Source organism: Crocuta crocuta, unplaced genomic scaffold (genome assembly GCF_008692635.1).
Source record: "Crocuta crocuta isolate KB4526 unplaced genomic scaffold, BGI_CrCroc_1.0 scaffold130, whole genome shotgun sequence".
In the NCBI taxonomy this organism is placed as follows: domain Eukaryota; kingdom Metazoa; phylum Chordata; class Mammalia; order Carnivora; family Hyaenidae; genus Crocuta; species Crocuta crocuta.
In genome coordinates, this window is record NW_027527920.1 from 14,596,351 (window position 1) to 14,734,871 (window position 138,521).

A 138,521-nucleotide genomic window follows, 5' to 3' on the forward strand; every position below is an offset into this window, starting at 1 on the left:
ATACTTTAATCTTTATGCACCCCAAAGCCTTTATGATTTCTACTGTCCAACTTCTATTATAGTAAAAATTCAAAATATAGGCAGTTCTGATCATTTAATCACAGGAAATTAAAGGGGAAAAATCTCACACAATAAGGATACTTATTTTTTTTTTTTTTAATTGGGAGAAAGCATGCCCAGCAGGGGAGGGGCAGAGAGAAGGAGAGAGAGGATCCCAAGCAGGCTCCACACTGTCAGCGCAGAGCCCAGTGCAGGGCTAGAACTCATTAACTATGAAATTATGATCTGAGTCGAAACCAAAAGTTGGACACTCAACCAACTGAACTACCCAAATGCCCCAATAAGGTAACTTATAATATTTGTGTTATCCCTGTATTTAGTCTGTGTATTCAACACATTTTCATTCACAATGCCAGCATGATTTTTTTGTAGAAGTTATCAAGCTGATTTTAAAACTAACATGGAAATGGAAAGGAGTGGCATTTTGGAAGGGAACCCAAATAATTTTGAAAAACATAAATAACATTAGAGGAATTATATCCTGCTTACTCTGTGTCAGACATGTTAAATATGAGTATGAGTCATCATGGAAGTTAATATTTATTGAGCACTTATGTGTCCTAGACATTGTTACTAGGTAATTGACATGCATTAATTTTCACAAGGTTATGTTTTAGGTGAAGGTACTTTTTTTAAAGGTGTTTTAAGGTACTATTACTATTCCTGTCCTATATGTGTGGAAACTAAAGAACATTTTGCCAAGACCATAAATATAGCAAGTGGTAGGACCGAGATTCAAACATAGGCACATACTTCTAAGAAGAGCAAGTCGTTCCATCCAGGTCAGGGTGTGTGTGTGTGTGTGTGTGTGTGTGTGTGTGTGTGTGTGTGTGTGTGTACACATATATATACTGTGAATGTGTGTGTGTATATATATATATATACACACACACACACACATACTGTGTATATAAATGTAAAAATGTGTTCAAATTACAAGAAACTGGTTTCCTGCTTCAGAGTTTTCTGAAGTGGTTGTGCCATTTTGCATCAGCAATGTAATGGGTAAAAATGGCTCCATAGATTCATCGACACTTGGTGTTGTCAGTCTTTTTAAATTCAGCAGTCTTCATGGGTGCACAGAACTATCTTGTGGCTTTAGTTTACATTTCCTTGCTGACTTAGGAGGTTGAGTATGTTTTCATGTGTGTATTGACCACTGATAAAGCTTTGTGAATTATGTCATCAGATATTTACCCCATTTTTAGTTGTGCTTTTTATTCTTATTATGGGTTTTTAAGGTCTTTTTGTGTATTGTTGATACCAGTCCTTTATCTGATAAATACTGGGAATATTTTCTTCTAGTCTCTCCTTTGCCTTTTCATTTCCTTAATGGTATCTTTTGAAAAATAGGTTTTAAATTTCATGAAGTTTAGTTTATCATTTTTTTCTGTCAAAGTTCAGGGATATTTTTTGGCCTAGGTAGAAATCTTTGCCTGCCCCCTAAGTCACAGGTTTTTCTCCTTTGTTTCTTGTAGGTCTTTCATAGTTTTAGTTTTCACGTTTACATAAAATCCATTTCAAGTTGACTTATATATGGCATAAACTAAGGATTGAGATTTTTTTTTCTTTATGGATATCCAGTTTTTCCAGTATTATTTGTTGAAAAGGCTGTCTTCTTCCTATATATTACCTTAACACCTTTGTTTTAAAAACATCGATTACATGGGCATCTGGGTGGCTCGCTCAGTTGGTTAAGTGTCCGACCCTTAGTTTCGGCTCAGGTCATGCATGATCTTGCAGTTCATGCATATGAGCCCCCTCATCATGCTCTGCACTGACAGTGTGGAGATTCTCTCTCTCTCTCTCTCTCTCTCTCTCTGCCCGTCCCTGGCTTATGCTATCTTTCTCACAAACAAACAAAAACATTAAAAACATAAATTTATATCTGTGAATCTACTTCTGGATTTTGTTCTTTTCCATTGATCTGTATGTCTGTACTTTCACAAATACTACACTATCTTGATTACTGTATCTTTATATTAAATCTTAAAATGAGGTAATAGAATTCCTCCATTTGTTATTTATGTTTTTCAAAATCATTTTGCCTAATCTCACTCCTTTGCATTTCCATGTAAGTTTTAAAATCAGCTTGGGGCGCCTGGGTGGCTTAGTTGGTTAAACGTCCGACTTTCGCTTAGGTCATGATCTCGCGGTCGTGGGTTCGAGCCCCACGTCGGGCTCTGTGCTGACTGCCAGCTCAGAGCCTGGAGCCTGTTTCAGTCTGTGACTCCCTCTCTCTGACCCTCCCCTGCTCACGCTGTCTCTCTCTCTCTCTCTCCTAGAAATAAATAAAAAACATTAAAAAAAATAAATAAAAAATAAAATCAGCTTGATACTTTCTACAAAAAAGGTATGCTGGCATTTTGAATGAAAATGTGTTGAATATATAGATTAAATTTGGGGAGAACTGACATATTTACAAACAATATTGAACCTTCAAATCCATAATTAGTATATCTCTTCATTTAATAGGCCTTCCTTAATATCTTTTGGCAATGTGTTATAGTTTTCATCGTGTAGATTAGAACACATTTTTTGTTAAATTTATCCCTAAGTATTTAATATTTTTGATGTTATTGTAAATGTTATTTAAAGTGCTTGTTTTTTTATTGTTCATTGGTAGTACACGGAAACAAAACTGATTTTTGCATATTAGCCCTTGTATCTTTTTTTTTTCTAAAGATTTTCTTTTTAAGTAATCTCTATACCCAATGTGGGGCTTGAACTTACAACCCCGAGATCATGAGTCTCATGCCCCACCAATTGACCCAGCCAGAAGCCCCTGATCCTTGTATTTTTTGACCTTGGTAAATTTACTTATTATTTCCACTGACTTGGTTGTAAATGCTTCAGGGTTTTCCATGTGCACCGTCATTTTTTCTGGAAACAAAGGTAGCATTAGATTTTCCTTATGAATCTAAATGCCTGTTTCCCCCTTTGTCTTACTGCATTGGCTAGTATCTCCAATAGAATGTTGAATTGGGGTAGTGAGGGCAGATACATAGTTCCCAATTTTAGGGGGAAAGCATTCAGTTTTTTGCCATTAAGTGTAATGTCACTTGTGAGTTTTTCATTTCTACCCTTTATGAAGTTGAGGAAGTTCCCATCTATTCCTGGTATACTGAGAGTTTTTATTACAAATGGATATTGAATTCTGTCAGATGCTTTTTCTGCATCTATTGAGATGATCATAGGGGGTTATCCCTTTATTCCGTTAGTAGGGTGTTGCATACTAGAGAGAATTCATACTTGGTTGTGATATAAATAGATATAGATACAGCTGGGTTTGGCTTACTAAAATTTTAAGAATTTTTTCCCACAACGCAGTGATTTTAGTACTTCCACATATGTGCAGCCATCACCACAGTCAATTTTAGAAACTTCATCACCTCAGAAGGAAACCCTGTACTCTTGAACTGTCACCTCCTCTCACATTTCTCTGGCCCTTCCCCAATCCTCAGCTTCCACTGAGTTATTTTCTGTCTCTATAGATTTGGCAGTTCTGGGCATTTTATGTAAATGAAGTCAAGTGTTACCTTTTATGTCTGGTTTTTCTCTACTTTGTAGCATTTAATCTGTACTTTATTTTTTATGGCTCAATTATTTTCCATTGTATAGATAAACCATGCATTATCCATTCATCAGTTGATGGGAATTTGGTTTGTGTTCATCTTTTGGTTTTACAGATAATGCTGTTATGAATATTCTTATATGTGTCTTTATGTGGGCATATGTTTTCATTTCTCTTGGGTATACACCTAAGAGTAGAATTCCTGGATCCTATGGTAACTCAATGTTTAATTGCTTAAGGAACTGCAGACTATTTTCCATATTTGCTCTTTTCATTTTATATTTCTATCAACAGCTTATGTAGGTTCTGATTTTTTCCCCTTTCTTGCCAATGCTTAGTTATCTGACTTTTTGATTCTAGCCAGCCTAGTGGGTGTGAAGTGGTATTTCTCATTGTTTTGATTTGCCTTTACCTGATGACTAATTGCACTATTTTTTCTCTGCTTATAGGTCATTTGTACATCTCTGTTGAAGAAATGTCTGTTCATTCATTCATTCATTCAGATCCTTTGCCCATTTTTTTAAATTTTTTTTTTTTTTTTTTTATTTCTAGGAGAGAGAGAGAGAGAGCGTGAGCAGGGGAGGGTCAGAGAGAGAGGGAGTCACAGACTGAAACAGGCTCCAGGCTCTGAGCTGGCAGTCAGCGCAGAGCCCGACGCGGGGCTCGAACCCACGAACCGCGAGATCATGACCTAAGCGAAAGTCGGACGCTCAACCGACTAAGCCACCCAGGTGCCCCCCTTTGCCCATTTTTAAAATTGTGCTTTGTTTACCTTTTTGTTAAGGAGTTGTAAGAATTTTTTAAGTATCCTATTTAGCTAAAAGCCCCTTATCAAATATATGACTTGCAAATATTTTCTCCCATTCTGTGGGTTGTCATTTCACTTTTGAAGCACAAAAGTTTTTAATTTCGAGTCAGTACAACTTAATGTTTTTCTTGTTGCTTGTACTCTTAGTGTCATCTCTAATAATCTGTTGCCAAAGCAGGAGTCATGAAGATTTACCACTATGTTTTCTCTTTAAGAGTTTTATAGTTGTAGCTGTTACATCAATTTTGGGTTACTTTTTGTCTATGGTACAAGGTAAGGGTCAAATTTTATTTTATTTGTTTGCATGTGTATCATCAGTTTTCCCAGCACCATTTGTTGAAAAGACTATTCTTTCCCCATTGAATAGTCTTGGCCATTGTCAAAAACCAGATGGCACTGGACGTAGGGTTTTATTTCTTTTCTTTTTTTTTTTTTAATTCTTTTTTTAATGTTTTATTTATTTCTAGGAGAGAGAGAGAGAGACAGCGTGAACAGGGGAGGGTCAGAGAGAGAGGGAGTCACAGACCGAAACAGGCTCCAAGCTCTGAGCTGGCAGTCAGCACAGAGCCCGACGCAGGGCTCGAACCCACGAACCGCGAGATCATGACCTAAGCGAAAGTCGGACGCTTAGCCAACTAAGCCACCCGGGCGCCCCATAGGGTTTTATTTCTTGACTCTCAATTCTGTTCCACTGATATATTTGTCCTTAGGCCAGTATCGCACTGCCTTTATTTTTGTTGCTATTAAGTTTTGAAATCGGAAAGTTTGGTTTCCTTTCTTGCATTTTGTTGTTGTTGGTAAGAATTTTTTCATTGTTTCCATGAAGACTAATCTGTAGTTTTTTGTAATGTTTATGAGGGTGATGCTGGCTCCGTAATGTGATAGAGAAATGCTTTTTTCCTTTTTCCTTTTCTAAAAGAGTTTAAGATTGGTATTTTTTCCCCTTAAATGCTTGATAGAATTTACCACTGAAACCATGTGGGCGTGGAGTTTTCTTTTGGAGAGATACTAAATTTACAGATTCAATATCCTAAGCAGACATAGGGCTATTAAGATTTTCTATTTCTTTTTAAACCAATTGTTAACATTTTTGTCTTTCAAGGAATTGATCCATTTTACCTAACCACATTTATTGGCAGAAAAGTATTCATTACCTTTTACAAAATCTGTAAGATTTGTGTTGATGCCACCTCTTCCATTTCTGATATTGGATATTTGTTTCTTTTCTCATTTTCTCTCAATCAGACTGGCTAAAGTAACTTTAGAGTTTCTCCCCACAAAGGACCAGCTTTTGGTTTTGTTGATTTTTAAAAAATTATTATTTGTCTATTTTCTACTCCTTTTTTTCTGATCTTGCTCTTTGTTATCTTCTGCTTATTTGTGTTTAATTTGCTTTTTCTCCCTTTATAGTAGAAACTTAGGTCATTTTGATAGGCCCTTCTGTTCTTTTTTTTTTTTCCCCAATGTTTATTTTTGAGAGAGAGAGAGAGTGTGTGGGTGGAAGAGGAGCAGAGAGAGAGGGAGACAGAATCTGAAGCAGGCTCCAAGCTCTGAGCTGTCAGCACAGAACCCAATGCAGAACTCAAACTCACAGACTGGGAGATCATGACCTGAGTGAGCCAAAGTCAGAAACTCAACTGAGCCAACCAGGCGCCCTAGCTAATTTTTTTTTTTTTAAGTTCATTTATTTTGAGAGAGAGAGCATGCAAACACAAGTGGGGGAGGGACAGAGAGAGGGAGAGAGAGAATCATAAGCAGGCTCTGTGTTGACAGTGACGTGGGGCTCGATCTCACAGTTCATGGGATCAAGTACTGCATCAGGCTCTGTGCTGACAGAAACCATGAGACTGAACCCCTCATCACTGTCAACACAGAACCTGTTTGGGATTCTTTCTTGTCCCCGCTCTCTGCCCCTGTGTTTACATGCGTGCACGTGCTCTCTCTCTCTCAAAATAAATAAACTGAAAAGATTTAAAGACTCATCTTTAAAGATGATGAGATACAAAACACTTGGATAGATAAAGTCAGAACTCTGTTACTTACAGCACTGTCTAGAAAAATCTCCCATTCATTGCAACACAGAGGGTTGTGCCCAAGGACTGGTAACAGCACATTAGACCTGAGTATTAAAGGGGCAACTTGGTTATGGCAAGTGGGAGGAGATTGGCTAGGTTTCGTGGGCTTGAGGATCAGCTATTTTGAGTAATTTCATTGGCAACATTGGGACTGTCCCTGGCTGTCTTTTCCTGGCCCCAGTGTATTTGGGTTGGGTACAGAGTGACCCAGAAAATGAGAACTCAGTATGGGAATTGGTTAGGGTGTAGACTTTACCAGCTACTCCAGAAGGGAAACTGACTTACTCTTTAGCCAGGGCCTTTAAATTGCGTCACGAGAGCATTTTTAACTTCTAGAAGTATTTCCTAAAGAAATGAAATCTAGATCTTGAGCTGCCTGCACTTCGGTGTTCATTCATTATAGTGTTATTTATAATAGCCAAGATATGGAAACAACCTAAATATCTTTTGATGGTTAGGAAGGTAAAGGTGTGTGTGTGTGTGTGTGTGTGTGTGTGTGAACATATACTCAATGGAATATTTTTCAGCCTTATAAAAGGAGATCTTGCCATTTGGGACCACATAAATGCACCTGAAGGACTTCATGCTAAATAAGCCAGACACAGAAAGACGAATACTGCGTGATCTCACTTCTATGTGGAATCTAAAACAATTTAATAGAAGCACAGAGTATAATGGTGGTTGCCAGGATGGGAGGAAGGGGGAAATAGGGAAATGTTGCTCAAATGGTACAAAGTTTGAGTTTTGCCAAGAGGAAAGAAGTTCCTTGTGTACCACATAATGACTATATTGTTAGCAATACTGTATTGTATACTTGAAAATTGCTAACAGGGATGATCTTAAGTGTTCTCCCTATAAAAGGAAGGAAGGAGGGGGGAGGGAGGAATGGAAGAAAAGAAGAAAGAAATGGTAACTCTGAGGTGATGCATATGTTTGTTAATTAGCTTGATTGTGATGATTATTTCACAATGTATGTGTCAAAACCAGATGTACACTATACATTTATATAATTCCTATGTGTCAATTATACTTCAAGAAGCTGAAAAAATTTTAGATAGAACTTTTAAATAGATTAAGGCGGACTTCTTTAAGAAAAATTTTTTTTAATGTTTATTTATTTTTGAGGACAGACAGATCATGAATGGGGGAGGGACAGAGAGAGAGGGAGACACAGAATCCGATCCAGGCCCTAGGCTCCAAGCTGCCAGCACAGAGCCCTAACGCGGAACTTGAACACACAGACCGTGAGATCATGACCTGAGCCGAAGTCGGACGCTTAACCAACTGAGCCACCCAGGCGCCCCTAATATGGACTTCTTTTGAAAATGATGTCTCAATGTCTTGATATCAGTTTTAAGGTCAGTTATTGGGGTATTTGAGTGGCATAAATAGTAGAAGAGAATTTGGGAGAGTAGAGGTAAGCTGTCTTGAATAACATAAACATTTTATTATAAGAGTGAAAAGGAAGAAAAGTAGGATAAGGCACCCTTGCAGACCAGCCCATAATCAAGTTCTCCATTTTTATGGCATTAGCAATGAAAACTGTACTGAAATTTCTGGGGTCTCTAAAAGTATCTTGGTGGAGTTTTAAAGTGTGTTAAAAGCCTAAGTTCTATTTTTCATGACAATACTATCTATTCCTCGGGTCAAGGTGGCAGGTTTTGCAGTTATGTTGTCGAGGGAAATGACCTGATAGCTCAGTGAGATGTATTTAAATGTTAGTGGTATTTGTTGCGGCCAAGGGGAAGGGATGTTTGTGGCGGCCATTGATGGAGACGCAGGGTGGGCAGCCAGGTGGCAAGCCCGAGTCAGGGGGGCCGCAGGGGAATGCACTGGGGATGGGAGGTCCTGTCCCCAGGGGCTTGAGGGCTGGACTAATTCAGAGGCAGTTGCAAAGCGGGGGAAACAACTTCCATTATGTCTTAGAAGTGGTGTTAGTAAGCAGATGTTAGTAAGCTCTCTGAGAGTTCCATTTAGGCGCTGGCGTGTTACATTAGGGCAGAGAGCAGAGAGCATGCCAGGATTGTGGGCTAAGTAAATAGCGAGATCAAGCAGCAGAGCAGAATCCCTACTGTTAGAGAGGAAACGCAGCCGGTGACCCGCATCTCATTCGTCAGTACCTTAGCAGACACAGCCCATGGACATTGTTTGGCCGGTAGTCTCAGTGCCTGGGGTACAGCCCTCTCCAGCGAGGAGATTTGGACAGGAGTCATCGTGCCTGAGGCAGTGTCCTCTGTAGTGGTGAACCGGGCCAGAGCAGTGGGAGATGGACCGAGGGACCGGTGTATCCTCTCCCAAGTAGATACCCGCTTGGATTGGTACGGGCCGTGTTTGTTGTTGTTGTTGTTTTTTGAGAGTTTTATTTTCTGAGAATTGAAACTACAAAACTGAACTGTAAAATCCTGAAAATCTGATCAACTACTTAATCCTTGTAAAGTCATTAATTGTAACAGTTTTACTATAAATGCCTTAATTTTACATTCGAAAAACTACAGGATACTGGATATTGTAATGGATTTTTATTTTATTTATTTATTTTTTTGCGTCAAGGGTATGAATGTCCCGCCTACAATGTAAGACTGTCACAGACCAAGCTGCTTGTAGAATGTGAAGGCAGTGTCGGGCCTGGGAGCTTGACTTACAAATATCTTTTAAGTGCAGGGGCTTTGTGGGTGTACGGCTAGCAGAAGTGATGACAGCACCCGCGATACTGCCTTACTTGCGCTAGAGTACCAGAACCCGGCTGGCACAATCACACCCCTAAGTGAGGGTGACCAAATATAAAAACTCCCCAACAGTCCAAGGTTCTGCCCAGAAGGGTGACGAGAGAGGGGTTCTGCGGCAAATAGATTTTAAATCTCATGGCCTGTCGTTGATACGGTTTCGTGGTATTTGCCAGTCCGAACATCCGCGGCTCAGGTTGCCGGAGCTGCGGTGTTCAACTGTATGCGGGTCCTCGACCGTGGCCGGTTGCTACAGGTCTTTTGTTCTATGTGCTGGTTTGATTGTTGGCAGGCAAGCTGGCGGGGCCTTTGGGCCACAGAGCTTGGCATAAGCCACATTTGATGGCATGCGGGCCTCAGCATTTGCTGTTTGGCTGAAACCGTGATTGACATGGAGCGCTTGGGCCTCCAGACTGCAGAGCAGAGAAAGCACTCAGACCAGAAGTGACAAGACCAGCAGCCAGTGGGATGTGTGCAGCTGCACCTGACAGGCTTCTGTCGCCTGCTGCCGATTTTACTCCAGCGTGCAGTGTTACCAGAAGAGGGTGTCTGGGCTCATCATCATGGGATAGAGTATGGATTTTATTATTATCTCTGAGTGTGATTTTCATTTTCAAACTGGAATTTTCTGTCACCCTTCGTAGTAGGTCCATACTGTCTGTGGAAATGGCCCTGGACAACTAATTTTTCTGTCCCTGAGGAGGTTGGAGGGAGATCCCAGAAGAATTACCCAGCTTTTTATAATCTAAATATTGAAGAAGGGGTTTTTTTGGGTGGTAGAAGTTTTGGCTCAAATGGTCCCATATAAGACGAGCAGATGTCTGGCCTGACAGAAAATCTGTGGTTAGCAGGCCCCAGAAGGTCGTGCAGAAGAGTTGTCGAAGCCTCTCCAGGGGAGCCTAGCCTCTTGCCCTTATGGGATGAAGGCAGGATTGAAAATCCTTAAAGATAACGGAGGCATTGTCAAAGGGCCTCATATGTAATGAGTTTTCAATTACACAGAGGCTAGGCATACATTCTTTAAAGATAGGAAAGGGCGTTGGAAAGTTGTTTGTTCGTTTAGTTGGTATAAAGTATGAGTTATCCAAGGAGCCTTAAATTAAGAGAGAATAAGTCCTGGAGCAAGATAGGGACCATTTTGGGGCTGATACGCAGACTAGAGTTTAAAAACAAGTTATCTGAAGGGACCGTTCGTTATATCTCTCAGTCAACTGGGACCTGTTGGGAAGATAAAAATTCAGCAGAATGCCTTTTCTAAGAGCCCAGCATTGTGTAGTTTGATGAGTGGAATGTGTGTCTTGGTTACTGTCAGTACTGTCTGGAACTCTGAAGGGGGTGAGGCGTGTCTGGTGACGCCTTGTGTATATCGAGGCATGTGTGACTTTGATTTGTATCTTGGGTATCTGAGGCAAGAGATTATGGTGTTTTGGGTTTTTTTGTTGTTGTTGTTGTTTTTTTTTACTGGGAGGAGGCAGGACCAACTTTTAGGGACTGGCCCAGAAGTTTGTACAAATGTGCAGATGGGGCATTTGCTGAGCAGGGAACCCAGTTCTAAGATGACTGCCTGAAGTTTGGCCACTTTTGCCGACTCTTATGTCCTATCCTTTCTTGGGGACACCTGGTTAAGGGATGAAAGCAGCCCCACGGCATGGAGCTCCCTCCCTTACGGTGGTGGAGATGCCGTCTGTACCCTCTGTGAGCTCCCACTGCTGTTCACTCAGGTCATGCCGTGCAGCTCCCCAGGCAGCCAAGGGTTCTGGAGGAGGGGTGACTCCTGGCAAGGGGCTGAGAACAAAGGAAGCCATTTCTCTTGCACGTGGAATAAGCCACAGGGCCCATGTTTGTCTCTATCTTACGAGGAGGCCTTGGTAGTAGTGCCAGGCTTGTGGGGTACTGCTTCCATGACCCAAGAGATAGTGGGCAGCTGGGTACAGAGGGTCCTGGGCTCGAGGTCTATGGGAGCCACTATTTCCAGGGTATCTCAGTACATGGCCAGCAATTTCTGCTGGTATATAGCATGAGACGGAGAAGGGTAGTTTTTTGCATCAGAAGCCTCTGGGCAACTTCAGGTCATCAGAGGTGGTCCAGAGTCCAGGAGGTAAGAGGAAGGTTGTGAAAGCCTCTCCAGGGAAGTCTCTAAAGGCACTAAAGGAAGTGCCTGTTGTTTTTCATATGGATAGATGCTAGGGCCTTTGTTGGAGGGAGCCCCATTTAAGGTGGTCTCATTTCTAAGTAGTGACATCAGTGAGGAATGTGTTGCTTCTGGAACCCACAAAGGACTAAAGAATGCTGGACTTCGTATGTCCTTAATTAGTATGTCAAGTGAATCTCTTTGGAGATGGTGTCATCAAAGTAAGGTGATACCTGTGCTCCTGGAGGGTGGTAAGTGCAGCTAGGGACTTGTCTGCAAAGACGCGTGTGATGGCAAAGCTGCTGAGGTGTGGTCTAGTCAAGGTGTGTGGTGTTCCTTCAAAGGTGAAGGCAAACCAGCAGGAAGCTATGTGAATAGGCACTAAATTAAACATATCAGCCAAATCTATGATAGCTAAATAGTTTCCAGTTTCTGATTGGATGGCATTAGTAATTTCAATAATATTGGGTATTGAGTATATGGGCCTTCCTGGATGGGACCACAGCATTTAAGATTGCAGTGAACCAGCACTAGGTTATCAGTCCCTTTCCTGGGTTTAAGAGCAGGCAAAATTGGGCTGTGAAGGGGAGAAGCAGTAAGAATAATCACTATTAATCAATTGGGTCATAAAAACTAAGTTTCCAAACTTGAAGGCCCTGTTTTAATCCTCACTGGGCGATATTAACTACTATAACCATGGTTTGTGGGATCCCCTTTTGTCAGACCAGTTTGTAATTGCCAAAGACTTTAGTTTTAATTTACTACATTTCACTGTGGAATATTTTTAGGGCAATGGGGACTCTGGCAATGGGAAAAATAAGACTGTAAAGTGAGGCATACTTGGTTTTTCTATTTAGATTATTAGGGTACCATATTCAAATTTAACTCCAAGTATAACTGTAATTTGAGCCCCAGTATTGAGTCCACGGAGTTTTACCAATTGACATAATTTAGTAAATGTTAAAGTTAATTCAGAACCTAGATACTGTTAGAGACATAAGACCTAATTGGTGCCCTTTTTATCATTTTGTTTTATAAATTCTTTCAGTAAATTTTGGATTTCCAGGGAGCTCAAATTATGAAACTTTGTTTCAATTTAAGTGTGTGTGTCCCCATTTATTACCTTTTCCTGCATCCAGGCTTTTTTTCTCTTTCCTTTTTCTTTACTTTTTTCTGTCATTAAACAGAAATTTCTGCCCCCACCCCCAAAATATCCTTCCTCCTCTTCCTTCCTCCCTCATTGGGTATGGGGGGTGGGGCACGTCGATTCTAAAGCAAGTTCATTCATCAGTTTCCTCTGGTGCCTCAAATCAGTATTGTTAGGGTTAGAGACCTCCCTCATAGTGATGGCTACATGGTTTAGGTGTCCTAGATTATGTTATGTTTGATTTGAATTAATACCTTGATTGTGCCACAGGGGTACCATGGGTATTTTCTCCTATAATTGAGAAGTAGATTTTTCATTGTGATATACTATAAGATTGCTGGCCCCATAACCCAGAAGTTGATGGATGGAGACTTCTCTGCTACAGGTCTGCCTTTGCCTGCATGAGGAAAGCCGTGGTTTTCAGTTTCTCTGGAAAAATGGAGGGGAGGGACATAGCCTGCTCCTAGGTGGCTATCTTTCCTTTCAAGGCTTCCCAGTCCACCTCCTGGGGATTTGGGCTGGAACTTAAGAGTTCTAGGAGCCTCTTTTTGGGACAATGCAGTGAGCCCCTTGTCTGAAGTATCAGTCCCTTGGCATTTATGTTGTGGCACTTACTGAAGCCTACGTGCAGTGTCTAGTGGTCTAGCACCATGCAAGCAATTGGGTAACTTTGGTAGGATATGCTACGTGGAGTGGCATGGGGGTGCAGGGATGAGATAGTCCTCCCCTAGCCTGTCCCTTCCTGTTCATTGTTGCTTAAAGATTTTCTGTTTAATCACTGGTTATAGCAGTTTGATTATGATGTGTGTTAGTGTGTGTGTGTTTCCTATTTGTGGCTTGTTTTAATCAAATTGGAAGAGTCTGGCTATTTTTCTTCCTATATTTTTTCTATACTCTCTTATTCTGAGACTTCATTTATATCTAGTTTTGAACTTGATGTTCCCTAGCAGTCACTAAACTTTTATTTTTTCATTTTCATTTTGTGCTTTCATGTTTACCAGTCTTTTCTACCATACTGTTTAATCCCTTTTTATCTTATCCTATGAAAATTTCAATCATACATTGGTTCTTTTCATCTCTAAACTTCTATGTGGATTTAAAAAAAAACAAGTTTCTTTCTTCATGATGTTCTTATTTGCCTTTTCTGCTAATTTAATATCTCCTACCATTTCCTTTATTTGAATTTTCCCCTGGTTAGGGATCATCTTCTTGGGTTCTGGCATGTCTAGTGACTTTTTATTGGATGCTGGACATGATGATTACTGCACTGTTGACTGTCTTGATTTTCTTGTTTTCTTCCAAGGAGTGCAAGGCATTTAAGTTATTTGTTGATCAGTTTGATAAATTTGAGCCTTGTTTATAGGCTATTATGGTGAAGCTAGAATCGATTTCATTCAAGAGATAGTTCAGGCATAGGAATATGGGATGGCCTCTTTGTAGTTGATAATGAATGCCTTAGTTGACCACTCAGAACTCATGGCTTCAGTTGGTTGAAACTTGAACTTCTTGCCCTGCACAATTCTGGGAATTGTTCAGTTTAATGAGGATTTATATATATTTTTTGTTCAATTACATGAGTTTTATTTACTGTGTGACCTCATACTAAACATGATCGAAGGGGACGTATATGTAGCTTTTTCCCTGCATAGCTCACTTCTCTCTAGAGTTCTGTCCTGCAACTGTCAACTGGTCACTCTACATAAATTCCCATCACTGTCTTTTCATACTTAGCATTCTGGGCTCTGATGGAGTTCCCCTCCCTCTTACCACTGTTAGGAAAATGCATCCAGGCAAAAAGATGGAGTAACAATCATAGAGTTGAGTTTACTTGTTTCTCTTCTCTCAGGGATAACAGTCCTGCTCTGTCTGTTGTCCATTGTTTGAAATAGTTCTTTTATGTATTTTGCCCAGTTTAGTGATTTATGATAGAACAAATGTGACCTTTGTTATTTTATCCTTTATTTATAGTGACACAGTAATTAGCACAGAAACATTTGATAAATATTGACATATACAAGTATGTATGTTCATGAACCATCACAATAAAATGAAGAACATATCCATCATTCCCAAGTTTCCTTATGCCCCTTATCATCCATTCCCATTCCATCCCTAGGCAACCACTGATCTACTTCATGTCCAATAGGTAGTTGGTATTTTCTAAAATTTTATATGAGTGGAATCATAAATATAGACTGATTTTTATCTGGCTTCTTTTACTTACCATACTTAGAGATTCACCCATGTTATTGCAGTAGTTCATGTATCAGTTCATTCCTAGATATTGATGAGTAGTATTTCATTTAATGGATGAAAGGTAATTTGTTTCTGTGTTTACCTGATAATGAACATTTGGGTCACTTTTAGTTTTAGGCTCTTTCAAATGAAGTTATTCTGAATATTTGTGTAGAAATTTTTATGTGCACATATGCTTTCACGTCTCTTGGGTAAATAAGAGTGAAATAACTGGGTTGTATGTAGCAGCAGTGTAAGAGAGTTCCAGTTATTTCGTATCTTTACCAACACTTGATATTATCAATTTTAAAAATTTCATTCTAGTGGGTCTGTAATGGCATCTCATTATGGTTTTAATTTGCATTTTTCTGTGATGAAAGATGTTGAGTATATTTTATGTATTTATGTTTAATATTTTTCCTTGAGTTGTAAGATTTCTTGATATGTTAATACAAGTCCTTTCTTAATATATAGTTTAGAAATATTTTTTCTTCAGTCTTTAGTTTTCATTTTCTTATGTGTCCTTCGGAGTGGAGAAGTTTTAAATATTGATGAAGTCTAATGTATTGATAATCATGTTTATAGATTAAGAAATTAAATATGAAGATGTCATTTCTTTTCAGATTGATCTATAAATTCAAAACAATCCCAATCAAAATTCCATAAATTTTTCCATTAGAAATTTTCAGTCTAATTTTATAATTATATAGAAATGCAATTGTATGTTAAAATTATATAAGAATGCAGTTATATAGGACCTAAAATAATGAAAACAACCTTAAAAAATCAAAACACTCAAAATTACTCTTTCTGCCTGATGTCAAGACTTTTTATTCAGCAACAAAAACGAAGATATTATAGTACTGATATAAGAGTAGAATAATAAATCAACAGTATCCAGAAAATAAAATCCTGAACATTTGTGGTTAATGATTTTGACAAAAGTACCAATATAATTAAAGGAGAAAAAGATAAGAGGGTTAAACAGTGGAATAGCCATACAAAAAATGAATCTTGATTTTCACCTCACACCATATAGAAAAATTAACTCATGGCAGTGTGAGTCCTTTCCTTTTTCTCTCCCCTTAATTTACAACTAATCAGACGTCCATAACTGGAGGGCAGAGGGGAGGGCCTCTGGCCAGAACGAAGTGGCATGATATAGTCAAATATCCAAAATGCTGAAAGAAATCTTCCTGCAACCAAGAATACTCTATCCAGCAAGGGTGTCATTCGGAATAGAAGGAGAGAGACAGAGTTGCCCAGATAAACAAAAGTTAAAGGAGTTCACACCCCTAAACCAACCTTACAAGAAATGTTACAGGGACTCTTTGAGTGGAAAGAAAAGGTCATAAGTAGAAGAAAGAAAAGTAGGAAGCACAAAAGCAATAAAATGATAAGAATTAGTCACCAGATTCACAAAATAAAAGGATGTGAAGTGCGAGGGGGAGGAGTAAAGGACGGGTTTAAACTTAAGTGATCATCAGTTTAATACTACTATATGCATAATATGTCATATATACACCTAATGGTAAGCACAAATAAAAAATAGTAATAGATAATGCAAAAAATAAAGAGAAAGGAGCCTAATTATATCATTAAAGGAAGCCAGCAAACCAGGAAAGAGCAAAAGAAAGAACAATAAAAACCACCACAAAGCAAGTATCAAAATGGGAAATAAGTACATACCTATCAGTAATTACTCTGTAAATGGACTAAATGCTCCAATCCAAAGACAGTGACAGAATAGATAAGAAAGCAAATTCCATCTGTATGTCACATACAAGAAGAGACTCCTTTCAGAAGTAAAGACACCAGCAGATTGGAAGTGAAGGGATGGAAAAGCATTTATTACGCAAATGGAAGTGAAAAGAAAACCAAGGTAGCAATATTTATATCAGACAAAATAGACTTAAAAACAGAGACTGTAACGAGAAAAAATGGGCACTATGTAGTAAAGGGAACAGTCCAGCAAGAAGATATAACACTTGTAAATATTTATGCACCCAACATGGAAGTACCCAAATAATACAGCAACTAATAACAAAAGGAACTAAATGATAATAATACAATAATAGTAGGGGACTTTTACACCCCACTTAAATCAATGGCTAGATCATCCAAGCAAAATCAAGAAGGAAACTGGCTTTGCGTGACACATTAAAACAGATGGATCTAACAGATAATATCCAGACCATTCCATCATAAAACAGCAGAATACACATTCTTCTTGAGTACACATGGAACATTCTTCAGAATATATCACATCGTAGGCTAAAAAATAAGTCTCGACAAATTAAAAAAATGGAAGTCATACCATGCATGTTTTTCCAACCACAACACTATGAAACCAGAAATCAACCACTGGAGAAAATCTGGAAAGAGCACAAATACGTGGAGGTTAAATAACATGCTGCTAAACACTGAATGAGTCAATCAAGAAATTAAAGAGAAAATAAAATATAGATGGAGACCAATGAAAACACAACAGTCCAAAAAATCTTTGGGATGCAGCAAATGGTGCTTTAAGAGAAAAGTTTGCAGCAATGTAGGCCTACCTCAAGCAGCAAGAAAAATCTCAAACCACCAGCCTCACACCTAACGACTTAGATAAAGGAGGATACGCAAAACCGAAAAACAGCAGAAGAAAGGAAATAATAAAGATTAGAGCAGAAATAAGTGAAATAGAAGCTAAAAAAACAGATCAAGGAGACCAGGAGCTGGTTCTTTGAAAAGACGAAAAAAATAAACTGTAGCCAGACTTAAAAAAACAAACAAAAAAACCCCCCAAAATCAGAAATAGGAGCAATAACAACCAACACCAAAGGAATACAAATAGTTACAAGGGAAAATTAGGAAAAATTATATGCCAACAAACTGGACAACCCAGAAGAAATGGATAAGTTACTAGAAACATATAGCCTCCCAAAACTGAATCAGGAAAAAATAGAAAATTTGAACAGACTGATTATCAGCAATGAAACTGAATCTGTAATCAAAAAACTCCCAACAAAAAGAAGTCCAGGAACAGATGGCTTCACAGGTGAATTCTACCAAACATTTAAAGAGTTAATACCTGGGGTGCCTGCGTGGCTCAGTAGGTGAAGCATCCAACTTCGGCTCAGGTCATGATCTCATGGTTCGTGGGTTTGAGCCCCACGTCGGGCTCTGTGCTGACAGCTAGCTCAGAGCCTGGAACCTGTTTTGGATTCTGTGCCTCCCTCTCTCTCTGACCAGCCTTCCCTACTCACGCTGTCTCTCTCTCTCTCTCAGAAATAAAACATTTAAAAAAATTTTTAGAAGTTAATACCTATTCTTCTCAAATAATCCCAAGAGAGAAAAGGAAGGAAACCTTCCAAATTCATTCAATAAGGCCAGCATTACCCTGATACCAAAACCAGATAAAGACACCGCACAAAAAAGAACTACAGGTCAGTATTTGTAATGCAAAAAAGAGATGTAAAAATCCTTAATACTAGCAAACTGAATCTAATAAAACAAAAAAAGTCATTCACCATGATCAATTCAGATTTACTCCTGTAATGTAAGAATGGTTCAATATTCTCAGGTCAATGTGATACATCACTTCAAAACAAGAGAGGATAAAGCCATATGATCACTTCAATAGATGCAGAAAAAGCATCTGATAAAGTACAACATCCATTCACAACAGAAACTCTCAACAAAATCGGTTTAGAGGGAACACATATCAACATAATAAAGGTCATATGTCAAAACCAGCAGCTAACATCATACTCACTGGTAAAAAACTGAGAGCTTTTCCCCTAAGGTCAAAATTAACATAAGGATATCCACTTTCACCACTTTTATTCAACACAGTACTGGAAGTCCTAGCCACTGCAGTCAAGACAACAAAAAGTAAAAGGCATTCAAATTGGTAAGGAAGAAGTAAAATTTTCCTGTTTACAGATGGCATGATACTATATATAGAAAACTCAAAGACTCCAACAAAAAACTATAGGAAGTGACAAATGACTTTAGTAAGGTTACAGGATACAAAATCAATATATAGAAATCTGCTGTTTCTATACACTAATAATGAGGATGCAGAAAGAGAAATTAAGAATACAATTTACAATTGCACCAAAATAAAATACCTAAGAATATACTTAACCAAGGAGGTGAAAGACCTGTACTCTGACAATGAATTTGATGAAAGAAATAGAGGATGACACAAACAGAATGGATAGGTAAAACAAATGCTAAAATGTCCATACTACCTAAAGCCATCCACAGATTTCATGCAATGCCTATCAAAATACCAACAGCATTTTTCATAGAACTGTAACAAATAATCCTAAAATTTGTATGGAAGCACAAAAGACCCCAAATCTTGACAAAAAATAAAGTTGGAGATATCACAATCCCAGATTTCAAGATACACTACAAACCTGTAGTAATCAAAATAGTATGGTACTGGCACAAAAACAGACATAGATAAATGGAATGGAAGTGACAGCCCAAAAAGAAGCCCATGATTATATGGTCAGTTAATCTTTGTCAACAAAGGGGGCAAGAATATGCAGTGGGAAAAAGACAGTCTCTTCAACAAATGGTGTTGGGAAAACTGGGCCACTTTTTTATACCATACATAAAAATACATATATAAAAATAAAGCAAAATGGATAAAGCACAGCATCTCCTGCTGTTTTCTACAGGAAGCAAGATGACTGTCCATGGACCTCTGGGAGCCCCCTCTCCCAACTTGACAATTCCCCTACTGGGCCGTGGACACAACCAAAACCCCAGGTACAAAGTACACACCTGCTACCACTGTGCTACGATTCTTTGCCTTTTTAATTTTTTTTTTTCTTAAATGCTGGGCTCCCAGGCTTAGCAGTGAGTCAGTTCTGGTGAAAGAAATTTAAAAAAAATTTTGTGCAATAGCACCACCTTCTGGAAGACAAAAGGCTCCTTACTACCAACCTGCTTACTAACAGAATAAAAGTTAAGCAGTTTTACCTAAATAAGATGTTACTACTAAGATGCAGTAGCAGAGGCACTTTTCATAAAGCAATAATGAAAAATCACAGTAATACAATGTCGTAAAAAGAAAATGACAAATTTCTATCAACTGAGCCCAAAGACATGGGATGTTGTGTTATAACTGATGAAGAATTTAAAATGGCTCTTATGAGCACACTTTACACACTATGTTAGCCAATTTGACAATAAATTATAAAAAATGGCTTTTATGAGGAACTTCAATGAGCTACAAGAAAACTCAAAGACAGTGATCTCAGGAATAAAATTAATGAAAGGAGTACTTTACCAAGGAGAATTAAATTCTAAAGCAGAACCAAGCAAATTCTGGAGCTGAAGAACTCAATAAATGAGAAGAAGAATGTATTTGCATGCACTGGACATAGAACAGATCAGACAGAATAAAGAATTAGTGAGCTTGAGGATAGAAATACAGAAATCATTCCAGTGGAAGAGGAGAGAGAAGTAAGATTTTTAAAAAGTAAAGAAACCCTATGAAAACTGACCTAAGGGGTGCCTGGGTGGCTCAGTTGGTTAAGCGTCTGACTTCAGGTCATGATCTCCTGGTTCATAGGTTCAAGACTTGCATCAGACTCTGCACTGGAAGCTTGGGATTTTCTGTTTCCCTCTCTCTCCACCCCTCACCCCACTCTCACTTTCTCTCTCTGAGAATAAATAAGCCAAAAAACAAACAAACAAACAAAAACCTGACCTCATTAAAAATGCCTGCATAAGAATAAATGGGCATTCGAGGCAGAGAAAAGCGAGAGAAAGGAGAAAAGAACACAGTAGCTGAAAGCTTCCTAAATTTGGGGAAGGGAATTGGATATACAAATTCATGAAGCTATCTGAACACCTTATTATCTCAATGCAACCAGACCTCCTCCAAGACATATTAAAACTATCAAAAGTCAATGATAAAGAAAAATTTAAAGGCAGCCAGGGGGAAAAAGAGTAAACTATAAAGGTACCCCTGTTAGCTATCAGCAGATTTCTCTGCAGAAACTCTAGGGTAAGGAGACTGCAATGACATTCATAATTGTGAAAGATAAAAACTGCCAGCCAAGAATGCTCTATCCAGTAAAGTTAAATAACCTTTAGGTATGAAGGAGCAATAAAGATATTCCTAGAGAAACAAAAGCTGAGTGAATTCACCACCACTAGACCTAGCTTACAAGAAATGTTAAAAGGAGCTCTTCAGGTTGAAACAGAAAAATGAAGGTACACAAAAGTCTGAAGTTGTGTACTATTTGTATTGAAGTTACAAATAGTCAGAATTAGACTACTGTAACTCTTCTTTTGAATAATATATGAAACTCTTAAGTACAGAATAAAAGCTAAAGGGAAAGCACTAAAAATTATAGCTACTACAACTTGGTAATGAAATCACAGCATAAAAAGATAATTAGCAACATTAAAAATATAAAAAAGGAAGAAGGAAAAGGATGGAAAGTTTATAAGAGAATGAAGATAATCTTCATTTGAAGATAACCAGCAGAAAAAGGATGTGTATGTATATATGTATGTGTGTAATTTTTTTTTTTTAGAGAGGATGCAAGTGGGAGAGAGAGACAGAGGGAAAGAGGGAATCTTAAAACGGGCTCCATCCTCAGCACAGAGCCCAAATTGGGGCTCAATCCCATGACCCTGGGATCATAACCTGAGATGAAATTAAGAGTCAGATGCTCAACTGACTGAGCCATCCAGGGGCCCCTATCTACGAGATAGTCTATGTTAACCTCATGGTAATCACAAAGCAAAAATCTAGAGCAGAGACATGAAACATAATGGAGAGACTCAGCAAATCACCATGAAAAACCACTAACTTAGAAAGGTAAACAGAAACAGAGGATAGTGAAACAATGGAGAACAAAATAACCAGGAGGCAAAAGATTAAATGGCAGTAGTATATCTTTATATATCAGTAATCACCCTAAATGTTAATGGTTTAAACTCACCAATTGAAAAGCACACAGTGGCTGGACATGTTTAAAAAAAAAAAAAAAGACTCAACCATATGCTACCTATAGGAGACTCATTTCAGCTTTAGAGACACACATAGGCTCAAAGTGAAAGGACGACATCATATTCCAAGCAAAGAAGAACAAAAAGAAGTGTAGCCATACTTACATCAGACAAAATATACTTCAAGCCATAAAGGGTAACAGGAGACAACGGTTTCTTGTTTATATAGTGATAAAGGGGTCAATATATCAAGAATATATAACAGGCATAAATATGCTTCCAACACCCAGGCACCAAAATATATTAAGCAATTAATAGCAGATTAAGGCAGAGGCAATATAATAATTGTAGAGGATTTAAATACCCCACTATCAGCACTTAGATAAATCATTCAGTCAGAAAATCAACAAGACAATATTGGAATTGAAACACACTTTAGAACAAATGGACTTAATAGACATATACAGAACATTCCATCCAAAAGCAGTAGAATGAATACGCATTATTCTCAAACACATACAGAACATTCTACAGGACAGATCTTATGATAGGCCACAGAACAAATCTTAGACAATTTAAGATCAAAATCATACCAACTATCTTTTCTGACTATAGTGGTATGAAACTAAAAATCAACAAGAGGAAAGTGAATAGGTGTACAAGTATGTGGAGACTCAACAACACACTTCTAAGCAACTATTGGGTCAAAGAAGAAATCAAAAGGTGAATTAAAAATTACCTTAAAACAAATAAGAAAACAAAACATTTAGTATTGAGGGATGCAGCAAAAGCAGTTCTGAGGGGAAAATTTATAACAATAATTGTATATATTAAGAAATTAGAGGGATGTCTGGCTGGCTCAGTCAGTAGAGTATGCAACTTTTTTTTTTAATATTTTATTTATTTTTGAGAGAGAGATAGAGACAGCATGAGCAGGGGAGGGTCATAGAGAGAGGGAGACACAGAATCCAAAGCAGACTCCAGGCCCTGAGCTAGCTGTCAGCACAGAGCCCGATGTGGGGCTTGAACCCACGAACTGTGAGATCATGACCTGAGCTGAAGTTGGACGCTCAACTGACTGAGCCACCCAGGCGCCCCTAGAGTATGCAACTCTTAATCTCAGAGTTAAAGCTCCACGTTAGGCATGAAGCCTACTTTAAAAAGAAATTAAAAAGATATTAAAAAATTAGAAAGATCTGACCAAATTAAGGACCTGACTTTATACCTCAAAGAACTAGGAAAAGAACAAATTAAAACAAAAATTAGCAGAAGGAAAGAAATTAAATGAAGATCAGTAAAACAATATATGGATCAATGAAACTAAGAACTGGTTCTTCCAAAAGACAAATATAATTGACAAACCTTTTGGTACAGTAACTAAAGAAATTAGGAATAAAAAGACTCAAGTTTAATAAAATTAGAAATAAAAGAGGAGATATTACAACTGATAGTAGAGAAATAATATAATCATTAGAGACTACTATGAAAAATGATATGCCAATGAATTACATAACCTAGAAGAAATGGATACATTTCTAGAAACAACCTGAATCCTGAAGAAATAGGGATTTAGTAAGCAAAAATCTCTCAACATAGAAAACTCCAGCCACTCAAGATGGCTTTACTTGAGAATTCTACTAAACATTTAAAGATGAATTAACACCAATCCTCTTTAAATTCTTTCGAAATATCAGGGAGGAGGAGGGAACACTTCCAAGCCTTCATTATGTTGATACTAAAACCAGATAAGGATAACACAAGAAGAACTACAGATCAACATCCGTGATGAATATACATGCAAAAATTCAATAAAATATTAGGAAACTGAATTCAAGAATATATGAAAAGAATGATACACCATGACTAAATTTATTTCTGGGATGCAAGGACAGTTCAACACACACAAATCAAAAATTTAATACATCACAGCAATAAAATGAAAGATAAAAATCATATGATCATCTCAATAGATGCAGAAAAAGCATTTGACAAAATACAACATCCTTCATGGTAAAAACCCTTAATAGTCTAGGCATGGAACATACCTCAACATAATAAAGACCACATACTACAAATCCACAGCTAACATTATAGTTAATGTAGAAAAAATTGAAAGCATTTTCCCTAAGATCAGGAACAATGCAAGAATGTATACTTTCACCACTCCTGTTCAGTAAAGTATTGGAAGTCTATTTAGAGCAAGCAGGAGAGACAAAGAAATAAAAGGCATCCAAATAAAAAAGGAAAAAGCTAAACTCTCATCATTTACTGATATGATCCTATATATAGAAAATCCCAATCAGTCAAAAAACTAGCAAAAACTTCAGTAAAGTGGCAGGTATAAAATCAACATACAGATATCAATTGCATTCTTTTACATAATGATGACATATCTGAAGAAGAAATAATGAAAACCATCCCCTTCACAGTAGCACCAAAACCAATTAAATACTTAGTAATAAATTCAAACAAGGAAGTGAAAGATCTATATAATAATAACCTTGCTAAAAAAAACTGAAGATGACCTAAACAAATAAGACATTCTGTGTTCATGATTCAGAAAAATTAATATTGTTAAAATGGCCGTACTACCAAAAGCCATCTACAGGTTGAACACAATCTCCATCAAAATTCCAAAGGCATTATTCACAGACATAGAAGAAACAATTGTAAAATTTATGTGGAAAACACAAAAGATCCCAAATAGTCATAGTAACTCTGAAAAAAGGAACAAAGCCAGAGGTATCAAAATTTCAAACTACAGTACAAACCCATAGTAATAAAAACAGTATGGTCCTGGCACAAAAATACACACTGACCAATGCAATAAGAGAGCCCAGAATTAAATCCTGGCATATACAATATTCAACTAATATTCAACACAGGAATGAAGAATACCCAATGGGGAAAGAATAGTTTCTTCAACAAATGGTATGGGGAAACTGGTAAGCACTTGCAGAACAATGAAACTGGACCCCTATACTTAGACCGCACACAAAAATTAACTTGCAGTGTATCAAAGAGTTAAATATAAGCCCCGATACCATAAAACTCCTAGAAAAAAAAATGTAGGAAAAGATGATCATCAGTACTGGTCTTGGCAATAATTTGGGAGTTGGCAGGGTTGCCTGGGTGGCTCAGTCAGTTAATTGTCTGACTTCGGCTCAGGTCACGATTTCACGGTTCGTGGGTTCGAGCCCCACGTTGGGCTCTGTGCTGACAGCCAGCTCAGAGCCTGGAGCCTGTTTCAGATTCTGTGTCTCCCTGTCTCTCTGAGCCTCCCCTGTTTACACTGTCTCTCTCTCTCTCTCAGAAATAAATAAAACATTAAAAAATATAATTTGGGAGTTGGCAGTGATACCAAATGCAAATAACAACTAGAACAAAAATCAACAAATGGGACTACATCAAACTCAAAGGCTTCTGTAAGCAAAAGAAACAACATGAAAAAATACAGAAAGGGAGAAATTTTTGCAAACCATGTATCAGATAAAGAGTTGGTATCTAAATATATAAAAACTCAGTCAACTCAGTAAGAACAATAAAATCAACAACAAAATCTTATTTAAAAATTGGCAGAAGTATATAGATGTTTCTTCACAAAAGATATCAAAATGGCCAACAGACGCATGTAAAGATGCCCAACATCAATCATCAGAGAAATGCAAGTCAAAACCACAAAGAAATATCACATCACACCTGTTAGAATAGCTATCATTAAGAAGAAACAACAGTTGTTGGCAAGGATGTGGTGTAAAGGGAACCCTTATACATTATTGGTGGGAATGTAAATTCGTCCAACAACTATGAAAACAATATAGAGTTTCCTTAAAAATAGATCTACCATACAACCCAGCAATTCCACTTCTAGACATATACCCAAAGGGAATGAAAAGAGGATTTTGACAACATATATACACTCATGTTTATCACACCACTATACATAACAGCCAAGATAGGGAAACAACCTGAATGCCCAAAAAACATGAATGAAAAAAATGGGGTATATATACACAATAAAATATTTTTCAGCCATGAAAAGAGGTGACCTATTTGTGACAACATGGATGGACCTTGAGTACATTATGCCAAGCGAAATAAGTCAGAGGATGACATATACTTATAATCACTTATATGTTTTATCTAAAAAAAGTTAAACCTGGTGGCACCTGGGTGGCTCAGTCGGTTAAGTGTCCAACTTCGGCTCAGGTCATGATCTCACAGTTTGTGAGTTTGAGCCCCGCGTTGGGCTCTGTGTTGACAGCTCAGAACCTGGAGCCTCCTTCAGATTCTGTGTCTCCCCCTCTCTCTGCCCTCCCATGCTCATGCTCTGTCTCTCTCTCTGTCTCTCAGTAATAAAAACATTAAAAAAAATTTTTTTTAATTAAAAAAAAAAGTTAAACCTGTAAAAAACAAAAAGTTATATAGTGTTTATCAGAGGATAGGGTTAAGAGTGATAGTCTTCAAGGGTACAAACTTGTAACAAGTAAAACATAAGCCTTACAGATCTAATACACAGTGTAATGGATATAGACCATAATACTGTACTATAATTATGTAATGTGATCAACAGCAGTACATTGGCAATCATAATATATAAATATATCAACATGCTATACACGGTAAACTTACACAATTCTATGCATCAAATCTATTTAGTAAAAAAAAAATATTGAAAAATCACACCTAACTATAAGAACTAAAACCATAACACATCTAGAAGAGAAACAAATCTTATTGATCCCAAATTTGAATTTTTGATTGGATCCTTGAAATGTAAATGAAAACTTTCAGAAATATAAGAAGTGGTTTAAAAAGGAAGGAGGTCACTGGAATATATTAGGTTAAGCAAAAAGTTACTGAATTTTGTTGAATGAAATATTTATAAAGGAAAATAAACCTAAAGTCAGTGATTAAATACAAACAATATATATTTTAATTTAGCCTCCAAATCATATCAGCAGATTAAACCACCTCCAGAAAGATACAGTTTTTCAGCCTGACTGAAACTATTCTTTCAGTGAATCAAAAGCACACAAAGATGTGGGAGCCCGACAGTGACCACAAGAAAGCGTGGTTAGGGACGTGGGGATGTGCCTGCACTCGGGGCTCCCTGCCTGGGCAAAGCATGCCTGCAAACAGGATGCTCTGCCAGGAGGCCTGCACACAATATCCAAGTTTAATGGTCCATTCACAAACAAGGGAACATGCCCTCCTTAGAAATAAGGAGGAGGCTGGAATTGTGAGCAGGCCTCTTAGGAAACATGTTGTGGTCGCTTCCTCCCTTTGCTCCCCCCTGTCCTTGAAATGTGTTGGGCTACTTGCCCTTAATTGGTAAAGGAATGCATCTTGTAGATTTCAGTTTGTATCCAGTTACCGGGTATAAAATAAACCGCAAGAGGGGCTTGCGTAGAATTGTTCCTCCGGCCGGAGTTGTGTCTCTGTCTGTCTTTTGTGTGTGTCTTGTCCTTTGTGTCATTTCGGCTGCAACACAAAGAGAAGCTTCAGAAAATTTCATGCCATAACCTTTGACCTTTTAATGGATGATCCAGTATCCCAGTTCCACCCCAAAGGAAAAAAAAAAACACTGATGAGGTGAGGTTTCAAATGCTTAATCCAGAATCTGACTTTAGAACGCTTCCATAATTTTGGGGAAGTGAACGGAGTTCTCTTTGGAATTAGGTTTGGTTTTAAATTTCAACATTGCCAGGAGCAGTGACTTTTTGCAAGTTACATAACCTTTCAAGTTTCTGTTTCCTTAACTGACAATATCAGTCTAAAACTGTTGTAAAGATTAAGAATAAGAAGACAGTACAATATCTGATACATAGTAATATCCTAATAAATGTGGAGTAGTGTTATTATAATAATGAGTAGTAAGTAGCTAGTTCCCTTTTTCAAGGACTAGGGCTAGGGCATTTAGTGGAATGCCAGGATTCAGAGGCTGCTATATTTCATTTACATGATCACATTTATAGTGACTTATTTATAGTGACTTATAGGCTGCCCCAAAGAAAATTCCTCCAAAGACTGAATTAGGGGCTCCTGGCTGGCTCAGTTGCTCAGTGGGTAGAGAATGTGACTCTTGATTTTGGAGTCATGAGTTCAAGCTCCACACTGGGCCTAGGGCTTACTTAAAAAAAAAAAAAAAAAAGAAGATTCCTTTAAAGTTTATTTATTTTTCAAGGGCGGGAGAGAAGGGCAGAGAGAGAATCCTAAACAGGCCCCATGCCGCCAGTGCAGAGCCCAGTGTGGGGCTCAATCTCATGAACCAGAAGATCGTTACCTGAGCCAAGATCAAAAGTCAGATGCTTAACTGACTGAGCCACCCAGGCACCCCAAATAAAGACTCCTTTAAAAGTGACATGTCAGCCTTTGCCTGAGTTGACTGAAGGGTAACAGAATATGCCACCCCAAAATATGCCAATTTGACAGAAGTATTATTTTGAGTTGATTATTTTGAGAAGCAGTCAAGAGCTCTGAAAACAGAACTGAAGCTATCCTTTTGTAATGGAAATTTAAATTTATAAAGGAAATCTTCCTTTCTCAGAAAGAGTATGACTAAATCACAGAAGAATTTTATCAGTGTTAGAAGATGCTAATTTAAAGATTTTAATATGCATAACAAACCTTACTTTTGTTTACTATACTTTTCCTGGTTACTTACCTAGACCCGGTCTCTACACTCTTGTTTTGTCTTTATCTGAAATGGTATTTAGGCCTGAATTCTAAGCCACCTCTGAGAGGGGCACCTGGGTGGTTCAGTCCGTTAAGCGTCTGACTTTTGGCTCAGGTCATGATCTCATGGTTTGTGAATTACAGCACCACTGGGCTCTGTGCTGACAGCTAAGAGCCTGGAGCCTGCTTCAGATTCTGTTTCCATCTCTCTCTGTCCCTCTCCCTCTCACGTACTATTTGTCTCTCTCTCTTTTTCTCACTCAAATATAATAAACACTAAAAAAAACCCCATTATTCCTTTGAGAGTTATCTTTCTGAAGCTTCCAAGCATACATGAAATATACATGTTAATATTTTTTTTCTGAATTTGTCTTGTATTACACTGGTCTTAAGCCAAGAACTAAGAAGGGTAGAATAAAAATTTTTTTTCTTCCCCTACACAAACCTGACTTTGTTGAAGGTTTGACTTCAGTCTGGCTGACTCTTTGTCCTATGCTTCTGACTTACTGTGCTTGCTTTTTTTTTTTTTTTTTTTAAGGAGCGTGAACAGGGAGAGGGAAAGAGAAAAAATCTTAAGCAGGCTTCATGCTCAGCATAGGGCCAGACGCAAGGCTCCATCCCACCACCCTGGGATCATGTCCCGAGCCAAAATCAAGAGTCAGATGCTCAGGGGCACCTGGCTGGCTCAGTTTGTTAAGCATCTGACTTTAGCTCAGGTTATGATCTTACAGCTCATGAGTTCCAGCCCCACATCAGGCTCTCTGCTGTTAGGGCAGAGCCTACTTCAGATCCTCTGTTCCCTCTCTCTGGTCTCCCCTCTCACTTACGTGCTCTCTCTCAAAAATAAACTTGAAAAAAAATCTTTTAAAAAAGTCACTCAATTGACTGAGCCACTGGGGCACCCCTGTGCTTATTTTTAAAATATAATGTTATAGCTTTAGTCCAAATATGACCCTTCCTATAAAGTCTAGGTGCCTGGTTCTCCTGATATATTTTATTTTTGACAAATCAGTAACCTAATTAGTCAAGAAGAATATGCCACAATTTTCAGTTTTATCTGGTATTCATTATTACATTATTCTATGTATTCTTAAGTTTTGTTTGTTCCATGGTTTTTACTCTGGATCGAGGTTGATCTCAGCCCTCATGGTAAGATCAGCATTGTATTTGGAGAGAACAGAAAAATGTCTGCTTTTATAGGGCTTATGTACCCTTTTTCATCTCCTTAATCAGTCTTTCTTAAATTTCTTGGCTTGTTAAAAAAAGTTTTCCCTAGTCTATTAGTAATAATCTGTTATAGTTTATTGAGTTATATATATCACACTTCATATGCATTATCTTTAAACTTTATAACAAGGTAAAAATTATCACATTTTAGTGATGAGAAAAGACTGGGTAGTATTAACTTGCTCTAAGAATAGAGAGTACAAAAAAGACCAATAGGTCTGATTTTGCAAATTTATGGTTTGAAACAGATGTGACTTAAAAATTCCAGGGTCAGAATTTGAACACAGATCTGGTCTAGACCATATGTCCCCTTCCAGATATATTTGTGAGCACAGCCTGTGGAATCAGATTGCTTGGCTTCTAATCTCAGCTCCAACAAATTAATAGGTGCGTATTTCACAGGGTAAGATAAAGTGAGGAAAGAGACCCTGTCAAGTAAAGATATGAAATAGGAAAGAACAATGCTGCTTACTCTAGTTTTGTTGAAGCTACTATTCCCTAAGAGTTCTTCCATCAACTCTGAGAGGATGCAGGATGATGCCCAAAGACAATCAGAGGCAGGAATAAAGGAATAGTAATTTTAGTTCCCTCTCTCTATATAACTTTATTTTGTTTGTCTGTTTCCTTATTTATTTATGAGAGAGGGGGAGAACAAGCTGGAGAGGGGCAGAGAGAGAGAGCCCAAGCAGGCTCTGTGCTGTCACTGCAGAGCCTGATGCGGTGCTCGATCTCACAAACTGTGAGATCATGACCTGGGCTGAAACTAAGAGTCAGACGCTTATCAACTGAGCCACTTAGGTGCCCATAGAACCTTTTTATTTTTTTATTTATTTTGAGAGAGAGAGAGAGAGAGGGAGAGAGAGACTGTGAGCAGAGGAGGGACATAAGGAGACAGAGAGAGAATTCCAAGCAGATTCCATGCTCTTAGCGTGGAGCCGACAGGGGGTTCCATCTCACAAACTGCAAGATCATGACCTGAACTGAAACCATGAGTCAGACACTTGACTGACTGAACCACCCAGGAGCCCTGAACTTTTATGCTATAGGAGAAAACTGATTCAATAACCCATTTATTTAAAGGACAGGCAAACAATAACAAAGGAATTTAAAAATTCCTCTAAATAAATACTCAACTTCATTTAAAGTGCCAAGAAAATCCAGATGAGTAAGACATGATTTCTGTTCTTAAAAGCACAATCTAGCTTAATTAAGTGCTACAATGAAGGGATGTAAAGAAAACACTATGTGTTATGGTTAATTCTGTTTAAAGGGCTGTGGTGTCCAAGAAAACTTTCACAGAAATGGCAGACATTAGCCGGATTGGACATTAAATTGTTGGACAAAAGCTTCACATTAGGGTTGGCTTGCTGTAAAGATAAAGTGATCCCTTTTCAGCTCTTTTCTAACTTCGTTTTTTCTTTTTCTTTTTTTTTAAAATATTTTTATTTATTTCTAGGAGAGAGAGAGACAGCGTGAGCAGGGGAGAGTCAGAGAGAGAGGGAGACACAGACTCTGAAACAGGCTCCAGGCTCTGAGCTGGCAGTCAGCACAGAGCCCGACGCAGGGCTCGAACCCACGAACCGCGAGATCATGACCCAAGCGAAAGTCGGACGCTTAACCGACTAAGCCACCCAGGCGCCCCATCTAACTTCATTTTCTAAGAGGATAAAAATATCAGATATAATGAATCTACCACTGGGATCCAGTAGTTGACTATAGTTCAGAGTTTACTGGTTTTCTGTTTATTGCCTCTGGGGTATTTTAAAATACATCTTTATCAATCATTGGTCCATTAAGCATCTGACTTCTGCTTCGGTCATGATCTCACAGCTTGTGGGTTTGGATTCTGTGTGTGTCTTTCTCTCTCTGCCTCTCCTCTACTTGTGCTCTGTCTCTCTTTCTCTCTCCTTCAAAAATAAACATTAAAAAAAAAAGTTCATCCAATTCTAAGAGTTAATCCTAGAATTCACAATTCTAAAAATGTGAATCAATGTCATCATTCCATGTCTCCATTTTTCCACTTTGTAAGAAGTACCTTAATGAGATGAATATACTTAACAAAGACTGTTTGGTCTAAATATCAAAGTTTATTGAAATAAAATATAATCTATAATAAAAAATACTAAGGGTGTTATCACTGGTTACAGTTTTAAGTATATGAACAAAAAATCCAACATTTTAATCCAAGAATGACACTATCCTTGTGGTACAATAACAAACATGAAATTAAATGTTGAATAATACTGAATAATTCTATCAAGAAATATTTTACACTTTCCCATCTATGTTCAATATGCCTTTTTTTAAGGAATATCCTCCAAAAGTGAAACTTTTGGAATATGTTTAAGACATAGTTTTTAGAATTAAATAATTTTAACATAATTAGCATTTAAAACAATAACTTTCTTTCATAGAAATTCAGTTGAATTCTAAGCTGGGTAGATGCTTTTAGGTGTCATTTGAAAAATGTATTTCAATGCTGTTTCGTATCAATCTCTAGGGTTGCTATTATTCGCAAACTGGAATTAAAGCTGGTCAAAAAGCAAAATGGATGAATTGTTTCAGAAGTAGAAAGGGCATTACAATAGTAAAGAAAAGGAGAAAAGAATAGGTGCTCATACACAATCTAGATTTTTAAACTTTTTGAGAACTCTACTTCAACTGGCCGATCTTGGCCTAGCACAAAGAGATCTATATGTCATAGCAACTTCCTGACCCAAATAGTTGGACAGTAAAGTGGAGGAAGAAAACTTGTTTCTTCTTGCTACATTTCAGAATCACTTGCTCTGCAATCATTATAACATTTCACTTGCTATTCCCCAAAATATGTGCCACTTCCAATTATTCTGCACAATTCAAGGAAAATGACTCACATGCGCTAACTTTAGGAAATGACTTTCAGGTACCTCGGAAGTTTCGTAAGTGAAGATTATCCGGTTATCCCTTTTGCTGACTGCTGTGTAGCAATCATACGTCAGTCTTCTATGATATTGTCCTAATTGTGATGTATGGATCTGTGAAAACAGTAGTTGTCGTTTTATTGAGGAAAATTGCCTTTTAACAGAAACCATTGGAAGTTTTTCAAATCCTTATCTTTAAAAATCTGTAGAACTATGATATCTACTGTACTCTGGAAAATAATGATTACTTCATACAACTAAGATGTGAATAGGAATAAAATCTGACAAAATTGAGACACACAGACAGATCTTCAAAGGTTAAATACCAATCTTAGTGTTTAAATATATTCTATTAGTTAGAACCACTCTATCGGGTATTTTAGTTATAATGCCCATTTGGACAGGTTATTGACGTGGGAACTGAAATGGGCATTTGTGTTTCCTGACTTCCTGTTTAAAGCTGTAACTACTAGACTGAAAGAAGCCAGCATCACTATCAGAAGAATTCTGCTTTGTATATCTTCTCATCTAGGAGACATCTCTGCCTCTCAAAGCAAGATATTGTAGTGAATGTGGATATAAAGTTTTTAAAAGTAATGACAAATTATTAAGTGATTTGAAAAAATTCTTAAATTCTTAAAATGAAAATACCAGATAAATAGAGGCATTGAAGAATAATAAGAGAACTTTTAGTCTTTTAAGTCTACTGTGATTTGGAGTTTAGGGTTTTTATTTCTGCCATGGTATTTCAACACCTTATCTGGGATAGTACCATGTTCTAAAAAATACTGTTATAGACAGAGAAGTCTAAATCTCAGGACAAAAGGACAAACCCGAACTTGAATCAATAGTTGGAAAACTTTTACCCAATTTTTAAAATTTAACGTTTTTAGATCAGAAAAGTGAAATTAGAAATTAGAATACTTTATGTAAAAATACATATGCATAGCACAATGTATAAAACTCTAATTTCTAACAGCAGAGACACTGGGATTAAGTAAGAGACATGCATGAATTAAAATTAAGATAAATCTTCAAAAGAAGTTAAAATTATTAGGGTCCTGCAATCTGTCCCTCAGGCTCCATTATCTCTTTTGTAATCTGTTTGGCTAACAAGACTTTGATCTTAAACTTTTTGTTTTAAAGTGTCACCTGAGAAAAGTACCCTTGATTCTGCATAAGATTTTCTCAGTAGCTATAATATTATTTAAAAAAAATAAATAAAACACCACTATATTCCCAGAGAACCTAAGAATTCATCCATGCACAAAAGTTTACTTGTATGTATTAGCGACCTGATAGCAATGTACTTTGTAACATGGAAAAAAGGCAGAGAGAATCTAAATATTTAGATACATGAAAGATGCTGGAAAAAATAGACTTTTAATGCTTTTTATACTCCCCAAATTCTCTTGATTTTGATCCTATAGTCCATAGAACACAAAAGCAACCGCAGAATACATTTTGGGAAGAGATAATGCCATACTCAAAGATAAGGCAATTTTACAAATTTTAACAGCATTAAAGAAAACTTGACTTTAAGAAATATTGTCATTGGGAAAAAGACCTGCACACTCAAGAACAAAAACTTTAATATTTATGATTATTTAAGTAATACTCTGAGCTTACACTATTGTCCTTTATTCAGGAGTGTAAAGCTCTGAAAAAATGAACATCCTTTACATATTTAAATTGAGGCATAGAAAATTTGTCCATGAAAAGATAAAAGCCAGATTTTTAGACATGAAACAGTTCAAAATTCCACATTTCCAGTTCCTTAAAATACAAGTTATGTACTATCTTTAATGGCCTCCATGTTATTTTATCAAACATTAGTAAATTTACAATTACAGTTTAAGTTGTATGCCCAAGTATTGTATGATAGACAAAGCCTGTAAGTTTTCTACCATATTTTAAAATAACTGGTATATTTAATAGGAAATTAAGTGAAATGTAATCATTTTGCTTTTTTTTCTTTTTTGCTTCAAAGCAATTTTTTTTTAAATAAATGAGTTTGAGGATAGTTCTGGAAATTCTTGCCTTGAATATATTTCTCCAGTAGGACTTTATAAATATCAACTTAATATGCCAACATTAATATAAGGATTACAATTCTTTCCTTAAATATCTATTTGACTTCTAATCCTCTTTCCTCTCAAGATCTTTCTTAATGACCTGCGCTGGTGTTTCAATAAAAACAAAGTGTTAAGGTTTTATGCAAGTACAAAATGGTTAATGTTGGGTTCAGACAACTAATCTCCAATAATAACTTGCTTAATTAAGCTAAGATCAAGAAGTATGAGGAAGAATCTGAAACATAATATGGGATAAGTAGTCAAATACTAGAAATATGGGACACTAAAACAAAATATATTGTACAACATAATCCTGAACTTAAATCTACACCTCATTCAACTGGTAAGCTGACAGACACCCTGAAACATGGAAGAAGTTACTTCACTTAAGCACACTGGACCAGCACATTATAGGAAACAGCCAATGCCAATTTTAGCTGCCTCAAACTGCTTAGGGTATGTGTGTGTGTGTATTCTCAAATGGTAAAATTTGAGGGAAAGTTCCCAGATTCCTTTGATAATAGAAGTTATGGATCCTTGCTTCAAACACACATACACACACGTACGCGCGCACACACACGTACTTTTAAGCGTTGAAACCTATCATAAATCACAGCATTGTCGATTCAGTGGGGTTACAAATGAGAAGTTTTCATATTGCTAATAAAGACTGGTAACTAAACTTATGAAATAGCTTTTGAAAGTACAAGAAAGTGCAGTGACCATATCCATTCATTCGTGTCTCTTTTGCTAGCTCTAATAGTGATTGGTTGATGCAAATGTGTCCCTAATCTAGTCTATAAATATTAAAAACAAAAATGTTTAAGTTCTAACTTCTGCTAGCAGTTAATGTAACAATTTTTAAGTACTACAAAATATTGCGAAGGAAAGACTTTAATATACCACTCTCAAATTCCAATATACCAAAACCAGCAATGAAATGTCTGAATATGCAATTTGTTGCCTTGAGCAAAACTTAAGAATATAAAGACACAATAGCTCTAACCTTCAAGGATGGGAAACCAGTATCTCCCAAGAAGTTTGTTTTAATAGAATTGAACATTTAATTTTTTCCTCATAATAATCAAAGCAAACATTTTATCAGTATTACTCTTGGTATATCAAACTGAATTCCAGGAATGTAAGAAAGTCTGACTTGAAATATTACATAGAAAAAAGGTTGAATTAACAAACACATTACATTTTTTAGTTATTTTTTATAAGTATACATTGACATCTACTTATCTGATAGCAGCACTGCTGGTTTTGAGTTTTGTTTTTTTTTTCCTTCCAGAGGGAATGCAGAATGGCAGTAATATCTTTGGAATAAATTAAGAAGATAGTAACAAATAACAGAGGAATAACTTTTACACATATATTTTTCAAGGGTAATAAATAGATAAGTATATAATTATGGAAAAATACGCCTCAAATATGCTTTTTAAAATTTCTCAGGATTTACTGTTTTGTTTTTTCTTATTAAAATATAATGCTCTGTCACTACTATCTGTTCTAGGAAAAACAAACCATAAGGTTTAGGTTCCTCCTCCACCAACAGAGTGATATCAAGAGTAAACTTCAAGTTGCTTGAGCCAAGGGAGAATTCTGTAGTAATTTGATTACTTCACTAACGTACACATATTTTAGGTTATTAACGAGAGACTCACCAAATATTTTGTATCAAAGTGTTATACCTCAAACAGGTTCTTTGATGATTTATCATGCTAGTATAGGAAATCTGAAGGACTAACAAATGTTTTATAACATAACCAGACATGCAATACAGAAGGACATGACATAAAAGATATAGTTTGACCCTGGATTTTTCCCTTAGAATAATTCCTTCCATAAATAAGACTTTACTTTTTATTTTTACATACAGACTCATCCTATAAATAGTCCTGGATCATGGAGAATGTTAAGGACATAGCTTAAGAACTCTAGACCACTTTTTTTATAGTCTGTTGTCACACCAGACCACAAAAAACATTCTCCAAGTGGATGCTCAGGTTAGATAAAGATGCTCTTAAATTTACTGAGGCTTAGAATGTAAATCACAGAACTACTTGCAGCAGCAACAGTCTTTTCAAAAATGATTAAATCAAACTTTTAAATATAAAGCATATATAAAAAGGACTATTAAGGATAGTAGAAATACAGGAAAATATGTGTTGCCTCATAATAAAGTTCAATAAATATTCTTTCTGAATCCTATAAACACTACAAGATGTTATAGGTCTATTTGGTTCCCATAAGTTAAAAAAGTCTGATTGCTTTTACATAAATTCCTCCCAATTCTTACCTATTTTCAAACACATTTTTATTAATGCATTTTGACTAAACTCAGAGATTATATCACTAACTTCCTTTCAGAAATGTGCTTTTTTGTTGGCTTTAATAAGTATACTTAATTTTCTAGCAAATAAACATGATTTAAATTTTAAGGTTCAAGGTAATTCTAGAAAAAGGTAGACATCTGAACTATCTGCTTTTCTATATTCCTGTATTTACAAGGCCTAGCATCCACTGTGGTTTCCTTCTTATACTCAGTTATCGCACTTTCAATAAATAGTAACTGTAGTACAAGTTACCTATATTAAAGATTTCAAAATTCCTCAAAATTTCACAACACTACAAAGTCATTAATATCTGATTTGATAGAATATGAGTATTAGTGTTATGTAATTTTTTTGCTACTGGAAAAGAAATACAAATTATTTTTTCTATCTAAATTAAACCCAAGCTCCATTATCAGTTCTCAAGATAGTGTCTAAAATGTATATTCCTAAAGAAAGGTAAAGCTGTTCAAGGGCTGAACTAGTCCAATACAGGATTAAAGGTTATTTATTTCTGTTATTTTTTGTCTTGGTTTGTTTCTGGTTTGTGTGTGTGTGTGTGTGTGTGTGTGTGTTTTCTTTTTATATCACTATATTAACCCCCTGGTTTCTCTTGGATTAGATAATAATTTAACATTGTAAAAATTAATTTCAGAAACTATTGTGCTAATGTTTAGATTTCAGGAAGGAATCAGACAAAATCAGTTACCTCCATTCATTGTTAGAACAGAAGATAAAATAGCTTACTAACTGATATGAGTTATGAATGTCATTATGACACAAAATTTGCTGTGATTTGCTTATTTGGCTACAAGTGCAGTATTTTTCATGAATGATACCACACAGCATTTCCAACTTGTAACATGAAACTCCAGCTCACAAAAAGTGTACTGTGTGACTTGAAAAAGTCTGATTGAAACTAAGTAACAACCTTTCCCCTGAAAAACATGAACAAAATCCATTGGGAAATCAGGCACAGACGGTATTTATCGGTTTTTCTTCCTTTCTTCCTGTGGTTTTGTTTCTCAAGACATATAGATGCATCCAACAGAACCCACCACTTGTTACAAAATGACACAGCTATTTTTGTCCTTTTCTTTTTCTTTGTCTTTTTCTCGAGGTTCCTTTCGTTTACGTTCAACATTCCCAGATTGTCTTCCACTTGATGGAGAGGCTTGTGCTGGCTGGCTTTGCTTTAAGAAAAATAAACAGGAAGAAATTACCTCAACTTTCTAAAGTGCTTAATCATAGTTATCTAGAAAGAAAAACCTTAAGAGTGAAAGTAATCACTAATGAAAAGTTATTTGGACAAAGACTTGTCATGTTACATGGTATCTGAGTAATTGTCTCTATAATTTTACATAGATCTAATTAAGGTATCAATTATTAGAAATAAAAGAAATTTCAAACAGTAAATAATATGGAGGATTATATCCCCTGAAGCCTCAAATTCAAGAAATATTTGTTAAAGTTTAGAAAATGTTAAAGAAGTTGACAACTTTTGGTAAACTAAGTTCCCCAAGACCTCATAAATATTATAATAAATAGATTTTCAAGGAGGAAAAAAAAATGCTGAGAACTTTGAATGTGAAATAAGTGTATTCTGTGAAATAAGATGTTTTTAGTGAAAAGCTAGTGAAAATATGGTAGGTTTTAAATTTTAAGCTTGGAGTAGTAAATATTTTAACTAAAAATAGAAACACTTAGTTTAATGCAGACCTCTATGTTTAAAATTTCATCAGACCTTAAAGGGCATCTTATTTTCTTTGTATCCCAAGTCAGAGGCACAGTTCTGGCATAGTACAGTTAAACATAAAAGAAGGAAAATATTTTTTCATTTAATAAAATGAGATTTAACATAAAGGAACCCACTTATTAGTCATATTTGCAGTACTTAAAAAACATTTAACTGGGAAGAGTGAAAAGTGAAAATATGCTAACCTTTGCTGAATACTTGGTACATGTCATACACTGGGTTAAGTACTAACATTATTTGTCCTTAACCAGGAATCTAAGAGTTAAGCATTATCTTTTATTTTCAAGATAAGCCAAATAAGGCTGAGAGACATAGGAGAGCTCTGTCCCCCTATTAAGGGGTTACAGAAGCACGAAATGCAATCCACGTCTATCTGGCTCTGAAGTCTACCCTCTTACCAGTAGTACCTCATACTGCCCTGTAATTGTTACAAAAGGCTTTTTTCCAATTGGTTTATATTCTTTGGAGCTATTAAGAACTTAAATTTGATTCAGTTGCACCAAAAATAATAATATGCCTAGGAATAAACCAAAGAGATGAAAGACCTATACTCTGAAAACTATTAAACACTGATGAAAGACACTGAAGATGACACAAAGAAACAGAAAGACATTCCATGCTTACTAATTGTAAAATATATATGGTTAAAATGTCTATACTACCCAAAGCAATCTACAGATTTAATGAATTCCTATCACATAATACCTACACCATTTTTCACAGAACTAGAACAAACAATCCTAAAATATGTATGGAACCACAAAAGATACCAAATAGCCAAAGCAATCTTGAAAAAGAACAAAACTGGAGGCATCACAATTCTAGACTTCAAATTATATTACAAAGCTGTAGTAATCAGGGGCACCTGGGTGGCTCAGTCGGTTAAGCATCCGACTTGAGCCCAGGTCATGATCTCACAGTTCGTGGGTTCGAGCCCCGCATCAGGCTCTGTGCTGATAGCTCAGAGCCTGGGGCCTGTCTTTGGATTCTGTGTCTTCCTCTCGCTCTCTGACCCTCTCCTGATCATGCGGTCTCTCTCTCTCTCAACAATAAATAAAAACATTAAAAAAAAAAAACTTTAAAAAAACCAAAGCTGTAGTAATCAACAAAGTATGATACCGGCACAAAAATAGACACATACATCAATGGAATGGAACAGAAAATCCAGGAAAAAACCCACAGTTAAAATGGTCAACTAATCTTTGACAAAGGAAGAAAGAATATGTAACAGAAAAAATCTCTTCAACAAATGGTGCTGGGAAAATTAGACAACTACATGCAAAAGAATGAAACTGGACCACTTCATTACACCATACATAAAATAAACTCAAAATGGATTAAGGACCTAAATGCGAAACCTGAAACCATAAAAATACTAGAAGAGAGCACAGGCAGTAATTTCTCTGACATACACAATAACAACATCTTTCTAGGTCTCCTGAGGCAAGGGAAACAGAAGCAAAAATAAACTATTCAGACTACATCAAAATAAAAAGCTTTTGCAAAGCAAAGGAAGCAATCAACTAAACTAAAAGACAACTTACTCAACGGGAAAAGATATTTGCAAGTGATTTATCTGATAAAGGGTTAGTATACAAAATATAGAAAGAACTTATATAACTCAACACTAAAAAATCCAAATAATCCAATTAAAAAAATAGGCAAAGACATGAAGAGATCTCTCCAAAAAAGATATACATATGGTCAACAGACACATGATAAGATGATGATGACGACTCATCATCAGGTAATGCAAATCAAAACCACAATGAGATACCATCTCACACCTGTCAGAATGGCTAAATTAAAAAACAAGAAACAACAAGTGTTTACAAGGATGTGGAGAAAAAGGAACCTTTGTGCATGGTTGGTGGGAATGAAAATTGGTGCAGCCACTCTAGAAAACAGTATGGAGGTTCCTCAAAAAATTAAAAATAGAACTAACCTGTGATCCAGTAATACACTATGGGGTATTAACCCAAGGAATACAAAACACTAATTCAAACGGATATATGCATGCCTATCTTTACTGCAGCACTATTTACAGTAACCAAATTATGGAAGCAACCTAAGTGTCTATCAAAAGATGAATGGAGAAAGAAAATGTGCTGTAGGGGTGCTTGGGTTATGCATTCAACTTCAGATCGGATAACGACCTCATGGCTCAGGAGGAGTTTGAGCCCTGTGTTGGGCTCTGAGCTGTTAGCTGTTAGAGGTGCCTGGTTTGAATTCTGTGTCTCCCTTTCTCTCTGCTCCTCCCCCACTCACACTCTGGTCTCTCTCTCTCTCTCAAATATAAACATTTTAAAAAATGTGGTAGATATACAATGGAATATTATTCACCCATTTAAAAAAAATGGGGGTGACTGGTGGCTGAGTGGGTTAAGCATTCGACTTCAGCCCAGGTCATGATCTCGCAGTTCACGAGTTCAAGTCCCACATCAGACTCTGTGCTGACAGCTCAGAGCCTGGGACCTGCTTTGGATCCGTGTCTCCCTCTCTCTGCCCCTCCCCAGCTTGTCCTCTGTGTCTCAAAAATAAAAACATTAAAATAATGAAATATTGGGGCCCCTGGGTGGCTCAGTTGGTTAAGCATCCAGCTTCGGCTCAGGTCATGATCTCATGGTTAGTAGGTTCAAGCCCCACATTGGACTCTGTGCTGACAGATCAGAGCCTGGAGCCTCCTTTGGATTCTGTGTCTCTCCCTCTCTGTCCCTTCCCCGCTCATCCTCTCTCTCTCAAAAATAAACATTTAACAAAAATGAATCTTCCCATTTATAATAATATGGGTGGTGCTAGAGAGTGTAATACTAATGAAATAAGTCAGAGAAAGAAAAATACCATATGATATCACTCATACAAGGAATTTAAGCAACAAAACAAGTGAACAAAGGGGGAAAAAAGACAAAACAAAACAGACCCTTAACTACAGAGAACAAAAAGATGCTTCTCAGAGGAGAGGGGGTGGGGGAAATAGGTGAAGGGGATTAAAAGAACACTTAACTCGATGAGCACTGAATAATGTATAGAATTGTTAAATCACCGACCTGTACACCTGAAACTAATAGAACACTAGGTTAACTCTACTGGAATTAAATTTTTTAACTGAAAATCCTCGTCCTCAGAATCTCAGGAAAAATAATTTCACTAAATGAGAAGTAGATTAAGATCAACACAAACTTAGGACAATACCATAAAATCCACGAGTGTTAAAATGCTAAGGTAATTGAAGAGTTAATACCTAATTTAAAAATACTTATCTCTACACGAATCCTAGCTTTTACCTGGGCCTGTGAAGAAGCAGAAGCAGCAACTACTGCTGCTGCTTGTTCCTGTTCCTGATAATATTGAGAAGCCCGTCTATCCTCTTCTTCTTGGAGTTTCTTTGCTAGTTCCAAATCACTGATTCCTTCGGGTATTTGTTCCCAGTTGATCTCTTGGCTCTGCTGTTCTTGTTGTAGAGATAATGCCATAAGATAGTCCTAAGAAGCCAAAATTTAACCCTCTTTAGCTATGAGATTTTACTCAAGAACTGATGAGTGTAAATGCAGAGGTTGTACCTAGAAAACTATGAGAAAGGCTTTTAAAAACCACACCAAAGCTTAAATATAAAAATCAAAGTTATCTAAGTATTTCTGTTTGAGAGCTATAATTTCAGTGATGCTGCCATTGTTCAAAATATTCTTGGAATTCATTTAAAATTATTTCTAGAAGCAGTATAGAAGTCATTCAAGAAAGCTTTAAAAACAACTCCCCTAGAGGTGCCTGGGTAGCTCAGTGGGTTAAGCGTCCAACTCTTGATCTTGGCTAAGTCTTGATCACGGGTCATGAGTTCAAGTCCAGCACTGGGCGTGAAGCCTACTTAAGTTACAAAAAGCAAAACAACTCCCTAAAACCCAAAAAGAAATTTAAAAAAATTCGCAAAACTCCCCCTAGGGGTGCCTGGCTGGCTGTCTATAGACCATGCAACTCTTAATCTTGGGGTTGTGAGTTCAAGCCTGACGTTGGGCACAGAGCCTACTTTAACAAACAAAAATAAAATAAACCTTGCCCTACTTATGAAAGAAACACATCTGCAGAAAATTGACATAAAATAAAAAAGGATAAATAAGAAGTTAAAATCACCATATCATTATGCAAGGATAACTATTATTAACAATTGATCTATATCCACCTAGCTTTTTCTACATTCACACACAAACTCAAATACATCTTCCAACCCACATTTAATGTCAAAAAAGTCTTATTTTTTTAAATAAGAATTTCCCCCAAATCATTTATTAAATGGTCTTCCAAAACATGATTTTTAAAGCCAACATAGTTGTCCAACATACAGTCATATTCAGTTACGTAAACACCTCTTCCTCCCTCCTCCCATACACCCAAATTATCTCCTCTGAGAAAAAGTGATGCATCTTCGGTTGAAAGTTGTATAATGTGGAGTGCCTGGGTGGCTTAGGTGGTTAAGTGCCCAACTTCAGCTCAAGTCATGATCTCACGGTTTTTGAGTTTAAGCCCCAAGTTCGACTCTGCTGACAGCTCAGAGCCTAGAGCCTGCTTCAGATTTTGTGTCTCCCTCCCTCTTTCTCTGTCCCTCCCCAGCTTGTGCACATGCATTCCCTCTCTCTCAGAAATAATAAATGAGTAAACTTAAAAAAAAAAGTTGTATAATCTAACTTAACACCCACGTTCATTGAGAATTAGTACTGAATGAAACTTGACTACACTGTGCATCTCCCCCAATCTATCCTCAAAATAAGAGAATTTTAACCACCCACAGAAGATATCTAAAAGGTCCATTGTCTGTGAAGACCTTGCACTATCTAGCATGAATATCTGGTATTTTTTACATACAGTGTTAGAAAAATCATGCACATTTCTCAAGTAATATATATATATATTTTAAATACCCTGATAAAGTTTCTGAAGGAAAGTATGCATGTTGATTATTACAGCTATTTGGATACTTAACTTCCAAAAGTCCTAGAAAGATTAGCATCTTTGAATCAAGTAATCTTCTGTGCATTTATAGCTTACTATTCAAACTGCCATTACAGAGTCTGACATATAATTATTAGTTGCTCAAATATCTGCCTCTCTGTTAGACTACAGAACTGTGAGGAAAGTGCTACATGATTTATCTGTGAGTCCCCAGGAGCTTGTTACCAGTAACAGGAATACAACTGCTCAATGATTATTGGCTAAATGAACAGTCTATCTTATCTTCGTAAATTATTATCAGCATTAGAAACATGTGCCAACTGTTCAACATGACCATATTTCTGCCTCAGTCAGGGAAGAGGCCACATCACTGTTATACTTCCAGTGGTAAACACTCTGTGGCTCCAACCCTGCCCACCTATAGCAGGCAAAGATCTCATCTACCTCAGTTCTAAATGAGAATTCTACTTACTTGAGCAGCACTTGCTGTAAATGTCTGATTACCTTGGACTCTAAGGCTTAGAAGTTTTACTTTTTACCCACTGCATGCTATCTTCAACACTCTTTTTTTCTACTTTTTCTGACTAGCCAAAATCTCAAATCTATGCTCAGCTCATCTCTAGCACCAGGGCTCAGCCATCATCACCTCTTGCTTGAATTGCTAGTCTCTGCTTATACCTGTGTCGTTCCTATGCATTCTTCACATAGCAGCCTTTAAAAAAGGTAGCTTATCTCACTTCCATGTTTAACACTTGCCATATCTTCCCTACTGCAATTAAAATAAAATTCAAACTCTGTACCATGACCTTCACAGTTTAATATAATCTGGCCTTCTGAACCAAAGTGTATAATCAATGTACAACATGTAAAATGATCACTTACTGATTTAGAAAATGAGGGGAAAATTTCACAAGCATATAAATGAATAAAGCTTTAGTTCAAAAGTTTTGGATAACTGATTTCACATTTGAAAGGAGCATTTTAATTTTTTTCAGTTTATTTTTTGAGAGAGAGACAGGGATAGCGTGCGTGGAAAGGGGCAGAGAGAGGAGAGAGAGAATCCCAATCAGGCTCTGCACTACTAGCGCAGAGCCTGATGAAGGGCTCAAACCCATGAAGTTGGGAGATCATGACCTGAGCTGAAACCAAAAGTTGGATGCTTAACCGACTGAGCTACCCAGATGCCCCAAAAGGAATGAACATTTTATTTATTTATTTATTCTTTTATTTATTTCTAGGAGAGAGAGAGAGAGACAGTGTGAGCAGGGGAGGGTCAGAGAGAGAGGGAGTCACAGACTGAAACAGGCTTCAGGCTCTGAGCTGGCAGTCAGCACAGAGCCCGACGCAGGGCTCGAACCCACGAACCGCGAGATCATGACCCAAGCGAAAGTCGGATGCTTAACCGACTAAGCCACCCAGGCGCCCCAGGAATGAACATTTTAAATGATAGGAAAAGAAAGCAAATCTACCTGATCTATCTGATCTTGTTGTCCTCTGTATACGGTTTCAGGATCTGAAGGAGGCCGCAGATGAAATTCTGAGTCGCAGAAATTTCCATCACCATCCACATTGTGTAGGCTTTCCCAAACAACTTTTTCTTCTGTAAGAAACCCCTGGTCTGTTACCAGCAAATACAGTAGACCCTTAATAAGAAAGAAAAAAGACTGTTAAATTGATCAAAACTAGTTAATATTTAAGGGAAATTTTATCACTTGTATGTTTAAAGCATATTAACAATTCCTGGTAGTTAGATACAATAAATAGCAGACACAGTAGATACCTTATTTGTTCAGTGAATTAAGTCTATCTGGGTTTGAATATAGTTCATAATTGGCATACTATAGTATAAGGACAATTGGGAAGCTGCTGGCAGACTCAACTACCACACGACTTATAAATAGACTTTGGGGGTGTATAATCTCATTTTATATAACAGAAATAAAATCTACAAGTTCCTTAAAAACATATCAGGTAACAAATAATACAGTCGCAACAAAGTGATATCACATTGCCTGCTTATTAAAAAAATTAAGCCTGTAACTAACCTAATCCATACTAATTTTTTCTTTTTCTGCACCATTAGCTGCTCTTCTTTTGTATACCAACAGTACTTGGTACTTATTTCTATTACAGCACTGAATCACATTGTGCCAGGATTGTGTTTCCCCGCATCATTTCCAGACTATATTTTTAAATCTCTCTATCTCTGGGCCTAGAGTAGGGTGCATTATAAAGTTGAAGCCTAAATTTATTGAATCAATTAATGAATTCATTTGTATTTATAGTCACTACCACAGAATTTAGTACTGCCCTCTAATTTTTCATATGCATTAGTTCTAAGTCCAATCATATGCAAAGTGTCCCTAGTATAAATTTATAAGCTATTTTTTCTTCAGATCTGCCAAGGATATGGCTTTCATTTTACTTGCTCAGGTTTCCCACCGGTTAATATAGTATTTATTATTGCACAAGATTCATGCTTTTCATGTTCTTTCATCACAATTAATCTTGGAAATTAAGAATAAGAAATTCCTTTAGACAGTTTGGTGGTAGGGTTAGAGAAATCACTGAATAGATCCACAACTATATGGTCAATTCATCTTCAACAAAGCGGGAAAGAATATCCAATGGAAAAAAGACAATCTCTTCAACAAATGGTGTTGGGAAAACTGAATAACAACATGCAAAAGAATGAAACTGGCCACTCTCTTACACCATACACAAAAATAAATTCAAAATGGATGAAAGACTTAAATGTGAGACAAGAAACCATCAAAATCCTAGAGAACACAGGCAGTAACTTCTTTGACATCAGGCCATAGCAATTTCTTACTAGATATGTTTCCTAACACAAGGTAAAAAAAAAGCAAAGACAAATAATTGGGACTTCATCAAGATAAAAAGCGTCTATACACCGAAGAAAACAATCAACAAAACTAAAAGGCAACTGACAGAATGGGAGAAGGTATTTGCAAATGACATGTCAGACAAAGGGTTAGTGTCCCAAATATATACAGAACTTATACAACTCTATACCCCACCCCCCGAAAAATAATCTGGTTAAAAAATGAGAAGACATGAATAGACATTTTCCCAAAGACATCCAGATGGCTAACAGACACATGAGAAGATGCTCAACATCACTCATCATCAGGGAAATACAAATCAAAACCACAATGAGGTACCACCTCACACTTGTCAGAATGCTAAAATTAACAACCCAGGAGACAATAGGTGTTGGCAAGGATGTAGAGAAAGGGGAACCCTTTTACACTGTTCATAGGAATGCAAACTAGTGCAGTCACTCTGGAAAACAGGATGGAGGTTTGAAAACAGGATGGAGGTTCCTCAAAAAGTTAAAAATAGAACTATCCTATAATCCAGCAATTGCACTTCTAGGTATTTACTCAAAGGATACAAAAATACTGATTCAAAGGGATACATGCACCTCGAAGTTTACAGCAGCATTATCAATAGCCCAATTATGGAGGGAGCCCAAATAGCCATCTACTGGTAAATGGATAGAGAAGTTGTGCTATATACATATATAATAGAATATTACTGAGCCATAAAAAAGAATGAGATCTTGTGATTTGCAATGACAAGAAATCATTAAATAAACTCTGAAGCTTTAAGAAAACTAATTATTTTTGAACATTTACTATGTGTCCAGCTCTGTGCAGCACAGCTGTTCCTAAAATATGAAATCCATCCTGTTGTCTGCTACTAGTTACATCCAAAAGTTAGCTCTAGATACTGATTAATTCATATGGTCACTGAAATTATTGTAGCAACATGAAAACTAATCATAAAGACAACAACTTGACAATAAACTATTTGTAAAAGAAAGAAGGAAAGAAAGAAAGAAAGAAAGAAAGAAAGAAAGAAAGAAAGAAAGAAAGAAAGAGAAAGAAAGAAAGAAAACTAATCATAAAGAAAAACATTTTGGCATAAAAAGTTTAAAGACTTTGCTTTAAGCAAAAAATTAAGTCCAGGCTAATTTTTTTTTTAATCAAGTAGGTTCCAATTCATCAAATATTTGAAGACCTACCATAGGCTCAGTACTAAGTGCTTGAGGATTCTTATCATGGAAAGTAATGATCTCTCCTTACTTTGTATTAGGTACCCCTTTTATGTGATTCCATAGAATCCTGCACTTACCACTATCATAGCACTTTACACATTGAATTGTAATTTTGTGCCTATTCACTTTTCTGTCTTAATGTATTTCAAGCTCCTTGAGGACCAGAGCCATGTTTTATTCATCCTTGCATCCTCATTACTTAATATATTTTTAATGCCCAGTCAGGGTCTACTTTGTCCTAAAATAATTTAAGAGAAAATAATTTAGGAGAAAACCTAAAAGTTCTTTCCAGCCAATATTCCACTACTGAATAAATCTGACCCTTCTATACCTATACTTGTCACGGTGCATTTTAACATATCATATTATACAATATTGAGGTATTACAATTTATTTTATGTAAATCATATATTAGAATGGCTACTAACTAGGAAAGAAACCACAGTCTTACTCTCCGAATGACACTTTAAGATGGGTAAATTCTAGAGGCACCTGGGTGGCTCAGGTGGTTAAGCATCCAACTCTTGATTTTTGCTCAGGTCATGATCTCATGGTTCATGAGACTGAGCCCCATACTGGGCTCTGTGCTAACAGCATGGAACCTGCTTTAGATTCATTCACCTTCTCTCTGCCACTACCCTCCCCCCGCCACCTGCTCATGCTCTTTCTCTCTCTCTCTCTCTCAAAAAAATAAATAAACTTAAAAAAAGTCAGTTAAGCGTCCAACTTTAGCCCAGGTCATAGTCTCACGGTTCATGAGTTCGAGCTCCACATCGGGTTCTCTGCTGTCAGCACAGAGTCTGCTTCAGATTCTTTGTACTCCTCTCTCTCTGCCCTCCCCCACTCTCTGTCTCTCTCAAAAATAAACATTTAAAAAATGGGTAAATTCTGGGAGGGTTTGTTGAAAGCCATTACCATTCATAGTATATGAATATTTGTAAGCTTAACTAAAATGGTGTCCGTTTCTTGAAACAGATGACCTGTCTTCTCATGGACCATCAGCCTCAAAGCCTCAATTTCTTCCTCTCTTAGATCTTGACATTTATCAAAAAAGTCTGTGACTAGTCCACTGTCAACAATGCTGGTTGTTACTCAACAGTGCCTTTATATAACTGCATTGTAGAATAGCAAAGTATGTATTAATATACTACTGAATAGTTTAGGCCCATTTGTTCCTGAGAGTGTACAATTAAATTACCATCAAGAATATTTCTTGTTTTTATACCCTAGCACTTTCGCTTCATTATCTAGTCAAAGCATTCTTTTCTAAACCTTGAATCTTCTTCACAATCTTACTCACCAGTCTCTAAATACTAATTTTTAAAAAAATAACAAATAAAGGGGCACCTGGGTGGCTTAGTCAATTAAGCGTCTGACTCTTCGTTTCAGCTCAGGTCATGATCTCACGGTTCATGAGTTAGAGCCCTGCATCTAACTCTGTGCTGTCAGAGTTGGGATTCTCTCTCTCCCTCTCGCTTTCTGCCCTTCCCCTGCTGGCGTTCTCTGTCTGTCTCTAAAAAAATAAACACTTAAAAGGCTCATGTCTATCATGGGAACACTGCTCAATAAATATATCATTATTAAAGGAAAAAATAATGAATACAAGATGCATATATTAAATTCTAATTAGGTATCACACTTGATCTTAGCCAAAAGGCCGAGAAGCGATTAAATTCTTAAATTAGGTATTAATGTATACATTGTATAAATCCTTTATTATATGGTAACAATAAAGAAATGACATTAGATACTTTTTATAATTTTATTAAAAACTAGATAATTGGACTCTGGAGAACAGTATGGAGTTTCCTCAAAAAGTTAAAAATAGTGCAATTGTACTACTAGGTATTTATCCAAGGGATACAGGTGTGCTGTTTCTAATATAAAAACAGGGAGGGGGACAAAACATAAGAGACTCTTAAATATAGAGAACAAACTGAGGGTTGCTGGAGGGGTTGTGGGTGTGGGATGGGCTAAATGGGCAAGGGGCATTAAGGAGGACACGGGATGAGAACACTGGGTGTTACATGTAGGGGATGAATTACTGGATTCTACTCATGAAATAATTATTGTACTCTATGCTAACTAATTTGGATGTATACTTAAAAAAATAAACAAACAAACAAAACTAAGCAATTGGATCACCAAAGACAGAATAAAAAACTATTCTACCTCAAATACCCTGATAGAGGTGCCTGGATGGCTCAGTCATTTAAGCATCCAACTTTGGCTCAGGTCATGATCTCACAGTTCGTGGGTTCGAGCCCCGCGTTGGGCTCTGCACTGACAGTTTAGAGCCTAAAGCCTGTTTCAGATTCTGTGTTTCCCTCTCTCTCTCGGCCCCTCCCCACTTGTTCTAATTCTCTCTCCTCTCTCTCTCAAAAATAAACAAACATTTAAAATACCTTGATAAATTAGTTCTATACAGACTATGATTTACTTGTATTATACATGACAATGTCATCATAATTTATAAATTGATGAAATAGAAGAAAATTTGTCAAACGTATTAAAAAATTATGTAATTTCAGCCTTTAAATATGGAGGAAAGCACTGCCAAATATTTTTGGTTGATTAGCTTGGATTCAAATTACTTAATGTCTCTGGACGATTCTTTTCTTTATTATGAAGTGATATAGAGAAAATTTCTAAGATATTTTATAAATTGAAAGATGAACTTTTCTTCTACTTAACAAGCATCTCTTTTATCTACAAAAAGCTTTCTTATCCATCCAGAAAGGCAGAGCTGTTGAGTGTGGGCTTGAAAAGTCAGATTGGACATGCTTACAAACTGAATGGCATTGGGCAAGTTACTTAAGTGCCTTTAAGCTTATTCGTTCACTTGTAAAGTGGGAGTAATATCCACTCCTCAGAAACTGTGAAAATGAAGTGAGATAATACATGGAAAGTGTTTAGCACAATGCAAGGCACATAATGCTAGTTGAATATAAGATATTAAATTCATTTATACCACCTAAATCTATCAAAAAATTTCTGTAGCTATCACCTTTTCCTGTCTCCTATTTAGGAGAAAAAGATGACTCTCTCTGCCTGCACTATAGAATCTACCACTTGTCTTAGTCTGTTTCTACATTCATCAACTCAATCCCCCTTAAAACATTTTTTTAATGTGACAATTTTTGATGTATCAAACACCTTTTTTTTTTTTNTGGCTCAGGTCATGATCTTGCAGTTCACAGGTTCCAGCCCCATGTCGGGCTCTGTGCTGACAGCTTAGAGGTTGGAGGCTACTTGAGATTCTGTGTCTCCCTCTCTGTCCCTCCCTGGCTCGTGCTCAGTCTCTCTTTCTCAAAAATAAACATTACAAATTTTTTAAACAGCTAAATTAAAAAGAAATCCAAATTAGGGGCGCCTGAGTGGCTCAGTTGGTTGAGCGTCCAACTTCGGCTCTAGTCATGATCTCATGGTTCGTGGGTTCGAGCCCTGCGTTGGGCTCTGTGCTGACAGCTATCTCAGAGCCTTGAGCCTGCTTCAGATTCTGTGTCTCCCTCTCTCTCTGACCCTCCCCTGCTCACACTGCCCCTCTCTCTCTCTCTCTCAGAAATAAATAAAACATTAAAACTTTTTTAAAAAAAGAAAAGAAAACCAAATTAATTGAATTTTTACTTCAATGTAGCCTTCTATGGAAAAAGACAAATCCCAGTATGGTTTGAGTCAAAGAGAAAAGAGAATAGGTTTATTTAATAGGGCCTTAGCACTTATTTAGAACTGTATCTCCTCCTAAACTTTTTGCTTCTAATCCCTAAATGTAAAGTAAAAATGCAAACAAACAAAAGCCAACCTCAAAAACTCTCATTTTGAATATATTCCATAGAGATGTCAGTAATTAAAACCAAGAGGTAGAAGAAACAGTTATGAATATGACAGACATGGATATAAAGGCTGACAGGGATAAGGGATGATTAAGAGGAAGTCACACATATACAAGAGGGTGTCATGATAGGGAAAGAGCTACACAGATGTCATTATATAAACCAAAGAACTAGAAGCTAAGTGATCTATAAAGGGGCCAAAGAATTAATAGTTTACCTCACTCAAGAGCAAGCAGAATGGAGAAGGATCTTAAGAATAAAATGCAATAACTAGAACTTAGATACAGAATTAATTATATGTATTTAAGAATCCAAGTTATGATCATATAGATAATATGAGAAGCAAAACAGACCCTCAAAGGTTTGTTTATAGGAAAGAGGTTTTTATACTTTCAAATTTTTTTTTTAATTTTTTAAAAAATATTTTTATTTATTTCTAGGAGAGAGAGAGAGAGAGAGAGCGTGAGCAGGGGAGGGTCAGAGAGAGAGGAAGACACAGACTCTGAAATAGGCTCCAGGCTCTGAGCTGGCAGTCAGCACAGAGCCCGATGCGGGGCTTGAACCCACGAACTGCGAGATCATGACCTGAGCTGAAGTCAGATGCTTAATCGACTGACCCACCCAGGTGCCCCTATACTTTCAAATTTCTTGCCTGGATAAAAAAAAGTCACCTTACTACATGGAACCACAGGAATGGCACTGAAAGCATCTGCTCTCTCACTAGGGTGGGTCTCCTCCTGCTGCTTTCATATCCCAATCTAGTTATGCCTATGAAAAGCAAAGATCTTCATAGGATCATGTATTCAAAATATGTATTTGCCAAGACGATGTGCCCAGTTTTAGAAGTACACAGAATAAGGTAACATAAGTGACAGCAGAAATTGGGGGGTGTATGTTATTTGTTCCTGATGGACAGATGAGGGATGAAGAGTTTAATGAAGGATTCACGGAGAGTGCTATTACAACAAATCACTAACAAGAGCTGCACTTGATTACTTTGCTAGCTAGCAATAGGAAGAAACAACAGAGGTTTAATAATGGTTTAATAATGGCAAATCACAAGGGTTTAGTATGGTAAATCACAAAACTAGGAATGATAAGAGAGGACTTCCCAGTAACAGGAAGTCAATTAATATCTATGGTTAGGGAAAATGTCATGAGAGGTTATGCAATAAATACCATAGATCATACTCTGTTAGATAGTTGGGAAGTGTAAAGTTGATTGGTTGATAGTATTCAGGGAAAAAAAAAATCTATTTGACTAACACATCCATTGTAACTCTGCTATGGCAGAAGGCCTAATAGTCATGAAGATGGAATCATAAAGTTACTAATGAGAGAATACTTTGTCAAGGTACAGGTTTTAGAAATAACTATAATCTTCAATGCTTTATAGAGAGTCATCAAAAAAGTCCAACCTTACAGAGAATTTGCCCCTGCCTCTATTCAGTGCCTAAAGAGGAGTCAGAACAAGGATGAATACTAGAGACATTAAAACAGACATATACCTCCTCTGTGGTCAAATAAAAGTTCATAGCTCATATATCTCTAGAGTTTCAAAGACTTTAAATGAAAAAAGATTTTTACAGATCAATTAGAGTTTAGTAAATTCCTAAAGAAATAGTACAACCAATAAAACAACTGGAGATGACCTTTCCTAGGTAATCCTTTGCCCTGCCAACATGGACTTCCTCCTTTTAGGGCTTGGTCCAGGGATGATAATGGCATAGGATGTGACATGGGTATCAGAAAGCATAAAGATCCTTTCTGCAAATCACAATAAAAATAAGCCCCACAAATAACAGAGTGACAGACATGTATGACATTACCAATTAATTATTGGCATTTATTTAAATAATTTAATATTCCATAATTTATTAGACTCCTATTTATAGACACCATTTGTCTGTAGTAGAAAGGATTCTATCCCTATGTTAAATTTATTTTTTGTTGAAAGTATATCTAGAATTCTGTGGGATGAACTATATTTATATTATAGATATTCCAAAGAGTTCATAGGGGTAGGAAGATGAGAAATGATCATTAAATATGAATGCATAAAATGACCCTAAAAGCTAGGGGTCTTCAAAAGTGAAATGTCATGAAGACCTAATGTAGTATTAGAAGTAGCCATATCTTGTTTGAAAAAGCAGCTTTATAATTTTTCCTTACTTATATCCTTATTAGATCAGACTCCCTGGGGCTTGAATTTATTAAGAACTACAGAAACTCTTAACAACCCAGGAATTGGTGGTAGAGAATAAAAGTTTTAATGCTGAACAGGTTTAATAGAACAAGGTCACAATCTTATATCTTATTTCTTTCTCAAGCTAATGGATACCATGTGGGAAGAATACCCTTCCTAAACTTTATATTAAGTACTCTATTTTAGGGCTTCTAGCTCTACACCAACAGCCAAAGAATATTATAGATTTTGTTGTAAATCAGTTAATCAGCCATTGGGTCAATGAGGGGAAAATGTCTCAGATTCTTATAAAGAATGTACTCATTAGGTACTCTCCCAGACGTAAAGCAGTATCTTATTTGCAGACACTCAGGATTAGAAAGATAGTTTAATGGGAATACAGGAAATAGGACTGAGAGGATTATAAGGGGACATAAACAAATATGTTCACAAACTCATGAGATTCCTGGAAAACAAAGATTTGCATCATATTAAAATAGAGTTACTTCATCAAATGTATGTTCCTTGATTAGACCCTGGTTTGAACAAACCATCTATAAAGCCATTTGAAGGATAAATGGGAAACTTGAATACAAAAATAAAATACAAAAATAAGTGAAAACAGTAAATGTCAAAACTGTTTAAAGTGATGAGTATAATAGGCACACATTAAATTAGTCTCATTTTCTCTAAGTTTTGCAGTTTTTCATAATAAGAAGCAAAAAAGACCAGTGTTACTGTTTCAGTTTGGTGGTCACTATAGTAAACAAGGGAAAGTAAGCATTTCCCTTAGTGACTGGCCACCAAGATGGTTGTTCTAATTTATTCCTTCTTTATAAACAGGGTTATCTTAGTAGAGAATGATGTTCCTCAATTCCTTTGCTTTTCTATTCTTTCTTGTACCCACTTAACGTCCCCAATGTAGAATAATAAACTAGCTATCTTTGCAATGCATATACTATGATGAATACTTCTGCAGAAAAATCACCCAATAATTACCACCCTCAATTTCTCTGGTTAGAACTTTCTCCCAGGTGCTGTAAAGACTATTCAAATCACCTCCTTCAAATCTGGAACCAAACTTACCTACTCAGTCTTAGTAAATGATCTTGCCTTCCAAACAACACAGAAACTAGACTCATTCAAACAGTAGCTTTCTCTAGTTCTTGCCATCAAATCTATAAATTTACCCGTAGCTGTACTCATAGTCTATTCCTTCCTCCTTTACAATGAGCAGGTCTCTTTTTCAGTCAAGGTTAATCCCCTTAACCTGTGAAAACTTCTATCCTTTTCACCTTCTTAGGGGCCTTCTAACATCAATTATCTCCTGTCTTGAATCTTCAACCTCTCTTTCTCTATTGAATCCTTCAATATTTAAACATAACCAAATGTCTCATATTAAAAAACAAAAACAGGGACACCTGGGGGGTTAAGTTGGTTAAGTGTCCAACTTCGGCTCATGGCGTGATCTCAGGTTTTTGAGTTTGAGCCCCGAGCTGGGCTCTGTGCTGACAGTTCAGAGACTAGAGGCTGCTTCAAATTCTGTCTCCTTCTTTCTCTCTGCTTCTCCCCTGCTTGTGCTCTTTCTCAAAAAGAAACATTAAAAATATATTTACAACACACACACACATACACACACACACACACAAAATCCCAAAAACATAAAAAAAAAAACCAAAAATAAAAAACCCTCTGGATTCCATATACCACTACAGCTATGAGCCATTATGTCTATGTTCCCACACAGATTGTTTCAAACAGTTTCTTATAATGTTTCGAGTTCCTGACATCCCAATCACTTTAAAAAATTTTTCTTTTACATTTATTTATTTTTGAGACACAGAATACAAGCAGGGAGAGGCAGAGAGAGAAGGAGACACAGAATCTTTATCAGGCTCCAGGCTCTGAGCAAGCATTTAGCACAGAGCCTGATGTGGGGCTCAAACCCATGAACCGTGAGATCATGACCTGAACTGAAGTCGGGACACTCAACCAACTGAGCTGCCCAGGTGCCCCCTCAATCACTTAACCAATTCAAACTGAGTTTTTTCTGCTGCCAACATTCTCTAAAAGATACCAACGAAATCCATATCAACAATGGACAGGTTTTTCTACAGTGTTCTCATGTTTCTCATCCTCTCAATAGCATTTAATAACTGAGATCTCTGTTCTTGAAATACTCTCTCCCTGTTGGCTTACACGGTACCATGCTCTTCAGATTTTCCTTTTCTTTTTTTCTTTCTCAGTCTCCTTTGCTAGTTCATATCCCTTAGTTGGCCCTTAAATGTTGGCACTCCTTAAATCTCTGTCCTAAGCCATCTCTTTTCTTCTCATTCTATATTTTCTTTGTAAATCTCACCCTTTCCCAAATTACCATTCATACACAAAAATTATTCCAGTCTTGAACCATTTACCCAACATTTTCACTTGGAGGAATGCCTTGGAAGCAGCTCTAACAGCTCCTCTCTGGAACATCACCATTTATCCAGTTTTTCATGTTCAGAACCCAGAAACCATTCTTTCTTAATTTTTACAACCTAATCACCAAATCTGGTTGATTGTATCTCTTAAATGTCTATGGAATCTTTCTACTCTCCATTTCTTTACCATCCTAGTCCAAGTCAGTATAACGTCTTACTTAGCCCTGCACATTAGTCTCCTAACTGAATCCACATCCACACTTGCCTCAAAGTTCAAAGCATCTTAATGTTGTACAAAGGGGGGCAGGGAGATAACATATCACCTTTGATACGCTGTTTAACCACAGGATAAGGCTTACTTAGAAAAACGTGGAAGCAGAGAAACAGCAGAATGCACACATTCTCTGAGTTATTATCTCACAGAAATGTATACTTAGTCCAGAAACAGACACATGGTAGAAAGTGCTTAAGGGGAGGCACCCCTCCAACCACATAGGAACACTGGGAACACCTAGCTGACTAGTAAAGGACTTCTGGTCAGGGACATGGCCTTGATAGAAAAGACAAAAACATCTACAGTTCAGTCTGGGCAAGTTGCATAGCAACTACCAATAACAGCCAGAGATCTTATTTTATTTTTTGGCTCCTGCTGAGCCAAAAAAACAAAAAACACAAAAAAACCAACCAAACAACCAAAAAACCAAAACCAACCAAACAAAAAAATCAAAACACAAATCTGCTAACTGAGTAAACTCCTAAAAGATTCATTTTTCAAGGCTCAGTTTAAATGTTATCTTCTCAAGGAAGTTTTTCTTGACATCCCCAATTCGGTTCTAAGTCCTGATAAAAGCACTCACAGCATGTATTTGTACCCTTTACAGAGTATATCTCAATAGAAACAATAACTATTTGTGCAATTATTTAACCTATGTTTCTTGCCAAACTAGAAGGTCCTTAAATGGTAGGATCCAAAGCAGCCTTGCTCAGGCTGCAGTCTTAGTACTTGGCTGAACACCCGGACATAATCATGCTTAATAAATATTTGACATAATCATGCTTAACAGATATTTGTTAAATGAATGAAGTGTGGACTTGAAGAGATCAGATAAAGCAAGACAACTAAGCAGTATATACTATGCAGCAATAATTCTGATTCAGAGGTTTTGGGGCCTTAAATTTTTGAAAAGCATGGATGACTCTGGGTTTGTTCCTAGCACACATACACTTCAAATGTGGGAGCAATACAACTGAATGCCTGCTATAACTAATAACAGGAAGCTAGGGCTTTAGAGTATTTTTTTTAATTAAAATTTTTAATTCCAGTGTAGTTAACACACAGTGTTACATTAGTTTCAGGTGTACAACATAGTGACTCAACAGTTCTAATATATTACCCAGTGCTTAAAGTATTCTTATATAACCAAATAAAGCATTATTTTACACTGCTTTGTGCAATTCATTGATTAAAGTGTTGAAGGAAATATGAAGACCTGATTCCTGACTTCAAATCAGCTTACTTTCATTTAGAGAAAGAAGGCATATTTACAGGAAAAGAAAACTGACTGCACATTTAAATCACCTGGGGAGTATTTAAAAAATACATATGCTTAGGTCCTACCTCCCGACAGTCTGATTTAATTGAATTGATGGTGGACTCTGGGCGTCGGTTATTTTTTAAAAAGCTTCCAGGTAATTCCAGCATACAATCTGGTTGAGAACCACTGGTTTAAGGAGAAAAAGAGTACCTGTACTGGAGAGTTAGAATTTGAAATGCCTTTTTAAAAAACATTATTTTATTTAAAACTTTTTTTTAATGTTTATTTTTAAGAGAGAAAGAGAGACAGAACACAAGTGGAGTTGGGGCACACAGAGGGAGACATAGGATCTTAAGCAGCCTCCATGCTCTAAGCTATCAGCTCACAGCCTGACAGGGGCTCAAACCCAAGAACCATGAGATCATGACCTGAGCTGAAGTCTGTTGCTTAATCGACTGAGCCACCCAGGCGCCCCACCCCTGAAATGCTTCTTAAAAGATAGGTGAAGGGAGCCTGGGTGGTTCAGTCAGTTAAGTGTCCCACTTTTGATTTAGGATCAGGTCATGATCTCATGGTTTGTGAGATCAAGCCCATATAGGGCTCCACACAGAAAGTGCTTGAGATTTTCTCTCTCCCTCTCTCTCTGCCCCTCCCCTGATCTCTCTCTCTCAAAATAAATTAAAAATAAACATAAAAAAAAAAAAGATAGGTGAAACTGTGGATAGGCTAAAATGAGTGAGATCTCTTCAAATAAGAATTAAGAAGAAATGATAGTAAAAGTGCAGAAATGGGAAAGTGTAAAGTATATACAAAGACAGAGGTTTATTTTTTTAAATTTTTTAATGTTTATTCATTTTTGAAAGACAGAGAGAGACAGAGTGTGAGTAGAAGAGGGTCAGAGAGAGAGGGAAACAAAGAGTCTGAAGCAGACTCCAGGCTCTGAGCTCTCAGCACAGAGCCCGATGCGGGGCTGGAACTCACAGACTTCGAGATCATGACCTGAGCTGAAGTCAGGGGTTTAACTGAATGAGCCACATGCCCCGAGGATAGAGGATTATTAATGAATAGACAGATTATATGGCTGAAGCAAAGTGTTGGCACAGGAGGATAGAAGAAAACACCTTGCATTTTTATTCTCTAGGCACTGAATACTACTGAACACTTGCTATATTACTGACATGATCAGGGCAGTGTATCCTACCACAGAAGCCTCCCTATAAGTTGATAAACTCCTCATAGGTAGCAGCTGTAATAATGGAAGAGACGATGAAGAGATAACAAAAAAGGATAAACCAGTAAGATTTTTGGCAGAACCATAAATGGCATAAGAAGAATTTAAAGTCACACTGATAACTTTAATAACAGTAAACACCATCAAAAAGACAGATCCTGATTCCTCTAACCTCCTTTAACCCTCAGATATACACATTCATCATTAGCAGGGATCCTAGTTCTATTTCTAAGATTATCTTTTTTTTCTTAGAAAGGAACTAATACTTTTTAATGCAGTAATCTGTGAAAAACAGGTTGAGACTTAAAACAAAAAGCTGATATGAAGTAACACTTAAATTGTGAATCCACTGCATCCTAAAGGAGTATTTAATAATCACCTTCATAATCTGATGAATAAAGAATATTATGCTGATTTTTTAAAATTTGAAGATCATAAAACATCTCTAAATCCAGCTCCTTTAATTTAGAATAACAGTTAAATAGCTATTTCTATATCATACCTTGTATTTGGTCATGGTGCTAAAATGATTATTCCGAAAGAACACACAAAGTTCTCCTTCCTGAACCGTTGAAGTTAGTTCACATAATCCATGGTATGTCAGTTGAGTGGCTGTGTTATTTAGAAACTGCTCAGCTACAAAGCCTATGGAACCAATGCATAGTATTAGATAGAAGAATAATTTCAAAATTAAAAAGTTTTTTTCTATTTACATTGTGTTCCACGTATGAAGAAAGGCCAATCAAAGTAAGGTTTTTCTCTACTATAACATGATTGACTCCAACCTGAAGAGTCTTCTAATTTTGGTATGAAAGGTATGTCTACAGACATTATCCATCCTAAAGAAACAGTTATGTGAAATTCTTTTTAACAATAAATGTATTTACTAATACTTCACCTACTTCCAAAAAGGATTTCAGGCACTATTAATAAAAGATAGAGACACAATAAAACTAAAACCCATTCAAACAAGTAAGAAGGCAAGAATCAGCAATTTAAAAAGTAGGTAGGAATGAAAGATGTATATCAACAGCTCCTCTTCCAATGGAAAGGTGTTCAGAAATTAAAAGTAGCCTTAACAAATTGCATTGGTTTTAAGATGTTAACAAAGAATTCAGATAATTCTCAATCCACAAACTTTTTGCCTTAAAAAACTAAAAGCTGGTGTGAGACCAAACAGAAAACAGTGAGATAACTTATGCCAATTTTATCCTAATGTCTTCCAACATATACTACTCATTATGTAGCTATATCAAGTTCAAAGAGAGAAATGATCTCTTTTGTTTTCAAAACAGTGAAATATAAAGATGCTTTCTGGAGTTTAGCTGATCCTCATCATTTGTGCACTTGCATATTTGCAAACTCACCTACTAACTAAAATTTATTTATAAATACAAAATCAATACTTGCTATGCTTTCAGGATCAATCCTGGATATGTGCAAAGTGGCAAAAAATTTGAGTCACTCATTGCAGACTTTCTCCACTGAAGTCAGCATTCTGCTTTCTTGTTTTAGCTTTCTTACCAAAACAGACTCTTCAGAGTCTAGTAGGTGTGCTTTTTGGGGTGATTTTTACTGTGTGAAATGACCCCCAAGCATACTGCTGAAGGTGCTGGGTAATGTTCCTAAGTGCACAAAGGCTGTGACATGCCTTACAGAGAAAACACATATTTTTGCAGATTCATTCAGACAAGAGTTATAGTGCTGTTGGCCATGAATGTAATGCTAATGAATCAACAATATGTATTAAATAAGGTGTCTCTAAATAGAAACGCAAAGAAAACACGATATGTATTTATTGATTAGTTAATGAAAATCTGGTGACCAGAGGCTCACAGGAACCTACTCTTGTTTCCCCTAGAAGCAGTGGTTTAGTATTCACAAATTCAATGTTCATAGCAACATTATAGAACGTAACTACCAAGACTAAGGAGAATCTAAAAATATTTTAAAAGGCTTCTTTCCTCCTTTCTCTTCCTTCATCCTTTTGCTCCCTTCTTTTAATAAGTAATGTCTCAGAACCAGTTACGGTGGGGGTAGGGGGTGGAAGCGAATGCCCTAAAAAGTTTTATAAGTGAGCAGAGGTACAGATATAGGAATAAAAGATGAACTTATGTTAAGAAACTGAAACCCAACAAAAAATTGAAAATAAACTTGGGTAGGGCCAGAGGCAGCTGGGTAACAGGTTTATTCCACTTCCTCTTCATCCCTCACCCTTAGGGCCAAGCACTCTAAGCTGTAAACTGCAAAGTGATTGTAAAAAGCTACCAGTGTATCACTGGTAGCTACTGTATCCTATTTCAAGGAATTGGTTAAGGTCAGGGGAAGTGCAAAAAGTTATACAGAAGGCCCTGGCCAAAGGAAATTTAATAGCCCATTTGTAACTTCTTGGGTTTATACATTTAGAAGAGCTCCCCTCTTCAATTATTATCATTACTTCAGCAAGTACTAAGTTATTGGGTAGAATGTATTAGTTATATACTAAAGCACTTGCTATATAATAGTTTTAGCTTTAAGCACTATACCTATGCTGAGAAGTACCACTGTTTTATATAATATCCACATTACCAAATGATTCCTTCAGAAAAATGTTTATGAATGCTTCTCCCACACCTTACACAACATCCTCTCTACAAGTCCCTTTCAAAAAGATACAAAAATTCAATGGAGATTAACTCACATTATTTCATGTGTGTGAAATTAAAAAATCCAACACTAGAAAGGTCTTTCTCAGCTACTTCATTCAAGAGAAAGGACATCAGCTCAGAGAGAATACATGACTTGCTCAAGGACATAAAGCTAGCTATAGAAAGAGTCAATAGTTATACACTGGAACCCAGGAGAGTTATTTGGTATTAAGTTTAAAAACTTAGTGCTGATTATCATAAATGCAAACTGAATTATCTTCTTTCCAAGCCATAAAGCATATCCTGATTTAAACCTACAAAAAATAATGTTTTCTAATTCTTTTACCAACTCTTAAAATGACCCCTGTGATTTTCATGGGGGTTACAACTTTTTGTAACTAATAAACAAAGTTTGGTAAACAATTCTAAGTGTTACATAGCAATTTACTTATCTGCATTGCTTTTCAAATCAAAGTTTATATGCAACATTTAGCTTAAATTTCCATTTTAATGTTCTACATACTGTTATTAATGATACCAAAGGTAAAAGCTAATATAATAGTAATAATAAAGTTATACTACTAAAAGTAAATTTAACTTAAAAATTGTTTTCTTGACACAAATGTATTTGAAAATATTTCTTAGTTTCAGAAATTCGGTACTAAATTTATCAAATTATTTTCCTCTATTACTGAAGAGTTATTAGAGAAAATAAAAGTACTAAATACCTTAAAGGAACTGAAACTAGAAGGAGAGGCACTAAAATTAGGCAAAGAAAGAACAAAAAGGATATAGGAGAAAAGGAAACTTGGCTTATTTTTAAATATTGGCTAGATTTGGCACTGCCTAAGATCTGCATTCAAATTTAAACTCAATCAGAACTTTGTCACAGTGATAGCTTTAAGCAATGACTGCTTTTTTAGTTTCATCTACTGTCAATTTTCAAAAATCAAATACATTATATCAATATTTTTTCTCAAGAGATTGGGGCAAAACAATCCCTTTTACTATGACAAATGCCCAGATTTCCTTTGAAAATACAGGGCTCATATAATTTGATGCCAGGAATACAGTAGGGAGCACAGAACATCCTACCGTGCCAGAAAATAAGGAAGTACTGAAGTAATGAAGACATTATAAAAGAACACGGCGGGCACCTGGGTGGCTCAGTGGTTAAATGTCTGACTTTGGCTCAGGTCATGATGTCCCCATTCGTGAGTTCGAACCCACGTTGGGGTCTGTGCTGACAGCGCCCAGAACCTGCTTCAATTGTATCTACCTCTCTGCCCCTCCCCCACTTGCACTCTGTCTCTCTCAAAAATAAACATTAAAAAAAATTAAAAAAGGGCCACCTGGGTGGCTCAGTCGGTTAAGCATCTGACTTCAGCTCACGTCATGATCTCACAGTCCATAAGTTCGAGCCCCGCGTCGGGCTCTGTGCTGACAGCTCAAAGCCTGGAGCCTGGTTCAGATTCTGCGTCTCCCTCCCTCTCTGCCCCTCCTCTGCTCGCTCTCTGTCTCTGTCTTCTCAAAATAAAGACATAAAAAAAAAATTAAAAAAAAAATCAGAACATGGGATCCAGGTTGAGAGGACTTCAATGGATATATTTGAGATAATTTTAAGCATCAAAAAGAGTAAATATAAAAATGGATGATAACACACTGAATAAAAAAGAATCCATGAGTCTACATCGATAAAAAAAATTTTAATGGGGAAAGAGAAAACATTTATTTTTACAGAAGAAACCCAATTGGGGCACCTGGGTGGCTCAGTCGGTTGAGTGTCTGACTTCGGCTCAGGTCATGATCTCATGGTTCATGGGTTCGAACCCCACATTGGGCTGTGTGCTGACAGCTAGTTCAGAGCCTGGAGCCTGTTTCAGATTCTGTATCTCCCTCTCTCTCTGACCCTCCCCTGCTCACACTGTCTTTCTCTCTCTCTCTCCCAGAAACAAATAACACATTAAAAAATTTTTTTTAAATACACTTTATATAAAAAAAAAAGAATCCCAACTAATAAATGTAGAAGGAATAATAGAAATAGCATAACCACTAAAGTAATAGTTTATTCAGACTTTTATCAATCAATGCCTACTGTACTGGGTGAAAGATTATCAGGGAACAGGGGATTCACACAGTTCAAAGCACATCAGAGATTACTTATTAATTACAAAAGGCAAATGACATCTTTACAACAAAAAGATCTAGCAGATACCACATTAACCATATTTCAACATCACCAATAACGGAATAAGCAAGCATCTTGTGCCACCTGATTTGATGCTTTAGGAAAGACATAGTATCACGTATGTAGTATTCCCACCAAAAATATATAATGATTCTACTCATAAAGAGACAATCAAATGAATCCAAATTGAGGACTATTCTACAAAAACTGGCCTGGACTATTAAGAAAAGACCAAAAAGGAAAAAAAGACTAGGGATCCATTCTAGATTACAGGAAACTAAGCTGATAGGACAAATGATTCCTGATTGGAGCCTACAATGAAAAACCTTAAGAGCTATACAGGGCATTATTGGGACAACTGGAAAATTAAGAATATAAACAGTATATTAGATAAAGGTATTGTATCAATCAGAAAAAAAGTACTGTATCGATGCTAAATTTCCTGCGATAATTTATTGTGACTATATAAGAGAATTCTTTATTTTTAGGAGACAAATGTTGAAGCATTAATGGGCAAAGTGCTGTGATATTTGCAACTAATTCTCACATGGTTTAGAAAAAAGTCTGTTTATGTGTGCAAACAGAGAAAGAAAGCAAAACTTTGATATGTTAATAATTGGTGAATTCAGGCAAACTGCATACATGTAATCAATTGTACTATTCCAACTTTTTTATGGGTTTCAGAGTTTTTCAAAATAAAAGAAGAGAAAATGAGTATCATTTAATCAGAAATAACTTAAATCCAAACTATAATCTTTAGTGTTTATGGCACATGATAAAGGCTTGATAAGTATTTGAATAAATGAATATCATGGATTTGAGCATTTTTTTAAAGTTAGGAATAATTGTTAAGGGAAAAATTATTCCTGAGAAAGCATCTGGAATTATGTGACCAGCTCTGGTGAAGTCTGGCAGCCGCTACTGTGCTATTTTTCTTTTTTCCTTATTGATTTTTGCTGCCATGCCACATCTATCATTATACCTATATTCAAAAAAGTACTGCCATCCAAAAGAGGAAACAAATTATATATATGCTATGTATATGTGAAAGTCCTATATTTTTACTTACAAGGTACTGTCATCAAAAGAAAAAAATGTTATCTGAAAGAAGGTGAAAGAATATCTAATTCTATTTAGTTACACTGCTTTTTCATCAAAAAAGAATGGTAGTAATAATATTTCTTGTATTCTGTACTCATGGTGATGAAATATTTGAATTAAAAAAATAAGTAGTTATCACCTAAGATTAAAGCTTAATACCTTTTAATAAAAAAGGATTAGATATAAATCATCTTTTGGATATTTTATTGATTCAGAGGGAAAGTTACAGTTGTCGGACAAACAGAAAAAGCAGACTCCTTCAGCTGAACACTATGCCTAAGAAAATATGAAGAAGAAAACACTGGAGGAAAGCTAATTACTACATTAAAAGTAAAAATATCCATCGTCGCCTTTTCTTTCCTATACTATATCTTAGTGCCTATACAAGTAACCATCGGAACTGAGTAATTACTTCAGACTACACATTTATAGTTTCCTATAAACAAAAAACTAGGTTAGCTTTTTATTTATTTTTTTAATTTTTTAATGTTTATTTATTTTTTGAAGGAGAGACAGAACATGAGAAGGGGAGGGGCAGAGAGAGAGGGAGACACAGAATCCAAAACGGGCTCCAGGCTCCAAACTGTCATTGCAGAGCCCGATGTGGGGCTCAAACTAACAAACTGTGAGATCATGACCTGAGCCAAAGTCGGTCGCCTAACTGACTGAGCCATCCAGGTTCCCCTAGCTTTTTCACTGTACTGAATTCCGTGTATAATTATTCCTTGATTAAAAAATCTGATATGCAGACCTCTACCATTGCAAAATTTACATATGAAGGTATTAATCAACTCTGGTACATATTACCTCAAAATTCTGTAACACTAAAGAGGATTCCTTCCTTGATTTTATCAAGGAGTTCTTCTCAAGTTGTAACTATATAAAGGAGTTATAGTGGGGCACCTGGGTGGCTCAGTTGGTTAAGCATCCAACTTCGATTCAGGTCATGATCTCGTAGTTCATGAGTTCCAGCCCCACATTGGGCTCTGTGCTGACAACGCAGAGTCTGAAGCTGGTTTTAGATTCTGTGTCTCCCTCTCTCTTTGCCCCTCCCCTGCTCGCATTCTGTCTCTCTCTCAGGAAATGAATACACATTAAAAAAAATTATTTTAATTAGTTAAGTTTTTTGTAATCCTGGGGACTCAATGTTAAAGAAATAGTAACATTTGTTGTAATATCAGGTCGAGAAAAAGGAGAAGTGATAAAGGGACTGGATTTGTGTTGCTGTTGTTTGCTGTTGTTCACTTGGTTAGTGTACTGCCTAAGTCCTACCCTAGTGACATTATAGGCTGCCTTGGGAAAACTGTTGTTAACGAGCGTTCCCTACAGCTTCATACTCTATAAGCCTACTCACCCAAATATCACTTCTCTAGCTATCAATCCATCTGTTAACACTTTCTGGATCCTACTGTTCCCTAAGTTACTACAGAATAGCATATTGGAAGTTACTGAGATAGCTGGAATTTACACATGGCAACTTTCTTTATAGGCTTTTTTTTTTTTTTTTAGGAATACACGGTAATGAGAGTTTCGATAAAGAATGGAAAGCTCTAGGAACGCCTGAGTGGCTCAGTCAGTTAGGCGTCCAACTTCGGCTCAGGTCATGATCTCACTGTTTGTGGGTTTGAGCCCCATGTCAGGCTCTGTGCTGACTTTCAGAGTCTGGAGCCTGCTTCGGATTCTGTGTCTCCCTCTCCCTCTCCCTCTGCCCTTCCCCTACTCATTCTCCCACTCTCAAAAATAAACGTTAAAAAATTTTTTTGTTTTTTTAAAGAATGGGGACGCCTGGGTGGCTCAGTCGGTTGGGCGTCCGACTTCGGCTCAGGTCATGATTTCACGTCTTGTGAGTTCCAGCCCCACGTCGGGCTGTGCTGACAGCTCAGAGCCTGAAGCCAGCTTTGGATTCTGTATCTCCCTTTCTCTCTGACCCTCCCCCGTTCACGCTCTCTCTCTCTCTCTCTCAGAAATAAATAAAAACATTAAAAAAAAAAAAGGATGGAAAGTTCTAGTGAGAGGAATTTTATTAATTGGAAGTTTTTTGTTTTTATTTCTTTATACAGCTTTTGTTGCTCCCTCACCCCTGTAATTAAAATTTGTTGCCTTGTGTTGCAGGGAAAGGGTTGTCATACAAATCAGTGACTGATATCTCTGTATACTTATGTGTTTATTCCAAGTAAAAACACAGGATAAGTCTCCACTAAAATACTCTGTATTTTCTGGCTACTTGCTTCTTGAATAAATGTGTTAAACTTATGGATCTACTGAGTAATATAATTAGTTGGGTTCTGATTTATATAGTATGTGATTCATGTACCTATTTTCTTTTATATGCTCTATATCTTGTAGTCACTTAATTTTTTTTAATGTGGTGATTATAATCAACTTTCAGTATACCTCATGTAAAAGAACTGTGTCTGAGAAGCAAAGTTTCTCCTAATTCTCATGATTTCTCTTACTTTTGCTTACCCTTCAAACAGAAGAGAACAGCAGCCTGAGTATTTGTGCATATTTATGAGGAAGTGAAGTAGGTGGTAGGAAAGGTCTATCCAAATATTATGGCTCCTTACACCATTCTGGTTTCAAATATGCTCTTCCCTTCATTGACTAGAACACAGCTGAAAAAACATGAAACTGCTTCTATTATGATAAATTTAGCCATTTTAATTAGTTAGGGATTAGGAAAACTGATGATCAAAGTACACTTTGATTTAAAATTGTGCTTTAGGGGCGCTTGGGTGGCTCAGTCGGTTAAGCGTCCGACTTCGGCTCAGGTCATGATCTCACGGTTCTTGGGTTTGAGCCCCATGTTGGGCTCTGTGCTGACAGTTAGCTCAGAGCCTGGAGCCTGTTTCAGATTGTGTGTCTCCCTCTCTCTCTGACTCTGCCCTCTCTCTCTCTCTCTCTCACACACACACACACACACACACACACACACACACACACACTCCTCTCTCTCTCTCTCTCAGAAATAAAACATTTAAATAAATAAAATGGTGCTTTAATATACTATATTGTACTAAAATGAACACAAGTATATAATATTCATTTCAGTCAATTGGAGGGTGAATTATAAAGTTCACTCAGTACTCCAAAATAATAATCCTAACCCTTTTTTTCAAAAGAGTAATTATCAAGAACTCCTGGGTAAATGACCTTATCAAAGCTAACAAATGATTCCAAGGATTTTTAGTAGAACTAAACTAAACTAAACTAGACTCTAGAAGTCAAGTGAAAAGTGTTCTAGAAAAACTGTTCACTGGTATCTTTATGAATAATTACTCCTCTGAATACCTACAAGTAGCATCACTTGTATTTTTTTAGAAGTCTTATTTATGACATTTTAAAGATATTAAATTATAAGACAAGTTATTCTGCCAAGAATATGTCAGGTAATAGCACTCACCCACCTTCACTAACCAGCTCACTATTGTCTGACTGCTTACAAGAGATGATCTTCTCCACTAGCTGGTTGTAGCTGCAGTTACCAACAGCTTTTACAAGGTCATCAATCTAGAAAACAAATAACTGTCTCACTAATCATGATAAGATTAAAAACAATAACAAAGAAAACTGTATCATTCTTTAGGGTTTTATTCTAATATTATATTAAGTATAAAAGTACTACTTATTAATAAGAAAATCAACACCCAACAGTTTCTAATTTTGTTCACAGTTCACTATAACATATTATGAAAAATATGACTTAGCTGTATTTCAATTATGCAAAATATAATGAAGTGGGATTATTAGATGCAACTTTATTTCTTAAGGTTATAAAGATGCATTTAAGTGATTAAAATAAAAAGTAAACTATTTCAGGAGGAAAAATAAAATTTCAGTTTTTTCCCTAAAAAGTATTTTGCACTTAAAGCAGGCAAATCTAAAGATATTAATTTATGGGATTAACAAAGTTTTCCCATTTTATTCATTATTTAGTTCTTAGCAAAGTATAATGGAGATACGGGTAGACATAACTATGTCATTTTCCCGAAGAAAGTTAATATATATTAATCAGGGACAGTATTTGCCTTATGAGTCTTATTTAATCTTTGTCTTTGGAAGTACAGTAGAAAAGTAAATGTAAAGTTTAGCTATAGGAGAATAAAACTGGGCATCTCTACTCTCCTTCCATTATACTTTGCTTTGACTATTGAAGAAAAATAGGTTCTGGTGGCTAAACAACTTGCTTTGATTGTCATCCCATCTGAAAAATAAATTTACTTATAAACTATTAACATGTACTAGTGTATTGAGATATATATGTAATATAAAACAAATATAAATGAATACAATGACATAAAATAAGAGGGCTAATATTTTCTTTCTACATCTAAATGATCTTTCTTAAATACTTACACTTTGAACACCACAAGTCTTCACATATAACTGTACAAGTAATGCTCAGGACAATGGTTCTCAAACTGGGGAGCTTGTTAAAAAGATCTAAAAGAATTCCAGGCTCAAGCTGCTTCTCTTCTCAGTTGTCTAAGCTTTCATTCCATTGCTGCATAGCAAAGTTTAGGAACAACTGCTCTAGGCTATGATTTCTTTGTTCCTGCAAAATTCTAGGGTAGAAAAAGCCTCTGAACCATTGTGGGATGGCTGACTGTTGAGAAGAGCAGTTAATTGAAAAAAGTCAAAGCAGGAAATTGTGAAAAATTGTTATATACATATCTTAAACATTTTATGTTAAAATACACGAAGTAGTCACTTGTCAATCTTTTGATGCAGAGTCAAATAAGGCCTTTCTTTGGAAGCCAATCTTCTGGCTATGGTTCTATATACACAAAAGACTATGACTTCCAGTTTTGATTTAAAGTGAAAACTTAGACCCTTAAGAAGCAATTTGAGGGCACAATTCCTTTAGATTTTCATTATTTTCCTTAACGCTTTTACTATTTAGAGTTTTCTTTAGTGACTCAACTTCATTAAGTCTTTCCAAAGAACTGAAAGAATTTTCAATCCATTAAAACACAACTATAATAAATACAAGACCAATAAACAAATATCAATTGTACTGCTGCAGATGAGCAATTAACAATACAAAGATTTCAAGTTTTCATAGGCAGAATCTCTAGCTTTTTTTTTTTAATGTTTATTTACTTTTGAGAGAGAGAATGTGAGCGGGCCAGGGGCAGAGAAGAGACACAGAATCCAAAGCAGTCAGCACAGAGCCCCACATGGGGTTCAAACTCATGAACCACAGATCATGACCTGAGCCGAAGTAGGATGCTTTACTGACTGAGCCACCCAGGTGCCCCTCTATATTAGTATTTCATTCAATTCATTTGGGAGCCTTTTATGCACTACTATATACTACATGCTGTTAGAGAAACTGCAGGCTCAGCAGTGAACAAAAGAGATAGTCTGTGCTTTCATAAAGTTTACATTCTAAAGACAACCCAAATAAACAAATATATGTTAGGTAGTTATATATAGTGGTGGCCAGCTGTTCTTTGTTCATTTTCATTGCACAGTATTCCACAATATGGATATACCATAATATAATTTTTTTATCATTCATCTTTTGATGGTTATCTAAGGCTATAATACTGCTATGAATAGTCTTATACATTTATCCTGTTCTACACATAAAGAGTTTCTCTAGGGAATATGCCTTGTGAAATTGCTAAGTCTTAGGGTATGCTTATCCTCAACTTTACTAGAGAACTCCAAAATGCATTCCAAAGTAGAAAACCAATTTATATTCTCTTCAGCAGTAAATGGGAATTCTCTACATCGTACATCTTCTCCAACTTAGTTAACAGTTCTAATGGGTGTAGAGTGGTATCTCATTTTGGTTTTATTTTGCATTTCCCTGATGACTAGTTCATATGTTCGCTCGTTTTTTGGATATCCATTTTTGTCAAGTACCTGCTCAAGTCATTTGCTCTTGTTTTTTTTATAACTGGATCAAGAGTCATGTGCTCTACTGAATGAGCCAGTAGAGCACCCCCTTCTGTTTGTCATCTTAAAATTCTTTTTAAAGAATGTTTATTTGAAGAATTTTAGCTTTGTTAATTTTTATTATATGTTTACTTTCTATTTTAACACTTTCTGCTCTTAAAGTATATATATATAGCTTATAAATATCTTAAGATATATATACTTAGAAGAGCTCTTTATACATTCTGCATGTTAGCCCTTTATTCATTATATAAGTTATAATCATCTTTTACTCGATGGCTTGCTTTTATATTTTCTTTGGGATTTCTTTAAATAATCACAAGCTCTCAATTTCATTTTTTTTAATGTTTTATTTATTTCTAGGAGAGAGAGAGAGACAGCGTGAGCAGGGGAGGGTCAGAGAGAGAGGGAGTTACAGACTGAAACAGGCTCCAGGCTCTGAGCTGGCAGTCAGCACAGAGCCCGACACGGGGCTCGAACCCACAAACCGCGAGATCATGACCTAAGCGAAAGGTGGACGCTTAACCGACTAAGCCACCCAGGCGCCGCGCAAGTTCTCAATTTCAATGTAGTCATGTTTACCAAAGTTCTTCATGGTTAATGGATTTGTTTTAGAAATCCTTTTCTATTAGTAAGGTCAGAAACATACTCTCAAACTTTTGAGTTTTAGCTTTGACAGTTAAACATCAATGCACGTGGAACAGAATGTTATGCTGTCAGCTGAGAGAAACAATTTCATTCTTTTCTAATTGGCTATCTAATTAGAAATCTGAATTGGCTATCTAACTAGCTAATGAGATATTTAATGAGTATCTAATTGCCTTAGCATCTTTTATTGTAAGGACTGTCTTTCCCCTGTTGCTCTACAGTGTCTTATTTATCTATAAAGGCATAGTCTTTTTGGCTTCTCTATTCTCTGTCATTGGCGCAAGTCTTAATGACAATATTTAAAATATTTCCTATCTGGAAGACCAAGTCCTCTCTGCTTGTTCTGCTTTAAGAATATCACATTTTCTATTCCTGGCCCTTTGCATTTCCATATAAATTATAGAAGCCACTTGTCGCATTCTACCACTACTCCCCATAAAACTGTTGGGATTTTGTTTGGAGTTACAGTGAAACTATAATTTACTTTACAGAAAAAGGACATCTGTATAAACTGCCTTAAAATCTAAAATCTTAGAGACCTATATTTACATAGGTCTCTAATTTCTCTCATTGTTAAAATTGCCCATACAGAAGTCTTGCACATCTTTTTGTCAGATTTATTCTTAGGAACTTATGCTATTTAAATGACATATTTTTAAATCTTCATTTTCTGTTTGTTATTTTATTTCTTTATTTTTTTAAAAATTTTATTTTTAAGTAATTTCCACACCCAACATGGGGCTTGAACTCACAACCCCAAGATCAAGAGTCATATGCTCTATCAAAATGAGCCAGGCAGGCACCCCCTTGTTTGTGATCTTGAAATTCTTTTCTTTTTAAAAAAATTTTTTAATGTTTTATTTATTTCTGAGAGAGAGAGAGAGAGTGAGGATGGGAGGGTCAGAGAGAGACGGAGATATAGAATCTGAAGCAGGCTCCAGGCTCTGAGCTAGCTGTCAGCACAGAGCCCAATATGGGGCTCGAACCCACAAACCATGAGATCATGACCTGAGACAAAGTCAGACGCCCAACCAACTGAACCACCCAGGCGCCTCTTTTTTTCGTTTTAATTTTAAAATTCTTTTTGAAGAATGTTTATTTGAAGAATTTTAGCTTTGTTAATCTTCTTTACTATATATTTACCTTCTACTTTAACACTTTCTGCTCTTAAAGTGGATATATAGCTTAACTTTCAATCTTTTCTTGTTCATTAATATATTAATTTAGGGCTTTAAAAATATGGATTTAGCTATTGTACAGTTTAAAACATACTCTAAGTTTCATTATGATTTTTTGAACCCAAACAATTTCTATTGTTTTTCTGATTTCTAGCTTAATTGCACTGGATATTCCATACTCTATACAATTTAAATCCTTAAAAATTTGCTGAAACTTGCTTTGTAGCCCTGTAGTAGGTCAGTTTTTATAAATTTCATGAATATATAAAAATAATAACATAGTCAGGTTCAAGAAAAAACAAGAGAAAATGTCATGGAGAAGAGGAGACTAGGAAGATGTGATGATTAAGTGCAGTGTAGTATCTTAGATTACATTGTGGTACAACAACAACAACAAAAAATTAGTAGAAAAATGGGTGAAGTGTGCGAGGTCCAAAGCCATAAAAATCCTAGAGGAGAACACAGGCAGTAACTTCTTTAACATCAGCTGTAGCCACTTCTTTCTAGATAGGTCTCCTGAGGCAAGGAAAGGTAAGCAAAATCAAACTCTTCCTTCTACAGTGAAGGAAACCATCAACAAAACTAAAAGGCAACCTACAGAATGGGAGAAAATATTCACAAACGACATATCCGATAAAGGGTTAGTATCCAAAATATATGAAGAAGTTACAAAACTCAACACCCCCAAAATTTAAATAATCCAATTAAAAAATGGGCAGAAGACATGAATAGACATTTTTCCAAAGACATACATATGGCCAACAGACTCATGAAAACATGCTTACCATCACTTATGATCAGGGAAATGCAAATCAAAATTACAATGAGATGTCATCTCACATTTGCCAGAATAGCTAAACTCAACAACACAAGAAACAACAGGTGTTGGCAAGGATATGGAGAAATGGGAACCCTCTTGTATTGTCGGTGGAAATGCAAACTGGTGCAGCCACTCTGGAAAACAGTATGGAGGTTCCTCAAAAATAGAACCACCTTACAATCCACCAATTGCACTACTAAGCATTTATCCAAAGAATAGAAAAATGCTTATTCAAAGGGACACATGCACCCTGATGTTTACAGCAGCATTATCTACACAATTGCCAAAATATGGAAACAGCCCAAGTGTCCACCAATTGATGAATAAAGAAGATGTGGTAAATATAGACAATGGAATATTACTCAGCCATAAAAAGAGAAATCTTGCCATTTGCAATGACATGGACAGAGCTACAGAGCACAATGTTAAGTGAAATAAGCCAGTCAGAAAAAGACAAATACCATATGATTTCACCCATATGTGTAATTTAAGAAACAAAACAAATGAGCATGGCGGGGGGGAGGACAAAAAATAAGTGAGAAGCAAACCAAGAAACAGACTCTTAATTACAGAAAACACACTGATGGTAACCAGAGGGGAGGTGGGTAGGGGGATGGGTTAACTAGATAATGGGGATTAAGAAATGCAGGCATTGGGAGTATTGGGTGATATATAGAAATGTTGAATCATTATACTGTACAACTAAATTAATATTACACTGTACACAAACTGGAATTTAAATTTAAAAAAATTTTTTAATAAATTGGTGAAATGTGAATGAAGACTGTAATACAGTTAATAGTAATGTACAATATTAAGTTTTGACACATGTACCAAGGTCACATAAGATTAGGAAAAATGGGTGAAAAGAAATCATCTTTGCAAACTTCCTGTAAATCTGAAATTATTCAGAAATAAAAGAATTATTAATTATTTTTAAAGAATATACATTAATCAAGTTTTCTTTTCTACTTCTATCAATTACAGAGAAATACAGAGTAACATCTTCCAGTATGGTGATCTATTGCTTTTTAATATTCTGTTAAATTCGGAGGCACCTGGGTTGCTCAGTCAGTTAAAATTCTGTTAAATTTTGTTTTATGTACTTTGAGATTATATGATTAGGTGCATACAATTTATTTTTATTGTCAAAAACTGACTTTATCCTTTGTGACAGTTCCCATGGGTGCAAGGAATGAACAATCAATTAGGTACTCACTTTCTAGGTATCTCCAGATACATATAAATCTAACTTTTCCCCCCTTCTTTTTACTTGCAACCTTTGTTTTTTTGTGTCTTGTAAACAACAAATATATTTATTTGTTAATCCAGATTCAGAATCACTTTTAACTAGAGGATTTAGTCTTATTTACACTTATTATAATTATTCATATATTTTATTAAATCTATTCTCTCTGTTCTATTAGTTCAACAATCCTTTACCTCTTCTTTCCTCCTTCTTTTTAGATTATTTTCTCTTCTACTAAACTAGAAGTTACCCACGATGTTTTCTATTCTTTTCATAGTTACTCTAAAAGAGCATTAGCACATTCTGTAATAATGGAATGTGTAATAATAGCACATTCCAAATCTGTGTTGCTCAATAAGATATCTACTAGCCATATGTTACTACCGGGCAACTGAAATGTATCTAGTGCAACTCAGAAAATAAATTTTTTATTGAATTTAAATAGCCACACTTGGCTACCACATTGGACAAAGAAATTATAGAAACTGTAACATCTAACTCTACAAAGCCAAAAGTTAATATTCTTTTCTTGAACAATTAATTCTAGGCCCTTAGAATACTTTATCTTCTTCCCAACTTATGCTATTATGTTTGCATATGTTAACGTACTTTTTTTAAATCCCAAAATATAATGTTATATTCGATATAGTCAACAATCATTTATATTTATCCACATGTTTATCATGTTATTTTCTCTTCATTCACTTTTCTATCTGAAATCACTTTCCCTCTTTTCTAAAGTCCGTGTTTAGACTGTCTGCTAATGATGGTCTATAGCCAGGAAGCTATCTTTTTTTTTATGATTTAAAAAAAATTTTTAAGTAATCTCAACACCCAGTGTGGGGCTTGAACTTACAACCCTGAGATCAAAAGTTACATGCTTTACTGACTGAGGCAGCCAGGTGCCCCCAAGAAGCTATATTAATTTAATTAAACTACAAAATGATTTTTCTCCATTCTTGAATGATAATTTTTCTGGGAACAGGATTATAGATTAGCATTTGTCTTCTTTCAGCACACTCAATATATCATTTCTTCTATCATCTGGCTTCCAAAGTTGCTCTTCAAGAATTAGTTATCAATAAATAATGGAGACATACCCTCTCAGTAGCTGATTCTGGTGTCTGATTCTCTGGTTCCAGAGAACTGCTGATATTTATTTGCAAGATCATTACTTACATAATACATAATCAGAATACAAAGAACTAACCAATTCTGATGGAGATTTCATACAGACCTAGAGGTTTCAAACTGTTGCCTTGTTCTTTTTTTTTTTCCTTAGCAGAAGAATCATTCATCACAAGTAAGTAAAACATAAAAAGCTCAGTCCTCAGTTTGAAAACCACTGTGTACACCAGAAAAGTCTGATGAACAATTTTAGTTCATATACTACATTTGAGTAGTTTTTCTTTAAGCATATCAATTCAACTGACTACCAGGCAATATATAGCTACACATATAGTCAGAGCGATGATCTGAGTACAATTTTTAAGAACTCAGGCTTAAGTTTCTCAGGCTGTCAGCTCATTCTCCTCAAGAACCTAGGCAACCGGGCACTGTCATCTGCCAGGATCCAACATGGCTCACCTTGAATATGTAAAATGTTGCACAAGGTTGGACTTTCCAGTGATTTTTCTCAATTATAGGATGCCAATAAAGATACAGGCACCCTGTTTATAATAAGCCATGCTTTCCTTGCCCAGACTACCAGTTGCTTTTACCAGTCAACAAAGATGAAGAAACTTGCAACTATGATCTCTCCATCTTTGTGGTTAGTGCGTGCAGACATGTACGCATGCTTCATACTATCAATCAATATTTACTAAGAACCTACTATGTGCCAAGCACTGTTCTAACCAATGGGATATAAGATCCCAGCCCTTCTATAGCAGGGATCATTCTAGTAGGAGATGAGAGCCAATCAAGTAAAGAAATAAATGGGGGCTCCTGAGTGGCTCAGTTGGTTAAGTGTCCAACTCTTGATCTGGGTTCATGTTTTGATCTCATAGTTTTAAGTTCAAGTCCAGCATTGGGTTCCACACTGGGTGTGAAGCCTACTTAAAAAAAGAAAAAAGAAAAAGAAATATATAAAATTCCAGATAATATTAAGTGGTAAAGAAAATCAAATCAAAGAGGCTCATGGAGAGGAAATGACTAGGGAAAAGGAGGGTGACTAATTTCAACAAGTTGTCAGAAAGGGCCTCTTTTATTATTTATTTTTTATTAAAACAATTTTTTTAAGTTTTATTTATTCATTTTAAAAGACACAGAGAGAACATGAGCAGGACAGGGGCAGAGAGAGGGAGAGAGAGAATCCCAAGCAGACTCCATGCTATCACTGTGGAGCCCGATGTGGGACCTGACCTCAGGAACTGTGAGAGGACCTGAGCCAAAATCAAAGAATCATCCAGATACCCCCAGGAAAGGCCTCTTTAACAAGGTGATATTTCACCTAAGATCTGAATAATGAAGTACCAGAAACATAAAGATCTGGGAGAACAATGTGTTAGGCTGGTAAAACAATGTTCCATGGTAGGCAATCAGCTAGTACAAAAACCTGAAATAGAAATGAGCTTGAGGGGCACCTGAGTGGCTCAGTCAGTTAAGTGTCTAATTTCGGCTCAGGTCATGATCTCACGGTCCATGAGTTAGAGCTCCACGTCAGGCTCTGTGCTGACAGCTCAGAGCCTGGAGCCTGCTTCAGATTCTGTGTCTCCTGTCTGTTCCTCCCCAACTCATGCTCTGTCTCTCTCTCTCTCTCAAAAATAAATAAAAACATTTAAAAATTGAAAAAAAAAGAAATGAGTTTGATATATCTGTAGAACAGAAAGGCAGTTAGTGTTACTGGAGAGTAGTATGAATGAATGAATGAATGAATGAATGAATGAATGAAAATTTTAAAGATGGGATTATCATATGAGGTGAAGGTTGGACAGATAGGCAGAGTCTAGGTCATGCACCATATCATAAAAACTCTATTAAGTATTTTGTATCTTATTTAAGTTACACTAGAGACTTTTAAGGAAAAAAGGGGGACACAGAAATCATGGGGAGGGTTATTGTACACAGATCCCTCTGAGTACCAAGACAATTCAATGGGAGAAATAATAATCTTTTACAAAGAGTACAACAAATAGTACTAGGACAACTAGATATCCACATGCAAAAGAATAACGTTGGATCCTTCCTAAAGCTATATATAAAAATTACTCAAAATTGATCATACTCCTAAATATAAGCACTAAAACTATAAAGCTCTTAGGAGAAGATACAGGAATAAATCTTTGTGACTTTGGGTTAAGCAAAACCTTCTTAGAATGCCATAAGCGACAAAAGAAAAAAAAACAGATAGGGGCGCCTGGGTGGCTCAGTCGGTTAAGTGTCCGACTTCAGCTCAGGTTATGATCTCACGGTTCATGTGTTCGAGCCCCGTATCAGGCTCTGTGCTGACAGCTCAGAGCCTGGAGCCTGCTTCAGATTCATGTCTCCCTCTCTCTCTGACCCTCCCCTGCTTTTGCTGTCTCTCTCAGAAATAAAAACATTAAAAAAATTTTTAAAAAACAGATAAATTGGACATTATCAAAATTAAAAACTTTTGTGCTTCAAGAATACCATCAAGAAAGTAAAAACACAACAGCACCTGGGTGGCTCAGTCTGTTAAGTGTCAGACTCTTGATTTCAGCTCAGGTCATGATCTCACGGTTGGTAGGTTTGAGCCCCATTTTGGGCTCTGCATTAACAGTATGGAGCCTGCTTGGTATTCTTTCTCTCTGCTCCTCCCCTACAATCTACACAATGTGAGAAAGTATGCAAACCATGTATCTAATAAGAGACTTATACCTACAGTATATAAAGAACTCTTGCAACTCAATAACAAAAAGACATATAGCCCAATTAAAAATGGGCAAGGGAGGACACCTGGGTGGCTCAGTTGGATAAGGGTCTGACTCTTGATTTCAGCTCAGGTTTAGTTGATGTTTTGTAAGTCTGAGCCCTGCATCTGTCTCTAAGTTGAGAGTGCAGAGCTTGCTTAAGATTCTCTCTCCCTTTTGCTCTCTCTCTAAATTAATAAACTAAACTAAACAAATAAATAAGTAAGGGCAAGGGATCTGTAGCTATTTCTCCTAAGAAGATAGACAAATGGCCAATAAGCACATGAAAAGATACTCAAGGGGCACCTGGGTGGCTCAGTCAGTTAAGTGTCTGACTTCCGCTCAGGTCATGATCTCACAGTTCATGAGTTGGTCCCCACATTGGGCTCTGTGCTGACAGCTCAGAGCCTAGAGCCTGCTTCAGATTCTGTGTCTCCTTTCTCTCTGCCTCTCCTCCACTCACACTATGTCTCTCTCTCTCTCAAAAATAAACATTAAAAACAATTTTTAAAAAAGATACTCAAAATCATTAGCCAAAAGAAATACAAACAAATCCAAAATGAGATATAACTTTACCCCTATTAGTATGACTATAATCCAAAAGATAGTTAATAAGAACTGTTGGTGAGAATATAGACTCAACTTTGTAGTTGACTCTTAACTCCTAAACGTTATAGTCAGAAGTCCTGGACAGATTTAGCAGTCTGGAGGACAATGCCCTTAACCTCACAATTTGGCTAATTTCAGGTAAAAGCACTAAAATAATTACAACATATGAATCTAGATTTTTCAAACTAATAAAATTTTACTACGTTTGTGTTTATATATTTAAAATTTTTCTACTTACCTGTGGGTCCACTAACCACCCATGGTACAAAGGAATATCAAGAAGATCAAATACTATGCATTCTGGTGTATATTCGAACACTCGAACACCAGTGAATTTTACATTTACATCCAAGCCTGTCTGTAGTTTGTGCAAGATTGCCATAGCATCACTCATATTCTGAAAACAGAAAGGAGAAAAGTAAAGATGAGAAATATCAAACCATGACAACAATGACAACAACAATAGCAAAGATATTTAAATACAGGCACATTTACTTCTAATTTCCCATTTTATCTAATTTATGCATCCCTTCAACCAATTGTTATTATTAACTACCGATGGTGTACCAGGCATTAAACTAAGCTCTAAAGAGGTAACAGCAAATAAAACAAAGTTCCTGATTTCATATAACTAATATTCTACTTTGAGAGACAAACATAAATATACAATATAATATCAAGTATTGATACAAATTAAGCAGAGAAATGATAGGGATGAGGGGCCTATTTAAGACCAGGAAGACCAAAGACAAGGTTTCTAGTCCAAGGTCTCCCACTTATGGGTATACATCCAAAAGAATTGAAAATAACATCTTGAAGAGATACTTGTACACCAGGTTCATTATAGCATTATTTACAACAGTCAAGAGGTAGAAATAGCCCAAATGTCCATGACAAATAAATGGACAGAGACATTGTGGTATATATATACAACGGAATATTATTCAGCTTTAGAAAAAAAAGGAAATCCTAGAACATGCTACAACATGAATGAAACTTGAGGACATTATGCTGAGTGAAAAAAGCCATCACAAGCAGACAAATACTATGTGATTCCACTTATATGAAATATTTAGAGTAGTCAAAATCCTGGAAACAGAAAGAATGGTGGTTGTCAGGTTATGGACAAAGGGAGAGCTGGAGGTTGTTCAATGGGTTTAGTTTCATAGCTTTACAGGATGAAAATGCTCTAGAGATCTGCTTTATCAATGTGAATATAGTTAACACTGCTGAATTACACACTTAAAAATGTTTAGAGATTAAATTTTATATTGTATTTTAATCACAATTAAAAAAAAGAAACGAGCTATCAAGCCATGAAAAGACATAAAGGAAATTTAAATGTACATTATTACTAAGTGAAAGAAGTCAAGCTAAAATGGCTACATACATGAGTCCAAATGATACAGTGGGAAAGGCAAAAAATGGAGACAGTAGGAAAGATCAGTGGTTGCCAGGGGATTAAGAAGAGGGAGGAATGTAAAGGCAGAGCACAGAAGATTTATAGGACAATAAAACTACTCTATATGATACTATAATGGTGGACATATGTCATATTATACATTTGTCAAAACACACATAATGTTTAACCAGAATGAACCCTAATGTGAACTATGGACTAACGGTGATATTTTGAGTCAGTATAGGTTCATCAATTATAGCATGCATCAATGAATGGACGTTGATAGTGGGAGAAGGTTGTGTATGTGTGGAGTAGAGAGGGGAAGAAGGAAAGGAGATATATGACAACTCTGTTCTGTTCACTCAACTTTGCTATAAACTTAAACTCTTTAAAAAGGCAAGGGAGCTCTTTAAAAGTCACACTTAAATAGGGGTGCCTGGATGGCTCAGTCAGTTGAGCATCCGACTTTGGGTTAAGTCATGATCTTAATATTTGTGGACTGAAGCCCCATGTGGGGCTCTGTGCTGACAGCTCATAGCCTGAAACCTGCTTTGGATTCTGTGTCTCCCTCTCAGTCTCTGCTCCTCCCCTGCTCATGCTCTGTCCCTCTCTAAAAAATACATATGCATTAAAAGAATTTATAAGAATGACACTTAAATATCAACCAAAGCAAAATATTGAGTCTTGGGAAGCTCTGAGGGGAAAAAAGCATTCCAGACAAAATAAAAACTAGTGTAAAAACTGATGCAGAAATGAGTTCAACACAGGTGTCCATGGAATAGCAAGGAGTCCTGAATGGCTACAACAAAATTAATCAAGTAGAAAGTAGTGGGAGATGACCCATAACCAGTAAAGAAATCAAATTAGTAATCAAAAATCTCCCAAAAACAAGAGTTCACGGCCAGCTGGCTTTCCAGGAGAATCATACCAAACATCTAAGGAAGAGTTAACACCTATTCTCTTGAAGCTGTTCCAAAAAATAGAAATGGAAGGAAAACTTCCAAACTCTTTCTACGAAGCCAGCATTACCTTGATTCCAAAACCAGACAAAGACCCCACGAAGAAAGAGAATTATAGACTAATCTCCCTGATGAACATGGATGCAAACATCCTCAACAAGTTATTAGACAACTGGATCCAACAATACATCAAAAAATTATTCACCATGACCAAGTGGGATTTATACCTGGAATGCAGGGCTGGTTCAATATCCACAAAACAATCAATGTGATTCATCACATCAATAAAAGAAAGGAAAAGAACCACACGATTCTCTCAATAGATGCAGAGAAAGCATCTGACAAAATACAGCATCCTTTCTTGATAAAAACCCTCAGGAAAGTAGGGATAGAAGGATCATTCCTCGAGATCATAAAAGCCATATATGAAAGACCCAACGCTAATATCATCCTCAATGGGGAAAAACTGAGAGCTTTCCCCCTAAGGTCAGGAACAAGATAGGATGTCCACTCTTGCCACTGTTATTCAACATAATATTGGAAGTGTTAGCCTCAGCAGTCAGACAACACAAAGAAATAAAAGGCATCCAAATTGGCCAGGAGGAGGTCAAATTTTCACTCTTCACAGATGACATGATACTCTATATGGAAAACCCAAAAGATTCCACCAAAAAACTGCTACAACTGATCCAGGAATTCAGCAAAGTGGCAGATTATAAAATCAATACACAGAAATGAGTTGAATTCCTATACACCAACAATGAAGCAACAGAAAGAGAAATCAAGGAATCAATCCCATTTACAATTGCACCAAAACCCATAAAATACCTAGGAATAAACATAACCAAAGAGGTGAAAAATCTATACACTGAAAACTATAGAAAGCTGATGAAGGAAACTGGAGAAGACACACACAAAAAAAGGAAAAATATTCCATTCTCCTGGATAGGAAGAATATTGGTAAAATGTCAATACTAACCAAAGCAATTACATATTCAAAGCAATCTCTATCAAAATAACATGAGCATTCCTCACAGAGCTAGAACAATCCTAAAATTTGGTATGAAACCAAATAGCCAAACCAATCTTGAAAAAGAAAACCAAAGCAGGAGTCATCACCATCCCAGACTTCAAGCCGTATTACAAAGCTGTAATCAAGACAGTACGGTACTGGCACAAGAACAGACACTCAGATCAAGGGAACAGAATAGAGAACCCAGAAATGGACCCACAAACGTAAGCCAACTCATCTTTGACAAAGCCGGAAAGAAGATTCAATGGAATAAAGACAGTCTCTTCAGCACCTGGTGCTGGGAAAACTGGACAGCAACATGCAGAAAAATGAACCTGGGTCGCTTTCTTACAACATACACAAAAATAAACTCAACATGGATCAAAGACCTAAATGTAAGACAGGAAGCCATCAAAATCCTTGAGAAGAAAGGAGGCAAAAACCTCTGTGACCTTGGCTGCAGCAACTTCTTACTCAACACATCTCTGGAGGCAACGGAAACAAAAGCAAAAATGAACTATTGGGACCTCATCAAAATAAAACCTTCAGCACAGCAAAGGAAACAAGCAGCAAAACTAAAAGGAAACCAATGGAATGGGAGAAGATATTTGCAAATAACATATCAGATAAAAGGTTAATATCCAAAATCTGTAAAGAACTTATAAAACTCAACACCCAAAAACAAATAATCCAGTGAAGAAATGGGTTAAAGACATGAACAGACACTTCTCCAAAGAAGACATCCAGATGGACAACTGACACATAAAATGATGCTCAACATCATTCAACATCAGGGAAATACAAATAAAAACTACAATGAGATACCATTTCACACCTTCAGAATGGCTAAAATCAACAAGCCGGGCAATAACAGATGTTGGCGAGGATGCGGAGAAAGAGGATCTCTTTTGCCTTGCTAGTGGGAATGCAAACTGGTACAGCCATTCTGGAAAACAGTATGGAGATTCCTCAAAAAATTAAAAATGAAACTACCCTACAACCCAGCAATTGCACTACCAGGTATTTATCCAAGGGATACGGGTGTGCTGTTTCAAAGGGACACATGCACCCCAATGTTTACAGCAGCACTGTTAACAATAGCCAGAGTATGGAAAGAGCCCAAATGTCGATTGATGGATGAATGGATAAAGAAGATGTGGTGTATATATATACAATAGAGTATTACCCAGCAATCAAAAAGAATGAAATCTTGCCATTTGCAACTACATGGATGGAACTAGAGGGTATCATGCTAAGCGAAATTAGTCGAAGACAAATATCGTGACTTCACTCATATGAGGACTTCAAGATACATAACAGATGAACATAGGGAAGGGAAGCAAAAATAATATAAAAACAGGGAGAGGGACAAAATCATGAGACTCTTAAATATGGAGAACAAACAGAGGGTTACTGGAGGGGGTGTGGAAAGGGGTATGGGCTAAATGGGTAAGGGGCATTAAAGAATCTACTCCTGAAATCACTGTTGCACTATATGCTAACTACCTTGGTTGTAAATGTTTAAAAAATTAATAATAAAAAAAATAGTGGGGGATGAAGTCAGAAAAAGACAGACTACAAGGACTTGCTGGCCAATTTAAAAAGTTACTCTGTCCGTATCTGTTTTTCTTGTAAATACAGTCACATAATCTATACTGAATATTTTAAAACATATTTTTCTAAACATTTTTAATATATTAAATATAATTGTACTTATAGAGGATATATTTGATGAAACAAAAAACTCCTCCGATATATAAAATTTACTATAATTTTATTGACTCCCTACTGTTAATCAGATATTGTGCTATATATTCAAGATATAAAATAGAAGACTATAGCCTACCAGAGGCCTTATAGTAGAAAAGGTGAACATAAAATAAATTATTTTATGGGGTGCCCGGGTGGCTCAGTTGGTTAAATATCTGACTTCAGCTCTGGTCATAGTGTCACAGTTCGTGGGTTCAGGCCCCATGTGAGCCTCTGTTAGCAAAGAGCCCACCTCAGGTCCTCTGTCCTCCTCTCCCTCTGCCCACTCACACTTTTTCTCTCTCAAATAAACATTTAAAAAATCCTTTTCTGTTAAAACTAAGGATTCTCTTTGAAATCTGAAAAAGATAAATTAGGTCAAAGAACACAATTCTCTTTTACCAAATAACATAAAATTCCATTCAAAGAGACTGTACAAACTGAAAACAGAAATTACTCAGATGTTTCAAATTTCAAATTTATCAGTGAAGAATTTTTAACAGAGTAACACTGTTATATACTTTGGCTTTTTCACCTTTTGCTAACAACTGTGTTCTCCCAAAACAATATATTTTTTTCAATTTTCCCCAAAGTTGAACCCTTCAAAATAATCGGCTCACATTTTTTCCCTTCAGTGTTGTAAAACTTTCCTAAAGTGATAGCAATGATGAATCTAAAAGAATAGTAATAACAGTGAGCAATTATAGGATTATAGTTCTACTACTACTTCTATATTTGTTAAATTCTTTGTTGCCAGTCACCCAATTTCCTTTAGCTCCTGGACTCATGCTTACACTTTTATATACCTTCTATATTTGTTTATAAATTATGTAGTATTAAAATAACAAAATAGGGGCACCTGGGTGGCTTAGTCGGTTGAGCGTCCGACTTTCGCTTAGGTCACGATCTCGCGGTTCGTGGGTTCGAGCCCCGCGTCAGGCTCTGCGCTGACTGCCAGCTCAGAGCCTGGAGCCTGTTTCAGAGTCTGTGTCTCCCTCTCTCTCTGACCCTCCCCTGCTCACGCTCTCTCTTTCTCTCTCCTCGAAATAAATGAAAATATTAAAAAATAAAATAAAATAAAATAAAATAACAAAATAGAAAACATTTGATAATCTCCATAAAGATTAATAACACTAATAAAAAATGAATATTCATAAATAAAGAACTAAAAAGGATAAGTATTTTGCCATTTTGTTCCTAAATCTGAATTATCATAATAATATAAATCCTTGGGATGATCACTTACATCACAAGGAAGGATTACTATTGGTTCCTTTAAGCCAGTGGTTAAACTATTGTTCTGATTTTTTTTTTATTTTCTTTAGAATTTTTCACAAAGGTACTTCTGACACGGTGAAATATTTTAAATTTAACATATATTTTAAAAATATATTTGCAGTCATTTAAAAACCTCTCATACACACACACACACACATACACACAGTGCTTTCTTGTGTTGTCAGGGTATCTATCATTAAGCAAAACTGGAAAAGATATGCTTTTTATGTTATTACTGGTGATAAACAAGTTTTAATTAGGAAGATTTCAGCCTTACACTGGTGTCTCTCAAATTTAGGCTTAAACATTTTTGCTCACATAAAATTATTCAAAAAGAAAGTTATTCAATCACAACTGTGGAACATTAAACATGAGCTCAGACTCAGCCTTATCAGCTTTGTACATGCTATTCTCAAAACTAATGGTAATATGGGCCGCCTGGGTGGCTCAGTCAGTTGACTGTCCAACTTCAACTCAGGTCATGATCTCCCAGTTCATGAGTTTAAGCCCTGCTTTGGGCTCTGTGCTGGCAGCTCAAAGCCTGGAGCCTGCTTCGGATTCTGTGTCTCCCTTTCTCTCTCTGCTCCTCCTGCATTCATGCTCTGCCTCTCTCTCAAAAATAAACAAACATTTAAAAAAATTTTTTTTTAAACTAATGGTAATGTAATCATAATACCTTATAAATAGTTTAAGAGCTTATCTTAAATGCAGGGTTATTTTTCACCTGACATGTAGTTCTCATAAGAAACGTAAGTGGGTTGTTAGATATTGTTTCAACTTTGAAACAAAACTTTAATTCCAATCATTTTCCAAGAGTCTTGATCACCTTAATGGAAATGTTTCCTGAGACTACAAGATGGACTTGAAAACAAAATGCTGAGATCACTGGCAAATACACATTAACCAAGATTTTCTCAAGACTGCAACAGTAGTAAAATGAATTCTGAGGATGATATGAAACTACAACTATAATTCCTAATTTCAAGTTTCTGTAATATTCAAAAGAGCTTCACTGACTTCAATAAGAAATTCTATACAATTGCTAAATAATATAAATTGAATCATCACTTTATACTTATAAAATATCATTTACCACTTTTATATATTGGAGGTTAGCATGAGACTTCATTTGAAGAGTTTTCTACCACAAAAAAAGTTTGGAAACAATTCCTTTAAACTACAAACTCCAATAGAATTTAAGTGACTTAGCATACCAATTGGGCTTTAGCTATAGATTTCCTACTTTATAGAATGAAGTAATGCAATATGTAGGCTCTTCAATTCTAGTAGGACTAGATGATCCCATCATTTAAATTCAAGTTTTGCAATACTGAATGAATTTTGCTTCCTTTTTGCCAATTTGATACCAGTGAAAGCATGTTAGAAAGGTTGCTTTGAAAGTAAATATAAAGGTTCCAATGATGTCTATTTCTTCCTTGGCTGATCATTCCTTCCTCTAGAAGAACCTGATTCTTTCTTGCCTTCTATTGTCAAACAGAGGAGGAATACTGAAGAAAATGAAGTTCTGCTTGCTTCCTTCCAGCTCCAATAGTTTTGAGCTTCTCCTATTTTACAGAACAAAATCTCTAAAGAACATGCGAGAACTGTGGACACACTGAAGACTACAGTATAGCAGATTTTGTCCTAATGACACACCACTGACATCATTTACTCAACTTCCTCCCGAATATAACTTAAGTATAAAATACAAATAAAATGAGGAAAGATGAATCAAAGATAAATTCACTTGAAAGTGAATTTTTCTTTTTTCAAAAAATTTTTAACGTTTTATTTTCTTTTTGAGAGACAGAGAGACAGAGCATGAGCAGGGGAGGGACAGAGAGAGACACACACAGAATTGGAAGCAGGCTCCAGGCTCTGAGCTGTCAGCACAGACCCTGATGTGGGGCTTGAACTCACTAACCATGAGATCATGACCTGAGCTGAAGTCAGCCACTTAACTGACTGAGCTGCCCAGGCGCCCCTGAAAGTGACTTTTTCAAGAAAAATACCAGATTATCATTCTACATAGGTCTGTAGAATATTATCTATGTTTCATTTCATATAGCACATATGTTCACACAAAATAGATATCCACACAAGTTATGGCCTATGGGCCAAAACTGGCTGTCAGCTAACAATGGTTTTTACATTTTTAAAGGGTTGTATATAAAAAAAGCTACTGACAGAGACCAATGAATACATCCATAAGTTAAAATTGCACATCTTAATGTAACAAAAATTATGTCTATTACCTGCTCATAGTTTAAACGTTGAATTTCTGAAATTTCTTTTGGCTTTGCATCAAGCATGTAATCTCCTGCAAAAAGAAATTGTGAAGTTGCCTGTTTATACTTTCTCATTACAAAGCTAATAGATTTTAATTATAAATTATAGAAATAAGTGACAAAAAATTAACTCCCACTTCTATTCAGAGAAAATGTTAACTGTTTGCTATAGTCTGAAATTACATACTATAGTGCTTTTGAACCTTTTTATTCCACTTTACAATATATTCGAGCATTTTTCCATGTCACTATAATAAAGCTCTAAAAGGTTGTGTCAAGTTTCACTGTTATCAATAATATAAACTATTACCTCGTGACTTTTTCAAGAATGGGTATTATCAGTCTTTTAAATATCTGCCATTGTAATAAGTATACAAAATATTGTTTGCATTTGAAAAACTGATATATTTGTAAGTATGTATTTTTATTTGTTACCACCTTTTTTTCCCTTCCTTTTAAAAAATATGTATGACTGGGGCACCTGGGTGGCTCAGTCGGCTGAGCGTCCGACTTCAGCTCAGGTCATGATCTCACGGTTCGTGGGTTCGAGCCCTGTGTTGGACTCTGTGCTAACAGCCACCTCAGAGCCTGCAGCCTGTTTCCAATTCTGTGTCTCCCTCTCTCTCTGACTCTCCCCTGCTCATGCGGTCTGTCTCAGAAATAAATAAAACATTAAAAAATTTTTTTTAAAATATGGATGACTTAGTATATGTGGCACCTTTTTAATCTATGTAACACCATTTTATCTTTTTTAATTTTTTTAAATGTTTTTTATTTATTTCTGTGAGAGAGAGAGAGAGAAAGAGAACGAGCGTGAGCGAGCCAGGGTCAGAGAGAGAGAGAGACACCTAATCTGAAATAGGCTCCGGGTTCTGAGCTAGCTGTCAGCACAGAGCCCAACACGGGGCTTGAACCTATGCACCGTGAGATCACGACCTGAGCCGAAGTCGGACGCTTAACCGACTGAGCCACCCAAGCGCCCCTATGTAACACCATTTTAATATATGCATTAACTTTTTCTATATACAATTTTTAAAGTTTATTTTTTGAGAGAGAGCAAGTGTGCACATGAGCAGTGGGAGAGAGAGAGAGAGAGAGAGGAGAGAGAATCCCGAGCAGACTCCATACTGTCAGTGCAGAACTTGATGCGGCAGCTCAATCCCAAGAACCATGAGATCATGCCCTGGGCCGAAACCAAGAGTCAGACACTTACCCAACTGAGCCCATTATATGCAATAAATTTTTAACCTATGTTTGCCTTTTTAATTATGTATTAACTATATATACATCTTTTCTTTAAATTGCCTATCTAGACAAGTATCATTTTTTTCTTATTGAATGATAAGCTATTTTTTACTAAAATGACTTTTTAAAAAATTGAAGTATAGTTCATACACAATGTTATATTTGTTTCACGTGTTCAGTATAGTGATTCAACAACTCTGTATGTTACACTATGCTCACAAGTGCAGCCACCATCTGTCACTATACAACACTATTACAATCAATATCACTGACTATATTTCCTATGCTGTATCTTTCACCCCCATGACTTATTCCTTCTATAACTGGAAGCCTGTATCTTACACTTTCCTTCACCCATTTTGCCCATCTCTTCACTACCTTCCCCTCACAAACTTCCCCAGTTTGTTCTCTATATTTATGAGTCTGTTTCTGTAAAAAACTCTTTTCATTAGAGGAATTAGAACACTTCCTGTTATATGTGTAGTAAATATTTTTTCCCCTATGTTGGCTTCTAACTTTATGGTGATGCTCTTTATTTTTTCTTTACCATAAGTATTTGATTTTGATATAGTCAAATTCTTCTATTATGGCTTCTGGTTGGATGTCATGTTTAGGAAGATCTTTACCTATTAAGCATATACAAATATTCACATACGCTTTTTAAAAAAAAAATTTTTTAATATTTATTTTTTAGAGAGAGAGAGAGACAGAGAGCGTAAGTGGAAGAGAGGCAGAGAGAGAGGGAGATACAGAATCTGAAGTAGGCTCCAGACTCTGAGCTGTCAGCACAGAGCCTGATGCAGTACTCAAACTCATGAACTGCAAGATCACGACATGAGCCAAAGTCGGACACTTAACTGATTGAGCCACCCAGGTGCCCCACGTATGCTTTCTTCATGTAATTTTATGTTTGTCTTTTTTAATGTTTAAATCTTTAACTTATCTGGAATTTATTTCGATATAAACAGTGATATATAGCAGCAACTTCTCACCTAGCCTCCCAAATCACTACCCTGAGATAAACAGTCATATGGTCTAGCAACTGAGGCAGCCAGGCACCCCAAAACTGTTTTAAATATAAGCTTTACTTTTCTAATTCAAAATAAACTTCTAAAGACTGCACCAAGTATTCTTTTAAGCTTTTCAACAAGAGATTTCTGATTACATCAAGAATTTCTGAAAAAGGATTCCTATGATTATCAATATATTATTACTTGGGCTTTTTGTGTGTATATGCTTTTAATTAGAACTAAAAGATAGCAAAATCTAATTAGTAATGATTTTATTTCACATCGGTACAAGAACTCCAAAAGCACTAAATTAACTGATTCACAGAAATGTATACTTAAATATTTTTGAGTCCTTTCTATATATGGCATGTTGTATATTTGTAGGTTGAGGATTTCTTGTAGCATTTAACTGAAAACTATACTTTATTTTGAGCAAATTCTATACATCATTTATTCAAATAATTGAGCACATAATTGCTATACTTATATCTTATACATAGGTTCTGTATTTACCGTGATAAAAGGCCGCATATGCGTTCCTGACTAAAACTTTAGTGGAGTCACGGGGCCCCTGGGTGGCTCAGTCAGCTAAGCGTAGGACTTGGGTTCAGGTCATGATCTCACTGTCTGTGAGATGGAGCCCCGCGTCGGGCTCTGTGCTGGCAGCTCAGAGCCTGGAGCCTGCTTTGGATTCTGTGTCTCCGTCTCTCTCTGCCCTTCTCCTGGTTGTGCTCTGACTCTCTGTATCTCTCAAAAATAAACATTTTAAAAATAAATAAATAAAATATCTTAAAAAATAAATAAAATGTTAAAAATAAATAATAAATAAATAAAACTTTAGTGAAGTCAGGATGCAGAACATCCTAGAATTCAATATTAAATGATCCTGAATATGCTATCATAGGTTAAAAAAAAAAAAAAAACCTTAGGTGCTAAGAGTAGAATAGTTATTGTGAAAGACACAGAGACGCAACTCCTCTTTTCCTGAGGGCAGGAAAGATTTCTGCACAAGAGAAGAATAGCCTCGTTAAGGTAGTCAGCTTCTTAGATGGACCTCAATAATTCCTGTCTCTTAGTATTCACATCTTTGTAAAATCCCCTTACCTGAAGTATGGATTGGACTTACACACTTACTGTGAATAAAATATGACACAAAAATGAAATAAATATCAATTCTGAAATTAGAATACTGAATACTGTGGCTTTTGTCATGCTGCTCTCCCAATTGCTCACTCTGAGGAAAGCCAGATGCCATGTTCTGAAATGCCTTATGAAGAGGCCTGCATAGCACAGAACAAAAGGAGGCCTCTGCCTACAGTTAGTGAGGAACTGAGGATCTCAGTCCAACAACCTGTGAAGAACTCAATCTTGCCACCAACCATGTAAATAATCTTGAAAGCAGATCCTCCTGAATTAGGCCTAAGGATGAGACTGCAGCCCCAGCTGACACCCTAACTGCAGTCTCATGAGTAACTTTGAGCCAGTCACTCAGCTAAGCCATGCCCAGATTTCTGACCAAAAGACACTGTTAGATAATACATGTTCTTTATTAAACCAGTGGATTTAGGGATGATATGTTATGCAGCAATAGATATCTATATTTTTAGTAAAGTTTGTAATAAAAGAGTAAGATATTTTTAAAAGGCTGAGTTTGAGTTTCTAAAACAGATTTATGTATCTAAATAAATAATCTCTTAAGAGTGCTGTTTTGGGGCACCTGGGTGGCTTAGTCGGTTAAGCGTCCAACTTTCGCTTAGGTCATGATGTCGCGGTTCGTGGGTTCGAGCCCCGCGTCGGGCTCTGTGCTGACAGCCAGCTCAGAGCCTGGAGCCTGTTTCAGAGTCTGTGACTCCCTCTCTCTCTGACCCTCCCCTGCTCGCCCTGTCTCTCTCTCTCCTAGAAATAAATAAAACATTAAAAAAATTAAAACAAAAACAAAAACATCATGCCATGGCATACCTGGCTGGCTCAGTCAGTAGAGTGTGCAACTCTTGATGTCAGGGTTGTGAGTACAAGCTCTACAGTGGGTGTAGATATTATTGAAAAACAAAATCTTTTAAAAAAAAAAAGAAGAAGAAGAAGAAAAGGGGGACATCTGGGTGGCTCAGTCGGTTAAGTATCTGACACTTGATTTCACTTTAGGTCATGATCTCACAGTTTGTGATTCTAGCCCTGCATCAGGCTCTGCACTGACAGTGTGGAGCCTGCTTAGGATTCTCTCTCTCCTTTTCTTTCTGCCCCACCCATGCTCTCACCAGCTCTCTCTCAAAATAAAAAACTTAAAAAAAAAGAAAGAAAGAAAGAAAAGAAACATCACGCCATATGGACAGGTTATAAGGTTTATACATCAAATCCTGGGTGGCTTAGTCAGTTGAGTATCTAACTTCAGCTGAAGTCATGATCTCCTGGTTCACAGGTTCGAACCTTGAGTCAGGCTTTGTGTTGACTGCGCAGAGCCTGGAGCCTGCTTCAGATACTGTGTCTCCTTCTCTCTGCCCCTCCCCTGCTCACTCACTCTCTGTCTCTCTCTCTCAAAAATAAATTTAAAAAACATTTAAAAAATTAAGAAGGTTTATACATATGATTTATGTTGTAAAATGACAGGAAATATGAAGTGACCAGATTACAGAAAATCATAAATAGGGCACCCAGGTGGCTCAGTCAGTTAAGCATCCAACTTTGGCTTAGGTCATGATCTCATAGTATCTGAGTTTGACCCCACACTGAGTTTGACAGAACAGAACCAGTTTGCAATCCTCTGTCCCTCTCTATCTCTGGCCCTCCCCTGCTCATCCTCTCTAAATAAATAAACTTAAAAAAAAAATCATAAATAGTAAGTTTGGCTGCTTGTGAAAGATTGTAAGGGATCTTTCTTTACATTTTAAGTAAAGAAGTGAAATATGAAATTGATGCTTTAGGAAGATAACGATGGTATGTAGGCTAATTTAGAGGGGAGAGGAAAACAATAGAGTTTGCAATAAATCACACCATGAAGTATCAGTACACAGAGAGAGGAAAAAATTTCAAAAAACAAAACCCCCAAGACTTTGGGTCTGGTTTTGTTGTTATTGTTGTTGTTGTCTCCTAAAAAAAGAACTTTAAGACTCTGTTACTAATGGGACATGCCAGACAAAAAGAAATCAAGTAATAAAAACCTGACAGCTACATTAGGCCAAAAACTGAAAGAGAGGTTTTGGCAGTAGTTAGCTTATCCCAAGTGAGCACTGGGAAAAGAGAAGACAGGTTAACTCTGGGCAAAATTAAAATGCTTCAACAATGACCTCCCTATATAGTATTTATGTGTAAAGATAAAATAAATTATCTTTTTTCTAAATGTTTATTTATTTTTGAGAGAGAGAGAGCACACACAAACCCGAGTCACCAGGGGAGGAGCAGAGGGGAAGAAGACAGAGGAGCCGAAGTAGGCTCTATGCTGCCAGCAGTGAGTCTGATGCCAGGCTCAAACTCACAAACCATGAGATCATGACCTGAGCTGAAGTCAGATGCTTAACCAACTGAGCCACCCAGGCACCCAATAAATTATCTTTTAAAAAGTCAGATAACACCACCATGCCAACAACTATTTTCCTTACTCACTAACCATCATAGTCTCATCATCATGTGAGCTATTCTGGATAAAGCCATAGTATATATTCCTGCTTGTCTTGTGCTTCTTTCATTATCTTTCTATCTATGTTCTACCTTCCACCTACACTTCTTTCCAACCTTATTTTATTAAACTTCCTAGCACTTCCTAGGTATCCCGGCTTATCATGTTCCTTTCTCAGTGTCGAAGCCCTCCAACAGGCTGTGTCCATGTGTGGCCCTGCTCTAATACTCAGGTAACAGAAATTTTCAAATTAAAATGTACTCTTCTTCTAATCTTTGCCAATCAAAATTCCCATTCTCTTGTGGTCTCTAAACTAGGTGCTATGAAAACAATTGATGGTTTGTCTTATAATTTTTCTACTAGTGTTTGCTTATTAACTCAAAAGCATCTCCGGTTCCTCCAGAGAACTGAAGTAATCTCTAGAGGAGAAAATCTAAATAGCTTAGAAAATTAAACAATTTGTTCTGGCAGGGTTGGCCCTGAATAAAGTTTACTTTTGGCAAGCCAGAGTCTTCAGTATCTCTTTTCTCACGTCACTCTTGCTTACTTCTCCCCCACCTCTCATTATGATCATATTACTTTCATGCTGCCCCTAGGACTCCAAACCACTTTAGCTACCCCAGATGTATATATTTCTTCCCTTTCCCTTTTTCCCTATTAAAATTCTCTACCCTACCTCCTGCTTCTTCATGGCTATGCTAGCTAACAAATAAAGTTAATATACAAAGACATGCTAATTATTTTCTAAGAAAAATACCATGTTAACATTTTCATAGTAGAATAATACATTTATGCAGCTACATTCACTGCATTGTTGACACCTCCAAATAACTTGCCCACAGTATGTGCTCAGTCAGTATTTGCTGGATAAGAAAAAATAAAAGAAGGAAAAAGACAAGTCGTGGGAATATCAAATACTGTATCAAAAACACTTGTGAGTGGTGAAGAGGCAGGAGGGACATACTTTTGAGTATATGAGCATTTCAGAGTTCGTTAAGTCACATATGGGGGTGCGTAGATGGAAACAGCACATCATTTAACCTCTCTGATCTTTGGTTTCTTCATCTGTAAAATGAAAAGGCGCTACAATTTCTGATGCTTTTATTTCCATTCCAATCTTACCCTTTTGTACTATTAGTACCTCCACACTTAATACCTTTTGGCTCTGCTCATGGGTCTCTGCACTACTACTTCTTTAATTATGGGAACTAACAGCAAAAGAGCTCATTTGATGTCAGAAGGTATGCAGACAAAGGCAAGTGGAGTCGTGGTAATAACCAGCAGGGAAGAGGTTAGGTAAATGGCATCACCTGTGACAGAACAGAAAGCAGAGCCAGAATGAAGCTAGAAGCTATGGAGTAGCAGTATTGTAAGCCCATATGTAACTTTAAATTTTCTAGTAACTACATTTAAAAAAATGAAAAAATAGATGAAATTTATCATTTCAAGAGTATAAAAATTAATGATACTTTATATTCTTTTTTTTCATTAAGTCTTTGAAATCCAATGTATATTTTACATTTATAGAACATTTCAATTCGCATTGGCAAAATTTTAGTATTTCTTCCAACAGCAACATGTGGCTAATGGTTACTATACCAGACAGTGCAGGTTTAGGTGATTCTGATCCCCTAACTCCGCTACCTACCTCCCAAACTCTTCAGCTTAGCTATAACCCACCTAATCCAATCTCCATTCCTAAAACTATACAAAATGCACACTTACCAACTACCGTCAAATTGTGCTCATTCATCATTCCTCCAAATGTGTCTTATATATTTTCACATCTAGCTTGAACTCTAAATATTTCCACCTAACCCTGTAATATTCTTTTTACTTCTTTACAAGAGTTTAGAGTCTAAGTATACTTAAAACCTAGTATTCTGTACCCTCCTTCCTTCTAATACTCCTCTTGGCTTCTCGCTCCTGGCTCTCCTGGTTCTTGTCCTACCTTACTGGCTACTTCTTCCTTTACTTCTCTATCCTCTACCCCATGCATTTCAGCAGGGCGATGTTGCCCCAGAGGTGGCTAGCGGGAGGGGGACAAAAACTGATTCCCTGGGGGAAAGGCCAAAAATAACTATTATAATGGTTTGTGGCCTTCAAAGGGCACAAAGAATATGAAGAAATACACAGTATGTCTGTGCATTAAAATATCCTGGAGGGGCACCTGGATGGCTCAGTCAATTAAGCATCAGACTCTTGATTTTTGGCTCAGATCATGATCTCACGGTTCATGAGAATGAGTTCTGCACCAGGCTCTGTGCTGGGCATGGAACTTAAGAGTCTTTCTCTCCTATTCCCTTTGTCCCTCCCTTGCTCATGAGTGCATGTGCTCTTTTTGTCTCTCTCAAAAAATAAATAAATAAATAAAATTTCCTAGAGTAGATTAGGGCAAAATTGTCTACAAAGCTCCTTAGGGGGCAATAATTTAAAAAAGATTAAGAACCACTGCTCTACCTCATCTCTGTGTGCTAGGAAATTTTAGGAGACAATCCTGACCCTCTTCTCTCTTTATGCTATCTCTAGTAATGATCTCATCAATTTGCACAGATTTTAAATACCATTTTTATACTGATGATTCCTAAATTCCTATCTTGAATTTCAATGTCCTCTGGAACTCATGGACTCTCCTCAGCAAAATCTCCTAGGTATTTTCTTCTCTTGATGTTCCTTTCACCTTCTTGCCTAAATGAAATCTGGCTCTGCCTACATGACACTGCAGCCTTCTCAAGTGATAGTTCTTCTCAGGGCATCTGGATGGCTCAGCTGGTTAAGTGTCCGACTCTTGATTTTGGCTCAGTCATGATCTCACAGTTTGTGGGATCAAGCCCCTGCATCAGTCTCTGCACTGACAGCACCGAAGCTTGCCTGGGATTCTTTCTCCCTCTTTCTCTGCCTCTCCCCCATTGGCCTGCATTTTCTCTCTCTTTCTCTCAAATAAATTAACTTAAAATAAGTGACAATTCTTTTCTCTCATACTTCTTTACCAGTGAGCCTGAAGGTGGAGCAAATATCTGTTAGCTCTTGTCATTCTCTCTCCCACTGTTCCCTAAAACTCCTCAATTTTAAAACTCATGTCATCAAATACTACCCATCATCCATTTGGTTGCAGTTCTCTACCAACTTCCAGATTAAGTCCTCTCATTCCTAGCTCACTCTCTCTCTCCAACCACAAATCCTGTGATAATTTTTGGTAATTTCAATATTCATAGAGCTGATCCATCCAAAAACCTAGCCTGTTCCTTGACCTCTTCTTCAACAAAAATCTCATAATCTATCTTACCTCAGAGACTCATTCCCTATGGTCATACAGTTTTGTCATTACCAGGTTCCAAAATTCTTAAGCTCCATCGGACATAGAATCCATTAATTCTATAATATTTTCCATTAACATATTTATATCTTCGTTTCCTCTTTATGCAACTTAAATTCCATGGCCTATCATTATAATCTCTCTCTACATACACCTTCAATTCCCTAGACTCTTTCTTCAATATACTCACTTGGCAAAACTCCATCTCTGGTGAAATCCTGCTCCACACTATGTAAGCCTATAGTCACGCAGTTAAATGTGACTAGAGAAATCATACCACCATGCTGTCTGGTTTCACTAACTTCAGAGGTAATGCACAGGAATCATACCACACCTCCCATTCACTCTGCTACTCTTCTACAGACAACTATTTTATACCTTCCCTCTCATGGTCAACACTCCTTATTCATCCTCACTCACACCTCATGACCTAGTTCACCTGTTCAGCACTCAAGAGACCTGCTACAAGCTACCACAACCACATCTACCGACCTACCTGCATCTATTTTTAATACATTCTGTCTCACCTCTTACTGCTACAGATGAACTATCTGTTCTGAGTCTAATTCTTCTATTTGTCAAAAGATAGTAAAAAAGATATCTATTTGTCAAAAGATAATTTTGGGGCATCTGAGTGGCTCAGTCAGTTAAGCATCTGACTTCAGTTTGAGTCATCATCTCACAGTTCGTGGGTTCAAGCCCCGCATTGGGCTTTGTGCTGACAGCTCAGAGCTTGGAGCTCACTTCAGATTCTGTGTCTTCCTCTACTGTGTGTCCCTCCTCCACTAGCAATCTGTATCTCTCTGTCTCTCAAAAATGAATACAAACATTAAAAAAAATTTTAAGTACTCTTTTCAATTTCTTTTCTCCAGTTTTTTTAAACAGCTCTGAGATATAATGTACAGACCATACAATAAACACATTTAAAGTATGCAATAGGATGCAAGTATGCTGGGGCGCCTGGGTGGCTTAGTCGGTTGAGCGTCCGACTTTCGCTTAGGTCATGATCTCGCGGTTCGTGGGTTCGAGCCCCGCGTCGGGCTCTGTGCTGACTGCCAGCTCAGAGCCTGGAGCCTGTTTCAGTCTGTGACTCCCTCTCTCTCTGACCCTCCCCTGCTCACACTGTCTCTCTCTCTCTCCTAGAAATAAATAAAACATAAAAAAAAAGAAAAAAAGAAAAAAAAAGGATGCAAGTATGTTAAAGGAAATCATCATGATCTAATTTTAAAACATGTTTGCTCTCCCCTCAAAGAAATTCTGTACCCATTGACAGTCAAATCCTATATGCCCTTTTACTTCTCCACCAATCCCAAGCAACCACTAATCTACTATCTCTAAATTTGTTTATTCTGGACATTTCATATAAATAGAATCATATGATATATGATCTTTTCATGAGTCGGCTTTTTTGACTTTAGCATTATGTCTTTAAGTTTTATGTTCTATTTTTTCTTTTTTTTTTCTTTTTTTACAAGAGAGAGAGAGAACATGAACAGGGCAGAGGGAGAGAGATTTCTTCTTTTAATGTTTATTTCTGAGAAAGAGAGGGAGAGTGCATGCACATGCAGGAGAGAGCCAGAGAAAGAGGGAGAACACCAAGCAGGGGTGGAATGCGACACAGGGCTCGATCTCACCATGCTGGGATCATGACCTCAGTGGAACTCTAAAGTCAGATGTTCAACCAAATGAGCCACTCAAGCGCCCCCTATATTTTGTTTATCCACTCATCAGCTAATGGACATTTGAGGCATTTCTTTTTGTTGTTGTTGTTATTTGAATAATGCTGTTATTAACATTTCTGTACAGGCTTTCATATGGACATGTTTTTACTTCTTTTGGGTGAAATAATAGGGTAATATGGTAATTCTATGTTTAACTTTTTAAGGAACTGACAAACATATTTATACCTTCATTTTTCTCTTTATGCAACTTAAATTCTATGACCTATCATCATAATCTCTCTCTACACACACCTGACAAACTGTTTTCCAAAGTAGCTATATTATGTTACATTGCTATTGGCTATGTATAAAGGTTTCCAATTTTTTCTTATAATGACTCTGTCTGGCTTCCTTCCATGCACTTGTCAAGGTTACCAATGACCTCTTTATGGCTCAATCAATAGTCAAATCTCAGTCTTCATCCAGCTTGACCTATTAGCAGCATTTGGTTCAGCTAATCTTACTCTTCACTGAAACTTCATTTGGATTCTAGGAAATCAGTCTCCTGTTTTTCTTCTACCTGGCTTGAACGCACCTGTTATTCCTTCTTCCACAATCTCTAATCATTGGCATGTTCCACACTCAGTCCATTAATCTTTCCCTTTCTCTATCTACATTTATTTTCGCTGTGATTTCATGCAGTCTACCATTTATATATGTTTCTGTTCCCAAAGGTATATTTACAGGCTAGATCTGTACTGCTCAATACACTAGCCAGTAGCAACATACGGCTATATAATTTTAATTAAAATTAGTATTCAGGTCCTCAGGCACATATGCTGCATATTAAGAGCTCAAGAGCCACATGTGGCTAGTAGCTACCAAACTAGACAGCAGACATATTGAACATTTCTATCATCACAGAAATTTCTATTGTAAAGCACTGACTGATCTAGACCTTTCCTCTGAACTCTAGATTTATGTACTGCCTTCTTGAAATCTCCACTTGGATGTCAATAAACATCCTAAAACCAAAATCCTATTATTCTGCCCTAAATATGTTCCTTTTATATTTTTCCTGTTTCAGCTGATGTTAACTCAATCCTTCCAGTTTTTCAAGCCAAAAACCATGGGGTGAACCGCTCTCATTATACATTCAACTGACCACAGAATCCAACCACATTTTACGAATCTCCACTTCTACTTTGTTTGAAGCTACCACCATCTTTTGCCTGTTGTAACAGCATCTTTTGTTGTAATAGCTTCCTGATATCCCTCCTTCTGTCCTTTCTATCGTAAGTTCTATTTTCAACCTAACAACCAGAGAATTCTTGTTGAAGTCAAAGTCAGATCACATCAGTCCTCTAATCAAAATCCTCTAATGGTTTCCAATGTCATTCACAGCAAACATCAAAAGTTGCTGTATTAGCCTACAGGGCCTTACATGACCTGATCCCATTACTTTTCGAATGTCATCCCCTTTGCATACTCCTTGGAAGTCAAACTGGCTATTCATCAAGGCACCAAGCACATTTCACCCTTCCCCATGAAATATAATTTAGAAGTCACAAAGTTTAGGGATGCCTGGGTGACTCAGTAAGTTCAGCTTCCAACTGATGAGTCATGATCTCATGGTTTGTGAGTTAGAGCCTCACACCAGGCTTTGCACGGACAGTGCAGAACCTGCTTGGGATTCTCTCTCTCTCTCTCTCTTTCTCAAAATAAATAAACAATTAAAAAAAAGAAATCACAAAGTTTAAGAATCATTAAGCTAGACTAAAAGAGGTATAAATAGAAATTCTATTTCCAGTTATCTGAGTATTCAAAAGTAATCTGCCCTTAACTATAACGTTTCCGTAACCAGTGAATAGAATTAAATTATATTAATTACATAAAGAAAAGCACCTTCCAAAAGCTGGAATCTCTATTACTTTCCTAAGCCTATATTTCACCCAAAAACACTTAGCTAGTTGTCAAACTAATCAGCTGACAAATTTTTTTTACAGAATTTTTCTTAAACACTTAATTACTAAAATAACTAAGAATACAGATTAAGATTTTGTATTTGGTAACAGTATAAATATATAAATTCTTATCCATTAAATTGTAAAAGACTTCAGTGTGATATACAGCTACCTGCTCTGTAAACAAGTTCTACTGAAAGCAGCTGGTCTGCAAACTATGTATTAGTCTGTTTTGAAATAAGAAACTTGCCTAAGAATGCAACTTAATACACTGCTTCCTTCATCAAGAAAATGTACTCTAGAACATTTCAGATGAACTAAACAGTGTATTTATGTAAATGTTTTATATTTTGGTACAAGCTCCTATCTCACTGCGGATTGGTAACTAATATTTCATAGACTGGCATAGGTCCATGAATCCACTTTGGATAGCACTGTTCTAAATCATCTCCTGAGTCTTTAAATTAAGTCTATGCAATATATACGCACAGACATATATATGTATGTGTATATACATTAATATACATATATATATCTTTCTACATGCAATGTCAGAATTTCTGTACCATTTCCCATTCTAAAATTTATTAGGAATTAATATGTATCTTGTTCTTTTCTAGAAGTTACTCAGTGTCATTTATATTACAGAATTTTAATGCTGCATAGAAAAAGCCTGCAGAAAGGTGTAACATCCAAAACAGTAATATACTGATAGAAATTTTTAATTAAGAGCTTCAAAATTATAATTTTAAAGTAGATTATATAACATCACTTCAGAAAGATGTGATTTGGTAATATATTAGTTTTTAGAAACTTTTATTTTATTTTGAAAGAGATATAAAATCATTCACTTTTCAACACTAACCTAAATATTCCATCAGCTGTTCAGCAGTTATGATTTCCATCATCGGTGGAAGTTTCACCTGAAAAACAAAGTATTTTTTCTATAAAATCAAATGTTTTAGGTGATTAAAGTGCTTCTTAAGTAAGAAAAATAAGTTGTATGTGTACATATGTTTCTACTGTATGTATACATTGATAGTCATGTTATTAAAATCTTTGTAACTAATCTTTATAAAATATAACACAGTTAATCCTATCACCATAAAATTTCCAGGGTGATAAAAGATCTCATAGATAAACTGAGAAATCTATTTTCAAAGCCAAGTGCTATGCCTTTTGCCACCCACTATGATTGTCTCTAGGTTCCTACAACAGTGCCCTACATGATAGAAAACGCAGTTAAAGGGCAGGAAAAGGCACCAAACATGGGATAGGTCACCCATAGAGCAGTTTTACTAAAGACAGGCTTGAACACAGCTCAATATGCCTTTACTTCAGTTTACTTTGGCCATTTTTATTGCTGAATGATTATAATAAATACAGTATGAAGATATGAGTCATATACTGAAAAATTTGTACTGTATGATTCCACTTGCAAAGTTTAAAAGCAGGCAAAATTAAACTATATTGTTTACAACTGCACACTTGGTGATAAAATTATTTTAAAAAGTAATTAAGTGACAAAAACAGACACTCATATCAACGGAACAATAGAGAACCCAAAAATGGACCCACAAATGTATGGCCAACTCATCTTTGACAAAGCAGGTAAGAGTATCCAATGGAATAAAGACAGTCTCTTCAGCAACTGGTGCTGGGAAAACTGGACAGTGACATGCAGAAAAATGAACCTGGACCACCTCTTACACCATACACAAAAATGAACTCAACATGGATGAAAGACCTAAATGTAAGACAGGAAGCTATCAAAATCCTTGAGGAGAATGCAGGCAAAAACATCTTTGATGTTGGCTGCAGCAACTTCTTACTCAACATATCTCTGGAGGCAAGGGAAACAAAATCAAAGATGAACTATTGGGACCTCATCAAAATAAAAAGCTCTGCACAGCAAAGGAAACAATCCCAAAACTAAAAGGAAACCAATGGAATGAGAGAAGATATTTGCAAATGACATATCAGATAAAGGGTTAGTATCCAAAACCAATAAAGAACTCAACACCCAAAAACAAATAATCCGATGAAGAAATGGACAAAAGATATGAATAGACATTTCTCCAAAGAAGACATCCAGATGGCCAAACGCCACACGAAAAAATGCTCAACATCACTCATCATCAGGGAAATAACAAATCAAAACCACAATGAGATACTACCTCACACCTGTCAGAATGGCTAGTGTTAACAACTCAGGCAACAACAGATGTTGGCGAGGATGTGGAGAAAGAGGCTCTCTTTTGCACTGCTGGGGATAATGCAAACTGGTGCAACCACTCTTGAAAACAGTATGGAGGTTCTTAAAAAAGTTAAAAATAGAACTACTGTACGACCCAACAATTACACTACTAGGTATTTATCCAAGGGATATCGGTGTGCTGTTTCGAAGGGGCACATGCACCTCAATGTTTATAGCTTCACTATCAACAATAACCAAAGTATGGAAAGAGCCCAAATGTCCATTGATGGATGAATGGATAAAGAAGATGTGGTATATATATACAATAGAGTATTATTCAGCAATCAAAAAGAATGAAATCTTGCCATTTGCAACTACATAGATCAAACTAGAGGTTACCATGCGAAGTACAATTAGTCAGAGAAAGACAAATATTGTATGACTTCACTCATATGAGGACTTCAAGATACAAAACAGATAAACATAAGGGAAGCGAAGCAAAAAATAATATAAAAACAGGGAGGGGGACAAATATCATAAGAGACTCTTAAATATGGGAACAAACAGAGGGTTGCTGCAAGGGTTATGGGAGTGGGGATGGGCTAAGTGGGTAAGCAGCACTAAGGAATCTACTCTTTAAGCCATTGTTGTACTATATGCTAAGTAACTTGGATGTAAATTTAAAAAATAAAGAAAAAAAGAAAAGGAAATGGATACTATAAAAATCAGAATTATGGTTACACCTAGGGGTAAGGGAAGGAGTTATAGTTGGAGAGGACACATAAGAGCCTTCTGGGATGCTGGCAATGCTGTTCTTGACTTGCATGGTAGTTTCAGTGTCCTTTGCTTTATAATAACTTATTAAACTGTACATCTCTGTTTTATGTATTCTACATGTGTTATAGTTCATAACAAAAAAGCTAAAAGTAGATATATACATTACAATCATATTTAAGTTACTAAAGTTATTTCAGCTGTAACACATTAGTCTAAATGTTTAACTGAATTGTCAGATCAGTTACACAGATACTACAACCAATGGTTATAAATATTTTAACTTATTCAAAAGCATACTCCTGTGGTGAGAAAAAGAAATACTATAAGATGGAAACTCAAAGTAAATATCAATGACAGGAGAACAATAATGTAATTAAACATTCTTTAGGAATTACTTTTTGGGAATTATTTTCTGTTCAACCAACAAAATCACTTATTTCATCAATTTCTCCAACAATTCCCCCAAGTATGAAGAAGGTGCTCTTGGCACTTATGTTAGCAAATGTGGGGAAAAGCATGTCACAATTTTTGGTTTGTTTTAATCAATGAATAAATACTAAAACAGATCCCTGTAAAACAGTTTGATGACCTGAGAGCATACATGGAAACCGATGCTTACATTTTTTTTCATCCAGTGGATTTATCAGACATTAAAAACCAAGAGATACCATGGAAGTTTTAATCATTACTTGATTCTAAATCATTTTTAGTTTCTGTGACGTGTCTTTTAAAACCGTCATAGATTTTATATAGCAGCAATATTAGGCTTACCAAATATTGAGCAGAAAGTGCAGAGTTCCCAAATATGGTATATTTTTAGACTGAAATTCATTGGCAAATTAAGGTCCCCTGACTGTTTTTCTAAATAAAGTTTTATTGGAACAGTCACTCTCATTGTTTATCGATAGTCTTTGACTTTTTCTGCACAACAATAGATGAGCTGAATCTTTACAAGAGATATCAGAGCCCACAAAGCCTAAAATATTTACTTATTATCTAGTCCTTTATAGGAAAAGTTTGCCGATCTTTGCTTTAGATGATTTTAACTGTTACTAGAATATTTTATCAAGCTATTTTAGTACCACTATTGAAGGCCTGATATTTAAACCAGTAGTTTACATTCACTGTGAATGCTTACATTCTGAATAATTGTCAGAACAACCTGAAAGTCTCATTTACACCTAACAATGTTTCTTAAATAAAGTAAGACCTATATATTCTTTTACTCCAGACAGATTCAGTCAGAATATATTCACCTGAAAATTCCAGAGAGATAACTTATTCTCTGCTTTGGTGAATGTAGTAATTCTACTATAAAATTGTCAAAATAAGAATTAACAGAAGTGTTAATGTGGCATTTCTGTCAAAATATGAAATCAAGGCACTAACAAGTACATGTATTTGGGAAACATATATATAATCCTAGATTTCTACAAATATGATTTCAGGGTTTAGCCTTGAAAATTCCAAATAACAACTGCCTACCATGTCTTTGCAGGAAACATTTTGGAAAAGAAAATGACAACCTCTATACTGTTTTTAGAAGTGGGACAACAAATATGCAACTATTTTAACTGACTTATTCACAAACATATTAAATGAAATACTCATTTCCTGAATCTTAGCCAATAAAATATTCTGGATATTAATTAAAACTAAGGACATATAAACAATTGTAAAGGAATGCCTGCCTCTCAGTAATACTGCTGAGCCATCGACAGATTTTTTTTTTAAACCGCAAAATTACCTTCCTGAACACTTGCTTCTCTTTTTGCTTTTCTCTACCACCATCACGTCAAAAACAAGTGACAGGAAAGTACTTTGCTGGGGTTCAAGTCGGTTAAGCATTTGATTCTTAATTTCGGATCAGGTCATAATCTCACAGATTGTGGGATCAGGCCCAGCTTTGGGATCTGTGCTGATGGTGCAAAGCCTGTTTGAGATTCTCTTTAAAAATGAAAAAATACTTAAGGGGTGTCTGGGTGGCTCAGTCAAAGTGTCCACTTCGGTTCAGGTCATGATCTCCTGGTTCTTGAGTTCAAGCCCCATACTGGGCTCTGTGAGGGCAGCATGGAGCCTGGTGCCTTCTTAGGATTCTGAGTCTCCCTGTCTCTCTGCTCCTCCTCCTTAGCGCACGCGCTCTCTCTCTCTCTCTCTCTCCCCCAAAAATAAAATAAAAAACACTTTAAAATGGCTAATGGTTTTGTTAATGATTCTAAGACTCTCAATCCTTTGTCTCCTTAGATTTTTTTCTATTTTTTTAATGTTTATTTATTTTTGAGAGAAAGACAGACAAGAGTCTGAACAGGGAAGGGGAAGAAAGAAAGACACAGAATCCAAAGCAGACTCCAAGCTCTAAGCTGTCAGCACAGAACCCAATGTGGGGCTTGACCCCATGAAATGTGAGATCATGACCTGAGCTGAAGTTGGATGCTTAACCAACTGAGCCACCCAGGCACCTCTAGATTTTATTGAAGAAGAAACAGGTTAAGGAACAGCTAGCTAAGAATACAGAAAATAACAACTGTGGTATTTATCTCTGAATTTCTAAATTTTACAGTGAAAAAACAAACTCAAATGAAGTATAACCTAGATTCTCTGGTGGCCTTTTAGTAACAATCTGTAACATATTTTTTTTTTNTTTTTTTTTTAAGATTTTATTTTAAAGTAATCTCTACACCAAACATGGGGCTCAAATTCAAAACTCTGAGATCAAGGGTCACTCACTCTACTCACTGAGCCAGCCAGGCACCCCAGAACATACTGTTTTTAAATAAATGAATACTTAAATGTGTATAAGGGTAGTTGGAAGGTACTCTCAAATAGTGTAAATATTCTTCCTAAAATATGAGCAAAGCCTCTCAGTATATAGTAACACATAGCTCCATATTAAGAGTCCAAATAGAGTCTGGGAAAATAAACTATCCTATAAGATTATCCTAACCTGTAAGATTTTATTGGATTAAATGGATTTCCTGAGCAAATTAATAACATAAGCAGAGCAAGAATACTTAACAAAAGGAAATAGCTACTCCAACTCCAAATATTCAACTATACAGTAAAGCCTCATTAATTCAGCCCAATTATTCCAAGTGGCTTAGTCAGTTAGGTGTCCGACTTTGGCTCAGGTCATGATGTGGTGGTGCTGGAGTTCAAGCCCCACATCAGGCTCTGTACTGACAGCTCAGAACCTGGAGCCTGCTTCCGATTTTGTGTCTCTCCCTCTTTTTGCCCCTCCCCTTCTCGTGCTCTGTGTCTCTGTCTCTCAAAAGTAAATAAACATTTAAAAAATTAAAAAATAAACATTAAAAAATTTTAATAAACATTAAAAATCAATTCAGCCCAACTGTTCTGTAATTCTTAGTCATTTAAAGAGTGAAGTATATTTGAGAACAGTTTCAAGCAAGATCAAAAAAACTTTAAAAAAATTTTTTTAAGTAATCTCTAACACCCAACATAGGGGTCTTGAACTCACAACCCCAAGACAAGATTCATATGTATGCTCTATGGTTTTGAGTCAGCAAGGTGTCCCTACTAATTTTGAACATACAGTAAATCATATAGCACTCATGATTTTTTAGTTAAAATTGTAAAGAAATTATTTTTTTAAATATTAGGAGTATTAATGGGAATCAAGGGGAATAAATGTAGCTTCTTTCAAAATAAAAACCAAAAACGTTTAGGAGCCTTTCAATATGCCTTTAATTCTAGCTCTGGCAAATAAACATACATATTATAAACTATTATACATCATCTTCCTATTCTAATTTCTTATATGTATCATTCATTTATTTGCTAATCATTTATTATTAATTAAGAATGATTGTTTATTATTAAGAATAATTATTATTCTGAAAAATACTAAAATTCAGGCTTTTTAGTAAATCTATTTCTCATCAGTATTTCAAGTCAGGAAAATTTTATATAAGAGACCACCTTCAACTTAGAAAAGCCAATTTGAGGGGTACCTGGGTGGCTCAGTCAGTTAAGTGTCCAACTCTTGGTTTTGGCTCAGTTGTCAAGATCTCATGGTTTGTGGATTCAAGCCCTGCATCAGACTCTGTGCTGACCGCATGGAGCCTGCTTAGGATATTCTCTCTCCTTCTCTCTCTCTCTTACTCTCTCTCTCTGCCCCTCCCCTACTTGCTCTCTCTCTCTGAAAAATAAACTTCAGTAAAAAGCCCATCTGAAACACATTTGCCATCAATTTCTATCACAATAAGACCCCATCCTCAGAGTAATACCAAGACCTATTTAAAACCATCAGAAACTGCAGATACATTCATACATATTAAATTTTCAAGAATGTCCTATTTTATATGCAATCAAAGAGTTTCAGAGCAAAGAAGAATGGTACAGTGGATTTCTATTTAAGAAGCTCACAAAGCCTGGGGTGACTGGGTGGCTCAGGCAGTTAAGCATCCAATTTTGGTTCAGGTCATGAGCTCATGGTTCATGTGTCTGAGCTCCTCACCATTAGCTCAGCATTGACAGTGCAGAGCCTGCCTAGGATTCTCTGTCCCTCTCTCTGCCCCTCCCCCGCACATGCTGGCACTCTCCATCTCTCTCAAAATAAACTTTAAAAAAACTCAGTTGCTGAAAATCTACACAAAGAATAACTGACAGTGAAACTTCCGCATTAGTTGCTTGAAAAATAGAGGTGCCTGGCTGGCCCAGTCAGTTGAGTGTCTAACTGTTGATTCTGGCTCAGGTCACAATCTCACAGTGGTAAGACTGAGCTCCAGGTCTGGCTCCACACTGCCAGCATGGAGCCTCCTTGGGATCCTCTCTCTCCCTCTCTCTCTGTCCCTCCCCCTCTCTCATGTGCACACACGAGTGAGGGCAGGCATTCTCTCTCTAAACATTAAAGAAAAAAGTAACGGAGTACTACTATTTTTCAAAGCCATATGATTACTGGCACCATCTGTGCTCAAATGTTCTTCACCTGGGACTCAACATAGACAAGGCTGGATGGGGAAAGGGAAAGTTATCCACTGAAGGACCACGGGGAGCAAGAGGAGAGGAGAAAATGAACCCATCATTAATAAGGCAACCAGCCACTGGAGTATTCATATTAGCATCAACCCTCAACCATTTTATCTCACAAATGCAGAGATACAATACCAATCCTAATTCTTAAAAGAGAGTAGAAATGAAAGTCTCATTAAGTGTTACTTGCATCTAGTATGTTAACAAAACTCCACCATGTGAAGTTATTAATCTCTTCTTACAGGATCTTTATTAAAAAAAAAATGGGCAGAGTCTAAATTGGAATCTTTGGCTTGTCATTTGTTTTTCCACTTTTATAAGTAATAAACATACTTGGAAAGCCTCAAAAGAGATTTATGCCTACTTTGGGAAAAGGGAAATATGAGAAAATTTGCAATGTTCTTCTAAGTCAGGAAGTTTGGGGGAAGAAAAAGTAAAAACCAGTCAGAAGGAGAGGTGTATGAAAATGGTATAAGAGGGGCGCCTGGGTGGCTCAGTCAGTTGGGCAACTGACTTCAGCTCAGGTCATGATCTCACAGTTCGTGGGTTCAAACCCTGCATCGGGCTCTGTGTTGACAGCTATCTAAGAGCCTGGAGCCTGTTTATTCTGTGTCTCCCTCTCTCTCTGATCCTCCCCTGCTCATGCTGTCTCTCTCTCAGAAATAGATAAAACATTTTTTAAAAATTAAAAAAAAAAAGAAATGGTATGAGAAAAGTTGTGAAGGAAGGAAGGAAAAAAGTAGAGCAAAAACCCATTGCTGGCAAGAGGCTTACCCTCATAGTGCCTCACTCTGTGATAATAAGAGAGAGAACATCCATTTGAACATCTTTGAATTTTCTGGTAATGACCTTTTGCTCATTTTGCTACTGGGTTGCTCGTCTCTTCTAACTTACAAGGGGTCTTTGTAAATGAAGAAATTAACCATTAGGCACATAATCTGGCAAATTATTTCCTTAGTTTGTGGGGTGTATTTTGGTTTAATTTCAGGTAGGGGTTTTTTTTTTGGCGGAGGGGAGAAGGGGACTTTTTGTCTTTTTTTTTTCTAACCTTCAGCTTTTTCAGTTTTTTTAAATTTTTTTTTAGTGTTTTATTTATTTCTGAGAGAGAGAGAAAGAGACAGCGTGAGCAGGGGAGGGTCAGAGAGAGAGGGAGACACAGAATCCAAAACAGGCTCCAGGCTCTAAGCTAGCCATCAGCACAGAGCCCAACATGGGGCTCAAACCCATGAACTTTGAGATCATGACCTGAGCCGAAGTCAGACGCTTAACCGACTGAGAAACCCACGCGCCCCAGCTTTTTCAGTTTTTATAGAATCAAATGTATCAACCTTATTTTATAATTTCTATGTTTAATGTATGGAGAAACCAGCTTAATTTCATAACCCTGGCATTCCTCTCTTGACTTGGAGTAGGAGATGATCTCAGTTCCAACCAAGCAAAGAAAGAGAGGGGGAAAAAGAATATCCTACCTAAAAGGTCTAGGAAGGAAAGGAGATGTGCTTCCAGCATCTTAATTTAGAACAGTGTATTCATTCTTCTACTAAAATGCTACATAATCATTAGATATTACAAAACTGCCTTCTATCATAATGTACAGAATAAGTTTATGTAAGTTTTTTTTGAGTGCTTGAGCCTCAGAACATGTAACATTCTTTCTATAAGAAAACAAATGTATGACAAAGCAGGAACTCCCTCTATTATTAAAGTAATACTTTCATAAACATAATGATAAAAATGGAGAAACTTTAAAAAAATATTCATTGTATAAAATTTAAGTTACACAAAGTAGAAAAATAATAGCATAATGAATTCCCAAGTACCCATCTCTCAGCTTCAACACTTACAACATAAGATCAGTATCATTAGAAACTAAATTTTATATTTTATATATCTTTTGACTTGTTTTAATTTTTACAAACATATCCATTTTTTAAGATTTTAGTTTTAAGTAACTTCTATACCCTAAGTGGGGTTCAAACTCACAATCCTGAAATCAAGAGTCGCATTAACTACCAACCAAGCCAGGCAGGTATCCTGAAACCCATCTAAATAAGTGGGTCACAGCCTTCAAATATACCTATAAATAGCACAATGTTTATTTATTTATTTTGAGAGAGAGAGTGTGTGCGTGCACACACACACATGGGTGATGGGCAGAAAGAGGGTGGGCAAGAGAATCATAAGCAAGCTCCCTGCTGTCGGCACAAACCATGAGATCATGACCTGAGCTGATCAAGAGTCAGATGCTCAACCGCTTAACTGACTGAGACACCAAGGTGTCCCTAGCATTGTTTTTGATAAGATGAAAGATTAAAGAAAAACTATAAAAAACACTAAGTTTAGTCTCAACTAAAGAAGCAAAATGAGGGGCGCCTGGGTGGCTTAGTCAGTTAAGCGTCCGACTTTCGCTTAGGTCATGATCTCGCGGTTCATGGGTTCGAGCCCCGCGTCGGGCTCTGTGCTGACTGCCAGCTCAGAGCCTGGAGCCTGTTTCAGTCTGTGACTCCCTCTCTCTCTGACCCTCCCCTGCTCACGCTGTCTCTCTCTCTCTCTCTCTCCTAGAAATAAATAAAACATTAAAAAAAAATTTTAAAAAAGAAGCAAAATGAATATTTATTCCAAAGCATAAATTTGGGTAAATTTACCTGGTGTCAGTTAAAGAGAATTAGAAATTTGAGCCTGAATTAAATTTAATGAATAGGTTTCCTTCTTTCTTGATTTGTTAGATTATCACAGTATCACAATGCTTACTCTGATAATTTTAGCTGTCGTTTCTCATCCAGAACTATGGCACATACTTTCTTTGAATACTCAAATCCTTCCAACATGTTTAGTTTATTGACTTTTCTCTTTACTCCACCACCCTTCAAAGAGATAATCTACAGTTTCATTTTCAACTCTAATTCCATGGACTCTCCACAATTCAGCTCTTGAAAAGCTCAATCACTGATATAACCCTAACCAGCCATTCTTTCTGTTCCAATTTCTAGGTATTAGAGAACTACTGGGGGAAAAAACAAAACAAAACAAACTGGATATACTAAAAGTTTTTAAAGAGAACCCTAACTTGGGGCGCCTGGGTGGCTTAGTCGATTAAGCGTCCGACTTCGCTTAGGTCATGATCTCGCGGTTCCTGGGTTCGAGCCCCGTGTCGGGCTCTGTGCTGACTGCCAGCTCGGAGCCTGAAGCCTGTTTCAGTCTGTGACTCCCTCTCTCTCTGACCCTCCCCTGCTCATGCTGTCTCTCTCTCCTAGAAATAAATAAAACATTAAAAAAAAAAAAGAGAGAGTAACCCCAACTTATCCACTGCTACTTACTACTTTCCATTTATGCCTCAAATTCCAAGACATGATCTCCATGAGATTAGAATCTCTTTAAAATACAATGTGCCTTTCTCACAAAAATCCTCCCTTCCATACTTTAGAACCTCTCCTTGCTAATTACTGACAGGTTCAATACATATTATTGATAAGGTCAATCGTTATTGTGCCAAAATGGGAGAATAAGGCCTCAAATGCCATCTGCCCCTCTATTTTCACATGACCTTGTCTCTCTTCCTTGTCCCATTCCTTCCATTACTTCAGAAAATGAGATTTCCTTTCCACTGAAAAGAACTTCACCACCTATTCTGAGGAGTCCGTGTTATTCTGACTTTTCAGCACCTTTGTCCTCACACCCAATCCTTTTTTTGGTAACATCTTTCATACTCCAATAGCTCCTTGATGCTGTTGCACTTGACAATAACTGACTACTTTATTAGTTTTTCTCCAACACTATCATGGCATTGTACTATTTCCAGTTCTCAATCATATCTCACATTATGCCTATACTGGTTTCTTTTACACTCTCTCACTCTTAATGCTTATTGCCTTTCCCCCACCAAGTTTAATCTTTGTTCTCTGTTCTCTCTATGGTCTACTGGAGAATGGGGTGGAAGAGGGGGTGGAGAATTACAGGGAGGAATTAAGCTGGCAATCTGTAGTTCCCCACATATATTGAGATGGTAAAAAATTGAGAATTATGGCTCACCACTCTCAATGAAGTATTCATTTATTCTCATACTTACGGTAAGTAAACTACCATACTTAGGTCTATGCAGTAACTCCCTTATTCAATTTTCTCTATAATTTGACCTCTTCCCTAAGACCCACTCCACGCTTCTAGAAGCATGATGAATATTTATATTTTCGTGTCCCACTATCAGACATTTCCAACCTTACAAAACTAAACTCAGACATCTCCTAGGTAAAATACTTTATCTTTTGAATGACCCAATCGCTATTACCCAGAGTAGAAAAGGTAGGGTCATCTTCTTAATTTCCTATGTTCAGTTAGTGATCAGTTCATCATTTAGATTGCAACATTATCTTCACCAAAGAGAAGGGGCAGAGAATTCCCCATCCAAAAGGGACATACATCCTCATCAATTCTTTGTGTTACGCTACACTTGCCGCTACACTACAATCTTACCCCTAGTCTAATCTCAAACAAACAAGATCACTTTCATTATGTTATTCTGGCAAGTTCCCTATTATCAGCTAAATATAAAGTGTAAACACCACTAGTGTTTACACTGAAATCTGATAGCTACTTTCATACCCTCTTCAGTATTTTTCTCTACGTTAGCATTTCTCAAGCCTTTTGGTGTCAAGACCATTACAGTCCTAAAAACTACTGAGGACCCCAAAGAGTTTTGGTCTATATAGGTTATATGTAACTGTATGTACCATACTACAAACGAAAATTGAGAGAAATTTTAAAGGGAATACATATCCACACATTCCATTAACTCTCAGAGCAATGATATCATCACACATCATATAGAAAACTCCACTGACACTTGTCAGAGAATGAGAATGAAAAGGCAAATAACAGCTTAGTATTATTATGAAAAGAGTTCTGACCTCTAGCACCCATGGCTCTCTTTAAGAACACTGCTTTATCAGACCTTGCTTCTCTTAATCTGCCTATCTATCAATCACTGATTACTGATGAGTAACGGCTGTGTGTAGCCATAGCCTGGAGGCAGAAAGGCTAAAAACCACAGATTTATAAAACAACCTCCAAATTAATAAGCACATCTGCTCATTAACAGTCTAACCCAACCAATCAATTTTATTTCCTGCTATTGCCATTTCCTTCCCCTCTTGCTCTGCACTCCTAAACCAAGGTTGTAATCATGAAAAAGAACAAATCTTTCCCTGCTTCACTAGCATTGAATACACTAGTCCCTCTGGCTGGAAGGCCTTCTCACTCAACCTTCAGATTCAGTTCACAGGTTACTTCTTTCATAAAGCTTTCCCTTGATACATCCTATCCCCAATTACCCTTTTTTAATTCCAAAGCACATTTAGAACTTATCACATTGCACTGTAATTATTTATATGTCTGTCTCCCCACTAAATGGGAGCTACATGAGGACAAACTTTTACTTGTTTTTGTACTTCTAGTATGTCACACATAGTGGGAACTCAAATGTTAGATCATTTTGTTAAAGCCATGTCTTTGAAAGTCAATTCAATGCTCATTTAGCCCCAAATAATCCAGATCATAGCACCTGCTCCTTCCTCTGAACTTCAGAGTACTATTTGGGAACTAAGAGAAAACCCTAAAGGAAACTGTTATTCCTTCCTACAAAAAGGCTAGGGACTTTGGCCTGTATATCAAGTCTAACTCCTGACGTTGACATAAAAGGGCTTTCATCAAATGGCTCTCCACCTTTTCAATCTTATTTTTTATTATTCACGAGTATGAACTTACCCTTCTGTCAGCCAATAAACACACATACATATACATACACACACACAAACACACACACACACACTCCATTCTATTTTCATCCCTTTTGTTTATATCCTTCCCTTTCCCAGAATTCCATTTCCTTAGTATTTTAAATTCTACTTTTCCTTAAAAGCTGGGTTTAAGACCCACAAATTTCATGAAGCTCTCTGGGACTATGCCAGACCATAGATAAATTTCCCCTTTTGGAATATCTAATACATTTCCATCTGTTTTCTATAACTGAAAAATGTATATAAACAGATTTATAGGTATATAGATGTATTTACAGTGTATTGTCTTGCATCATTGTCCTTTAATAATTTCAAGTAAGTCAATGATGCAACCCCCAATAGCTCACAACAGCTAAAGCAGGCACAGTCCTCATCAAACATCTGAGTGACATTATGTACCAGATACTGCTAAGATTTCTAATCTTATTTCTTTTGCATCAGCCCTTGCTAGTAACAGGAAGATGAAGGCATGAAATACTATTCCTCTTACTTAATTTTCTTCCTAACTGGTCAGAATAATCCAGGTTATTTTTTTTCCAGGAAACACTTTATCAACGGACATAATTATCAACTTGAAAATGAGATGCGTGCTATAAGATCCTTCGTCTCAGCACTCTTAAACTGCAAACTTGAGTAAGGTACTTCAATTATAACTGAGTCCCCTCGATATACTTAACTTGAAGTGCCCTTACCTTTTGTGTTCCTTTACCTTGAATGTCCTTTATTTTAGTCATTACAATTTTAGTTCCCTTAATAACCTTAACAAGTTCTGATGCGAGTAATGTGTAATAAATAACAGTAATAATGCCAAAGAACCAAGAAAGTAAAAGAACCAAAAGTAAGTAGAACCAAAGAAACCAAGCAAGTAAAAACCATGCATAAAATGAAAACAATCTTTGGAAACCAAGAAATTATGGTAACTGGGCTCAGACCAATTCTTTCCCTTAAATGGAATTTGTTTAATGGGCCACATCTTCCCTATCACCATTTCCTTCAGTATCTACACCCACCCAAATGGAGCAAATATTCGTTGGAAAATCAGCTAAACATAACCATCAAAACTTGCTCCCTGATACCATGGATTCATGGTAACTTCTGAAGATCACTTCCCCCCAGTTCTTCACTCTTGCATATGTGACAAAGTCAGTAAGAAGGAAACATAGAAAAGTATAATTAAGGAAAATAATCCTAAGGTTAAGCGTGCTCTAAGTCCTAGTTGTTTTTAAGTGCATCAACTGAATGTTGAACTCGTATTTAAACACTAGAGAGACCTGAGGTTGCCGGCAATTCTTTACAAAATACATATAAGAATATTCTTTGGACAAAGGAGTTCCAGAATGAATTTCATGGGAGAAGAGGTCTGATGAATGAGGAAGCCGTCAGCTGACATGCAGCAGCTCCTTCACCCCGTTTCCCCCCGCCCCAAAAGCCGTAGGAAATAGCTGCAGAAATGTACCTTCCAGGCCAGAAGCAAAACATTGAGGATGGCCAGCAAAGGGCAGGGTCCATTCTCATTCTGAGTGATGATGGGTGTGTTCTCTTCCTTCCACTGGATCCACTTGATGTGATAGACAGATTGTCCCGGGAAGCGTTCCTTGGAGGCCGCCAGCACCTGAGCTTCCTCCCCCTCCTCCACCTCCTCCTCCTCTCGGCAAAGAGGCACAGCCCGGGGCAACACTGCCGCGCCCTCGCCCTCCTCCTCCTCCTCCTCCCCGGGGACCCTGTTCTCAGCTCCCTCCTCACTATTAAACTCCGAGCTACTGGGGAAAGAATGCAGGTTAGAGAACGACTCCAGGGAGTCCAGGCTCGGCGATTCCCCAGGAGGGCTTGGGTCGCTGCAACTGCTGCTGAGGCCGCCGGCGCTGCTAGGCTCCTCGGAGCCGGCGGCCGCCAACTCTGCCCGGCAGGTGCCGGCGTCTCCGGCCGGACCAGATCCATGGTCCGCTCCGGCCTCGGCTGTCTCCGGGGAGGCGGTCACCTTGTGTTGCCCTCTCAGCGGCGCCTTCTGGGCAGCAGTGTTCTCTAAATCGCTCTCCTTCAAGTCCAAGCCCGGGAAGGAGCTGCAGGGTCCGGAAACCTGAGGAGAGCCGGCGGGAGAACCCAAATCCAAGAGGCTCCTCCCAGCGGCCCCCGCCCCCTGCCCATTCCCGCCTCTGCTCTCCGCCGCCCATACTCCAGGACCATCCCCGGCAGCGAGCCTGGTCTCCGGTGGTCCTTCCTGCGGAGAACCGGTCCCTGGCGCTGGCCCGATGGCCACCCCGTGTTCTAGCGGCTGCAGGCTCTCAGGGCTGCTCTCCANCCAGCCTCTCGCTCTAAAGAGACCGCGGCGGGTTCTCTTCACCCAGCGCCTCCGACGCCATGACAGCGGCACTGGCAGCTACAGCGCCCTTGCGCGGCCTCGGCCAGGCACGTCACTGGTAGGGCACTGGGAGCGCGCGCGCGCGCCGCCGCGCTACCGCTTGCTTGGGGCGTGCCTGCGCGCCGCCGGGGGAGAGCGAACTGCGCGGCGACCCCTACTCGGACCCGCCCCTTCTGCGTGCTCGCCTGTCGGAGCTCGTGCTCCGAAGGCGTGGCGTGGTGGGCGTGGCTAGGAGGGTGTGGCCAGAAGGCAAACATCCTCTCTCTTTGTAGCCGGAAGTTGAACTCAAGGGCAGCCCAACCGCGCGCGGCTTCTTTAAAGGAAAGGCGGCGAAGAGTACTTCGGCTGTGACCTTTCAGAGCTGCGGTGTGTGTCGCCCGCCTAGGGCTCAAGGATGATGAGTTGCCTGTGATTGTGTTGTTTGGAAAAGAGCTCGTCCCCGAAGAACTGAGATTTGTTTCCTGGCTTGTAAAATGGAAAATTGAGGGAATTTGTTACGAGATGCGAATTTCTAAACGCTGTGAATCTACTAGAGGTGTTTGGATTACAACATCTCATAAATCCCAGTCTTCCTAGGTTTTGGCTGAGAAACAGGGGCCTCACCACCCGCTACTGGTGAAAACATTCGCCCTACTTAAGGCGTCAGTGCGGTTGTGGATATTGGCCTGCACAGAAAAAACAAAACAAAACAAAAATGTGGGTAATTTGGGGCCAATAATAACAAATTAGGTTCTTCCTGAATTAGCCAGGTCTTTGCGGTTTTGTTAATTTGGCCTCACTTTGGATGGAGTGAGAAGTGCCTATCCCTGAAGGAGTTTTCTAATGCAATTGATTCGTCTTAAGGCCGTGTGCAATTTTCAGAGAGAACAGAGTAGGCTGGAAATTTTGTTGGTGACAAAATTGAATTTGGGTCCTATTCTAACCTATTCCCCACAAGGCCTCCCTCTCGCCCCTCCCATTTTTTGTTTGTTTTGTCTTTCAACAGCTTTTAGGCTCCAAGGATACAAAAAGATGACAAGACAGGCCTTCTTTCATAGTTTGGCATATAAATACCCAACATCTAATGGAACGGTATCTTTCGGTATCTTTTTTGGTTCGAGAAGGTAGACAAAATTACAAAGTAGTGTTTCATTCACTCACTTAACACCTCTCAAGACCAATTACATTGCTGGAAACTGGCACTGGGGATGCTATGGCAAATAAGAAAAAGGGTTCATAGCTTCTTTGGGTTTACTATCTAGTAGTTTGGGGTTTTCTTTTGTTTTTTCTTATTGCTATGTTTTTATTTATTTTAAATGCTTTTTTTTTTTAATTTTTTGAGAGAGACAAGAGCAAGCAGGGGAGGGGCAGAGAGGGAGAGACAATCCCAATCAGGACCTGAGCCAAAATCAAGAGGGGGTTGTTTAGCCAACTGAGCCACCCAAAAGGCCCCCCCTATTGCTATATTTTTAATATTTGCTTGGGAAGGATGGCTTCCTGAGAAAGCAGAAAGTGGAGCACTTTCCACCTTTTTACATTAACACAATACTATGATATTTATCCAACTCTTGGAAAAGAGGAAAATTTAACAAGATAATGGAAAGCATTTTCAAAATGTTGAATTTAGAAGTTTTGTGTGTTTTTGGTCTCCGTGTCAATTTGAAAGCAACAAATATTATTATTCAAATCAGAATTTTTCCCTGAAAAGGATTGCAAGTGTTAACAGATTAAGACACATCCTGCTAGGGGCATCTGGGTGGCTCAGTATAAAGACCATAATCTGGGGTCATGAATTTGAGCCACATGTTGGATGTAGAGTTTACAAGGTATATGCTGATGGATTAAACATTTTACAGTATTTTTAAAAAAATTTTAATGCTTTATTTATTTCTGAGAGAGAGAGACAGCACGAGCAGGGGAGGGTCAGAGAGAGAGGGAGACACAGAATCCAAAACAGGCTCCAGGCTCTGAGCTAGCTGTCAGCACTGAGCCTAAAGCGGGGCTCAAGCCCATAAACCGCGAGATCATGACCTGAGCCGAAGTCAGACGCTCAACCAACTAAGCCACCCAGGTGCCCCAACATTTTACAGTATTTGTGATCATTACGTGTAAATGAGAATATAGGAGATTTCAGGAAATTCAAAATTTAGCATGGTGCCTTGATTATAAATAGATATATAAAGGTGTATTATAGAGGTGCCTGGCTGACTCAGTCAGTAGAGCATGTAACTCTTAATCTTAGACTGGTGAGCCTCACATTGGGTGTGGAGTCACTTTAAAAAATAAAAAATTAAAATAAATAAATGAAGGTGTATCATATGAGTAAATTGAGCGGATCATTTACAGGCCAGAAACCACAGAGCCAAAAAATATGGAACACATGTCTCACATAATAGTCTTTCACTATATATTTTTTTAAGACTCTGCTTAGAGGAGCACCTGGGTGGCTAAGTCAGTTAAGTGTCCGACTTCGGCTCAGGGCATGATCTCACAGTTCATGAGTTCGAGCCTCCCATCAGGCTCTGTGCTGACAGCTAGCTCAGAGCCTGAAGCCTGTTTTGGATTCTGTCTCCCTCTCTCTCTGACCCTCCCATACTCATGCTGTCTCTCTCAGAAATAAATAAAAAACATTAAAAAAAAAAAAAAAGGACTCTGCTTAGATAGGCCTGAACTTGCTCTGGTAGTTTTCATTGGTATATGTTTCAAATGCTCACATGCATAATTTAATAATTTATTTATAATAGAAACAGAACCAATTTTTCTTTTCTGTATGTTGTCAGCAACTACATAAGCCCAAATGAACAGTGGTAAAAATGTATGTATGTAGTTATTTAAGTTTGAAAATGTACATAGTTATTTTTCTAAGGGAAGTGGGGAGTGCCATCTAGGGAGAAATTCCTGAAGACAGCTGACTAATGTCTCATTCATTTTTGCTTATATGTATGTTAAGGTTTTTGTTTTTCCTGCAACTGACTGTTACCTCATCATTATGTTTGTTTGCTTAACTCTTCACCTACTACTAACTCAACCACAGACTTAACCGTATAATCATACATATCAGGTTTCCTCTCAGATCCATTTTAATCTTGGGTCTATACCTCCTGAACAGTTTTCTTACTCTGATCTAAACTTACTGTTTTATTGGGTTGTTGTCATCTTGGGAGTTCTCTTCACTATTGTCTTAGGAACTCTCTCTTCCTCGTTTCTGTGTAGATTCCTTTCTGGGATCTCTGTCTTTCTCTTTCTTAGATCTGGTGGAACATATTCTTGTTTAGCTAGCCTGAGAAAGAGTGCAGAGGAAGCGCATTTTGGTGGACTGTGTATGTCTGAAAAAAATATAGAACTCTGTTCTACCTTTATCTTCATAGTTTGGCTAGACATAAAACTCAACACTGGAAATGCTTTTTCTTCCTTTTGAAGTCATTGATCATTGTCTTTCAACTTCCAAGTGATTATAGAGCTGTCTGATGTTCCAGAACCTTTGTATATTACCTGTGTCTTCTCTCTGAAGTTTATTTGATTATCTCTTTCTTCTTGGTGTTTTGACATTTCAGTATTTGATGTTTTTTTGTTTGTTTGTTTTGTTTTGTTTTAGATAGACTTCATGCCCAATGTAGGTCCTGAACTCAGGACCCGAGATCAAGACCGTGAGAACAAGATCTGAGCTGAGATCAAGAGTCAGACACTTAACTAAACCAACAGAGCTACCCAGGTGCCCCAATATTTGATATAGTTTTAACTGGGTCTTGCTTTATTTATTGGGCTGCATACTAGGTGATCACACTTAATGTAGAAACTCATGTTCTTCAGTTCTGGAAAATTTTCATTTTTCATTTCTTTTATAATTCTTATTCTTTAGCTTTATTTATCTTTTTCTTCTATTTTCTAAGAGATTCTTTCAATTTTATCTTTCCATTCTTTTTAAAAAATATTTATTTATTTTGAAAGAGAGAGCATACATACATACACACACACGTGTGTGTGTGTGCAAGCAGGGAGAAGAGGCAGAGAGAGGGGAAGAGAGAATCTCAAGCAGGCTTTGTGCTGTCAGTGCATAGCCTGTTGCAGGGCTTAATCCCACCAACTGGGAGATCATGACCTGAGCTGAAACCAAGAGCCAGGTGCTCAACCAACTGAGCCACCCAGGCACCCATTCAATTATTTTTAATGCATTACTTACTAGTTCTGTTGTATATTTAACTTCCAAGAATTCTTTCTAGTTCCTTTTTATTGCTTAGAGGCATCTTGATCATTCAGCCCTTAGAATATTGATCACAGTTTTTAATGTATCCTTTATATTCTTCAAAGGATATCTGAACAATATGCTATAAAAGAAAAGTATACTTAGTATGGAGTTATTGATAGTGCCAGAGAGTCAGATACGGGAGATACAAGTGTAAAACATTGGTTTTACTCTTTGGAAAGGCAAAATATGCTTTGGGAAATAAGATATATTCGTATGAAATACTGAAAATATAAGTCAGTTAATAATTCATACTAAGTGAGTGGTTCAAGCAATAACTGTTATAAAAATTCAGATGAGGATAATCTTTTCATATGAGGTAGTTGAGGAATTAAGCTATATTATCCTAATTGACATCACAGGATGATTATTACCTCAGGCTTAAGAAATCCAAAAAATACATCTCTAACTCTCAAAAATATTATTCTTTTAATTTTTTTTAAAAAATTGGATCATAGCTTTTCTAGCTACCATGACAACAAACTTGGTACTCTTTGACTTTTACTCGAATTTATTTACTATTATCTCATTGTCAAGTCTTACTGATATTATGCACCCCTTTTCTATTTCATTTACCTGTAACCACCCCTCCTTGCTATATCTTTATCACCTTACTACTAGTGTGTATCAGCATTCTTTTTTTTTAATTTTTGTTTTGTTTTTTATTTTTGAGAGAGACAGAGTATGAGCAGGAAAGGAGCAGAGAGAGGGAAACACAGAATCCAATCTGAAGCAGGCTCCAGGCTCTGAGCTGTCAGCACAGAGCCCGATACAGGGCTTGAACCCACGAACCGTGAGATCATGATCTGAGCTGAAGTCGGTCACTTAACCAGCTGAGCCACCCAGGCACCCCTGTGTATCAGCATTCTAATTATTCCTCAGCCTATGGGGATTTTTCCCCCTAAATCCTCATCTTCCATAGGAATAAACGATATCTACAATTTTTAAATGAAGAAATCAGAGTGTAACCACGTTATTCAGAAATGTCAGGATAAGGAACTAAAGAATATCTAGGAGTATGGGACTACTTCTAAAGAATAGGACTCAAAAGTGTGGAGGGATAGAGCAAAAAGAACTGGTTTGTTTTTATATAAACTATTTGAATTTTAAGCCTAGTACCTTTTGCTTTTATTTTGTTGATGGTGCTACTAAAAATAATTTGAAGGTTCTTTATTGCTAGCTGAACCAAAATTGGGTCAGAGCAGATTGCACAGGCTTGCCATATATACCTTTATGTCTTTTCTCTTAGCTTTCTACTCAAGATATGGTGGTGAAATTTTGAGTTAAAATCAAGTGTTTCCATGTAACTAAAATTGCGCTGGCTCTGGCCCTCAACTGCTTATGCAGAAATTCCAGCCTCCTGCAAAGTACATCCCCTATTTAATTATTTCTGAGAGCCCTCATGAGGAGTCCCACACCTGTTCAGAAACAAATCCAATCCTATGATATTCTACCAGGTGCTACTTCTACTCCATGCTGCTTTACCAGATGCTAGTCTGTTCTGGTGGTATTAAAGATGTATGATGGTGAATGGAGGAAAATGACCTTCTTTTCCCTTTATTTTACCTCTACTATGCTAAGTATTGGTGAAACAGTTTTTTTTTTTAATTTTACTTATGTAGTTATTTAAAAATTTTTTAAATGTTTGTTTATTTTTGAGAGAGTGAAAGATACACACACAGAGTATGAGCAGGGAGGGTGGAGGGCAGAGAGAGAGGGAGACACAGAAACTGAAGTAGGCTCCAGGCTCTGAGCTTCCTGCATAGAGTCTGACGTGGGGCTTGAACTCACAAACCATGAGATCATGACCTGAGCCAGAGTCAGGTACTTAACAGACTGAGCCACCCTGGTTCCCCTAAGAGTGGGAGCTAAATTTAGGGATGGATAGAATCCATCAGGAATGAATTCAAGGAATATATTCCATCACCTTCGATTCAAAATCCTTACTCTGCTGGTCTTATGACAATGGTTAAGTTTTTGTCATTAAATCACGTATGTCATGCCGTAGGACACCGCTCTTCAAATACACTCCTACTGGTTTGCTAGATATCTCTCAACTTTAAGACAATTATTCTCCAAGTGTAGATTTTAGATTAATAGTATTAACATCACCTGGGAACTTGTTAAAAATGAAAATTCTTGGGGCATCTTTGATGACTCAGTTGGTGAACATGTGACTCCTGATCTCAGAGTCATGAATTTGAGCCCCACATTGGGTGTACAGCTTACTTGAAAAAAAAAAAAAAAGAAGGAAAGAAAATTCTCTAGTCCTACCCCAGATCTACTGAAGCAGGAATTCTGTGTGTAAAGTCCAGTGACACAGAGGATTGTGTTTTAACAAGACCTCTAGATGATTCTCATTCACAATGAAGTTTGAGAATTGCTGTTCTAGCACTAAGGGAAGCATCTCTTCCCTACCCTCATGGCAAATAAATAGACCTTAGCACAATCCCTATCAAAATAACACCAGCATTCTTTACAGAGCTAGAACAAACAATTGTAAAATTTTTATTGGGGCACCCAGGTGGCTCAGTGGGTTGAGGATCTGATTTCGGCTCAGGTCATGATCTCACAGTTTGTGGGATGGAGCCCCACATCAAGCTCTTTGCTGACAGCTCAGGGCCTGGAGCCTGCTTCAGATTCTCTGTCTCCCTCTCTCTCTGCCCCTCCCCTGCTCATGCTCTGTTTCTGTCTCAATAATAAATAAAAAAATTATAAATAAATAAGGGGGAAAATTTGTATGGAATCAGAAAAGACCCCAAATAGCCAAAACAATCTTGAAAAAGAAAACCAAAGATATCACAATTCCAGACTTCAAGCTGTATTACAAAACTGTAATCATCAAGACAGTATGGTACTGGCACAAAAACAGACACGTAGATCATTGGAACTACGTAGAAGACAGAACACAGAAATGAACCCACAAATGTGTGAGCAACTAATCTTTGACAAAGCAAGAAAGAATATCCAATGGAAAAAAGACAGTCTCTTCAGCAAATGGTGTTGGGAAAATTGGACCACTTTCTTACACCATACACAAAAATAAACTCAAAATGGATGAAAGACCTAAACGTAAGACAGGAAGCCAACAAAATCCTAGAGGAGAAAGCAGGCAAAAACCTTTTTGACCTCAGTCGCAGCAACTTCTTAACATGTATCCTGAGGCAAGGGGGAAAAAAGGAAAAATGAACTATTGGGACATCATCAAGATAAAAAACTTCTGCATGGCAGAGGAAACAGTCAGCAAAACTAAAAGGAAACCAATGGAATGGGACAAGATATTTGCAAACAACATATCAGATAAAGGGTTGGTATCCAAAATCTATAAAGAACTTATCAAACTCAGCACTCAAGAAACAAATAATCCAGTGAAGAAATGAGCAAAAGACATGAATAGACACTTTTCCAAAGAAGACATTCAGATGGCAAACAGGCACAGGGAAATACAAATCAAAACCACAATGAGATACCCCCTCGCAGCTGTCAGAAGGGCTAAAATTAACAACTCAGGCAACAACAAATGTTGGCTAGAATTCGAACAAAGAGAATCTCTTTTGCACTGCTGGTGGGAACACAAATTGGTATAGCTACTCTGGAAAACAGTATGGAGGTTCCTCAAAAAATTAAAAATAGAACTACCTTATGATCCAGCAATTGCACTACTGGGTATTTATCCAAAGGATATAGGAGTGTTGATTCGAAGGGGCACATGCACCCCGATGTTTACAACAGATTGTTGACAATAGCCGAAGTATAGAATGAGCCCAAATGTCCATTGACTATAAACAGATAAAGAAGATGTAGTATGTATACACACACACACACACACACACACACACAAAATGGAATATTACTCAGTAATCAAAAAGAATGAAATCTTGCCATTTGCAACAACATGGATGGAACTACTAGAGTATATCATGCTAAGCAAAATAAGCCAGTCAGAGAAAAGCAAATATCATATTATTTCATTCATATATGTGGAATTTAGAAAACAAAACAGATGAACAGATGGAAAAGGAAGCAAAAAGAAGATAAAAACAGAGAGGGAAACAAACCAGAAGAGAGTCTTAAATACAGAGAAAAAACTGAGAGTTGCTGGCATGGTGCTGGGTGGGAAGATAGGCTAAATGAGCATTAAGGGAGCACTGGTTGGGATGAGCACTACGTGTTATATGTAAGTGATGAATCACTAAATTCTATTCCTGAAATCATTACACTGTATGCTAACTAACTTGGATTTAAATTTAAAAGAATAAAAAAGTAAAAGTTACAACAGTATAAAAAAATAAAACAAACCTTGGCAAAAGTAAAAGACTTCTAAATTTACCTTCTATAGCCAATTTTTCATTACTCTTCTAGAACTCCACAATGCTCCTAAGTTAGTCTTTTGGCCATTTTTCCTATATATTCTACTTTGAGGGGTGTGTGTGTGTGCCTTCAAGATCATGTCGAAAACCATATTTTGTTATCCTGATCTCAAAATGCTTCTTTGTTCTTGTCTTTCCCACATTTCTCCACCTTCATATCAGTCTCTGTAATGTGGGGTTAATACATTCAAGTACTTCCATTTAGTTTCCTCATAGCCAACAAGTCCCCTCTTTTAATTTAAAATGTTTAATATAGGTAAATATTGTGCTTTTCTAGTTTAAAAATTAGCAAACACATATAAGCAAAAAAAGAAAGGAAAAGCCACCCTTCAGCATGCTATGGTGGAATGAAGTATTAGAAATAACACTAGTGATACTTCACTGTATATATATCCTCCTCAAACCTTTCTAGGCATCTGAACACATAGATATTTTTGTAAACAAAAATTGGACCATTCAGTGAGCTGCCTGGGTGGCTCAGTCAGTTAAGTGTCTGATTCTTGATTTAGGCTCAGGTCACAATCTCATGCTTCATGAGATCAAGCCTTGCATTGGGCTCTGCACTAATATCAATATATTGTGAACTGTTATCAATATATTTTGAACATCCTGGGGTGCCTGGCTCAGTTGGATGGTAGAGCATGCAACTCTTGATCTTGGGGTTGGGAGTTCAAGCCCCACATTGGGTGTAGAGATTACTTTAAAAATAAAATCTTTAAAAATACGTATCTTGTGAACATCTTTAGGTATTTACATTCATCTACAACATTTCTAGTGAATCAGTAATATTCTGTTATATGGCTGAACCCTGCTTTTTGGACATTTAGATTAACTATTATGAACTTCATGGCAATCAATGTCTGTAACTGAATCTCTATTCCTTTTTTTAAATTAAAAAAATTTATTTATTTTGAGAGAGACAGACAGACACCAGGGGAGGGACAGTGAGAAAAGGAGAGAGAGAATCCCAAGTAGGCTCTCTGCTGTCAGTGCAGAGCTTAATACAGGCCTAAAACTCAAGAACTGTGAGATCATGACCTAAGCTGAAATCAAGAGTCAGACATGTAACCAATGGAGCCACTCAGGCACCCCATCTCTATTTCTCTAATAGATTTCCAGATGTTCAAACCAAATCAGGATCTGAGTTTTCCTTCAATACTTTTGCTTTCTACACCATGCTTTCCATTCTCTTTGGTGCTGTCCTGGGTCAGTGAGTGTGTTGGAGTAAACCTGATAATTGATTTCTCTATAGTGTATTTTCCTTGGAGTACATTGTGTATATTGCCAGATTAAACAGTGATTTTATTGTTTCTATCTACTACTGAAAACCTTTAAAGGCACTTCTTTAACCACTAAATATCATGACTTGGTCTAGCATTCAAAGCTTTTTTTAATCTATCCTCATTCTAGGTAACCAACCTTATCAATTATTAAAATATAATAACCCTCTTTCTATGCAATTTGAACTAATTATACCTATGCAAATGATTGGCTCATTTTCTTCCTTTATAATGTTTTCTTTCTTTTTCTTTTTTTTTTAAAGTTTTTTCTTAATGTTTGTTTATTTTTGAGAGAGAGAGAGAGACAGAATGTGAGCAGGGGAGGGGCAGAGACAGGGAGGCACAGAATCTGAAGCCTGAAGCCAGCTCCAAGCTCTGAGCTGTCAGCACAGAGCCCAACACGGGGCTCGAACTCACAAACCACGAGATCATGACCTGAGCCGAAGTTGGATACTCAACCAACTGAGCCACCCAGGCACCCCTCTCTTTTTCTGTTAATTCCAGATTAACTTTCAAAGTCTACTCAGATTGTGTCCAACTTTCTGCCTCAAAATACCCTGTTTTCAGTACACCATTTGAAATACAATTATTGATAAGAAAAGAAAAAAGATTCTTTTGCATGTTTGCAAAGATATCTAGTCTTCTAATTAATTTGATATGTTTGGCCCAATATCACAATGTACAGCATATAATATTCCAAATCTGAATAATTTTGGAGCTTAATTCATCCTCAAACATCATTCCTTTTTTTTGCAAATGAGGAAACTAGGGCTGAAAGAAGTCCTGTGACTTACCCAAGGTCAAACAGTTCCATCAGTACCACAGATCAATGCTAGAAGAGTCCCTGAACTTTCAGCCCAGTGTTGCTCTGTTACAATGTAGCACACATTGTAATGACAACAGAGGCCTTGGGAAAGAAAGATTGATTGAAAAATTGTTAAAGATGTGCTATTTAGCTAGTTAGCATTAGATTAAAAGATATCCAGATAACCAACCAAAATTGCATTAGCAATTTTGATGACTCCTCAGCATTTGAATTGTTTGTTACATGATAGCTTTAAAAGAAACTAATTATATGTTTAAAAATTGGCCTCACATAAAAGATTCATTTGTTCATGTTAAGTGTTTAAAGTCAAGTGTTTAGTTTGTCTTATATCTTAAAAGAAATGCTGACCAATGAAATGTTTACAATAGATATGTCTTGTAATGTAGGTTTCTAGTGAAAGTGCTTTAAGTTTGGATAGACTTAAGAGAAATATGTGTTGGTATGAGAAATTAAAGCAATAATAAAAGAGCAGTCGTTAAAAAATAAAATTATTGAATTTTCTCATGTCTAAGATTCACTTTCTTAATATTTAAAAAATTTCTAGATTCAGAATTAAACATTTTGTGAACAATTTAATGCTCTTTTCTTCAATAGCTATTGTTAAATCAATGGTGTATCTTACAATTGAGGGCATCTTAGAATCAAGGAAATATATCCTCTTTTCTGTTATTTTTATATGTTGACATTGACTTTCCAAGACAATCTGGTCTTTTTTGTCCACTCTATCCCTCATGTTTATTTAGGGTGGTGATTGTCAAACTTCAGTGTGATTAATGCTCACATGAGGAGCCTGTTAAAATGCATGTTTCTGGGCTCCAAGCCCAGGAACTCAGATTCTCGAATTCAGAATTGGAGAAAAGCCCAGGAATCTGCAGTTTTGACATGCATCCTAAGTGACTCTGATGCAGGTATTTCACTGGCCATACATTGAGAAACACTCATCTAGAACAATATCAGATAATAACCACTTGTGCTGTTGAGAAGTATGGTTGGTAATTGTTAATATGCATATAGTAAGAATTCTGACTTCATTTGGCTTCTAATTACAATAACGAACCTCTGTAATTATGCATTGAGTATCTACAGTGTGGTGCTTTGGGGCACAGAAGGGAATATCAAGCACAGTCACACACAAGCAGCCTAATGTCGTAGGAATTGTGATGAATGGAGACCACAAAACCTGGGCCCAAAACCTGGTCCTGCAGTAACTAATTTTACAAGCTTCGGTAAATCAATTTACTTCTCTTAACACAAGATTTCACCTTTCAGAAAAGAAAAAAAGGCAGGGAAAAAAGCGTGAATGATTTTGTTTTGCAAATAACATGGGGACATATAGGAAAAGCTCTTCAAATATGTTATTACTGTCACTGCCCTAAACTGGTTACAATCTTGTTAAGAAGACAAGATACAGGCATCTACAAGTGAAATAAAAATATGACACTTGAGGCCATATATAAGGCCTACTATGAGTGCTTCCTAGAAAGATTAAGAATTAAATAACCAAATCAATGTAAAATGAATCAGATTAGCTATTTGTTATAGTTCCCTTAGAAGACAGGATTGGTTCCAGGTCCAAAAGAAGCAAAAGTAAGATTTATAAATCTCATCACAATCTGAATAAATGTAAAAAAGGTGTGGCCTAATCAATGATATTTATTCCTGACCAAAATAATAATAATAAAAGGAAAGGGAGATAGTGGTCTACATGGAGTCTAAAGAAAATCCCAAAATATAAGGGTTTGTCACAGTGTGCTGGCATCAGCATCTGCAGTAGAGGTCACCTGAGCAGGTGGATGGCCTGGTTCCTGGCTAGTCCCTTGACAAATTCTAATGTGGCATAGTAAGTTGGATAGTTGGATAAACTAGACAGCAAAATCGTTTAATTTCTTCTGCAATGATGCCTTGCTTACTAAGTTGCTTTTAATTATGATTTAGCTTCTCAAGTGTTAAAAGATAAAAAAGGGAAAGCAGTGACTTGCTAACATGAATATCTAATATGTAGAATAATAAGGTGATGTTTTGGTCAAGACCTGTCCCTTAAGGCTTTAACTCCTATGAATTCATCCTTGTCAGCTGATCAACTCGGGTTTCACAATGAAAAGTCAAGCTTCTGGATCTTCCAAACCAAGCAGTAGATCCTGGACCATGGCAGTGATAATATAAATGGATTTGCCCAGTAATTTAAAAAACTGGACTATGTAAGATTTGGAGGCAAACAAATGCAGGTTAGAAGCCTGTTCTGCCTCTGCGGCACCTGAGTGGCTCAGTTGATTGAGCGTCTGACTTCAGCTCAGGTCATGATCTCACAGTTTGTGGGTTCAAGCCCCATGTCAGGCTCTGTGCTGACAGCTCAGAGCCTGGAGCCTGCTTCAGATTCTGTGTCTCCCTCTCTCTCTCTGACTCTCCCCTGCTCACGCTCTGTCTCTCAAAAGTAAATAAACATTAAAAAAAAAAAAAAGAAGCCTGGTCCCCCTCTCTTTTCTCATGAAATGAGATATGTCTACTTCATAGCATTGTTGTGAAGAGTAAGGGGATCATGTATGTAAAATGGTTATGGTCCCTGGTGCAATGTCAGAAATATTGTCTTGGTAGTCTGGAAATCTCCAAATCAGGAGCAGAACAAATATTTCTTGAATAAATGATCAATAATTACCATTGCCACCCTGTAAGGTTTTTCTGGGTGCTCTCTGCTTTGCCTCAAAGCCTTTCTATCTCAGTCCTCTGTAATATCAGAATAACAGTATGAGAGTTTCCATAAAGTAACAAAGGATTAACTGTAGATGAGTGATATAAATAATAGGTGTTTTGTACTAAAATGTAACTGAGATTTGTGGGGCCCCTGGGGTCTAGGAAAACACTTCAGGACTATTTGGAACTTGGTCTAGATCTCAACAGAGATCACAAGCTAAAATTCTGACAGAAATAACAGGCTGGGGTGACATTAGACCAGCCCATCCAAGGAGGGCAGCCTCTACTCAGTTTCAGTCAACTGAGGTTTTACAAGAACTTAAGTCTGCTTAACCTCTCAGTTTTCACAGAAAATATGGTATCTAGGTTTTAACACAAAAAGCTCCTAATTGTTGAATATTAATGTATAATTAAGAAAAAAGTTTTTTATTATTTTCTTAATTTTTAATTAAAAAAAATTTTAGAGAGAGAGCACACATGAGCAGGTGAGAGGGGTAGAGGGAAAGAGAGAATCTTTCTTTTTTTAAGTTTATTTTATTTATTTTGAGAGAGAGCATGAGCAGGGTAGGGGTAGAGGGAGACAGAGAGAACCCTGAGCAAGCTGGGCTTTGTCAATGGAGAGCCAAATCCAGGGCTCAAGCATGAGATCATGATCTCAGCTGAAATCAAGAGTTAGACACTTAACTGACTAAGTCACCCAGGCACCCCTAAGAAAAAACTTTTAACTACAAGTGAAATCAATCATGCCTGTGAGTCTAATTTGTGAGTCTAATGAACTACCAGGTTGAAACCAGAGTTTTAAAGGCTATGTACTACTTAGCTTGGGGCTAAGTATTGGATAAACTGAGGCATATTTAAAAATTTAAAAGACTATTTGAACAAAAATCAATTCAAATAAGGCAACAGATAATACTAATCTAGCAAACAGATAAGGGCTCACGAAATGAAAGACTTTTAGAGGCAAAAGGGAGTGGAAACAGGGAAGTTCTAGGAGGCAAAAAAGTGGGTTGGTCATTGCAAAATTAATTCCTTTAGGAGATGGTAGGTGCCTATCTGGCAGATTACCTAACTAGTGCTGACCAGATATTTTCTGACTGTCTGGTTTAAGATTCCATTTCTGACAGAGTAGAAACCGTAATTAAGTTTCAGATTGGTGATGTGGGGCTTAGCATAAATGACTCCATTTTGAGCCTGCTGTCTTATTTTTAACATACTGTATGAGGAAAGGAAATAAAGGGAATCAAAAGCATAGGAAGGGGATAGTTTATGATGCTTTGGGGCTCTGAAGTGTAGACTAGTCTGAACAGATGGAGTAGAGGGTTCATTTAAAAGACAAGAGCGAGTGGGGCACTGGGTAGCTCAGATGGTTGAGCTACTGACTTGATTTCAGCTCAGATCATGATTGCAGGGTCAGGGGATCAAGCTCCATGATAAGTCCTGCATTGGGCTCTATGCTCAGTGTGGAGCCTGCTTAAGACTCCCCCACCCCACCCCTCTATCCCACACTCTCTCTCGCTCTCTCTCAAATTAACAGAATAATAATAAAACAGATGCACTCTAAAAGACAAGAGAGAAAGGATTGGACAAGTGAGTTTGTTTTTGTAAAACACCTTGAATGTTAGACTAAAATATCAGTGGTTTAGGCAGAAAGGGGCTACTCCAAGTTTTTGAATAAATTAGTAAATGGACCTTATTTCAGCATTAACATTCAGTAAATGTTTGTTGAATATATATATAAATATATATATATAATATATTTGCTAAAGTNGTATAGGAAAAGTGCTGTGTGCTAGGCACTGGGATAGAATTCAGAACAAGAGATACCCAGGCTTTGTTTTAATGGCGTTTACAGCCTAGTAAGTCATATTTGAGTGTAGTAAAAACTAATTATGCAAGTGAAGAATGAGAAGACAAAAGAACAAAGGATAAAGACCTGAGGATCACCAATATTTAAAGAATAAAGAGAAGAAAGAGCCCCAGGGAAGAGATGCAGAAGAAGGCACAGTTAAAAGGAAGAAAAACTCAGGAGTGAGCAAGGCTTTGGAAAACACTGGAGGAAGGAATTTTGACAAGAGACATTAACTGATCAAGAGGTCTGATTAGATAAGGAGTAGAGGTGTACAGCGACACTGATAACAGATCTTTGATGGCCGTGGCAAGATTAGCTTTCTAGGAATAAAAGAAAAGGGGTGGAAGCAAATTGCAGTGCACTGAGGTGAGGACCAGAAGTGAGAGACTGGAGTGACATGGGTTACAAGCCCTGCGGCAGTCTAAGCAAGAGAAAGCAATCCTGTGAATCAGAGTGACAGTCATGGGAATGGTAAGATTAAGGCACAAGAAAGACATTTTTATGGAAGAATTAGCATGTGGTGACAGGTTCTGAGTAGATAAGGGAAGAAGAGTCTGAGATGATTCTAACCTCCAGCTCAGGTTACTGGGAGAGTGATGGCAGTTTATTAGGAGTTGGAAGTTTAAAACATAATTGTTGAAACATTTACCAGTATTGGCTTCAGTAGTGCAACAAGCATTTTCACGTAGTATTACTTGTGGAATATTCTGTATACAGACGTACACTCACTAGCCAAATTTCTCATTATTGCAGCTTGAGGATAACTTTTATTATACTGGTAGTATCAAAACAGTATATTGCTGTATACAAAACAGTATATTGCTGCTAAGGAAGTAATACTATTAATTGCTTCTTTTGAATGGATGTTTGAGTATTCATGGAAGGACCATGATATTTATATATTCTAACTAAGCAAATACTTACATACCAACTATTACTTGCCAGGCACTGTTATAAACACTTTACAATGTTAACTAATTTAAATTTAATCCTCAAAACAATTCCATGAGACAAATATTTTCTCATTCTTATTTTAAAAAGAAACATTGAGATTAGAAGGGTGAAATAATTGGCCAAAGCTCTACAGCTTTTACATGGGAGAGTGGGGAGCTAGCCCTTGGCAGTCTATGATGGTATAAATCATCAGTTTCCCATACATATGTGAAATACCAAAAATGTGGTAAGTTAAAATTTCAAACAAATTAGCAGTTCAAACTTGTAACATTTTAATATCATTCATTATGAAGCTGGTCTGTTATGTATTTATGTTTTAATATAAAAATGTGGGGTGCTTGACTGGCTCAGTGTGGGGGGTGTATGATTCTTGATCTCAGGATTATGGGTTTAGCCCCACATTGGATACAGAGATTACTTAAAATCTTAGGGGCGCCTGGGTGGCTCAGTTGGTCACGTGTCCGATTCTTGATTTTGATGCAGGTCACCATCTCACAGTCTGTGGGATTGAACCCTGCATTGGGCCTGCTTGGGATTCTCTCTCTCTCTCTCTCTCTGCCCCTCCCCCTCTCAAAAATAAATAAATGAGGGGCATCTGGGTGCTCAGTCAGTTAAGCGTCCAACTTTGGCTAAGGTCATGAGCTCATGGTTTGTGAGCCTTATGTCAAGTTCTATGCTGACAGCTCAAAGCCTGGAGCCTGCTTCAGATTCTGTGTCTCCCTCTCTTCTGCCTCTCCCCAGCCCATGCTATGTCTCTTTTTCAAAATCAAATAAACATTAAAAATATCTTAGAGAAATAAAGAAATGACCTTTAAAAATCTTAAAAAAGGGGATAAAATCTTTTTTAAAAAATGTTTATTCTTGAAAGAGAGAGAGCACACAAGCAGTGGAGGGACAGAAAGAGGGGGACAGAGGATCTGAAGCAGGCTCTGAGCTGACAGCAGTGAGGCCAATGTGGAGATTGAACTCACAAACCAGGAGGTCATGACCTGAGCTGAAATCAGATGTAACACACTGAGTCACCCAGGTGCCCCAAAAGGGACACAATCTTAAGTGTAACTTTCTTTTCTTTTCTTTTTATTTATTTCTGAGAGAGAACGAGAGCAGGGGAGGGTCAGAGAGAGAGGGAGACAGAATCTGAAGCAGACTGCAGGCTCTGAGCTGTCAGCACAAAGCCCGATGTGAGGCTTGAACCCACAAACTGTGAGATCATGACCTGAGCTGAAGTCGGATGCTTAACCGACTGAGCCACCCAGGCACCCCTTAAGTGTAATTTTCAATGATCACCTTGGTAATGCAAAATATGATTTTGGATTTTTTTCCTGGTGAATTCAAAGAGAAAGTGTAATTTGCCTCTAACCATCATAAATTAATTTAAAAAAATTATATAAAAGTAACTAATCATAAAAATAGTGTGCAACATGAAACATGCCACAAGATAGTCTAATAACTAGAAAATCAAAATATAATTTGTTGACAGCACCACCAAAAGAAAATAGTAACAAGCAAAGGTGATAGACAATGTAATGTTTGCATGTAACTATCTTTAAAAAAATTTTTTTAATGTTTTTTATTTATTTCTGAGAGAGGGAGACAGCGCAAGCAGGGGAGGGTTAGAGAGAGGGAGTCACAGAATCTGAAACAGGCTCCAGGCTCTGAACTACCATCAGCACAGAGCCCAACATGGAGCTCAAACCTATGAACTGTGAGATCATGACCTGAGCTGAAGTCGAAGTCGGACGCTTAACTGACTCAGCCACCCAGGCGCCCCTGCATGTAGCTGTCTTTTAAAAAAGAAAAAAAAAATCATGAGATTCTGCCATCCTTAATGGGTTTTTTTTTTGAGAGACAGAGAGAGAGAGAGAGAGAGAGAGAGAGCGAGAAAGAGAGGAAGAGGGGGAGAGTGAATCCCAAGCAGATTCTGCACTGTCAGTGAGCTTGATGAGGGGCTTGAACTCAAGAAAGGTGAGACCATGACCTGAGCTGAAGTTTGACACTTAACACACTGAGCCACCGAGGCACCCCTGCCATCCTTTAATAATTCCATACATATTATTATTGTTATTATTATTATTATTATTAAGTAGGCTCCACAGCCAACTTGGGGCTTGAACTCAAGATACTGAGATTAAGAGTCACATGCTATAATATAGACTGAGCCAGCCAGGCACCTCATTATAAATGGATATACTCTTTAAAAAAAAATTTTTTTTTTAGTGTTTACTTATTTTTGAAGGAGAGAAAGACAGAATGTGAGCAGGCGAGGGGCAGAGAGAGAAAATCCAAAGCTCACAGAATCCCAAGCAGGCTCCAGGCTCTAAGCTGTCATCACAGAGCCCCTTGGGGCTCAGACTCACGAGACATGAGATTATGACCTGAACTGAAGTTGCATGCTGGACTGACTGAGCTATCCAAGCACCCCTATAAATGGATGCTCTTAATAGTGGTTTTGGAATTACTGACTGTATTTATTAATGTTAGAGCAAAACCATAATAATGTATTTGTCAAACTGACAAAGAAGCATACTCTTGACTTAGGTAAAGGGTAACACATTATAAAAAAATACAGAATAACAAGTATTAGAATCCCAATTTATTATTAATAACGATACTACTAGTGTTTATATTCCTAAATTCAGCCTATTGAAAAAGGATGCCAAATAAAGAATATCTAGTTAAATGCCATTCAAAAGTGGTAGTTAAGGGACACCTGGGTGGCTCAGTTGGTTGAACATCTGATTCTGGCCCAGGTTATGATCTTCTAGTTTGCAAGTTCAAGCCCCATGTCGGGCTCACTGCTGTCAGCGCAGAGCCTGCTTTGGACCCTCTGACCCCCCCTCTCTCTGTCCCTACTCCACTTGCATTCTCCATCTCTCTTAAAGGTAAATAAACATTAAAAAAAAGTTCTAGTTAATGAAATAAAAATCCCCTTTCCCCCTTATTTGTCATATGAATATGTTCTGGAACTAGATAGTGGTGATGGTTGTATAGCATTGTGAATTTACTAAATGCTAGTGAATCATGTACTTTTATTATTTAATTTTATTTTTTCCAGCTTTATTAAGATATAACCAACATATAACATTGTATAAATTTAAGATGTATAATGTGCTGATTTGATACACATTATTACAAAATAATTATCACAGTGGGGTTAGTTAACACCTCTAACACCTCACATAATTATCATTTCTTTTTGTGGTGAGAATATTTGAAGGCCACTCTCTTAGCAACTTTCAAGTATGTAATACAGTATTAACTATAGTCATCATACTACTCATTAGAGCTCCAGAACTGATTCATCTTATAACTGGAAATTTGTACCTTTTAATCAACATTTTCCTCTCCCCAGGATATCATCACTCTACTCTTTGTTTCTAGAAGTTTTGATTTTTTAGATCCCATTTATAAGCATGATCACACTATATCAGATCTCTTATTTCAGTTAGCACAATGCTCTCAGAGTTCATCCATGATGTGGAAAATGCCAGGATTTCCTTCTTTCTCATAGCTGAATTATATTCTGTTGTATGTATATACCACATCTTCTTTACCCATTCATCAATGGAGGGATACTTAAGTTGTTTCCATGTTGTGACTATTATGAATAATGCTACAATGAACATGGGAGAGCAAATATCTCTTCAAGATACTGATTTCATTTTCTGTGGATGTATACCCAGAAATGGGTTTGCTGGGTCATACGGTAGTTCTATTCTTAATTTTTTGAGGAACTGCCATACTATCTTCTGTAGTGGCTGTACCAGTTTACCTTCGCATCAACGGTGCATATGGGTTTCCTTTTCTTTACATTCTTGCTAACACTTATTATCTCCTGTCTTGTTGGTGATAGCCATTCTAATAGTGAGGATTGTGGCTTGGATTTGTATTTTCGTGATGATCAATGTTGTACTGTTGGCCATTTGGGTATCTTCTTTGGAAAAGTGTCTATTCAATTCCTCTGCCTATTTTAAAAATTTATTTTTAGGGCTCAGTTGATAGAGCCTGTGACCATTGATCTTGGTGTTGTAAATTCAAGTCCCATGTTGGGTGTAGTGATTACTTACAAAAATAATCTTTAGTAAAGAAGGTATTTTTAAATTCAAGTATAATTAACATACAGTGTTATATTAGTTTCAGGTTTACAATATAAGGATTCAACAAGTCTATACATTTCTAGTATAATTAATGGATCGTATGGTAATTCTATTTTAAAAATTTTTTAAGATTAAAAACATTTTTTTAGAGAGCAAGTGAGTGAGTGGGGGAGAGGGGCAGAGGGAGAGAATCTTAAGCAGGTCTGATGCTCAGGCTGACCCTCGGAGCATGACCTGAGCATGAAATCGAGAGTTGGATGCTCAACCCAATGAGCCACCCAGGTGCCCCAAGAGTTTAAAAATTTTTAAGTAATCTCTACACTCAACATGGGGCTTAAACTTACAACCCTGAGATAAAAAGTTGCATGCTCTACTGTCAGCGAGGCACCCCTATTTGTAACCTTCTGGGGGAATCTCCAGAGTGTTTTCCACAGTGGCTGCATGTATTTGCATTCCCACAAACAGTGCACAAGGGTTCCCGTTTCTCCACATCCTAAACAACGCTTGTTATTTCTTGTGCTTTTGATTTTAGCCATTCTAACACAGTAATACATCATTGTGGTTTTGTCTTTCTCTGATGATTAATGATGATGAGCATGTTTGCAGATGTTTGTTTGCTACCCGTATGTCTTTAGTCAGGTCCTCTGCCTTTTTAAAAATGGGATAATTTGTTTCATTGCTGATGAGTTGTATAAGTTCTTTACATATATTTTTATTTGCAAATATCTCCATTTTATAGGTTGCCTTTTCATTCTACTGATTGTTTTTTTTCCCTGCGTAGTTTGATGTAGTCCCACTTATTTGGCTTTTTTTGCTTGTGACCAATGTCAAGGAGCTTTCCCCTATTTTCTTCTAGGAGTTTCACAATTTCACGTTCTATGATTAAGTCTTTAAATCCAGGGAATAGAAGTTTAAAGAACCCAAGTGAGTTACTGAGAAACCAGACAAGAGCTTCAAAGAAGTTGGGGTGAAGGCGATCAGAGTTTTCCTCAGAGATGGTAAAAAGAGAGTGGTAAAGAGGATATACTTTGGGCAGGAGATTTAGGACCATGTGATTTAAGCTGCGAGTATTTAGAATGGCCAAAGCCTGATCTGCAACAAATTTTTTAAGAATTCAGAAAAAAAATGCCATAGGCTATGTCTTTCCTTTCTGGGCTTGAAGGTCTTTACATCTGTTTTGCTCACTGGTGGCTGTCGCTTGTTGGGACTTTGCTTTCGTTTACTTGGGTGCTGTCGTGCACCACCAGAGGCAGAAGAAAAAGAAAGCTCTCTTCCTCGCGAAGTTAAGACGAACGCGGCCTCTTAACATCCTTCACTCTCCCGTTTTAGCCTTGGGGACGGTCCTTAGCTGCGATAAGAACTAGCGAGCCGGGTCAGCTCTGCGGAGATGCGCTCCCGTTGAGGGGGCGGGACCAGGGGAAACCCCGCCTCCCAAGTCCAATCCCAGCTCTCCGCCGGCGGACAGGAAGCGGCGGCAGGCCTAGCAGCCCGGGAACCGGCCCCCG

At 37.0% G+C, this 138,521-nt stretch overlaps 1 protein-coding gene across 1 annotated transcript; it reads right to left on the bottom strand.

The window, feature by feature from the left end:
* Positions 1 to 33,371: 33,371 nt before the first annotated feature.
* Positions 33,372 to 117,355, bottom strand: MINDY2 (MINDY lysine 48 deubiquitinase 2). The gene is made up of 11 exons (XM_077745367.1): positions 117,279 to 117,355; positions 116,743 to 117,195; positions 115,828 to 116,683; positions 101,482 to 101,539; positions 87,778 to 87,842; positions 79,361 to 79,519; positions 68,247 to 68,349; positions 59,426 to 59,568; positions 45,105 to 45,278; positions 41,979 to 42,176; positions 33,372 to 38,131 (listed from the first exon to the last, which is right to left on the bottom strand). The coding sequence occupies exons 1-11, from the start codon at positions 117,353 to 117,355 to the stop codon at positions 38,003 to 38,005; spliced, it is 2,415 nt and encodes an 804-aa protein (XP_077601493.1). The 3' UTR covers positions 33,372 to 38,002.
* Positions 117,356 to 138,521: the final 21,166 nt, after the last annotated feature.